We start from the raw sequence: 143622 nt of genomic DNA on the forward strand, positions 1-143622 counted from the left end.
CTGCCTTTCTAGGGAGTTTTTCCTGGCCATCGTGCCTCTACATCTGCATTGCTTGCTCTGTGGGGTTTTAGGCTGGGTTTCTGCATAAGCACTTTGTGACATCTGCTGATGTAAAAAGGTCTTTATAAATCCATTTGATTCATTGACTAATTTACCCAACAAAAGGACACCATCATTTCAATGTGTAGCTAGGTATACAATCATTCATCCAAGGTTGATTGGATCTTTGGAAGTTTAGAAGTAGTCACCATTAGACCTGTAAATAAACATTACCGTTGGATATAAGTTATTCATAAAATACAGTATATACACCGATAATACCAAACATTAGGAACACCTTCCTAGTATTGTGTTGAACCCCCCCTTTTGCCCTCAGAACAGCCTCAACTCGTCAGGGCACGGACTCTACAAGGTGTCGAAAGCATTCCACAGGGATGCTGGCCCATGTTGACTCCAATGCATCTACCCTTTGTCAAGTTGGCTGGATGTCCTTTGGGTGGTGGACAATTCTTGATACACACGGGAAACTGTTTACTATGCTGAAATAAGATTGATATAACAAACTTTTAGCCAGTTTAAGTCAATATATTTAAGTTGAAGTGTTACCCTAATACATTTTTTTACAAAGCTGGTTGAACTTAACCAGTACAGTTTATGACTTTTTTCAAATCAGACAGTGTCACCAGCACCTCTACACCTCCAACTCAAATCAAAATGTATTGGTCACATGCACATGTTTAGCAGATGTTAATGCGAGTGTAGCGAAATGCTTGTGATTCTAGTTCCGACAATGGAGTAATATCTAACAAGTAATTGAACAAATTCATATCAACTACCTTATACACAGAAACATAAAGGGATGAATAAGAATATGTACATATAAATATATGAACGAGCGATGACCGTGCGGCATAGGCAAGATGCAATAGATGGTATAGAATACAGTATATAGATATGAGATGAGTAATGTAGGATATGTAAACATTATTAAAGTGGCATTATTAAAGTGACTAGTGATACCTTTATTAAGTCCATTTATTAAAGTGGCCAGAGATTTGAGTCTGTATGTTGGCAGCAGCCTCAATGTTAGTGGTGGCTGTTTAACAGTCTGATGGCCTTGAGATAGAAGCTGTTTTTCAGTCACTCAGCCCCAGCTTTGATGCACCTGTACTGACCTCGCCTTCTGGAAGATAGCGGGGTGAACAGGCACGGCTCGGGTGGTTGTTGTCCTTGATGATCTTTATGGCCTTCTTGTGACATCAGGTGGTGTAGGTGTCCTGGAGGTTAGGTAGTTTGCACCCGGTGATGCGTTGTGCAGACCTCACTACCCTCTGGAGAGCCTTCCGGTTATGGGCGGAGCAGCTACCATACCAGGAGGTGATACAGCCCGACAGGATGCTCTCGATTTTGCATCTGTAAAAGTTTGTGAGTGTTTTAGATGACAAGCCAAATTTCTTCAGCCTCCTGATGTTGAAGAGGCGCTGTTGCACCTTCTTCACCACACTGTCTTTGTGGGTGGACCATTTCAGTTTGTCTGTGATGTGTACGCGAGGAACTTAAAACTTCCCACCTTCTCCACTACTGTCCCATCGATGAGGATGGGGGGGCTCCCTTGTGCTGTCTCCTGAAGACCACGATCATCTCCTGTGTTTTGTTGATGTTGAGAGTTTATTTTCCTGACACCACACTCCGAGGGCCCGCACCTTATCCCTGTACGCCGTCTCGTCATTGTTGGTAATCAAGCCTACCACTGTAGTGTCGTCTGCAAACTTGACGATTGAGTTTGAAGCGTGCATGGCCACGCAGTCATGGGTGAACAGGGAGTACAGGAGAGGGCTGAGAATGCACCCTTGTGGGGCCCCCTTGTTGAGGATCAGCGGGGTGGAGATGTTTCCTACCTTCACCACCTATGGGCGGCCTGTCAGAAAGTCCAGGACCCAGTTGCACAGGGCGGGGTCGAGACCCAGTGTCTCGAGCTCAATGGCGAGTTCGGAGGGTACTCTGGTGTTAAATGCTGAGCTGTAGTCAGCAAACAGCATTCTTACATAGGTATTCCTCTTGTCCAGATGGAATAGGGCAGTGTGATGGCAATTGCATCGCCAGTGAACCTATTGGGGCGGTAAGCAAATTGAAGTGGGTCTAGGGTATCAGGTAGGGTGGAGGTGATATGATCCTTGACTAGTCTCTCAAAGCACTTCATGATGACAGAAGTGAGTGCAACGGGGTGATAGTAATTTAGTTCCATGCGTCATGGTGGGAACCACACATGCAGATATCATCTGTTCACCTACTATGCATCTCACAAAGACACGGCGGTGGGAACCCAAAATCTCCCATTTGGACTCGGACCAAAGGACAGATTTCCAGTCTAATGTCCATTGCTCGTGTTTTTTGGCCCAAGCAAGTCTCTTCTTATTATTGGTGTACTTTAGTAGTGGTTTCTTTGCAGCAATTCGACCATTAAGGGGCGGCAGGGTGGTTAGAGCGTTGGACTAGTAACCGGAAGGTTGCGAGTTCAAAACCCCCGAGCTGACAAGGTACAAATCTGTCGTTCTGCCCCTGAACAGGCAGTTAACCCACTGTTCCTAGGCCGTCATTGAAAATAAGAATTTGTTCTTAACTGACTTGCCTGGTAAAATAAAAAATTAAAAAAGGCCTGATTCACGCAGTCACCTCTGAACAGTTGATGAAGAATTCATTTGGGCCGCAATCTGAGGTGCAGCAGAGGTAACTCTGTGTCTTCCTTCCTGTGGCAGTCCTTATGAGAGCCAGTTTCATCATAGCGCTTGATGGTCTTGCGACTGCACTTGAAGACATTTTCAAAGTTCTTACAATTGTCTAGATTGAGGTCTTAAATGTCTTAAAGTAACAATGGACTGTTTGCTTATTTGAGCGGTTCTCGCCATAATATGGACTTGGTATTTTACCAAATAGGGCTTTCTTCTGTTTCCTGCCCTACCTTGTCACAACACAACTGATTAGCTCAAACGCATTAAGGAATGAAATTCCACAACTTAACTTTTAAACAAGGCACATCTGTTAATTGAAATGCATTCCAGGTGACTACCTCATGAAGCTGGTTGAGAGAATGCCAAGAGTGTGCAAAGCTGTCAAAGGTTGGCTACTTTGAAGAATCTCAAATATAAAACGTTTTAATTTGTTTAACACTTTTTTGGTTACATGAGTCCATGTGTGTTATTTCATAGTTGATGTCTTCACTATAATTCTAAAATGTAGAAAACAGTAAAAAATAAAGGAAACCCCTGGTATGAGTAGGTGTGTCCAAACTTTTGACTGATACTGTATATTAAGTAAATAGTACAATAACCTTTAACTTTTTTTGCAGCTTTAATTTTAAAAAGCATTTAAATGTCTGGATTTTACAGTTTTGTCTCAATACTTTTGCTATCCTGTATTACACTTAGAAAAATGTTGTTCATTTGAAAATATTGAATGCAGCGGTTTAGAAAAATAGTCAAATAAATGGTAACTATATATTAATGAATAAATAACCCATTTAGAGTACCTATTGTCAGATGCTTTGGAATTATCCTAAATGAATTGACAGTGTATCATCCGTTTCTCTCTCGACATAGGTTGCATCTGGTACAAAATGAGGTTATCCCACCAAGTTTCAAGGTCGGCCACGAAGTTGACACTAATATTCACAATCACTGCAACAACAAAAAAAGAATGGGAAAGCACCTCAAGTGAAAATGGGTTATCTCTGTAGTTTGTTAGACCACTAGCGCCACCTTGTGTTGTAACATGTGATACACAGGGGCTTGACTACTCATGGGAATATGGAATATTAGAAACTGGGTGGTTCAAGCCCTGAATGTTCATTGGCTTTCAGCAGTGGTATAGCAGACCGTATACAACGGGTATGACAGAAAATATTCTTACTGCTCGAATTACGTTGGTAACCAGTTTATAATAGTAATAAGGCACCTCAGGCGGTTTGTCATATATTTGGCCAATATACCACACCTCAGGGCTGTGGCCAGGCACTCTGCGTTGCGCCGTGCATCCGGACAGCCCTTAGCCGTGGTATATTGTCCATATACCACACCTCCTCGGGCCTTATTGCTTAAGCAGTAAAGCTAAAGCAGACCCATGCAACCTATTAGAACAGTGAAAATGCTATTCTTTTTGCTATTTCAACAACACCACTCCTCTCTCACATAACTTTATTAAACTACAACTCTTTCAATGGCATCAATATAAAAAAAAATGGTTTCTATACGTTTCACAGTTGAGACTTACACAATGTTAACACAAACAAGGCCAAAATACTGCATATCAAAAACATGTGTTAACAAAAGAACATTCTCTCGGTAAGTATGACACATCGTTTTCTTCCAACAAGTTGAGACATGGAAGCGTGTGATTAATAGGGCTTGTGTTCCTGTTTTTCCTCTTTCTCTTCTTACGAAGTCCTCCACACCCATACCATCTCCGTCCATTGCCATTGTGTGTGCCGGTGTGCTAATCGGAACTCCAACTTGGTCACTGGTTGAGCGCGGCACGTGTATAACGACAACCAGTTAGCAAGTTGGAAATGTTCTGACTAGCACATGAACACTGAATGGGTCACCACAGCTCGAGGGGAAGACAGGAATGACAGGTACAAATTGGCTCATTCTGGCAGATCTCCCTGCTCAATACATGTCTTCTCCCTCACCACCTTGGCCATGCCTTCCTGCTGTAGTGAGGTCAAGGTTAACAAAAACACACCATGTTACTCACCTTTTAAGAGAGATCAGGGTCAATTTTCATTATGCGTCTCAAAGTAGGAGTGCTGATCTAAAATCAGGTCCCCGTTCTCATTCATTCATTATGTCCTAAAATACTAAACTGATCCTAGATCAGCACTCCTACTCTGGGACGCTTTGTGAATAAAGGATCATTTCTGCAATCTTGACAAAAAGGGAACCATGAAAGTGTCAACAAAATCAAAGCAATACCATATATTGGCTCAACTTGCTACATAATGTGCTGAAAATCCCAATAATTCTAAAGTGACATGCTTGTGGGGAAACTGTTTTCAAATTCGGTGTTACAGTCTGATGCACCGTTCAAATTCAGTGCTCAGTTTAAGACTATGACCTTTAGTATTACTTAGTGGTCCCATTTGGAAGTTAAACTACACCAAGGAGACAGGCTTACATGAATACAAATATTGTATATACATGCACACACACACACACACACACCTTCTCCTCTGCGTCGGCGAGGATAAGAATCAGATCTTCCACGTCATACTGCAGTGTGCCGTCTTCTGAAATGTGACCCTCGAGCGCCACTCCCTGATATCACACCACCACATAAACAACTCTGTTAGACAAATACTCAGCACAAATGTTTCATCAAAATATAACATTTTGAATTGAAGTGCTAAGAACTTCATTTCCCTCATGTAAGGCTCAAGCTTAAATTGTTTGCATTGTAAATCATGAACTGATGTCAATGGAATTTCAAGTTAGGACTGGGCCCATAAATTATGTGCTGGCAATAGATACCTAATGCACCGAGCTGGCCATTCGTTCATCAATTAACACATTTATATTTACACCACTTCAGGCATGTGAAACACTAAGGTCTTCTCACTTTATCCAATAACATGGCCTTCATAATTGATTGACTAACATCTGCATTTTAAAGAATGTTAGGACAATGGACTCTATATACAGTGGGGAGAACAAGTATTTGATAACCTGCAAAATCGGCAGTGTTTCCTACTTACAAAGCACGTGGAGGTCTGTAATTTTTTATCATAGGTACACTTCAAAAATATAGAAAATCACATTGAATGATTTTTAAGTAATTCATTTGCATTTTATTGCATGACATAAGTATTTGATCACCTACCAACCAGTAAGAATTCCAGCTCTCACAGACCTGTTAGTTTTTCTTTAAGAAGCCCTCCTGTTCTCCACTCATTACCTGTATTAATGGCACCTGTTTGAACTCGTTACCTGTATAAAAGACACTCAAACAGACTCCACACACTCAAACAGACTCCAACCTCTCCACAATGGCCAAGACCAGAGAGCTGTGTAAGGACATCAGGGTTAAATTGTAGACCTGCACAAGGCTGGGGTGGGCTACAGGACAATAGGCAAGTAGCTTGGTGAGAAGGCAACAACTGTTGGCGCAATTATTAGAAAATGGAAGAGGTTCAAGATGATGGTCAATCACCCTCGGTCTAGGGCTCCATGCAAGATCTCACCTCGTGGGGCATCAATGATCATGAGGAAGGTGAGGGATCAGCCAAGAACTACACGGCAGGACCTGGTCAATGACCTGAAGAGAGCTGGGACCACAGTCTCAAAGAAAACCATTAGAAACACACTACGCCGTCATGGATTAAAACCCTGCAGCACATGCAAGGTCCCCCTGCTCAAGCCAGCGCATGTCCAGGCCTGTCTGAAGTTTTCCAATGACCATCTGGATGATCCAGAGGAGGAATGGGAGAAGGTCATGTGGCAAAATTAGAGCTTTCTGGTCTAAACTCCACTCGCTGTGTTTGGAGGAAGAAGAAGGATGAGTACAACCCCAAGAACACCATCCCAACCGTGAAGCATGGAGGTGGAAACATCATTCTTTGGGGATGCTTTTCTGCAAAGGGGACAGGACGACTGCACCGTATTGAGGGGAGGATGGATGGGGCCATGTATCGCGAGATCTTGGCCAACAACCTTCTTCCCTCAGTAAGAGCATTGAAGATGGGTCGTGGATGGGTCTTCCAGCATGACAACGACCCAAAACACACAGCCAGGGCAACTAAGGAGTAGCTCTGTAAGAAGCATCTCAAGGTCCTGGAGTGGCCTAGCCAGTCTCCAGACCTAAACCCAATAGAAAATCTTTGGAGGGAGCTGAAAGTCCGTATTGCCCAGCGACAGCCCCGAAACCTGAACGATCTCGAGAAGGTCTGTATGGAGTGGGCCAAAATCCCTGCTGCAGTGTGTGCAAACCTGGTCAAGAACTACAGGAAACGTATGGTCTCTGTAATTGCAAACAAAGGTTTCTGTACCAAATATTAAGTTCTGCTTTTCTGATCTATCAAGTACTTATGTCATGCAATAAAATGCAAATTAATTACTTAATCATACAATGTGATTTTCTGAATTTTTGTTTTAGGTTTCGTCTCTCACAGTTGAAGTGTGAGAAGAAAAAAAAACCTATGAGAAAAAATTAGACCTCTACATGCTTTGTAAGTAGGAAAACTTGAAAAAGCGGCAGTGTATCAAATACTTGTTCTCCCCACTGTACACACCACACTATAATATATTATAAAGATAATACCATTACTAGCAAAGGGAATAACCTTGTAAATGAAACCAGGTGGATTCTGGGAGTCCGAGTCATTTCCAGTGCTCTCGGTGTCACCTGCCTGCAGCTCCTGGGAAGCTCTTTCTCCCTTCTCTTCCACCACCTCCACTTGGCTGGCCTCTGCAGGGGGGAAGGAGTGCTTCTCAGAGTGGGGTAAGGAAAGTTGTGGCGCAGGACGCGGTGGAGCCTTGGCTTTGCCATGCTCTGGAAGATTAGCCTGGTCAGTGTCATATAGGACTTTGCTCTCTGTGGACTCAGCCACAGCCTTCTGACTGGTAATGACCTCACCTCCAGAGGTCACCTCTGACCTTTGAACCTGCTCTTCTAAGGCAGAGGAGTCCTGCAATTGGCTAAGGCCCTGCTCTTCCAAAGCACCGCCATCTTGGAGGTCACTCAGACCCTCTGAAGCGACGTCACTCCCGACCCCGTTGTCGCTGTCGCACGCCGACCGCCTGTTGGGTGTAGTGGTGCCGTTGGAGCTCAACTCGTCCGAGAGAACGGAGGTGAAGACGCAGGGGTCCGCTGTGCCAGTGCCCTCGTCAGCCTCTCCTGAGATGGCAGCGGGCTCCTCAGGGATACTCTGGGTACAGGTCTCCTTGCCGTTCTCCGGGGCTGTGGATGCGTGGAGAGCTGTGTGTTCCGAGGGGAAGGCTGTGTTACAGGGGATGGGCGCTGAGATGACCAGGGATTTTCTCTTCTTGGACTTGGTGCTAAGAGAGGATATAGAGGGTGAGATGATCTGGCTGGTTAGCAGGTTGGACATTCTTAGATCCCAGATTCTAGACTTGATGAGAAGAAAACTAAAGACTATAAGGGGTTAAACCAATGTGGTGGATTCTTATGGTCATCTGAAACACTGACCTGTTAAGGCCCTTGATGATAAAAGCTTTTCCTGAATACTGAGTCTCCAGCTTCTTCATCACGCTGTAAAGCTCATGGTTCAGCTGCAATCAAGCGTGGTTATTCTATTAGTCAATACCAGTTGACTTGCAGTACATTTCTTCATCTGAACAGTGAGACACTATACTACATCACATACAGTAAATGATTTAGATCTGTGATAAAAATGTGTTAAATATATTGTGATGTTTTATTATTTTTGGGAGAATAACATCCATATCAGAATGTAGGAAAAACAGGCTTACCACACTCATTTCCTTATAGAAGACGTCCCTCAGGTTGGAAATGTTTTGAAAGACGGTCACGTAACATCCAATCCGGCTTTAGACAAGAGGGAAAATGTTCTGTTATACTAGAGCAACAGTAGTCCCTCCCTGTTTCCCCGTTTGGTGCCTAATGAACACGACCCCGATGTGCTGTGGTCCATTGACATCACCTTTGATAGAGAACAGGAAGCTCCTCCCTCATCTCTTTGTTGATTTCCTCAAACACACTCTGGGCTTTGTTGAACTCCTCCTCTGCCTGATCAGAGAGAAATTGAGTCCAAATGCTTTCAGTGTCTTTATCCAAATACATAGACAAAGAACAACAAAAAAAGCTGTAGAGATTCAATTTACATTTAATTTTCAACACACCTTGGTGATTTTGGCATCGTCTTTCTTCTTGGCATTCTGCAGCGTCTCCAAGTGGTGGCGTGAGGAATCGTAGTCTACGAGCTTCCGACCACGTTTGGCTACTCGTTCCTAAGAGGCAGGGGGAGAAGCGATATTTCTGAGCGCAATATCCATGAGCCACATGGCACTAGTCTCCCATGATTGTTTGTAGGACCAATCAGCAATGTAAACACATGGGCAGAGAAGAGTTCTGACTTGAACTAGTTCTATCGGACCACAAACAATTGATAAGATTATAGCAGACGCTACCTTGACTTCATGAAACTGTCCAGTGTAATTCTCCATGGTGCGAACTATCTGGTCTGTTAGTTTCTCTTCATAATCATTCCACAGCAAGTCCTCACTCTGTAGTAAAAACAAATGTTAGAAATAAACCTTCAGGCTGCTTTCTACTATACAACAGTAATACATTTGCCAAAATCAAATCAAATTTTATTGAACACATACACGTATTTGCCAGATATTGCTGTTATTGTCGGTGTAGTGAAATGCTTGCGTTCCTAGCTCTAACAGTGCAGTAATATCTAACAATACACACAACATGTAAAAAGTAAAAATTGAATTTAGAAATATTAGGACGAGCAATCTCAGAGTCCAGAGTGTGTGTAATATTTAAGCAATAAGGCCCGAGGGGGTGTGGTATACGTCCACAAAGCGAAGTGGAGTGCCTGGATATAGCCCTTAGTCGTGGTATATTGGCCATATACCACAAACCCCTGAGGTGCCTTATTGCTATTATAAACTGGTTACCAACGTAATTAGAGCAGTAAAAATAAACCTTTTGTTATACCCGTGGTATACGGTCTGATATACCAGGGCTGTCAGACAATTCGATTTTTTTATTTCACCAGGTAGGCCAGTTGAGAACAAGTTCTCATTTACAACTGCGACCTGGCCAAGATAAAGCAAAACAGTGCGACAAAAACAACAGAGTTACACATGGGATAAGGTCTACAATTGAAGTCGGAAGTTCACATACACCTTAGCCAAATACATTTAAACTCAGTTTTTCACAATTCCTGACATTTAATCCCAGTAAAAATCCCCCATTTTAGGTCAGTTAGGATCACCACTTTATTTTAACAATGTGAAATGTCAGAATATTAGTAGAGAGAAGGATTTATTTCAGCTTTTATTTCTTTCATCACATTCCCAGTGGGTCAGAAGTTTACATACACTAAATTAGTATTTCGTAGCATTGCCTTTAAATTGTTTAACTTGGGTCAAATGTTACAGGTAGCCTTCCACAAGCTTCCCACAATAAGTTGGGTGAATTTTGGCTCATTCCTCCTGACAGAGCTGGTATAACGGAGTCAGGTTTGTAGGCCTCTTTGCACGCACACGCTTTTTCAGTTCTGCCCACAAATTTTCTATAGGATTGAGGTCAGGGCTTTGAGATGGCCACTCCAATACCTTGATTTTGTTGTCCTTAAGCCATTTTGCCACAACTTTGGAAGTATGCTTGGGGTCATTAACCATTTGGAAGACCCATTTGCAACCAAGCTTTAACTTCCTGACTGATGTCTTGAGATGTTACTTCAATATATATCCACATAATTTTGCTGCCTCATGATGTCATCTATTTTGTGAAGTGCACCAGTCCCTCCTGCAGCAAAGCACCCCCACTACATGATGCTGCCACCCCCGTGCTTCACGGTTGGGATGGTGTTCTTTAGCTTGCAAGCCTCTCCCTTTTTCCTCCAAACATAACGATGGTCATTATGGCCAAACAGTTCTATTTTTGTTTAATCAGACCAGAGGACATTTCTCCCAAAAGTACAATATTTGTTCCCATGTGCAGTTGCAAACCGTAGTCTAGCTTTTTTATGGTGGTTTTGGAGCGGTGGTTATTCCTTGCTGAAAGGCCTTTCAGGTTATATCAACATAGATACTTTTGTACCCGTTTCCTCCAGCAATTTTTTGTCTGAGGTCTTGGCTGATTTCTTTTGTTTTTCCCATGATGTCAAGCAAAGAGGCACTGAGTTTAAATGTAGGCCTTGAAATACATCCACACTCCAATTGACTCAAATGATGTAATGCTTCTGATAGGCTAATTGACATAATTTTCTGGCATTTTCCAAGCTGTTTAAAGGCACAGTCAACTTAGTATATGTAAACTTCTGACCCACTGGAATTGTGATACAGTGAATTAAGTGAAATAATCTGTCTAAACAATTGTTGGAAAAATGACTTGTGTTATGCACAATGTAGATGTCGTAACCGACTTGCCAAAACTGTAGTTCGTTAACAATACATGTCTGAAGTGGTTTTAAAACGAGTTTTAATGACTCCAACCTAAGTGTACGTAAACTTCCGAGTTCAACTGTACCTGCTGGAGCGCGTGCTATGGGTGGGTGCTGCTATGGTGACCAGTGAGCTCAGTTAAGGTGGGGCTTTACCTAGAAAATACTTATTGATGACCTGGAGCCAGTGGGTTTGGCGACAAATATGAAGCGAGGGCCAACCAACGAGAGCATACAGGTTGCAGTGGTGGGTAGTATATGGGGCTTTGGTGATAAAACGGATGACACTGTGATAGACTACATCCAATTTGCTGAGTAGAGTGTTGGAGGCTATTTTGTAAATGATATTGCCGAAGTCAAGGATCAGTAGGATAGTCAGTTTTACATTGGTATGTTTGGCAGCATGAGTGAAGGATGCTTTGTTGTGAAATAGGAAGCCGATTCTAGGTGTAATTCTGGCTTGGAGATGCTTAATGTGAGTCTGGAAGGAGAGTTTACAGTCTAATCAGCATTCAGGGCTCGAACCAACAAGTTTGTTTGTTTGTTTATTTATGCGTCTGTGAGTGAGATAGGATGTTTAGACATTATGGACAGTATGTGGATAGAATATTTAGTATATCTGAAGAATATGTACAGCAATAGTTGAACAGGATGGCCTTGACTAGAATACAGTACAAACATATGAAGTGGGTAAAACAGTATGTTAACATTATCAAAGTGACCAGTGTTCAATGACTTTGTACACAGGGCAGCAGTCTCTATGGTGCATGGTTGAATACCGGGTGGTAGCCGGCTAATAACAGTGACTAAAGTTCAGGGCAGGGTACTGGCTAATGGTGACTATTTAACAGTCTGATGGCCTTGAGACTGAAAAACAGCTTCAGTCTCTGTCCCAGCTTTGATGCACCTGTACTGACCTCGCCTTCTGGATGGTAGCGGGGTAACAAGCCGTGGCTCGCTGTTGCGCCTCTTCAGTCTCCTGAGTTTGAAGAGGCGCTGTTGCGCCTTCTCCACCACACTGGACCATTTCAGATTGTCAGTGATGTGTACAAAGGGGAACTTGAAGCTTTTCACCTTCTCCACTGCGGCCCCTTCGATGTGGATGGGTGCATGTTCCCCCTGCTGTCTCCCATGATCAGCTCCTTCGTTTTATTGACATGGAGGTTATTTTCATGGCACCACTCCGCCAGGGCCCTCACCTCCTCCCTGTAGGCTGTCTTGTCATTGGTAATCAGGACACCTGTTGTGTCGTCTGCAAACTTGATGATTGTGTTGAAGGCGTGCGTGGCCACGCAGTCATGGGTTAATAGGGAGTACAGGGGGGGGGGCTGAGCATGTACTCTACCATATTCCCAGTCACCGTGCCGTGGTTAAATGCAGTGGTTCACGCTTTCATTTTTGCGCGAATGCTGCCATCTATCTATGGTTTCTGGATCGGATAGGTTTTAATCGTACAGTGGGAAAATCCCCTATAGACTTCCTGATGAATCCAGTCACCATGTCAGTGTATACTAACAATTATTATAAATACACACCGAAAGAACTGCCTCACCTGAAACATGAAAAGCACTTTTGCCTAACTGTAGTCTTTAAAAATGAAACTCTGGTATTACTGTATACTCCCCTCTTATTTAATGGTTCTCAGACCAACATTTTGGTCAATAGATCTTCATCAGGGGTTCTTCCTCCTCAAAAAAATCCACTTGTCTGAAAACACCCATCTATGGCCCACCTCCATGATGACAGATAGGTCCTCTCCTCCCTGCCAGTCAGGTTCGTAGACATCTCTTAACGTCTGGGACAGGCGCTTGGAAGTCTCATGCATCACTGTGGAGAAGGACAGAAGGAACATGTGAACTAGAGCAAAACGAATGCGTTTAGATGACACTATAAAGCTAATAGCTATTGTTTAGGACAGCCAAGTGAGAAAGTAGACATTTGTGTAGATGGATAGCTTGCCTAGCAGATACCTTGTTAGCTAGACCAAGGGTCAGAGTCTGGGGATGTGGGTTGAATGTTTGAAACTAGGGTTGTATTCATTTGGCACCAAACTGATGGAAACAGAACCTGAACTTTTCCAATAAGAAACGCTTGTTTTCTGTTGCAAAACGTTTTGCTTTGGTGTGCACGAATGAATAACACCAAGCTTTTGGCCTTTACACAGCTCGTATGACAAAAATCAGCATGGACGGCACATTTAGATGAAGTGGTTTTGGATTTGTGACACACTGCAGATTCGGCTACACCTACACTTAAAGGTCAAAACAAGATGGGCTTCACTTGAACTGGTATGCAAATGGTAGCACAAAAAAAACAAAACATTATTGTTCCTGCTCAAATAAATAACACATTCATTTTCAGAGTCAGCCCTTTTAAATGGCTGGTAGTTATTTGTTTTTATAAATTGACAGTTATGCTACCAGAGACGTTTTGAAAGTAAGGTCAGTTTAAAAGAGGGGAGAAAGAAAAAAAAAACTGGCCAGTGTGTTAAGTTGTACAGTAGTGTTCAAGATATAGCCCTCCTACTATATTAAACAGTTTAACAGTCCTCTGCTATGGATTGAGATGTAGACAGATCCTACCTTTCACTGCACTGAAGTATGCTTTGACGTCTTTAAATAGCCTGCCGCCATCATTCTGTTGGTTGTAAAGATAGAAGATTCGTTGAGAGGGTTATACTTTTTACACAAGATAGTCTGGTGAAAATATCACGGGTGCGTCCTACTCGGTTTCGTAATAGGAGTGCGATATAAGAGTGAAAACTGTCTACGGGTGGAGCTCCTTCCTGTGACATGTCATGTTATCGGCATGCACAAAATTGGTCAGAGGTTAACGGACAGGTTGTCATGGAATTTATTAAAATGATTTCTGAGAAAATGTTCAGACTAGTTACTTTTTCTCAAATGATACATGCGGATTTGGTAAACTGCCCCAAAACACAGAGATAACGGTTAACCTAACGTCAGATATGGCGTTATAGATACCGAATATATCACTGAACAGTGACCAGTGGCTAGAGTCAGTAAGCCATTTGACAGCATATCAGCCAGTAAAATGACATGGAAAAACTAAGAATGTAAACGAAGTGCAAGGAAGACCACCGTTCCAAATGCCTGGAGTTTAGATCCATTAAATTAGCAATGCAAAAAGGTTTCAGTCGTGTGAATATGGTCCTTAAGTGACTTAGTGGATAAAGAGACTTGAGCAGCCAACAGTAAGTACGACTCATTACCTAATATATGTTGCACATCGATACAAACTTAATGTATCAGTCAGTATGTTAACATGCACACTAATAATTCGACATTACACTAATTATGGCAGTAGGACGAGTATAGCAATATCCATGTAAAAACTTTACTCTGCTTATGTTAAATTGGCGTAAGGTCAAAATTGAAGTCTGCATACGCTGATTCAAACACCTGGTTTTCTGAGCAATCTTTCAAATGATTTAAAAAATGTAAACCGTGTATGCCGCTGGAACACAGATTTAATAGATCTGCTGCTGTGCCAGCACCGGTAGTGCAAGCCACACCATGATGTGCAAGTTCCTAACAACTGAAAGTATGCATCTTAGAAATAGTTTTCACATACAAACAAATGTCCGAACTCAGAATCTAATAGGCTTTGCAAAAATAACATGGTTGATTGTTTATTTTGATTGGCGATGTCTGAATTTTCTTCATTGGTACCTGTTGTTTGAGAAGGTTCTGGGAGTACTGCTCAAACTGTTCATCTTTTGTCTCCATGTTCTTACCCAGCTTCTGCATGACCTATGACAAGATGAAAACAAACAGCTGGTGACCTATCCACAAGTTTCAGACAACATTAAAAAGACTTGAGTCTCTAAACAGGCACTGTTGTTGAGGTTGACCAGTGTGAGGTACTAACAATCGCACTTACATTATATTAGGCCCTATGTTGTATTCCATAATGATTCCAGTCAACTAGTTAAAAAGCTAACTGTAATAGGATAAAGGCCACACTATTTTCTATACAGAGGCCAACATAATTTCTAGCATTCCCCTTCCCAAAAATGACCTCTGTGGTTGACCCCAAATGATAGGATGGAACTTGGGCACAACTCAACCGATTTAATTTTACAATATCTGACACAAACACATCAAACTACACTCTCTGTCATGTTTTGAGGGTTTCGGCAGCAAAGTGAAACTAGCAGAGCAGAACCCAGGCCAAGCAGTGAACCACAAAGCCACAGAGTAAGAGTAGCAAGGGAGAGGAAGTGTACAGCAGAGGCAGGAAGTGGCATTTGCAAAAACATCAACAAAAAGGAATTAACAAACTAATACTGACAAAGCCCATGGAAATTCCTCCCTAAAGGCTACCGAGTTAATTCAGCTGATTTCTATTGGAATAGACAACTAACTTGATATAGGCTAGCTAAAAAAAAAAAGGTCAATGGAATATTGTTTGAACTGAGTTTATTTTTGTCTCAAGGAATTACACAGATTAAACAGATGACACTCAAACCCACAGACAACAGTCAGCATCGATAGAGACTATGTCTTTAGAAATTGTATTACTGTAACAGACAACGTGGGCATACTGTCACCATAATAATATCAATATGCATAAACAGGCCAATAACTTATGAGCATCACTAGTTCAAGTAGCCCAAATACCAAAGATAGTTGTGTAGAATAGCCTAAACTATTGTGGCAATCTTGATTTCAGGGTAACAGAGATGCCGCGTTCACTAGTTGCTTACCTTCTCCTGAGCTCGATTCAATGACTTTTGTACCAGTTTGGCAAAACCTCCAGCCCCAGCCCCAATGTTTGGCCCCATCTTGTTCTCTGCCATCGTGTCTTCTCACTCCGGTATGTGTATGATTCCTCTTGTTAAGCCGCTGCTCTTGTGCTTATATCTTTGTTGAGTTACTTAGGAGGCGGAGAGGAAGAGTCAGTACCGATCTCAGACAGGACTCTCTCTAGCACACACACACACACACACACACGCGCGCGCGCGCACACACACACCTTAGCTGTAGTATACCCATTTAATATTTTTGCCAGCTAACTGCTTGTTAAAAATGTTATATTGCAATGAAACGGGTAAAAACGTGCTGGTTCTAAAATAAGTCGACAGACAACATGAAACATGCTCGATCATTTTGTTCAAACTTGTCAAATAGTCAGTGAATATTACGTTGCGGCAGGAAGGCGGTGTCTTTAGAGATATTTACCCAATATTCAAGAAATTGCTTCAACATGATAAAGGCTACACTTGACTCACCTCCGTGATTCACACCATGCTTATCCCGTCATCAGCAAGTAAACGCAATACTTTTGCGCAACCAAACACAGGTAGCTCGCAGGATGAATATATTAATCACCTGAAAAATACGAAACGTTAATTTGTTGTTCTATTCCTGTTCTATATCTAGAGGTGGGTTCAGTTCGCTTGAATGGTTGGTACTGAACGACACGTTTCCACCCCCCAAAACGTTCTTGAACAGACTTTGAGGTATGTTTCCTCCCGTTTGATGGGTGTGGTTTGAAGCAATGAGTGACGTTTTAAAAGAGAAGAGGCCATGCTGACATCCTTCTCTAACCCACAACCCAACCCCTCCCCGTTTTTAAACTGGACGTTCAGGACACCACTGTTTCCATCCAATTGAATATTCCATAACGTAAAAACGTCTGAAGGCAGCACTGGTGACATCATGGTAAATTAGCTAAAAACGTGATTTTCCAAATAGAGTGTGATTGCGGCCAGCCATTGGGTGGCAGGTAGCCTAGTGGTTAGAGCATTGGACCAGTAACTGAAATGTTGTTAGATCAAATCCCCGAGCTGACAAGGTAAAAATATGTCCTTCTACCTCTGTACAAGGCAGTTAACCCACTGTTCCTAGGCTGTCATTGTAAATAAGAATTTGTTCTTAACTGACTTGCCTAGTTAAATAAATAATTCACCTGCCTACTGTAGTCCTCCTAGTTAGCACACAGTATCTTAGACTGCCTGCTGAACACCTGCCATTGTTAACAGAACTTCTGGAAAGTGGTGCCTGATGGGTGGGGACAAAGGACACTGTCATAGCTACAGGACACAGTCAAAGCTACATATTTATAAATTACTCTAACTGCTCCTTGTTCTATCTATGCTACTGTTGTCACCCCCGCCTCTTCTTCCATTGTTAAGGTGCATTACTGCCACCTACTGTACTGGAGAGCATCCTGCTCATGTACCTAGTTTAAAAATGAACCAATAGAATTATAAAGAAAGGGTTCTTGCAGATGCAGAAACTCCCTGAATTGTGGGCTGCAAATGCACCCTTCTGGAGTTTCCAGTTTTTTATAAACTGTATAAAAAAAACATTAGGAACACCTTCATAATATTAAATTGCACCCCCTTTTCCACCTCAGAACAGCCTCAATTTGTCGGGGCATGGACTCTACAAGGTGTCGAATGCATTCCACAGGGTGCTGGCCCATGTTGACTCTAATGCTTGTTGGGTGGATGTCCTTTGGGTGGTGGACCATTCTTGATATACACAGAAAACCCAGCAGCGTTTCAGTTCTTGACACAAACCAGTGTGCCTGGCACCTACTACCATACCCCGCACTTCAGTATTTTGTATTGCCTGTTCATCCTCTGAATGGCACACATACACAATCCATGTCTCAATTGTCTCAATGCTTCAAAATCCTTCGTTAACCTGTCTCCTCCCCTTCATCTACACAGATTAGGGTTCCAAAGGTTCGGAAACTTTCCGGTAAATTTCCAGATTTTTCCGGAAATTTTCCATGGGAAGTTAAGCCCTGTAATTTTGGGAATTTTTCTTAAATTCATCAATCAATCAATCAAATTTATTTTATATAGCCCTTCGTACATCAGCTGATATCTCAAAGTGCTGTACAGAAACCCAGCCTAAAACCCCAAACAGCAAGCAATGCAGGTGAAGAAGCACGGTGGCTAGGAAAAACTCCCTAGAAAGGCCAAAACCTAGGAAGAAACCTAGAGAGGAACCAGGCTATGTGGGGTGGCCAGTCCTCTTCTGGCTGTGCCGGGTGGAGATTATAACAAAACATGGTCAAGATGTTCAAATGTTCATAAATGACCAGCATGGTCGAATAATAATAAGGCAGAATAGTTGAAACTGGAGCAGCAGCACAGTCAGGTGGACTGGGGACAGCAAGGAGTCATCATGTCAGGTATTCCTGGGGCATGGTCCTAGGGCTCAGGTCCTCCGAGAGAGAGAAAGAAAGAGAGAATTAGAGAGAGCATATGTGGGATGGCCAGTCCTCTTCTGGCTGTGCCGGGTGGAGATTATAACAGAACATGGCCAAGATGTTCAAATGTTCATAAATGATCAGCATGGTCGAATAATAATAAGGCAGAACAGTTGAAACTGGAGCAGCAGCACAGCCAGGTGGACTGGGGACAGCAAGGAGTCATCATGTCAGGTAGTCCTGGGGCATGGTCCTAGGGCTCAGGTCCTCCGAGAGAGAGAAAGAGAGAAGGAGAGAATTAGAGAACGCACACTTAGATTCACACAGGACACCGAATAGGACAGGAGAAGTACTCCAGATATAACAAACTGACCCTAGCCCCCCGACACATAAACTACTGCAGCATAAATACTGGAGGCTGAGACAGGAGGGGTCAGGAGACACTGTGGCCCACTCCGAGGACATCAAAAAGCTTATAGCAGTGAACCTTTTTTGCAGGATTTTTTATTTTAACCCTTTTTTCTAAGAGTGTACATGATTCCAACAGGAATGTAATGAATGACTGTAACTCTCTTGAACAACAAGGGGTTCTGGTCTACCTAGCCTACCTTCATTGGGGCAGAAGGCACCCCAACTTTCTTTTCATTTAGTAACATTGCATCATTAAAAAAGGATTTAGCACCAACTTTGGGAAAGGCTTTCGACTCTGTCAACCACCACATTCTTAACGACAGACTCAATAGCCTTGGCTTCTCAAATGACTGCCTCGCCTGGTTCACCAACTACTTCTCAGAAAGAGTTCAGTGTGTCAAATTGGAGGGCCTGTTGTCTGGACCTCTGGTAGTCTCTATGGGGTTGCCACAGGGTTCAATTCTCGGGCCGACTCTTTTCTCTGTATATATCAATGATGTTGCTCTTACTGCTGGTGATGCTCTGATCCACCTCTACGCAGACGACACCATTCTGTATACATCTGGCCCTTCTTTGGACACTGTGCTAACGAACCTCCAAATGAGCTTCAATGCCATACAACACTCCTTCCGTGGCCTCCAACTGCTTTTAAATGCTAGTAAAACTAAGTGCATGCTCTTCAACCAATTGCTGCCCACACCCTCCTGCCCGACTAGCATCACTACTCTGAACGGTTCTGACTTAGAATATGTGGACAACTACAAATACCTAGGTGTCTGGTTAGACTGTAAACTCTCCTTCCAGACTCACATTAAACATCTCCAATCCCAAATTAAATCTAGAATCGGCTTCCTACTTCGCAGCAAAGCCTCCTTCACTCATGCTGCCAAACATACCCTCGTCAAACTGACTATCCTACCGATCCTCGACTTCGGCAAGTGCGTTTACAAAATAGCCTCCAACACTCAGCAAATTGGATGGAGTCTATTACAGTGCCATCCGTTTTGTCACCAAAGCCCCATATACTACCCACCACTGCGACCTGTACGCTCTCGTTGGCTGGCCCTCACTACCTATTTGACGCCAAACCCACTGGCTCCAGGTCATCTATAAGTCTATGCTAGGTAAAGCCCCGCCTTATCTCAGCTCACTGGTCACCATAGCAACACACACCTGTAGCACGTGCTCCAGCAGGTATATTGCACTGGTCATCCCCAAAGCCAACACTTACTTTGGCCGCCTTTCCTTCCAGTTCCCTGCTGCCAATGACTGGAACGAATTGCAAAAATCACTGCAGCTGGAGACTTATATCTGCCTCTAACTTTAAGCATCAGCTGTCAGAGCAGCTTACCGATCACTGTACCTGTACACAGCCAATTTGTAAATAGCACACTCAACTACCTCATCCCCATATTGTTACTTATCCTCTTGCTCTTTTGCACCCCAGTATCTCTACTTGCACATCATAATCTGCACATCTATCACTCCAGTGTTAATGCTAAATTGAAATTATTTCACCTCTATGGCCTATTTATTGCCTTACCTCCCTACTCTTCTACATTTGCACACACTGTACATAGATGTTTGTATTGTGTTATTCACTGTACATTTGTTTATGTGTAACTCTGTGTTGTTGTTTTTGTCACACTGCTTTGCTTTATCTTGGCCAGGTCGCAGTTGTAAATGAGAACTTGTTCTCAACTGGCCTACCTGGTTAAATAAACGTGAAATAAAATAATATATATATATCTAATATCAATCAATTACGGTATCAAAGGCTTTAAAATGTCACTAGAATTTAGCTTACCGGAGTCAAATCGTCAGGCGTTCAACTGGGCTAATGGACTCCCGGTCTCAAGGCTTGCAACTGGGCTAATGGACTCCTGGTAGTTGTTATCCATCCAGGCAATCCTGGCTCCAACCAACTGGAGCAGGTGATCGAACTCGCTTCAATCCAGACAAAAGTAACTTCGAAATTGCTCTCGAAATATTTGAAGCACTTGAATGAGACGGTGGATCTCCCCTGCATGCTTTCGGGACTTCAACCATCTCTGGACCCACACAGACCTGCGCTTTCGGCGGGGCTGGTCCCAGTCCAACAACAAAACCACCTTCCTCAACGTTAGTCTCATTGTTGAAAGAGACTACTCTTTGCTATCTTGAGTATTTATTATTGCATTTCGCTCCAAAACTATGCATTTTGGTGGGAAATTATATTATAGGCTCTGACAATAAAATTGTAGATGTCATCGAATAAATAATATGTATGCTACTTGGTAAATAAATGAATAAAATATGTAAAGAAAGTATGCAATCAAACTGTTTTTATTATGTAATCCCACATTTGTTTTACTGCATATGTGTGCAACAAAAATTTTACATTCACATTTGGCTACTTTCTGTCAAATCTACGCATACAATTTGAACACACTGCAACTGCCTCTGCAACGCAATGCTGCAAGGCAAACACAGCGTTCCATTGGAAAATAATGTACTGGTGTACCAAAACGCATTCACAGTCGGTGTGTTTGAAGCGTTAATGTACTTCTGGTGTACCAAGACGCAAAACACAGTCGGTGTGTTCGACGCTCATTCTCCTTTATTGAGGGGGGTGGATGATGATGATATGTGATTTACTAGTGAACATTTGAAGTTATAAATCATTAATTTAAACAATAATGAAAAGAGAGTATGTGGTTTAATTTACTGTTTAAAGCTCATTTTATGGTTGGGACACTGGGAGTGGGAACGTGATGTACACTTGCTTTCCAGCAGACGGTGCTATGAGCCAAAACATTGGGTCTGAGTTATGCTTTCTTATTGCAATGGATTATATCGGCCATATATCAAATAAATAATGTAACCTAAAAAAGTACAGATCCAGAGAATTTAAGTTTATGGTCTAAGACTTTAAAAAAAATCCTTATACTGAGTAATACATACATGTGTAAACATATGTAGTATATAGAACGATGCAAATACATATTTATGTATTTTTTTTGTGCTCTCCCCATCAATAATATTGCATGTGGCTATCGAGTATTTTCCCTTGCTATCCAGAATCCTTGGGACGTCCCTACCCGCCATTGAAATTGACATTTAAAAATATTAAGATTAGGGTTAGGTAAGGGTTAGGGTTTAGTGTAGGGACATCCCAATCATACTGCATTGCATTAACAATGTTGGTCTAGTAAACCCAGAAAGGGTTCCCACTAGATGGGAAAGCGGCAATGTCCAAATCGGCTATATCATAAAAATAGATGATATCTAAAATGAGCTTTTTGGTCTTAATTTTAGGTTAGGGTTAGGCATAAGGTTAGCAGTGTGGTTAGGGTTAGGTCATACATTATTATATTGATTGAGGCTTCTGTTCTTCTCTGGTTATGTTTCAAATAAGATTTTAAGAAGATACATTGTAGATTTAGGCGGTTTCGTCTAGAAGGGATACAGTTTTGTCGAAATTGACTTTACGTAGCAGGTTAGGAAAAAGGTTAGGGTTAGCTAAATTGCCCTCCAAAAATCTACCTTTGACGACACAAACTGGATTACGTCTAGTCATGACCAAAATACCGGGGTTTAGGCCCCCCTGAAAGCCGCCGAATGTAATATTTTAGCTGTCTGAAAATATTGCCTGTTGGTCCTCCAACAATTTTATGAATTCGTATTGTAACGATAATATTACATGCATTATCGATATACATTTCAATGCTTCATCCGTTTCATGTTATAATGTAGTTGGATCACATATAAATACATTTCTTCAGAATAAGGTTTGAAACAAGTGTTAGTATTTATTTAGGAAAGCAAACAGACATCCCACTGATCTTTACGCACGCACAAGCACACAGGGTTTTCACTAGTTACCACAGCCACAAGGTCAAAATTGCCTATATCTTAAAAATTCATGACAACTATTTGTTGTTGTTGTCTTCATTTAAGGTTAGCAGTGTGGTTAAGGATAGGTTTAAAATCGGATTTTATTTTAAGAAAACTATTAGCAGAAATAGGCGTGGTTTAGACATTCGTGGCTGCAGGCAGGCCCTAAAATTACGCACGACTTTTCGCTGTGTTGATGCACTGGGCGGGCGCTGAAATGACATGAGGACAAAAGTTGTCCCGTTGGAATTGTAGTCCATATCATACCTCAAGTGGTCCAGGAACCTAGCTAGTTTGTCTTTATCTGTGATTCGCAAGGACAACCAGTTGGAGGGAGTTTCGCTCCTCTCTTCCATTGTTAGACACAAATTGAAGCTGCCAAGAGGCAAGTCAGACAGAAATAGTCCGAAAATGCCTCCCATCGACAATGACACCGGGAGGAATGAACTAAAATCTCGGATACAGGAGCTTATTGATTCTAATCAAGTGTTGGTATTCAGTAAAAGCAACTGTCCATTTTGTGTGAAGGTAAGTCCAACATATGCGTTTACTTTTTGTCTTAACTAACTAGCTGGCTAGCTAGCTTTTGTCTTACTTATTTCTCCCGCGAGTAAATTAGCCACATTCTCCCGCAAATAGAGTTCTTCACGGGTCCACCCAATCGGGTATAGACCCGGACCTGTTAGGATACTAGTCGGGTCTAGGGAAGATTGTCCTCGGGTCCATAGCTAGGTAGTTATCTTGGGCTAACGTTAGAAAACTTAACATAACTAACTTTTAATTGTTTTTTTTTTGCTACTAACAAGTGTTTTAGCTTTCCGTTATAACCATGTATTGACTGAGGCACCACTCATCTCCCCGTTGTGTGTACCTAAAGCTAGCTGGATGACTACCACGCTGGCTAGTGGGGTATATCGCTAGTAATAGCCCATGGATAATCCCGCGAAGACAGAAAGACGGGGTTCAAGCAGCATATCTGTTTTTCTTCCCAGGTAAAGGATCTGTTCAAGGAGCTGAACGTGAACTGCAATGTGGTGGAGTTGGATTTAATTGGTAAGGATGTCAAGCTTCAGTCTTGGAATACGGGTGTACTCTGCACTGTATAGTCTCAATTTATGCCTGTCACACCACATGTAGTTGTCATTGATTGGTATGATCACAATTGTACCAACTAGGTCTGGGGTGATTGTGTTACCGGCAGTAAAGTCACGGTAACTAGGCTTCTCCAAAACTGCGCTCAGATGGTCATTAGTTGCCTACCAAACTTGCCTTGTACTCAGCGTTCTATTGTCCCTCTAATCACGCTGACATAAATGTAAATTAAATCGAAAATCAAACACTTCATGAGAGCCCTGGCATTCAGAGTTTGAGTGGAATAGGATGATCAGCTGTTGCGCAGGGAGAGCCAGCTCCACATAGTTGGTTGATGCATGGAATGAAATAAGTGTTCCTATAAGACCATGTTGTGAAACATTTCTATAGGCTATGCAGTTGCATGAAGACATCGTTTTGATGGCTCTGTTAAAAAGTGGAAGAGCCCATCAGCTTTCTATAGGCCAGGCCTATTATTTGTCAACTTTCCTAATATTAAGCACATTGCTTCGCTTTACAACTGGAGTAATCTACCTGGCTGGCATGAAAATGAAACACAGGAGAAGTGTACACTATTCGCTATTCAAGTGCATAAGGGTTGTTGCCCCCCCCCTCACCAGCTGGGTGAGAATATTATCACTTGTGAATGATGCCCAGTGTGTGTCGTCAAGAAATGGGCCATGCATTTTAATTATTAATTTTTTACTTTTCAAATCATTGTTGCATGCATCTTGTAGCCTAGCCCATAGGCATATCTTTTGATAAGGTTTGCATCACAACTAAAGTGGCCAAATAACTTGAAGTGTAGCCTATAGGGCTGGGACCCCTGGAACAGGGTTGGGACCCCTGGAACAGGGTTGGAGAGCCCATAACCAACAGAACCTAGGGAATGTGTTCTCATAAGCCCACGCAGTCGCGTGTGAAAACTGAGTTTTGACTGTCCGCTATTTATAAAAGGATACCAGCTTTCTTGTGCTGCTATATTAAGCACATAAATCCAGTGTCACCTACCTGGCATATTACAAACGCAACCAAACACAACCTCCATTCACTATTCCAGTGCAGGTTAAGGATGACTACAAAATATTCCACACATCATGTTTAGTAAGCTATATGTAAACACCAGATTACATTGAGAATAGCCTGATGGGTGAGAATATTATCGAGTGCTGGTCAAATTGTGAATGAGAGAATGATGAAGTATGTGCAGCCTGCGCTTGAAACAGAGCAGAGCACATACCTTTTCATGCAACTTTTTTCAAATCCTCATATAGTCTCATCTTTCTACGCTTGCTACATTACGTTTTAATAACAGTGATGTTATATACACACAAACATTTTGGGATATCATTGAATTGCCAAATTGCCTTCAATCGAAGTTCCAAAGGTCTTGAGTACTCTAAGGATCAACGTTTCATCAACGAACATACAAACATTTGCAGTACATGTACACTACATGACCAAAAGTATGTGGACACCTGCTTGTCAAACATCTCATTCCAAAATCATGTGCATTAATATGGAGTTGGTCCCACCTTTGTTGCTATAACACCCTCCACTCTTCTGGGAAGGATTTCCACTAGATGTTACTTGGAACATTGCTGCGGGGACTTGCTTCCATTCAGCCACAAGCATTAGTGAGGTTGGGCACTGATGTTGGGTGATTAGGCCTGGCTCGCCGTCGGTGTCACAATTCATCCCAAAAGTGTTTGATGGGGTTGAGTTCGGCTCTGTGCAGGCCCAGTCAAGTTCTTCCACACTGATCTCAACAAACCATTTCTGTATGGACCTTGCTTTGTGCATGGGGGCATTGTCATGCTGAAACAGGAAAGGGCCTTCCCCAAACTGTTGGCATAAAGTTTAAAGCACAGAATTGTCTAGAATGTCATTATATGCTGTAGAGTTAAGATTTCCCTTCAATGGAACAAAGGGGCCTTGCCCAAACCATGAAAAACCGCACCAGATCACTATTCCTCCTACACCAAACATTACAATTGGCACTATGCATTCGTCCGTCAGACTGCCAGATGGTGAAGCGTGATTCATCACTTGAATGCGTTTCCACTAATCCAATGGTGGTGAGCTTGACACTACTCCAACCGACGCTTGGCATTGCGCATGGTGATCTTAGGCTTGTGTGTGGCTGCTCGGCCATGGAACCCCATTTTATGAAGCTCCAGACTAACAGTTATTGTGCGGATGTTGCTTCCAGAGGAATTTTGGAACTCGGTAGTGAGTGTTGCAACTGAGAACAAGCCATTTTTTAAACGTGCTTCAGCACTCTGCTGTCCCATTCTGTGAGCTTGTGTGGCCAACCAATTCGCGGCTGAGCCGTTGTTGCTCCTAGACGTTTTGACTTCACAATAACCGCACTTACAGTTGACCGTGGCAGGGCAGAAAGTTCACAAATTGACTTGATGGAAAGGTGGCATCCTATGACGGTGCCACGTTGAAAGTCACAGAGCTCTTCAGTAAGGCCATTCTATTGCCAGGGTTGGTCTATGGAGATTGTATAACATCGAACACACAATCTCCGTAGACCAACTATGGCAGTAGAATGGCTCGGCCACACAAGCTCACAGAACGGGACAGCAGAGTGCTGAAGCGCATAAAAAAAAAAAAATAGCTTGTTCTCAGGGCCGGCCATGGAACCCCATCATGGGGGCCAAGCCTCCTACAATCCAGGACCTCTATACCAGGTGTTGTCAGAGGAAGGCCCCTAGAAATTGTCAAATACTCCAGCCACCCTAGTCACAGACTGTTCTCTCTGCTACTGTACGGCAAGTGGTACGGAGCGCCAAGTCTAGGTTCAAGAGGCTTCTAAACCGCTTCTAGCCCCAAGCCATAAGACTCGTGAACAGCTAATCAAATGGTTACCCAGATTATTTGCATTGACCCCCCCCCCCCCCCCCCCCCCCCTCCCCACGCTGCCGCTACTCTCTGTTATTGTCTATGCATAGCCACTTTAATAACTCAACCTACATGTACATATTACCTTGACACCGGTGCCTCCTGCACATTGACACATTGACTCTGTACCGGTATCCCCTGTATAAAGCCCCACTATTGTTATTTACTGCTGCGCTTTAATTATTTGTTATTCTTATCTCTTACTTTTTGGGGGATTTTCTTAAAACTGCATTGTTGGTTAGGGGCTTCTAAGTAAGCATTTCACTGTAAGGTCTACAACTATTGTAATCGTCACATAAATTATTTTGTCCACCGGTTAGCAACGGGTGTGGCTGAAATGGACAAATCCACTCATTTGGGTGATGTAGTACATGTATAGGACCTATTATTGTACTAAGTTTGTTTCCTCAAGCTCACCTTTTAGCTTTTCCTTATGGCTTTGTCTGCTATTAAATGTTGACGGTTGATCGAAAGGTAAAAAGAGGCTAATGGGTGCCTTTTCTGCAAAGATACAGTGTTTTTACATAGTGAAGATGTTATGTTTTACCACAAAATGCACTGTCAACGTTACGGGCCACCACAAAACGTGCTGAGTCGCTCTCTCGTTCTCCCCACTGCCATTTGATCTCTTACCAGTCACAGCTGTTCTGGTATAAATACACACTGTGCATTACATAACTATTGCTCTGGCAAATACATAGAAAATATCTTTCAGTACTGAATTATGCAATTTATTTAAACACACTCTGTTTGTTTGCAGAACCAAAGTACATTTACATTATAGACTGCAGAGGCTGTCAGCACTTAAGTTGATGGTGTATGTCATGTATATGACTAGTGTACATGTCAGCGATATGATAGGAAGAGTAGGATGAATGATTAATTTCATGTACGTGTAGCTGCTACTCTGCTAACATCTCTTAATGGTTGTGTCCAGAGGATGGATCAAACTATCAAGAACTGCTGCTTGAGATGACCGGGCAGAGAACTGTCCCCAATGTCTTCATCAACAAGACACACGTCGGTGGCTGTGACAAAACAATGAAGGTATGGATTGGCGCAGCAGCTTTCATGAACCACGGATCATTCTCATTTCACTCGTGGTTTTTCATCCTGTCTTGAGATTCAAGCGTATGTCAAACTTAGGCTAAAATCTCAGGTTTTGGCAACAAAGATACCTTTGTGTTATTCATACGTTCCCCTTGCATTTCAACGTGTGGTAAATTATGCCCACCACAGGCTTTAATTTTGGTGCAATATTACGAAAGAGTCTTTGTCTGTTTGCCAGAAACAAGGTTTGAGTGGATCTATTTGGGTCAAGTATGGTTAAGCCAATTTACATCTAAATGCACTACATTTGTCTTTTTACATCAAAATGGCTACTTAAGAACACCCAAACCTAGTCTTCTCTTCCCTCTACACTGAGCTGTAATTTAGCTAATTAAACCATTTTTTTTTGCCTGGTCATGCTTTTCATAAGCTGGCACTTTGACAGCATGACACACTGGTGTATATTTCACTTGAAGCCAGCAACATTCTCCTGATACATTATAATCCTGACAATATCACCACGTGTTCTGTCTCCTACCCTTTTCTAGCAAATGCTGGTTTATTTCTGTCATGTGGCACGGAGAATATCCCTCCGGCATGAATGGTGTCAGCATCGCTGTTGAATGTAGAATACCTTTTTTACATTTTAGTCATGTAGCAGACACTCTTAACTGTAATCGCTCCTATAAGTTGCTCTGGATAAGTGCCTTGCTCAAGGGCACATCGAGCAAATTTTTTCTTCACCTAGTCTGCGCAAGGATTCTAACCAGCAACCTTTTTGTTACTGGCCCAACGTTCTTAACCGCTAGGCTACCTTTCTCCACTCGTAGACATGCACACTTTTCAAGAAGACCCATTTTGGGACCATAAATTAGCATGCTGGTATCCTTACTGTATTTTCACTTGTCTATTTCCCACCAGAAGCAGAAAAATGTTTGTGCCCTTTAAGATTGCTGGGTTAATATTGTTTTCGCCATTGTGTCTGACCACCTGTCGTCCTCTTCTCAGGCCCACAAAGATGGTGTCCTGCAGCAGCTGCTGTGTGGGGAGAATGAGGTATACGACTATGACCTCATCGTCATCGGTGGCGGCTCAGGAGGGCTAGCATGCTCAAAGGTGAGAGCCTCCCAGATAACGCTTTCAAAACCAACCTTACCTCCAGACCTGCACCTTTCTAGTGTAGTATCGAGGCCCATGAAGGAAGGCTGTAAGTTCAGTCCATCATTGGCTCGGTCTGAGGACCTTTCTAGTGTAGTATCGAGGCCCATGAAGGAAGGCTGTAAGTCCAGTCCATCATTGGCTCGGTCTGAGGACGTTTCTAGCTGTACAAGCCATGTGTCCTCTGTCCTTGTTTCCTAAATTCCTCTCAAAGTGCATTGGAGGAGAGGGCCCAAGGTTCCTCCTCTAAAGAGCTTGGAGGTGAAGTTAGGACGGAGGAAGCAAGAACACGATGGCTAGTAATGTTTTCAGACAGCCACGGGGAGGATTTCAGATGGCTCATTATCGCAGCAATAAAACTAAGCATAAAAGCTGAGCTAGTTGACCAGTGGTTGTCTTAATCAAGTTGTCTAAATGGCCGACTGACCTTTTGTGCTTCTCCTGGCATAGGAGGCAGCGTTGCTGGGCAAGAAGGTGATGGTGTTGGACTATGTGGTGCCCACGCCGAAAGGGAACACATGGGGTGTGTAGAGCTTCACGTGTCACACTCTTCAGACATTGAAGAGTTCCGTCGCGCGTGTCAAACATATCCCCTACAGCACACTGCTGCAGGCCCACCGAAGCACAAATCAAAATGGCTTGCAGAATTCTGCTGTTATCAGTAACAACATGTCTGCATATGTCAATGTGGATGAAAATTAAATCTCCAAATGTGTGATTTTGTGTTTCTTTGGCTCGGGACAGGCCTGGGCGGCACATGTGTGAACGTGGGCTGCATCCCCAAGAAGCTGATGCACCAGACAGCCCTGCTAGGGACTTCCATACAGGACGCCCGCAAGTTTGGCTGGGAGTTGCCGGAGGAGACAGGTAACAATTGGGTTGGCGTCTGGGTCAAACGTCAGCAGTTTAGCTTCCAATGTCCATTTTAGTCACTTGGAATGCATGCCCAACACTAGGGACAGGCATGAGTACTCAAACGGACGTCAAAACTCCATCTCTAACCAGCGATAACAAAAACATTTGAAGTACTGTAAAACTATTTGGTGGAGTGTGCTTTGTGGCTTGAAGACAACAGCTGTGTTCCAATACTCATACTAACTGTACTATTTGTGACAAATTGAGTACATAGCATGCTTATTGGTCATAGTATGGATATAGTCAGTATGCCAAAAGTTCACGGATATCATACTACAGGCACCAAAATACCAAAAATATACAAGCAGTGGACACTATTTCCGTGCGTCACAACGTTTTCAGATTTGAATTAAATGGTGGAAAATATTTAGCCGAAGTGGATGCATATCCACTGCTTTAACTAATTATTACAAATGTTAAAATGTTGAGCAATGTAATAAAGTAATGACTTTTCAAATAAGTTACCAATTTCTTAGCTTCGCTATTCTTACAAACCGTACAGCATATCATAACAGCAGTATGTACCTGTATGTTATCTAGCTACCTAACATTAGTTGGCTACTAATACATCGAACTAGGGCTGGGCGATATTCCCAGAATATTATATCACGGTATTTTTTACATTTGGATGGTATTTGACTGTTTTTAGTTTTTGAATAATAAAAGTTGTACATTTGCTTTATGAGTAGTTAGTGATCCCAGGGTGGCAACACACACATTCTAAGTGATTTCAATGAGTCTTTCTTCATTCTGATTGTTTTATACTGTTCAGTTCAACCAAAACAAATTTCAGCACTTCTATAATTTCTGCATTTCTTGCACTCAATTGCAGTGGTGGAAAAAGTACCCTATTGTCATACTTGAGTTAAAGTAATGAATGATACGTTAATAGAAAATTATTCAAGTGAAAGTACCCAGTTAAATACTACTTGAGTAAAAGTCTAAAAGTATTTGGTTTTAAATATACTTAAGTGTCAAAAGTAAATGTACTTGAGTATCAAAAGTGAAAGTATAAATCATTTCAAATTCCTTATGTTAAGCAAAACAGGTGGCACCATTCTTTTTTAATGTACAGATAGCCAGGGGCACACTCCAACACATCATTTACAAACAAATCATTTGTGTTTAGTGAGTCCTCCAGATCAGAGGCAGTAGATGTCAAGAGAACATCCCTGGTCAAGTGCTTGAATTGTACCATTTTCCTGTCCTGCTAAGCATTCAAAATGTAACGAGTGCTTTTAGGTGTCAGAGAAAATGTATGGGGTACAAGGTCCAGTATTTTCTTTAGGAATGTAGTAAAGTAAAAGTTGTCAAAAAGACTAAAGTACAGATACCCCAAAAAGCTTATTAAAAGTACTTTACACCACTGCTCTATTGAGAATGTCCACACTGCCACGTAGGGCTGCACTATATGGGCAAATAATCTAGGACTTATTTTTAACCAAATGTTGCAATTGCGATTTGACTTGCGAATTAGAGCAAAACTGTTGGAATCATGGAAATAGAATGACTGTTCTATGGTTAGAATATAATAGTGCACACTTTGAATACAGTGTTGTTGGAGATGACAACAAATTAAAATGCCAGGTAGGAGTTATTATGACAGGGTAGGAACTAAAGTTTTGATAAGTGTTTCCTAGGGGACCCTGGCTTTGGCCACATTGCATGTTTTCTCTTAGCTACATCAGGTAGCAACAAATTATTGCTTTGCATGTTCCTCTTTGATTTAGAAGATACTGTTGCACAAACAACATGCTGATTTAGGTCTATAACATCACTGGTATTATCAAGCTGTATTAGTTAACTACGCTTGCTCTTACACATTTATTAGCTAGCTAGCTATTAGCATTCGAGGCTAACAATTAGCGTCTCACAAGATTTAGGGCAACTTCCTAAGAAAATACAAACTAGCTGACGCAAGAAACACAAACTAATAGTGTCATTATAGAACACTAGTGGATTTATATTAAGAAGCAAAGTGAAAACAGCATTGTTATCGTCAACATTGTTGCATGTGCTGCATTGACCATGCAGACTGAACGCAAGTGTCTCGTGGTTGGACATCAAATGCCCTCCTTGTCTAGATCTGTGTGGAAAGTGGTGCGGAGAGAGAGAGATGACTCAAGTAGCGAAGTAAACTATAAAAATGTAGATTACACATGACGTATCACATTTAACAAACCAAACATTCAAATACCTGTGTAGAAGGTAAAGTTAAAAACCCAAACCGGTCCCTGCACCAATACCGATATACCTTATTTTATGATATACCGCCCAGCCCTACATCGAACTTGCCAAAATTTTAACTATACGCTATCTGATTATTCCCGTCATTATTAGTTTAGTGGTATAGTCGTGCGTTCTCAATGGACGTTCGGGTGCGTTCGTAAATTCGCTCTGGGTATCTGCTCCGATTTCAGAGCACTCTCGTCCGAGTGTACCAGAGCACAGAATAACAGCTGAATTTATGAACACTCAACACCAGTTGAATATGGCCAGTGACAGTTATCGTTGGCAAAAAAAGGCGTAATTAAATTGCTGCTAGCAGCACAGTTAGTCACCAACGCTCTAGATAACTTAAAAACAGCCTAACCAGCTCTGCTTAGGGCAAGTAAAAATGTCTAATTTGTGTCTTGAAGTATCTAGCCAGTTAGCTTGGGTGCTTGACTGCCGTTGTGAGGTGTGTCCAGTGACACAGCCTGGTAGAGTGAAACGCTCTGAATTTACGAACGCCCAGAGAGCACTCTGGCACTCCAGATGGGATTTTAATAAGACACCCAAAGTCGTAAAATGTCTAACTAGTCATTTGCTATGCTAACAAGAGGTTGCATAGGAACAGCATCAACTTCTGGTAGACAGGGGAAGCGCTAGTATGCTCAACTGAATGGATACCGTTCATTTACAGTATACTAAAATGAACTAAGTGTGTGTGTGTGTATTCAAACACAGCTAAAGTTAATTTGTTTTGACTCTAGTGTTCCATTTGTGCATTTGCAGTCACAACAAAAAATAAACCACGGCAAGCATCACAGTTCACTTCTCACTCCCTCAATTGCGTTAGGACCACTCCCTCTACACGCATGCGGAGTTTGCACACAAGCTCCCATTAGTCCTACAGAAATAAATTCCTATTAAATATGGTGGGCATAAAAAAATGCATTTAGCTGGTGGGATACACAAGCTACATTCCTTGACAAATAACAACAGTTTCCAACAACGAGTTGCAGTTTGGAATAATTTCATCCTGTTTATTTTCCGCTTAGGCTACTTTTCAAACTGCTAGTGTCATTTTTAGAATTGGTTAGCCTGGTCTATAACCCCCTAAACAGGTTCCGCACTGAAAATTTGCAAAACGTGATTTTGATAAGTGTATTTTCCTCAATCATTAAGCCCAGTCTTACTCACCAAACAAACCTGTTGTGGCTGTAATTCATCACCATGCAGTGTTCCATGTGGAATTATTCATCCATTTAGACAGGAAGAATAAACTACATTGTACGTCTGTAGGCATATAGGGAAAGGAAGACCAGATTTTGTTTTGTAACCGTGAAAAAAAATGTATTTCAACGCTCCAAACTAAGCCCCGTTTCATATGATCAGCTTTTGAGAATAACTATTCCAGACGCGCATTACTTCGCACTGGCAACTTTTTCATTCTGAAAAAATATTTGGTTCTATTTTATTCTGCTATATTTAATGTGTTTTTCTATTAACAGTAGAGGCTGCTGAGGGGAGGATGTAATGAAATGGCATGAAACCCATTTGATACCATTCCGCTCCAGCCATCACCACAAGCCTGTCCTCTATTAAAGTGCCATCAACCTCCTTTGTTACTATGTAATAGGTTTGTCTTGACAGTGATAAGGGCTCGGAAAACAAGTGTTTTTATTGACTCAATATACAGTATGAGGCAATAAAGGTTTGTAATCTCTAATGGTTATGATAAATTAGGCATTGTTGTGTACTGTTGGCATAGATAAATGCCCAAATGTTTTTTCTTCCAGTCAGGTCTTCCCTTTGTTCTAAAGTAGATTTATTTTTTCTCCCCCTGTCCTGAATATTTTTATAATGTGAGTACTCGAACAGTCAAATGCCCATCTCTACCCAACACAACCAAAGTAGTAAGGATATTGGGAACAGAGCCACGGCCAGTGCTAGGAATGAAACATGTGAAGGCATAAGTCACTTTCTGATTTAAAAACATTCTTGTTTAAGTCCTCTTCAAGAGCCTGCGGTAACTTAAGGTCATGGAAATGTCAATGTTACATTTTCAGTGACTTTTTCAGTAATGGTAGTAAAGAACTTAAGACTCGTTTGTGTGGTCATTGTTGACTTTGTAATTTTCATCTGGTTCTTAGTGAAGCACAACTGGGAGACAATGAAGACGGCGGTGAACAACTACATTGGCTCGTTGAACTGGGGCTACCGGGTGGCGCTGCGCGACAAGAACGTCAACTACATCAACTCCTACGCTGAGTTCATTGAGTCGCACAAAATCAAGGTGGGTCGGCCCTTTGTGAGTTTACAAGCAGATCTTTGACAACAGTTGTTAATGAATTGACTACCTTTCATTTTCATACGAAATTGACTCTTCCATTCTCATACAGAAGTTACTGCCTTCAATTTGACCCATTTTAGAAGGCAGTCAATTCGGTATGAAAATGGATGGGAACTTTTTAGATGCAAAGCACATGATATATTCTGAAACTGGATAGTAACTTGCTTCATGTTAGTTCCTTGGCTTAACCTAATCAAACAAATCCCAAAGATATTTAATGGCTCTGTACGAACACACTTCACAGCACTTGGTAAAGCAGCTATTATCTCCCATGGGAGATTCTAAACTGCACACCCTTGACTTGACGCATTGATTCTTGTTAACCACACTCAACAGATGAGATGAGTCTAGGTGTTGATTTTAATGGAAATTATTTTGTGTGTACGAGAGAAATAAATCTGTGAAGAATGTTTAACACCGTACTTACCCACTCCACCTACCAGGCGACCAACAAGCGAGGGAAGGAGACCTTCCATACGGCCGCAAAGTTTATCCTGGCGACAGGCGAGAGGCCGCGTTACCTGAGCATCCCTGGAGACAAAGAGTACTGCATCACCAGGTGAGACCCTTCCCTCACAGCACACCGCAGGCATTATTTAACCCACAATCCATTTAGACTGCCGTCCAGCCAGGGGAAAGCCTCATGACGCCATCTATTTTGTGAAGTCCCCCAGTCCCTCCAGCAGCAAAGCACCCCCACAACATGATGCTGCCACCCCCGTGCTTCACGGTTGGGATGGTGTTTTTTTTCTCCCTTTTTCCTCCAAACATAAAGATGGTTATTATGGCCAAACAGTTCTAATTTTGTTTCATCAGACCAGAGGACATTTCTCCAAAAAGTACAATCTTTGTCCCCATGTGCAGTTGCAAACGGTAGTCTGGCTTTTTTATGGCGGTTTTGGAGCAGTGGCTGAGTGCCCTTTCAGGTTATTTTAATATAGGACTTGTTTTACTGTGGATATAGATACTTTTTGCACCTGTTTCCTCCAGCATCTTCACAAGGTCCTTTGCTGTTCTGGGATTGTTCTAGGAGACAGAACTTCTTCCTGAGCGGTATAATGGCTTCATGGTCCCATGGTATTTATACTTGCGTACTATTGTTTGTACAGATGAACGTGGTACCTTCATGCGTTTGGAAATTGCTCCCAAGGATGAACCAGACTTGTGGAGGTCTATAATGTTTTTTTCTGCAGTATTGGCTGATTTCTTTTGATTTTCCCATGATTTCAAGCAAAGAGGCACTGAGTTTGAGGTAGGCCTTGAAATACATCAACAGGTACACCTCCAATTGACTCAAATCATGTAAATTAGCCTATCAGAACCTTCTAAAGTCATGACATAATTTTCTGGAATTTTCCAAGCTCTTTAAAGGCACAGTAAACTTAGTGTATGTAAACTTCTGACCCACTGGAATTGTGATAGTGAAATTATCTGTCTGTAAACAATTGCTAGAAAAATTACTTGTGTCATGCACAAAGTAGATGTTTTAACCGACTTGCCAAAACTATAGTTTGTTAACAAGAAATTTGTGAAGTGGTTGAAAAACGAGTTTTGATGACTCCAACCTAAGTGTATGTAAACTTCCCACTTCAACTATATATATATATATATATATATATATATATATATATATATATATATATATATATATATATATCTACACGACCATACTCACTCACTTTTCTAATTTCCACCACATTAAGCCTTGTACCTCAGCATACTCATTTAGTAAGGCTATAATCTCCCACTGGTCTAAACACAGGATTTCCAGATTACCCTCTGCTGCTGTAGACTGGTGTGTTGTTGTAGGAACAGACACTGATAGAACCTGCTTTAAATGGTACAGAGATGGCTATGTCTAATGGTTGTATTGTGACCTATAGCTGTCCCTGGCAACAACAACAAAAATCTTGGTTGACCAAGAGGCGTCAAAAGAACAGATAAATCTATTGGTTGACATTTTTAAACGTGTATTTTTCTGTATATAAACACATCCGATGTGCTTTAATCAAATTAACTATCTGCACTGAGCTTGTCTGATGCTGTTTTGATGAAATTAAGACACATGACTAGAGGGAATGGCCTGGCTCAGACTTGCTGTGTTAAAAAGAAAATGACAGAAAGTGACTGACTAGCACCTGTTGTCTCCCTGTCCTCCCTGCTGCAGCGACCATCACAGAACATTAACAGTTTATCGCACTGTCTGTGTTGCTGAAGCTGCAACATAATAAAAAAGGAAATACAATTATTAGTCACGTGCCGAAAACAACAGGTAGACCTTACAGTGAAATGCTTACTTACGAGCCCCTAATCAACAGTGCAATTTAAAAAAATAAATATGGTTAAGAATGAGAATTAAAAGTAACAAGTAATTAAAGAGCAGCAGTGAAATAACAATAGTGAGACTATATGCAGGGGGTACCGGTACAGAGTCGATGTGCGGGGGCACCGGTTAGTTGAGGTAATATGTACATGTAGGTAGAGTTATTAAAGTGACTGCATAGATGATCACAGAGTAGCAGTGGTGTAAAAGAAGGGAGGGGCGCTGTAAATAGTCTGGGTAGCCATTTGATTAGGAGTTCAGGAGTCTTATGGCTTGGGGGTAGAAGCTGTTTAGAAGCCTCTTGGACCTAGACTTGACTCTCCGGGTACCGCTTGCCGTGCTATAGCAGAGAGAACAGTCTATATGACTTGGTTGGCTGGAGTCTTTGACAATTTTTAGAGCCTTCCTCTGACACTGCCTGGTATAGAGGTCCTGGATGGCAGGAAGCTTGGCCCCAGTGATGTACTGGGCCGTTCACACTATCCTCTGTAGTGCCTTGCAGTTGGAGGCCAAGCAGTTGCCATACCAGGCAGTGATGCAACCATTCAGGATGCTCTCAATGGTGCAGCTGTAGAACCTTTTGAGGATCTGTGGACCCACGCCATATCTTTTCAGTCTCCTGAGGGAAAATGGGTTTTGTCGTGCCCTTTTAACGACTATCTTGGTGTGCTTGGGCCATGTTAGTTTGTTGGTGATGTGGAAACCAAGGAACTTGGCATTCTCAACCTGCTCCACTGCAGGCCCGTCTATGTGAATGGGGGTGTGCTCGGTCCTCTTTTTCCTGGAGTCCACAAGCATCTCCCTATAGGCTCTTGTCGGTGATCAGGCCTACCACTGTTGTGTCATCTGTAAACTTAATGATGGTGTTTGATTCGTGCCTGGCCGTGCAGTCATGAGTAAACAGGGAGTACAGGAGGGGACTGAGCACGCACCCCTGAGAGGCCCGTATGTTTAGGATCAGAGTGGCGGATGTGTTACCTACTCTTACCACCTGGGGGCGGCCTGTCAGGAAGTCAGTTGCAGAGGGAGGTGTTTAGTCCCAGGGTCCTTAGCTTAGTGATGAGCTTCGAGGGCACTATGGTGTTGAACGCTGAGCTGTAGTCAATGAATAGTATTCTCACATAGGTGTTCCTTTTGTCCAGGTGGGAGTGCATCATCTGTGGATCTGTTGGGGCGGTATGCAAATTGGAGTGGGTCTAGGGTTTCTGGGAAAATGGTGAAGCACTTCATGGCTACAGATGTGAGCGCTACGGGTCGGTAGTCATTTAGGCAGGTACCTTAATGTTCTTGGGCACAGGCACTATGGTGGTCTGCTTGAAACATGTTTGTATTAGACTCAGACAGGTAGAGGTTGAAAATGTCAGTGAAGACACTTGCCAGTTGGTCAGCGCATGCTCGCAGTATACATCCTGGTAATCCATCTGGCCCTGCGGCCTTGTGAATGTTGACTTGTTTAAAGATCTTACTCACATTGGCTGCGGAGAGCGTGATCACACTTCCGGAACAGCCATTTCTGACTGAAAATTTGTTACCAAAATTTGTTTAGGCAAAACCTTCCCTATTCCCTCAACACTTGTTCTCTTTACGTGACACGTATGTGTCGCATGCACGTGACCAATAGGGCCTGACCTATAGCATGTCATAATTACATCAATAAATTGGTTATTACAAACCCTTAACACTAACGTGTGACAGCAAAATGGAGAGGACGTGACAAACTCGAAACGGGGGAATGTTTACTGGTTGCTCATGAGGTAAAGAGGAAGTTAGATGTGTGGAATAAATTTGACTAATTGTGGAAAATACTTGAGATCAAGAAAAAGGTAAGGAGCCAGCACTGTGTGCATATTATGTCTCTGCCAAACAGGTTCATGTTTTTCTGATCGTTTGGAACAATGTAAACCACACTAAGTGTTTAGGCCTATTTATTGTTTACGCTAATTATTCAATGGTCACTTTATTTTAAAACTAAAATACTTGATTGCATTTCAAGTCATGAATCATTCATACTGTGATGTCATGAACAAATTAATGATTGATGGATACAGTATTTAGGCTACTGTAAGTATTGAAATATTAGGCCTCAGTAAGTTACAGCATTCAGACTAAACGGGATGTGCTCTTAGGCCTACAGCTCAATGGTGGTTATACAAGGCTGCTGTGTTTTTCCGATGTGGTTGCGTGAGGCTTGGTGCTCACGGAATCAGTAGGCTATTAAACAAACACTCAAACAGAATCAGGATGTGGCTTATTTCGGTAGATGTATATGGATGATTTATAAAGCCAGGCACATTTGAATAGTTAGGCTATTGATTTATAGATCCAATTGAATTGGTTTCCTCTCTTCTCACTTTTCTTAGAGAATTTAAGGCAATGGATGTTTTCTCGTCAATTAACTCCACTGTCTCCGCCGCCAAATTTTTTTTCAACACCAATATGCTGGTTAACTTTGCTATTGTGCACATAGCAACATGGTCTAGGAAATGGCGCCAATTCAACAGTGCACGGATGTGTTTCAGAACCGTGGACAGCGACCGCTTTCCAACGTGGGAGAAGGCGCATTTGTTATAAAATAATAGAATTTATTTGTGTTGCATAATATAACATATACAATTTCAAAAGCGCGTCTTAGTGATGGATTGTGCCATCCCCATGTCCTCCGCAATGGATTAGTCCATTCAGACAGGTGCCAATCAGGTCTTATACACCATGATTCTTTTCTTTTTTTTTGCTACTGCTCGACTAAAGAAATCTTGGTCGACCAACAGCCTATCGACCAGTTGACTAAATGGGGTCAGCCCTAATTGTGACTGAATAACTAAATTCTCAGATTACATACTTATCTACTGGTCTCATAAAGACCCCGGCTCATTTCAGACTACATAACCAGTCTTTCTGTGTATTGTTTGGGAGATTAACTGTTGACATTTTTAAGAATATAACTTTGTTTAGTGAATCAATCTGACGTTCAAGTATTTCACATGCTTATTGCAGAAAGAATGGGTGAATTTTGGCATTGATACATCTAAGATTTATCTATGATTATCTATGGTTTTAACGGAGGTGCACTCTACTCTGGCTGCTCTTCCTGTGTGTGTCCATTCTTTTTACGCAGCGACGACCTGTTCTCTCTGCCCCACTGCCCTGGCAAGACCCTGGTGATCGGGGCGTCCTACGTGGCGCTGGAGTGCGGGGGTTTTCTGGCGGGCCTGGGCCTGGATGTGACAGTCATGGTACGCTCCATCCTCCTGAGGGGCTTCGACCAGGAAATGGCCAATCGTGCCGGCAAGCACATGGAGGAACATGGCGTAAAGTTCCTCCGGAAGTACGTCCCCGTCAAGGTGCGTCAACGTGACTTATCTACTACCAGACCTGGGTTAAAATCTTTTTTGAAATCTTTAGTTTAGCTTTTGGCTGCCTGAAATCCCAGGTGGGTAGTAGATATTGGTTCCATTGCAACAGGTAAACTCAATGAAGTACAGCTAGTATTTAAAATAATTTAAAATAGTGTTTAAACCCAGATCTGTGTACAATAACCTTGTCTTTCCTCAGCTGTAATGACTTGGACATGCCTGGTACTAAATTGCTCTGTCATCAGGGAAGTTGTGTAATATTTTGCTCTCTATCTAAAGGGTTGTCATCAGTTTAAGTTTAACTTTGATGGCTGTTAGCCTGTATGGGCAAACTGAAATAAAAACCACTTGCTCTTTCAGAAAAAGATGCCTTCAGTTCACCTGGCCCTGGCCATTGTAACATTAAAGACATTTTGTAACTAGATATAAAATAAAGTGTGTGTGTGTACACACGCCAGGTGGAGGAGCTGGAGGCAGGTACTCCTGGGAGGCTGAAGGTGACAGCCAAGAGCACGGAGGGAGACGAGACCATCGAGGGAGAGTACAACACTGTACGTAGCCATCACCGTAATGCTCAATATCCGATATAGATTAGGAATCCCAAAGTAAATCTAGCACTTATGACTGAAACTAAGAGTTAAATCTGAAAATATACTACTTAAAAATGTTGCATTAGGAATTAACTCTGCAAGGTTGTCCATCTTAGAGCATTTGTTAAAACAAAAAAAAATGTTTTGTCAGTTAAATTGAATAATTCCTGCCTTGTTTTAATGACATGCTGGAGAAATGTCCTGTTAACCAGGTGACTTCCTTCTCCTCACTCAGGTGTTGATAGCCGTGGGGCGCGACGCCTGTACAGGAAAGATCGGCCTGGATCAAGCCGGGGTCAAAGTCAACCCCAAGTAAGTTTCCTTCCTTATTTTCTCTCACTTAGTTCATTCATCTACCGATTCGCTCTTTTGTTTTCTCTCCCTTAGTTCATTCATCCACCGATTCGCTCTTTTGTTTTCTCTCACTTAGTTCATTCATCCACCGATTCGCTCTTTTGTTTTCTCTCACTTAGTTCATTCATCCACCGATTCGCTCTTTTGTTTTCTCTCACTTAGTTCATTCATCCACCGATTCGCTCTTTTGTTTTCTCTCACTTAGTTCATTCATCTACCGATTCACTCTTTTGTTTTCTCTCCCTTAGTTCATTCATCCACCGATTCGCTCTTTTGTTTTCTCTCACTTAGTTCATTCATCCACCGATTCGCTCTTTTGTTTTCTCTCACTTAGTTCATTCATCCACCGATTCGCTCTTTTGTTTTCTCTCACTTAGTTCATTCATCTACCGATTCACTCTTTTGTTTTCTCTCCCTTAGTTCATTCATCCACCGATTCACTCTTTTGTTTTCTCTCACTTAGTTCATTCATCCACCGATTCGCTCTTTTGTTTTCTCTCACTTAGTTCATTCATCCACCGATTCACTCTTGCAGCCGTCACCAAGGAGATGTAGACAAGGTGCTGTGTGTGCCTGTACCTTTAAGACTCCAGTCATGGTGATTCAGCACTATTGCCACCCCTGAGAGAGGGGGGGGGGGGAGAGAGAGAGAGAACTGTCACTGTTGGGATTTTTGTGCTTCATTAGTTTACTCCCATTAGGGGAGGGGTGGTAGGGTTAGGGGAAAATAATATAGGAAAATGCATTGAATTTCTATGTATGGGAATTGGTAATGGTGCATACAATTACATTGATAGAAGCCACAATCTATATGCAATATTACATCTGATCCACCCCTAAAGAAAAATAATAATACAAATGTGTTTTTGTGCTTTGTAATTAGAGAAACTCCCTTGTGCTTGGGTGGCAAATAGCCTAGCGGTTAAGAACATTGGGCCACTAACCGAAAAGTCACTGGTTCAAATCCCTGAGCCAACTAGGTGAAACTCTGTCTGTGCCCATAAGCAAGGCACTTAACTCTAATTGCTCTGGTAAGTCACTCTGGATAAGAGCGTCTGCTAAATTACTAAAATGTAAAATGCTGTAACATTAGGAAACAACGGTATCTTAAAAACCTTGGGCTTCTTCACAATCATATAAACTGGATTGAGGATGATGTGTTTTTCATGTTCCTAACATGGTGTTTGGTTATGCCATAAAGTGCTTTAGGCCGTAGTGATAAGGCAATCGCCAGGTTTAGGAGTGACTGCACCTCGGAGTCAGCCATGTGACTGGGATCCTAGCAGCATTTTAACACTGGGCTGACTGACACACGGCTAAAGGGCCACCGGGGTTGCACTACGTGTCGTTGACGGGGTTGCACTAAGCGTCGTTGACGGGGTTGCACTAAGCGTCGTTGACGGGGTTGCACTAAGCGTCGTTGACGGGGTTGCGCTACGCGTCGTTGACGGGGTTGTGCTACGCGTCGTTGACGGGGTTGTGCTACGTGTCGTTGACGGGGTTGTGCTACGTGTCGTTGACGGGGTTGCGCCACGCGTCGTTGACGGGGTTGCGCTACGCGTCGTTGACGGGGTTGTGCTACGCGTCGTTGACGGGGTTGCGCTACGCGTCGTTGACGGGGTTGCGCTACGCGTCGTTGACGGGGTTGCGCTACGCGTCGTTGACGGGGTTGCGCTACGCGTCGTTGACGGGGTTGCACTACGTGTCGTTGACGGGGTTGCGCTACGCGTCGTTGACGGGGTTGCACTACGTGTCGTTGACGGGGTTGCACTACGTGTCGTTGACGGGGTTGCGCTACGTGTCGTTGACGGGGTTGCGCTACGTGTCGTTGACGGGGTTGCGCTACGTGTCGTTGACGGGGTTGCGCTACGCGTCGTTGACGGGGTTGCGCTACGCGTCGTTGACGGGGTTGCGCTACGCGTCGTTGACGGGGTTGCGCTACGCGTCGTTGACGGGGTTGCGCTACGTGTCGTTGACGGGGTTGCGCTACGTGTCGTTGACGGGGTTGTGCTACGTGTCGTTGACGGGGTTGTGCTACGTGTCGTTGACGGGGTTGTGCTACGTGTCGTTGACGGGGTTGTGCTACGTGTCGTTGACGGGGTTGCGCTACGTGTCGTTGACGGGGTTGCGCTACGTGTCGTTGACGGGGTTGTGCTACGTGTCGTTGACGGGGTTGCGCTACGTATCGTTGACGGGGTTGCGCTACGTGTCGTTGACGGGGTTGTGCTACGCGTCGTTGACGGGGTTGCGCTACGCGTCGTTGACGGGGTTGCGCTACGTGTCGTTGACGGGGTTGTGCTACGTGTCGTTGACGGGGTTGTGCTACGTGTCGTTGACGGGGTTGCGCTACGTGTCGTTGACGGGGTTGCGCTACGTGTCGTTGACGGGGTTGCGCTACGCGTCGTTGACGGGGTTGTGCTACGCGTCGTTGACGGGGTTGTGCTACGTGTCGTTGACGGGGTTGTGCTACGTGTCGTTGACGGGGTTGCGCCACGCGTCGTTGACGGGGTTGCGCTACGTGTCGTTGACGGGGTTGCGCTACGTGTCGTTGACGGGGTTGCGCCACGCGTCGTTGACGGGGTTGCGCCACGCGTCGTTGACGGGGTTGCGCCACGCGTCGTTGACGGGGTTGCGCCACGCGTCGTTGACGGGGTTGCGCCACGCGTCGTTGACGGGGTTGCGCCACGCGTCGTTGACGGGGTTGCGCCACGCGTCGTTGACGGGGTTGCGCCACGCGTCGTTGACGGGGTTGCGCCACGCGTCGTTGACGGGGTTGCGCCACGCGTCGTTGACGGGGTTGCGCCACGCGTCGTTGACGGGGTTGCGCCACGCGTCGTTGACGGGGTTGCGCCACGCGTCGTTGACGGGGTTGCGCCACGCGTCGTTGACGGGGTTGCGCCACGCGTCGTTGACGGGGTTGTGCTACGTGTCGTTGACGGGGTTGCGCTACGCGTCGTTGACGGGGTTGCGCTACGTGTCGTTGACGGGGTTGCGCCACGCGTCGTTGACGGGGTTGCGCCACGCGTCGTTGACGGGGTTGTGCTACGTGTCGTTGACGGGGTTGCGCTACGCGTCGTTGACGGGGTTGCGCTACGTGTCGTTGACGGGGTTGCGCCACGCGTCGTTGACGGGGTTGCGCTACGCGTCGTTGACGGGGTTGCGCTACGCGTCGTTGACGGGGTTGCGCTACGCGTCGTTGACGGGGTTGCGCTAAGCGTCGTTGACGGGGTTGTGCTACGTGTCGTTGACGGGGTTGCGCTACGCGTCGTTGACGGGGTTGTGCTACGTGTCGTTGACGGGGTTGCGCTACGCGTCGTTGACGGGGTTGTGCTACGCGTCGTTGACGGGGTTGTGCTACGTGTCGTTGACGGGGTTGTGCTACGTGTCGTTGACGGGGTTGCGCTACGTGTCGTTGACGGGGTTGCGCTACGTGTCGTTGACGGGGTTGCGCTACGCGTCGTTGACGGGGTTGCGCTACGCGTCGTTGACGGGGTTGCGCTACGTGTCGTTGACGGGGTTGCGCCACGCGTCGTTGACGGGGTTGCGCTACGCGTTGTGTAGGAGGGATTATTGACAAAAAAGCGAAATGTCTAATGAATAACAGAGAAATGACTTGTTTTTAATGTGACTTGAGAAGTTGTTCATTGTGGTATAGTATTCTCTTGTATAGACGCACACACACATTCTGTCCAAACACACTCTAGACCTGGTCGGAGTTGTTTCGCATGGTCAGATATCAGATTATGCAAATACAATGGCACACCAGTTTTTCCAGGATCAAAACGGGGTTTAGGTGGTGGGCGTGATGTGGGCATAGCCCATTTTGCCATGGGGCTTAGAACATATGCATTTTTAAAGTTAACCTCATTCAATTCTACACATTTGCCATGGTTTGTCTTGTTCTTATAGTATCTGAATGAATTTCAGATTCTCCCTGACTGTTTCGTTATATATTTTGGTGATTGTTGTTGTAATATATATATGTCTCTTTACATGGGGATCTAAAATTAGTCAGATGGGAGTCGCCAGTCATGTTCCCCTCGCTAAGCTTCCACTCTTTCTCTGCCTTCCCCAGGAATGGTAAGATCCCGGTGAACGACGAGGAGCAGACCAACGTGCCGCACATCTACGCCATCGGAGACATCCTGGAGGGCAAGTGGGAGCTGACGCCCGTGGCTATCCAGGCTGGCAAGCTGCTGGCACGCCGTCTGTACGCGGGTGCCTCGCTCAAGGTAACTGTCAGACAGCGGGCCTTCAATTTAACCCCTAGGAGTTGCCTTTTCTATTGCTAGACCATAGCAGATTGACAGTGTGACCCTCCGGCAGTACTATCTCTGTGCCTCTGCTTTGAGGAGATTCGCTTGTTTCTTTCAGAAGAAAATACGGATGTTGGCCCTCGTTGGTGTTATGTGGTGGGGTCTTTGCGCCCCACCTAAAATGTGTAAACTAGAAGAAACCATGTACAGATTTTCCCTAGCTTCTATCATACAGTAGGGTATTTTGCCTGGTGAACCTCTGATGTGACACCACCTGGTACAGACAGTAAATTGTTATTAATTGCGGTTGAATTTTGTGTGCAGTGTGACTACGTGAATGTTCCCACCACGGTGTTCACCCCTCTGGAGTATGGTGCCTGTGGGCTGTCTGAGGAGAAAGCTATGGAGCTGTACGGCCAAGACAACCTGGAGGTAGCTACTGACGCAACACACGCTCCACTTCCAGCCTAGTGGTAACCTGGCCAAAAATGAACACCCTGACAAATATGGTGTAGATTTTGGCATTTGTGAGTAAGAATGTCTAATTCACCGTCCACGTTGGTCACACTCGGGACTCTACAATGGGAGTATTTCATAAAAATAGTCTAAAAATTCAAGTATGGCCAAATGTGAGTTGTGATTTTATAGCAAAATAAATGCTGCAGTAGATGTTGTCGAAGTATTTCTGCCGTTTTGTTTCATATTTGGTCATGCACAAAGAAATAAGAATCCTAACATTATAGCTATCCCTTTTTGTGCAGCAACACTGGGGGCTTGTGCACGCAATAAATATTTGTTTTTAGGAGCAATGCGCATTAAAGTTGGTCTAATTTACTGAAATGTACTGAATTGAGACTTTCCTTGTTTCTTGGCTATTTATACTGAACAAAAAATATCAACACAACATGTAACAATTTTAAAGATCTTACTGACTTAGTTCATACAAGGAAATCACTAAGCCCTAAATTTGTTTTGTGAAATCCATAGATTAGGGCCTAACTGGGCAGGGATGGAGCCATGGGTGGGCCTTGGAGGGCATAGGCCCACCCACTGGGGATCCAGGCCCAGCCAATCACAATGAGTTTAACCCCACAAGGGCTTTATTACAGACAGAGATACTCTGTTTCATCAGCTGTCCGGGTAGCTGGTTGCACGTTGTGAGGCTGGTTGGACAACTGCCAAATTCTCCAAAATGATATTGGAGGTGGCTTATGGTAGAGAAATAAATTAACATTCAATTATCTGGCACGCTCTCAACTTGAGACGTGTGGCAAAACTGCACATTTAGTGGTTTACATTTTTTGTCCCCAGCACAAGGTGCACCTGTGTAATGACCATGCTGTTTAATCAGCTTCTTGATATGCCACACCTGTCAGGTGGATGGGTTATCTTGGGAAAGGAGAAATGCTCACTCACACGGATGTCAACAAACTTGTGCCCAAAGCTTGAGAAATAAGCTTTGGAAAATTTGATGGGATCTTTTATTTCATCATGAAACGTGGGACCAACACTTTTACATGCTGCGTTTTTATATTTTTGTTCGGTATACATTATATACGCTACATTGTTTTTCAATGTTTGAGTTTGCTTCTACTGCTAGCAAAGAGACATCAATTGGCCCCTGCTATTGAGATTCCTCACAGGCACACATGACTATTGGCCCCGTTACCTAGGTAAGCTTAAAGGGGCAGCTGCGTTTTTGTCTCTGATATTTTGGTTAAAAGACAGGTCACATAAAATTGAGTTGAGCAATATACCACATTATCTTACTAGTAATACATTTCTTGTTTTTGACATGCTTAGTAATCTTTCTATCTTTAAAAAATAATGTAAAACAAATAATGTAATTATGGAAACACAAAATTGGCTGGTTAAAATAATCTTGAGTGACTGGTAGATTTAAAAAAAAATATATATATATATATAATCTACCTGCCACTGTGGCTGGTAGCCAAGGTTAGTTTTAGGCGCCGATTGGTGCTTCAGCCACATCACACACACTCGCAGCCCACTGGCACTGAATAATACATATTGGATCGATATCAACTGACATTTTGGCTCTGCTCTAGCATACCAGTTGAAATGTGGACACTGGAACAAAGCCTTTGACACACCAGCTAAAATGGCTAGCTATTAGACAGTGGAAAACCAGAGTTCTGGTTCTGTGTTCACTTATGATTTCTACCATTTCTTTCAACTTTTCTAACTGATACTTAACACAATTTTTTTCTCCCTTATTAATAAAATGCATGTTATTCTTCCATTACGGTATGTGCATTTAATGTCCTTGTTAACTGTGTAGGTGTACCACAGTCTCTTCTGGCCTCTGGAGTTCACCGTCCCCAGCAGGGACAACAACAAGTGCTACTCAAAGATCATCTGTAATAAATTGGACAATGTAAGAACACCCTCTTTCCAAACTTACCTGACTACCTGTTTTAATTCATAGATACAGCAATTATCGTCACCTATTTCGCCGTATAGAGTTCAGACTTTCTCACATTGAAAACAAAGGATGTCTGGAAGCCAGACAAATGACACTCATTGTAAATGAGAACTTGTTCTCAACTGGCCTACCTAGTGAAATAAAGGTGAAATAAATAAAACTGGGAACAAAAGGCTTCCACCCTGACAATGCGAACCCATTGTCACTTGTTTCTGAAAGCTATTCTAGAATAGCTGACACGTATGTGAAATTCAACATGTTGAAGACGAACACAAGTTCCTCCATGCAGGGTCTGGCTAACATAACAAAATAGATCAAGTGTATCGGTAATGTACTATCAGACCCTGTAACACCCTTCTCTGTCTTCCTGCAGGACCGTGTGATCGGGTTCCATTACTTGGGGCCCAATGCGGGAGAGGTAACGCAGGGCTACGGTGTGGCCATGAAATGTGGCCTGACCAAAGAGCAGCTGGACAACACCGTTGGCATACACCCCACATGCGCTGAGGTAAGACTGATCCCAGACCAGCTGCAGGCCGCATTTCATATATATATATTTATTAGTGGCAGGTATAGTAAGTCCCTCCACAGTGCAAAAAAGTGGTTTCATACTCAGTTAACCCAGTGAGCCCCCAGGCCCATGTTTCCCAGTGTTAACAACATGCATTGTAGATTATAATAAGAAGATAATATTATATTGCATTGTGTTACACCCTCTAAATTAATTTCACAGATTTCTTGGCCAAAGTCCGTTTAATCTTGTAGTACTTTTTTAAAAATAACACAATCTATATTATATATGTATATATATATATATATATATATCCTGCAGTACTTTGTCCGCGGACCCCACTTTGAGAACCCCTGTCATAGGTAACTACGTAATGTTCAAGGCTAATGACATCAGTATTTTGTTGCAAGCGCACCCTCTATCCATCTCTATGGTTTGAGCTTGGCTCTGACCATTTAAAAACAATTATTGCGAACAAGTCGTGCCACCTCGCTATGATGCAGATCTCAACAGTCTTTCTGCTTCTTTTCTTCCAGATCTTCACCACCATGGAGGTGACCAAGAGCTCAGGCGGTGACATCACCCAGACGGGCTGCTGAGGTTAAACCCTGCTTGTTTAACGGGCTGTCCTGTTCTCCATCTTAGATCTCTCACCTCGTAGCTCTGCGCCAACCTGGCCCCCTCAAATTCTATACCCAAGACCAATCGCTTCTCAGGAAAAACCAATAAGGTGATCAGAAACGGGGGGGGGGGGGGGGGGGGGGGGGGGGGAAGAGTCTGAACGGATGAAACCACACATTTAGAAATAAGGGTGGGGAAACAGTGGGTCAGTATAATACTGTCTGAAAGATTGAGCCAATAAATGCTCTGAGAGGGCCTGTAGTGTGGACATAAAAGACATATGAGGTGATTAACTATCTAAGGGACAGCCTGCTAGATAGCGGGGTTACACTGCTGCTTTCACAATGCACCCTGTGTGTGTCTTCCTCAGAGGTGCACCACCCCTCTCTAGGGATGGGTGAGTGCTGTTTGACGTGCTGGCCCTTAACCCAATCACTGTGGTGGGCTAGAACTGATGTCCCTCTGTCCAAAGACACCAGGGGTGAACCGAACCCTTCGTCCAAACTTAAACACACACACACACACACACACATCTACACACACATGCGTATAATGACTCCTGTAGTATGTTAACAGCTGAATGGATACAATAATTATCTGATCCAGTGTGGTGGAAATGGCTGATCATTTTTACTCGGTGGAAGTTAACTACTATGTCCTAAGATGTGTTTATTTTCTTATCTGGCAAGCCATCAACATTCCAGGCATTATTTCTCATCAGAAGTGTGTATTGTCCGATATCTCAGAAATGGAAAATTGAAATCAAGTTTAATGTGGGGCAATGGATTTTTTAAATATCAGTATTTCTCATGGTGTCGAACTTGCCGTTTCTCCACATCGGGATCGTCGACTTTAGATTTAAAGGCAACTCCCAGTTCCAACTTCTACCAAACTGTTAACCAAAAAGGTGCATGTAGGAGAAGTCAAAAGAAAGAACCTCTGAACCATCATTCAAATCTCTGTCCTGCTTCAGAAAACACTGTTAGTAATTCCAATGACTGAATACATAAAACATTAATTGTAGTGATTTATTGTATATATTTGACACACGCACACACACTTTAAAAGTTTTCAGTGGATAATGAAATAAATGCTTCTTTTGTATCAGTTTGATCTTGCTGTTTTGTTTGCCTCTGCGTTGTGTATGTAAAATGTATCCAATCTGGTAGAGGACAGTATTTAAGAGTTATTTTCTGCCTACTGTTGAGCAGTGACACCGGTCAAAATGAATAAATGACTGCTTCACTGGTATCACCGTTGTTCTAGATCACTTTGATTAAAGTCTTGAAAGACAATGTCAACATGCAAACTATCGTCTTGACTCTTTTGTTTGTGTCAGTGAAATTTAAGATGTTACTTTTATTTTCACTTCTATCATGAAACGACCTGTTCCGTGTGGTTGCCTAGTGGGTTTAGTGGTTGATGGGGTAATCTTGTGCATGTGAGAAGGGCATGTCCGGTTTACAGGAAAGTACCTAAGGAAATATCGGGTGTTTGGGCGTTCCTTAGCAACTTTAGTTTCCTGAGATAAGATCAGAGTTCATAACCGGGAATCGGGTGTGTAAAAAGTCTTATCAGTGTGCTATGACGTTTCCTCCTTACTGGAAAGGACCAGCAATGTGGCTTCCACTCAGACCAGGTTTGTCCTGGTACAAACAGATCTGTGACTAGACTATCAGCATTTCATTACTTGCATATCATAAACCATTGGGAGGGGGAAATGTGTATATTGTCCCAATTGTCCTTCAACCTGTATTCTTGAACTTGTACATTTCAGAAATTATATTATATTGAAACATTTGAACTGAGGTATATCTTTAGGAAAACCAATATTCTGTGTGCTGAGAACTGTTTTTCAGTACAAGGTGGGTGTGTGGTTTTCATAGTGATGAGATTATTTTAATATTATTTTAATTCGTCGTCCACAGTCGATCAAACCACGTTGAAGTGGGCTCCCATTCATTTCCCTATATATCAGACAAGGATGTTTTGAAATGTATAATGGGGTATTTCCGTTCAGATTTGTGTATCAATTGCTATGGCCTATTCATCCAGTTAGTGGCGGTCATGATCAAAAGAGCCTGGACTGGTGTGAAGCTTTTGTTGGGTTTAGTGGTTCTGTCTTTCGCTTGGGTGTGTAAACGGTGTCACCTGCACATGCTGCCATGGCAACTCTGGTCTATGCATTTTAATTAGCTTTATAGTCCCTCAGTTGAATTGAAAAGCACTCTACCGGAGATGTGATTCAATTATTTTGTCTGTTTATCATTGAGAGCTTTTCAAACAAACAGAGCTCCATCCCTGTTAATCAACGTGTTCCCAGAGTTTATTTAAGGTGGAGTAATTCATGTCAGTTACTAGAAATCTGTGGCAACATACCTGAATAGTCCAAAGGGGTTGAATACATTTGTAAGTAAACTTTTGTAGTCCTGTTCTATATTTTTGAGATTAGGGCCCATAATTATAAAGAACAAGGCCTTTTCTTCTCACTGAGAATGAAGTTGTCAAGGATTGCAAACAAAGACCCCAAAACCACTTAACATTTGGTCTCCTATCGATTTTCTCCCATACCTTTATGGTACAGAAGGAAATGTAGCCAAGGCGGGCTAGATAAAGTGACCACGAACTTTACGTGCTCTGTGATTGTTACCAGAAAACAGCCAACAACTTCTGTGACTCACAATGACAAGCCCTAACCCCCTCTGTTGTAACGGAGTCTTGTGTTGAAACATGTTCGACTATAAGTACAGGTTTTTGTTCATCTTAGACTCAAACAATCATCAGTCATTAACCTGATTACATTCAATGGACATATACAGTATGCTTAGTACTTTGCATTGAAAACTGAACAGGTAATGCCGTTTGGTTTATTACAAGTCGAACTAAATGTTTTTAGACTTCCTTGAGACTTCCGACTCATCCTGCATCAGTGACTCAGGAACTAAACTCAGCAAAAAAAGAAACGTCCCTTTTTCAGGACCCTGTCTGTCTTTCAAAGATAATTAGTAAAAATCCAAATAACTTCATTGTAAAGGGTTTAAACACTGTTTCCAATGCTTGTTCAATGACCCATAAACAATTAATGAACGACCGTTCCACAGGTGCATGTTAAGACACTAACAGCTTACAAACGGTAGGCAATTAAGGTCACAGTTATGAAAACTTAGGACAGTAAAGAGGCCTTTCTACTGACTCTGGAAAAACACCAAAAAGATGCCCAGGGTCCCTGCTCATCTGTGTGAACGTGCCTTAGGCATGCTGCAAGGATGCATGAGGACTGCAGATGTGGCCAGGGCAATAAATTGCTATGTCTGTACTGTGAGATGCCTAAGACGGCGCTACAGGACGGACAGCTGATCATCCTCGCAGTGGCAGACCACGTGAAACAACACCTGCACACGATCGGTAAATCCGAACATCACACCTGCAGGACAGGTACAGGATGGCAACAACTGCCTGAGTTACACCAGGAACACACAATCACTCCATCAGTGCTCACACTGTCCGCAATTGGCTGAGAGAGGCTGGACTGAGGGCTTGTAGGCCTGTTGTAAAACAGGTCCTCACCAGATATCACCGGCAACAACGTTGTCTATGGGCACGAACCCACGGTCGCTGGACCAGACAGGACTGGCAAAAAGTGCTCTTCACTGATGAGTCACGGTTTTGTCTCACCAGGGGTGATGGTCGGATTTGTGTTTATCGTTGAAGGAATGAGCGTTACACGGAGGCCTCTGGAGTGGGAGCGATTTGGAGGTGGAGGGTCCGTCATGGTCTGGTGCGGTGTGTCAGCATCATCGGACTGAGCTTGTTGTCATTGCAGGCAATCTCAACGCTGTGAGTTACAGGGAAGACAACACCTCCCTCATGTGGTACCCTTCCTTCAGTCTCATCCTGACATGAACCTCCAACATGACAATGCCACCAGCCGTACTGCTCGTTCTGTGCATGATTTCCTGTAAGACAGGAATGTCAGTGTTCTGCTATGGCCAGCAAAGAGCCCGGATCTCAATCCCATTGAGCAAATCTGGGACCTGTTGGATCGCAGGGTGAGGACTAGGGCCATTCCCCCTAGAAATGTCTGGGAACTTGCAGGTGCCTTGGTGGATGAGTGGGGTAACATCTCACAGCAAGAACTGGCAAATCTGGTGGTCCATGAGGAGGAGACTTTTGATTTTGACACGCCCTTTGTTCAGGGACACATTATTCCATTTCTGTTAGTCACATGTCTGTGGAACTTGTTCAGTTTATGTCTCAGTTGTTGAATCTTGTTATGTTCATACAAATATTTACACGTTAGGTTTGCTGAAAATAAACGCAGTTGACAGCGAGAGGACATTTATTTTTAGTATGACATTTATATCTAGTATGAGTGGAGTGATCATTTCTTATTTCTGCGTAATGTACCTCTTCCTATGATTCTCTCTATGGTTCGAACAATGGCAGGGTGCGTGGTATGGACTCAAGTGTCCTCTGCTGGTGCTTTGAATGATCAAACTTGCTCATGAAAAGTCAAGGTGCTATATAGAGTAATGCATTTTATGTAGGCCTAATAAAGATCTTACGAAGGCTTCCTTGAGTCTTTATAAGATGCATTTATACGCTAGTTTAAAAGAGCAATATTCATAAATCTCTCTGCCATTTCCTGGTTGATCAAATTCTAATAATTTGCCTAATTTCAGTTTGTGACAAAACAAGCAATGTGTGGAGAATCATTGTGCAAACCGCTGTGAAATGTATTTTCGGTAACCAAAAATATTTTCATTTGTTTGAAGCTGGTGTACAAAGCCGGGAATCATAGAAATAGTGCAGATCTACTGATTTCTTTAGACTTGCATTCAATGAGTGACAGATCTATAATTCCGGTTTCTAAGTTAATTTGGTTGGGTGGCCCATAAAGTTACACATTACAGCTTTAAAGTGGGACCATTCTACCGACCATTCTATGTGCGCGTTAGATGACTAATAGCAGATAAGTCCAGATGTAAAAGGAGTAACAATTCAGTTACAAACTTGGAAGTATGAACAAGGAGAATCATTGTTTCTCCTCTTGTTTTCTGTATGTCTTCTGACATCTCAACATCTCACCGTTTTATCATTGTTGTCCAGTAGGGGACAGTACAGTTTCACTAGTGCCTGGTGTCCACGAAGAGCTGAACAATTCTTCGCATAGAGACCAAACCATCCCCATTATTGTAATCCTACTGAGTTTGTTTTTATTTACCCATTTTATGTGGAGCCATTCACTCAGTTTGTTGTACTGTCTGGGAACATGTTACCCATAAACAAATGGACCCTTCACCTCATCGGGACAAAAATGTGTTTGCAATGAATCATGGGACAGAGTATCATTTTTAAGAGGAAGAAGGGAGGGATAGCTTGATGGAGTAGGAGATGGGGAGGGAACAAGGGAGGGGAGAGAGTGAGCTCTTACGTCCCGACAATATCACAAGGGTGCTCAGCCTCAGATCTGTGTCAAGCACAGAGCGAGAGACCATGCCAGGGAGCGCGCTCTCTCTCTCTGGGTCTCTCTCTCTCTCTGTGTGTGTGTGTGTCACTTTCCTGTAATGTTCTCCTTTGCCCTACTATTGCCACAGCAGATGCTGTCCTTCTTGTCATTTAAGTGACAGTTACACCTTACCATCATGGCCTTCGTTTTCAAATACAAGCTTGCAGGGTTATAGGGATGATTGGGCCATACGTGAAATGTCTATGGACAAAGAGAGAGTGCAATGCATGCTTTGGTTTAGTTAAACTAGCCACTGCTACCAACTGCTAAAATTACAATTTTGTAACCAAAGGCCAGTGCTAGTCAATGTCCCCCAATTAGCAAACTCATATTTCATGCCCAAATCCTCTCTAAAAGGGATGTTGTAGCTGACTTTGAGATGATCACTAAAATACTGCTTGCTCTGCAGTAAAGATGGCAAAAACAGTATTAATGATTGACGTCTTTTTTTCTCTGTGTATTTGAAACTGGTTTGCAGTTGTCTTTTCTTCTCGTCCCTGCTCTCCCGCCGCTTCCAGTTCTCTGACAGATGTGGTCTGACACAGCAGAATGAAGCACTGACAATAAGTATTACGGTGGAATGCAGACACCGCCCTGGCTTGCTAGTCTATCATGCCAATAACCAAAACAATGTAGGAGATTTACATTCTCAAGAACAAAAATGTCAAATATCGAAGCCACTTATCATTTTTTTTGTCTCTCTTGTGTTATGTAACAGGTCGACTTTAGAGGCAGGGCAAAGGTTAAAGATATGTTAGAAACGTTTGTATGCTCCAACTATGTGATGTTTAGTGTCTATAACAGTCAAATCATTGACATTCTGTGAGGGAAAGCTACACGAAGTGTAGTCCAAATGAACAAGCGCATTACTTTTTAAAGCACATACTGTACAGTATGGTGTGGTTTTGCTTTTATTTCATAAGTCTTGTTTAGTTTTAAATAGCCAAACGGATTATTGATTGTGGAGCGAGAACAGTTTACAGTTTTTTGAGAATCTATCATGGCTTCATTACTCTGTCCTCCCACCAACCATGTTTATTGGTTAAGAAATGTAACCTTGTACTTAATAATCTCTCCCATTACAATGACACTTTTCCTTAAGTTCCTCACAGCAGTGTTTTCCCAAATGTCCACCATAATTTGCAAATAAATTCATAAAAAAACTTACAATGTGATTTTCTGGATTTTTTTTTTCTCTTGTTGTCTGTCATAGTTGAAGTGTACCTATGATGAAAATTACAGGCCTCTCTCATCTTTTTAAGTGGGAGAACTTGCACAATTGGTGGCTGACTAAATACTTTTTTTGCCCCACTGTATATAGCCTCGTTACTGTTATTTTATTGTTGCTCTTTAATCATTTGTTATTTTTTTACTTCAGTTTATCTAGTAAATACTTTCTTGGCTTGTAAGTAAGCATTTCACTGTAAGGTGTACACGTGTTGTATTCGGCACATGTGACATAAAATTTGATTTGAAATATCACTGTAGTAGTGAACGGTGGTGTATGGCCCAGAACTGATTTTTACCTGGGTATATGTAACAATGTCTACACTGTAATTACCCTACTTGCTTATGTAGCTTGTGTGCAATAGGTGCTAGATCATTAGTATCTAGCTGCAGAAAAAATAAACCCAGGCCTATTCAAATATCACTGTAGTCATTCATTTTATACCAGGAATTCATTTGCATTGGTTCACTGAATATACATCATATTTATTTTCCAATTTCACCAACTAAACTCTTGTGGGTGTATATTGAACAAAAATATAAACGCAACATGCAACAATTTAAAAGATTTTACTGAGTTACAGTTCATATAAGAAAATCAGTCCATTTATATAAATTAATTATGCCCTAATCTATGGATTTCACATGACTGGGCAGGGGTGCACCCAATCTGAATTAATTTCCCCCCACAAAATGGCTTTATTACAGACAGAGATACTCCTCTGTCTGGATTTGTTATTTCTGCTCATATTGCTATATTTTTTTTCAGTATAGCATATGATTCACCCCATGCCACGTGCCAGCCATGTTTCTGGAAAGTAAAGAGTTAACAAAAAACCAAACGTTTGGAAAGAAGCTTCAACGGGCATATAAAACCCTTCATCATAAAAATACATTTGTGTTTTTCTCCTGGCCAGTTGGGTCTGCAACTCATTATTTGCTAGCTTCACATACCGTAAAGTGTCGCTCCTTTTGTGGTTGAACAGTTGCAACTTTTCAACGGCGCAGAACATGCGTGGATGTACATCAACATGACGAATTGCACAAGTAACAACCAGCAATTTTATTTGAAGAAGGCTGTTCTATATGTACCCGGGCAATGTTCTCGAATGTCCAAATCCCTAACATTACTTGAGCGTGGAACGGTCATTTTTTTCGCATGAATTACAAACGGATTTGGGTCGGTTTTGTCGTTCCTTAAGATTCAGGATGAGAAAACCCAAAGTTAATCGGATGGTTCTTGCGATGTGCTTGGGGTGTTTTATAATGGTTATATTCTATTTTCAGAGCAACTTGAAACCAGGTGAGTCGAATACCCTGCACGAGCGTTTTATATTTCGACGTTAATAAGGGTTCATAGTTTCACCATGTGTTGTGCATACAGAGTAACTTTTGAACATACAGTATGTATATTTAAAGCTCTCAAATGGCATGCCCTACATTGGGATTGTTTTTCTTCTTCTTCGTATTAATAAGTATCCTAATTGTACAGTAATAGGCACTCAATATTTGCCAACAGCAATTCATTCCTGCCATCTGTGTTCTCATAGTGTTCCTGAATGGTCCAGTCTCAGCCCCGACTTCAATCTGCTTAAAAAACTGAAGAGAATGTTTGAATATTGCTGCTCATGAATGATTCCGAACCAAATGTACTGAGCTTGAGCAATGAGCAAACAAATGTTGCCCTAAGAGAGTAAAGGTTGGTAGAATCGTATTCAAAATGATTCACAGCTGTCTGTAATGGCTGCCAAAGGTGCTACCACCAAGTATTTAGCAGGCAGCTCTTTTTACATTTTTTAATTAAATTACACACACACATATATATATATATGTGTGTGTAATTTAATAAAAAAATGTATTTATTTATATATATATATTATTAGGTATTATTTTATATATATATATATATATATATATATATATATATATATATATATATATATATATATATATATATATATATATATATATATATATATATTAGGTAGCCAAGTGGAACTAGCGTTGGATTAGTAACCGAAAGGTTGCAGGATCGAATCCCCGAGCTGACAAGGTACAAATCTGTCGTTCTGCTCCTGAACAAGGCAGTTAACCCACTGTTCCTAGGCCGTGATTGAAAATAAGAATTTGTTCTTAACTGACTTTCCTAGTTAAAGGTCCACTATGCAGAAATTGCTACACCATTTCTTGGTTTCAAAATTCTAAGTTCGCCTAATTTCAGTTTGTGACAAAACAAGTGTATATATAGTAGGGAATCATTGTACCATCTACCATCGCTCAAAAACGTACATATTGCAGCTTAGTGTTAAATCTAGTGATAATGGAGAAATGTTGTAATTAGATCTTGTTTGTGCAAATACCAAATTCCTTTCAAATCCATAACATTATGCATTGTCTGCCTGTTATCTTCAATATGTTTAACAATATTGTTCAGTACATGTCATTTTATTGGTGTTCTAAGCATATAAAATGTAAACACATTCATTTACATGCTTTCTAATATTTATATTTTGACAGAAAAGTATAATTTTATTATTTGAAGTTTGTCCTCATTTACTAGGCCTACATGAAGCAGACATAATGTAAATGAATGTGTCATATTTGAGATGATTTAAAGCAAATTCCGATACAACATTTGTTTACTCTAATTGGGCAACTCAGCCGGCTGGTTGAGATGTTTGCGATGCATTATTTCTCAAAGTTTACATCATGCAAACAAAAAGTCTTAATTTATGACCTATACTGAGGCTAAATACACACTTTACAGAAAAAATATTTGTCAGATATTTTTTTTCTTGGTGTGCCAAATAGCGACTGTATACCCATTTACTTAGTAATTTGACTAAAGTGAGAAAGTTGGTCATTTTGCAGACTTGGCCTACACCACACTACAGATATAAACACATCTTCTAATGCCTTGCTGTTAGTGAGTAAACCACAGAGATGGTGTGTTTACAGTGTGTTATTGTTGTATTGCGTCTCCACCCCACTCTCAACAGCTTTCATTAATGTTTTACCTCCTGGCAAAACCTGTCTCCATTTCCCTTTGGGATGTGAACCAGAATGGAGGAAAACTTTGATTACCAGTCTGATTGGTTCAGTGTTTTCTCTGCTATGTGGAATAATGTGGTGAGAGTTTCCAGCTGTTGCTGCATTTATTTTACTGCGAGGCCTATCCCACTTTGGTCCTTCTTTGCCAATACAATTGCCATATTCAGACATGCCCAGCCATACTGAGACCAAGTAAGCCTAAAAGAGTACATTTTGGGGCTTTTTATCAAACGTTCGAAAATAATGGTCACCTCTGCCTGTTAGTTTACTTGTTACAACATTGTTTTTAAGAACTTTTCCCATTTATCAGTAAAAATGGTGCCGGAGAAGAAGGCAGATGTTTTACGTGTACCCAACCGATTGTGTTTTTTGTTTGTTTATTTGCGTTGTTTGTAACATATTTTTAAAACTTATTTTGTACATAATGTTGCCGCTACCGTCTCTTATGATCGAAAATAACTTCTGGATATCAGGACTGTGATTACTCACCACGGACTGGCAGAATCCTTTTTTTCCTTTAACAAGTCTGACAAGCCCGACTTGAACGATATACTGCTTTCACGGGAACAGGCCCAGATCCCTGTGATTTGCGTGAGGCACAGAAAAAGGGACCAGAGGGTGGGCTGCCTTCTGAGAATTTGTAGGCGATCTAATAAACCCCCACTTCCTTCCATTCTACAAGCAAACGTGCAATCTTTGGAGAATAAAATCGATTACCTACGGGCAAGATTAAACTACCAACAGGACATTCAAAACTGTAATATCTTGTGCTTCACGGAGTCGTGGCTGAACGACGACACTATCAACATACAGCTGGCTGGTTATACGCTGTACCGTCAGGATAGAACAGCGGTGTCTGGTAAGACAAGGGGCTATGTATTTTTGTAAATAACAGCTGGTGCACAATATCTAAGGAAGTCTCGAGCTATTGCTCGCCTGAGTTAGAGTATCTCATGATAAGCTGTAGACCACACTATCTATCTAGAGAGCTAGATCTCTATTTTTCGTAGCTGTTTACATACCACTACAGTCAAGAGGCTGGCACTTAGACAACATTGAATGAGCTGTTATCCGCCATAAGCAAAGAAGAAAACGCTCACTCAGAGGCGGCGCTCCTAGTAGCCGGGGACTTTAATGCAGGGAAACATAAATCGGTTTTACCAAATTTCTATCAGCATGTTAAATGTGCAACCAGAGGGAGATAAAAATCTGGACAACGTTTACTCCACACACACAGACGCATACAAAGCTCTCCCTTGACCTCCATTTGGCAAATCTGACCATAATTATATCCTCCTGACTCCTGTTTACAAGCAAAAATGAAAGCAGGAAGCACCAGTGACTAGATCAATAAAAAAGTGGTCAGATGAAGCAGACACTACGCTACAGGTCTGTTTTGCTAGCACAGACTGGAATATGTTCCGGGATTCCTCCGATGGCATTGAGGAGTACACCACATCAGTCATTGGCTTCATCAATAAGTGCATTGATGACATTGTCCCCACAGTGACCGTACGTGCATACCCCAACCAGAAGCCATGGATCCGCACTGAGCTAAAGGCTAGAGCTGCTGCTTTCAAGGAGCGGGACTCTAACCCGGAAGCTTATAAGAAATCCCGCTATGCCCTCCGACGAACCATCAAACAGGCAAAGCGCCAATACAGGACTAAGATCGAATCGTACTACACCGGCTCTGACGCTCGTCGGATTTGGCAGGGCTTGCAAACTATTACAGACTACAAAGGGAAGCACAGCCGAGAGCTGCCCAGTGACACGAGCCTACCAGACGAGCTAAACTACTTCTATCATCACTTCGATGCAAATAACACTGAAACATGCATGAGAGCACCAGCTGTTCCGGATGACTGTGTGATCACGCTCTACGCAGACTTTTAAACAGGTCAACATTCACAAGGCCGCAGGGCCAGACAGATTACCAGGGCGTGTACTGTGAGCATGCGTTGACCAACTGGCAGCGCATGCTCGCATCTCCTTGTCCGAGTCTGTAATTCCAACATATTTTAAGCAGACCACCATAGTGCCTGTGCCCAAGAACTAAAAGGTAACCTGCCTAAATGACTACCGACCCGCAACACTCACGTCTGTAGCCATTAAGTTCTTTGAAAAGCTGGTCATGGCTCACATCAACACCATTATCCCAGAAACCCTAGACCCACTCCAATTTGCACACCACCCCAACAGATCCACAGATAATACAATCTCTATTGCACTCCACACTGCCCTTTCCCACCTGGACAAAAGGAACACCTATGTGAGAATGCAATTCATTGACTACAGCTCAGCGTGCAACACCATAGTGCCCTCAAAGCTCATCAATAAGCTAAGGACCCTGTGACAAAACACCTCCCTCTGCAACTGGATCCTGGACTTCCTGACGGGCCGCCCCCAGGTGGTAAGGGTAGGTAACAACCCATCCGCCTCGGTGATCCTCAACACAGGGGCCCCTCAGGGGTGCGTGCTCAGTCTCCTACTGTACTTACTGTTCACTCATGACTGCACGGCCAGGCACGACTCCAACACACCTGTGCTACCACCGTAGCATACTCCTGGGCTACAATACCCGGGCCCACGACCGGTCTATCGATGTCACCGCATGAAGAGGAATAAACAGACTCCCCCCATCGCGACGTCCCCCAAAGGCTAACTCTCTAGCCCTCGCTATCTCCCTGCTTGCTAATTCGGCCTGCTAACTGCTAGCTTGTCCAGCTCCGGTCCGCTAACTGCTACCTTGTTTAGCCCGGGCCTACAAACTGTTAGCTTGTTAGCACAGGCCTGCTAACCGTCTGAATTGCCGCGTCCCAAACACTCACACTCATCTCTTTTTGATTTTTAACTTGTTTATACCTTCCGGAAACCTGCCTCACCCAATGTGATACGGAATCGCTATTATTTTTTATTTTTAGTACACACTCAAGAACCCCCAGAAGCTAACCAGCTAACTAGCTACAAGCTATTTAGTCATTGTTAGTTTTTTTAACCTGGATAACACTCGCCAGTCCAGCTTCCCTGCCCCATCCACCGCTGCCCCCTGGACACTGATCTCTTGGCTACATAGCTGATGCACGCTGGACTGTCCATTAATCACGGTACTCCATTCTGCTTGTTTGTTTTATCTGTTGGCCCCGTTGCCTAGTCAACGCCATTTTACCTGCTGTTGTTGTGCTAGCTGATTAGCTGTTGTCTCACCTACTGTTTTAGCTAGCTTTCCCAACTCAACACCTGTGATTACTGTATGCCTCGCTGTATGTCTCTCTCAAGTGTCAATATGCCTTGTATACTGTTGTTCAGGTTAGTTATCATTGTTTTAGTTCACAATGGAGCCCCTAGTTCCACTCTTCATACCCCTGATAACTTCTTTGTCCCACCTCCCACACATGCGGTGACCTCACCCATTACAACCAGCATGTCCAGAGATACAACCTCTCTCATCATCACCCAGTGCCTGGGCTTACCTCCGCTGTACCCGCACCCCACCATACCCCTGTCTGCGCATTATGCCCTGAATATATTCTACCATGCCCAGAAACCTGCTTCTCTTATTCTCTGTCCCCAACGCTCTAGGCGACCAGTTTTGATAGCCTTTAGCCGCACTCTCATACTACTCCTTCTCTGTTCCGCGGGTGATGTGGAGGTAAACCCAGGCCCTGCATGTCCCCAGGCACCCTCATTTGTTGACTTCTGTGATTGAAAAAGCCTTGGTTTCATGCATGTCAACATCAGAAGCCTCCTCCCTAAGTTTGTTTTACTCACTGCTTTAGCACACTCTGCTAACCCTGATGTCCTTGCTGTGTCTGAATCCTGGCTCAGGAAGGCCACCAAAAATTCAGAGATTTCCATACCCAACTATAACATCTTCCGTCAAGATATAACTGCCAAAGGGGGAGGAGTTGCAGTCTACTGCAGAGATAGCCTGCAAAGTAATGCCATACTTTCCAGGTCCATACCCAAACAGTTCGAACTACTAATTTTGAAAATTACTCTCTCCAGAAATAAGTCTCTCACTGTTGCCGCCTGCTACCGACCTCCCTCAGCTCCCAGCTGTGCCCTGGACACCATTTGTGAATTGATCGCCCCCCATCTAGCTTCAGAGTTTGTTCTGTTAGGTGACCTAAACTGGGATATGCTTAACACCCCGGCAGTCCTACAATCTAAGCTAGATGCCCTCAATCTCACACAAATCATCAAGGAACCCACCAGGTACAACACTAACTCTGTAAACAAGGGCACCCTCATAGACGTCATCCTGACCAACTGGCCCTCCAAATACACCTCCGCTGTCTTCAACCAGGATCTCAGCGATCACTGCCTCATTGCCTGTATCCGCTACGAAGCCGCAGTCAAACGACCACCCCTCATCACTGTCAAACGCTCCCTAAAACACTTCTGTGAGCAGGCCTTTCTAATCGACCTGGCCCGGGTATCCTGGAAGGACATTGACCTCATCCCGTCAGTTGAGGATGCCTGGTCATTCTTTAAAAGTAACTTCCTCACCATTTTAGATAAGCATGCTCCGTTCAAAAAATGCAGAACTAAGAACAGATACAGCCCTTGGTTCACCCCAGACCTGACTGCCCTCGACCAGCACAAAAACATCCTGTGGCGGACTGCAATAGCATCGAATAGTCCCCGTGATGTGCAACTGTTCAGGGAAGTCCGGAACCAATACACGCAGTCAGTCAGGAAAGCTAAGGCCAGCTTCTTCAGGCAGAAGTTTGCATCCTGTAGCTCCAACTCCAAAAAGTTCTGGGACACTGTGAAGTCAATGGAGAACAAGAGCACCCCCCCCCCGCTGCTCCTCGCCCAAGCCTCTCCAGGTTCTCCTTTACCCAAATTCAGATAGCAGATGTTCTGAAAGAGCTGCAAAACCTGGACCCGTACAAATCAGCTGGGCTTGACAATCTGGACCCTCTATTTCTGAAACTATCCGCCACCATTGTCGCAACCCCTATTACCAGCCTGTTCAACCTCTCTTTCATATCGTCTGAGATCCCCAAGGATTGGAAAGCTGCCGCAGTCATCCCCCTCTTCAAAGGGGGAGACACCCTGGACCCAAACTGTTACAGACCTATATCCATCCTGCCCTGCCTATCTAAGGTCTTCGAAAGCCAAGTCAACAAACAGGTCACTGACCATCTCGAATCCCACTGTACCTTCTCCGCTGTGCAATCTGGTTTCCGAGCCGGTCACGGGTGCACCTCAGCCACACTCAAGGTACTAAACGATATCATAACCGCCATCGATAAAAGACAGTACTGTGCTGCCGTCTTCATCGACCTTGCCAAGGCTTTCGACTCTGTCAATCACCATATTCTTATCGGCAGACTCAGTAGCCTCGGTTTTTCGGATGACTGCCTTGCCTGGTTCACCAATTACTTTGCAGACAGAGTTCAGTGTGTCAAATCGGAGGGCATGCTGTCCGGTCCTCTGGCAGTCTCTATGGGGGTGCCACAGGGTTCAATTCTCGGGCCGACTCTTTTCTCTGTATACATCAATGATGTTGCTCTTGCTGCGGGCGATTCCCTGATCCACCTCTACGCAGACGACACCATTCTATATACTTTCGGCCCGTCATTGGACACTGTGCTATCTAACCTCCAAACAAGCTTCAATGCCATACAACACTCCTTCCGTGGCCTCCGACTGCTCTTAAACGCTAGTAAAACCAAATGCATGCTTTTCAACCGATCGCTGCCTGCACCCGCATGCCCGAATAGCATCACCACCCTGGATGGTTCCGACCTAGAATATGTGGACATCTATAAGTACCTAGGTGTCTGGCTAGACTGCAAACTCTCCTTCCAGACTCATATCAAACATCTCCAATCGAAAATCAAATCAAGAGTCGGCTTTCTATTCCGCAACAAAGCCTCCTTCACTCACGCCGCCAAGCTTACCCTAGTAAAACTGACTATCCTACCGATCCTCGACTTCGGCGATGTCATCTACAAAATGGCTTCCAACACTCTACTCAGCAAACTGGATGCAGTCTATCACAGTGCCATCCGTTTTGTCACTAAAGCACCTTATACCACCCACCACTGCGACTTGTATGCTCTAGTCGGCTGGCCCTCGCTACATATTCGTCGCCAGACCCACTGGCTCCAGGTCATCTACAAGTCCATGCTAGGTAAAGCTCCGCCTTATCTCAGCTCACTGGTCACGATGGCAACACCCATCCGTAGCACGCGCTCCAGCAGGTGTATCTCACTGATCATCCCTAAAGCCAACACCTCATTTGGCCGCCTTTCGTTCCAGTACTCTGCTGCCTGTGACTGGAACGAATTGCAAAAATCGCTGAAGTTGGAGACTTTTATCTCCCTCACCAACTTCAAACATCAGCTATCTGAGCAGCTAACCGATCGCTGCAGCTGTACATAGTCTATTGGTAAATAGCCCACCCATTTTCACCTACCTCATCCCCATACTGTTTTTATTTATTTACTTTTCTGCTCTTTTGCACACCAATATCTCTACCTGTACATGACCATCTGATCATTTATCACTCCAGTGTTAATCTGCAAAATTGTAATTATTCGCCTACCTCCTCATGCCTTTTGCACACATTGTATATAGACTCCCCCTTTGTTTTCTACTGTGTTATTGACTTGTTAATTGTTTACTCCATGTGTAACTCTGTGTTGTCTGCTCATACTGCTATGCTTTATCTTGGCCAGGTCGCAGTTGCAAATGAGAACTTGTTCTCAACTAGCCTATCTGGTTAAATAAAGGTGAAATAAAAAATAAAAAAACACCATCATTAAGTTTGCAGATGACACAACAGTGGAAGGCCTGCTCACCGATATCAACGAGACAACTTATAGGGAGGAGGTCAGAGACCTGGCCGTGATGTACCAGGACAACAACCTCTCCCTCAATGTGATCAAGACAAAGGAGATGATTGTGGACTACAGGAAGAAGAGGACCGAGCACACCCCTATTCTCATCGGGGCTGTAGTGGAGCAGGTTGAGAGCTTCAAGTTCCTTGGTATCCACATCACCAATAAACTAACATGGTCCAAGCATAGCAAGACAGTCGTGAAGAGAGCATAACAAAACCTATTCCACCTCAGGAGACTGAAAAGATTTGGCATGGGTCCTCAAACATCACCACAAAATCTACGGGAATAGCTTGAAAATTCAAGACCCTTGGGTGTTGCCATAGATTTACGTTAGAAGTGCCCATCCCAAGAAGGCTCAAGGTCATTGGCCACAGATAAAATGATGTCAAATCATATATCTACTTTAGATTTAATTGGACTGATCATGTCAACATCATACTTTCAAAATCTTAGTTAGCAAGCTAGACAAGCAGTTATCATCATGAGTCAAGTCGACAATCTCCTGGCAAATCATTTTCAACCCTTGTCATATGAAGAGAAATTATAGATGAAACGTATCGGTGCTCATCGGCCATTGGACATAAACATTACACAACAAGTTGGAAATTGAGTGGTTTGGAAGGAATCAGTGGCTAACTGCAAGTGTTGCAAAGCAATCACTAGCCTGCTATTCAGTGGAGAGGGTGTGTGGTCCAAGTCTGGTTTTAAGGGTCTCTTTTCCAAGCTTAAAAAGGATAAACATTCACATGCAACACCATGGGCCAGAAGAGGTTGAATACATTCGCCATTCTGTCAAACCAGCATGACTTCTGCCACGTTCAAAACAACTGGGAATTCTCAGACTTCAAGTGAGATCAAGACAACTGGGAACTCGGGGGGAAAAAAACTAGCTCCGGCTTGGAAAATGTTTTGAACTGCCATCCAACTCGGAATTCCAAGTCGTGAACTCTGGCCTCTTTCTAGAGCTCTGACCTAAAGATCACTGACGTCATGATTCAACCTTTGTTTTTTTTCAGTTCTCTTGAAAGCACCGTAAATCCAAAGAATGCCAGACTTTGACAAAGTTTGATGACAAAATTTGCCCACAATATGGACCACCTTCCACCTTCCTGGTAAAGTGATTACAGCATAACAAGGGGAGTCCAAAAATGTATTGTATGCTGCTGCATAAATGATGTAATATACCAGGGAGATATGTATATTGTACCTAAGATAGGAATAGGTATGTGTTGTGTAGTAAGCTGGTGGTAGCCCATGTGCCTCACCCTAATAATTTTGTCCCTTTCCCCTCATAACTTAGCCTACTGTTCTGACTTGGTGGTGCACATGTAGCCTATAACCTGTTTTAGAGAAATGTAATCATTGAATATTGTAAGAGCTTTCATTGTCTGCTTATATGCCCCCTTTATTTATCCTACGGTCGTGACTTGGTGTACAGGGATAATACTGTAAGAACAGCCCATGTTCTGAATTCTGTTGCAATACAGTAGAAAAGTGCTGATTAAATAGTTATATTGACTACATCCATCTTAGCTCACTCATTAATGTCTTAATCGAAATTACTGATGGCCTCTTATCCACTCATCTTTCCCTTATGCCATAGTATGTACTATGTACATCTCAATTATCTGTAGAAACCACATTTGTGTAAGCAAGTCAGCCCTGTCAGCTATGTTTTTTTCAAAAGCAGTAAATGAGGCTGAATTAACTTTTTCGCTGCCAGACAAGGCTCCGCTGATAACTAGGTGTAGCGGTGGTAAGGATTCATTCCATGGTGTTGAAAAGAAAGCTCTGCTGTTGGGACAGCTTTATGTAGGCCCTAACAGTTTGTGGGCACCGTAAGTCACTGTTATAGTGCAATGAATGTGTTTTTTAGTGTTGTGTACCCCCCAAAAAAATGTTTGGGTTCTATCAGTTTACACAAGGAAGCTGGTCCCCACCTCATACATGCCTTGCCTGGGCTTGACTCAAGGGCATTGCGGTTATATAAGATGTACCTGCTCGACACGCGAGTGTCAAGAACAACTGCAGCACCACACACTAATAAAAATCCCCTTAGGGGTAAATCTGTACATCCTGTTTCCAGTCAGAAGAGTAGGAGCACAGTCTTGAAATATGTTCCAGTTTCTCATTTTTGAAGTGTTTGGCATTGTTTGAGTCTTCAGTCTAGAATGTAGTGTCCCAGAAGCGATAACGACTGACTGTCTCTCATTAAGTAGATCTCGATGGCACTCAGTGTCCCAGGTGAAATCAGTTCTGCCTGGGATTTCCGTCAGATCTGTAGCCATCTTGGGATATTGATGACAGCTCGATTAGGCCCCGCTGTTCTTTTCCCCCTGCCAGCTGCATATTCATGATGACCAAGCACTCCAGGATTAGATTATTTTGTGATTCCGGAAGACGTATTTCTTCGCTCACTCTAGGCTTGGTTCATAATTGGCCTCCATTACTTCCAGCTGCTCTCACCAAGGCACAAACCCCACGTAGGATTGGATTATCTTCTTACACACAGAGGACTGCTGGGAATGCCAAAAGGAATTCTCTCTAGATTTTTGTCTTGCATAATTTGTATGTGCTTCGTAAGCTTTTTATTTTGATCTACGGTCGGTCTTGCACTGTCATCCAAATGTTAGTTTTGGTGTTAAAAATGTTCCAAGATCTGTGGTCACCTTATCTGCCTATGCTGACTTAACCTTGATCTGGGAAATTGCTGAGTGCGTTAATTAGATGTACATTTCCTGTTTTGGGGACCTGCGTGGTTCTGGTACAGGTTCTGACTGACATTTTCACTTACAGTATAAATCGATATGTGGACACCATAGATTCTCATGGACACAGGAGTATGTCTCTTCTGCCCTTGTGAAGCAGGATGGGAAATCTGACACCACTTGAAGCTGGGATGTCCCTCCTACCATTTCATTCACTCTTCCAACTATCCTTCAACCCCTGGCTGGACCTTACGTTACAGCCACCAACAACGCATATGCCTGGAATCCTTACATCGTAACGCAACAGGAGAAAGTGGTTTTGTTGCGGCAGCACATTCAGAGATCGATTTATAGCCATTCATCTAAAATAATTCATAAATTTGGCATAGATGGACAAGGTTAGAATGAGATGAAAGGCATGTTCCTAACGAGTTCAGGAAGCTAAGCTAAAACTCTGTGTGACATTCACAGCAGTGGGGGCAGACGTTTTGATCGAGAGACCTTTAGAAAATATGCACATTTTCTCTAACACTAAATATACAAATATGTATTTTACAGTTGTATGGAAGGTGAAATTGTATAGTTAGTCATTTATAAATTGATTATGTTGTATTTAGAAAAATTATGTAATTTCAAGCCTGATTTTTACAGCTTTGTTAAATAGGCAATACATCATAAAATGTTATTTTCATATTTTTTTAATCATATTTGTACTGTGTACTTGAGCTTGTGTCCTCAAAAGTGGCTACATCTCAGCAATTCATTTTTTTAAATTCCAGAAAGTTTATATTTTAACCTTTCTTGGAGTATGTAGCATTACTAGATATTGTTTATAGACCTCTCATGATGAATAATTACTTTTGGGGATATTTTCGATTACGTTATATTTTCGATTACATTTAGATACATTTTAAGAGGTTATTAGCCTTGTTCTCCTCATTTGGCGAAACACTTGACTCCTGATCAGCACATGACAGGCATAGCACACAAGGTGTTCCCAGGACAGCCTGGTGGGCAATCAATCCATGAATTAAAGACTTAAACCTTGGTGATGACCCAATCACCACCTGGAAGACCCTCCTTGTGGAACACCATGACCTGATTTGCTTTTTGGACCTCTTGCTGCCTAGCAGCTTTGCTACTCTTTTTACCCCAGCGAATTTGCTTATAGGAAAACAGCCCCCACATGTTCTGTAATCCCCACAGTGTGTCTCTAGGACCAAGACCAAGAAGATACCTGTACCACATCTGCTAACACTTTGTTTTAAGACTCTCACTCTTGTTAAACAGATACCACACATGCGCACCTGCAAACGCACGAACACCCTTCACACACATTGCGGCAACAGCAGGGATCGGCCTCCACACAGCACAGTGTGTCTCTCACTAAAGCGCACTCTCTTTGGCAGACCTGGAGAGACTGTGGAGGGGGAGGGGGCCCTGCTTCCCGAGGGACTTCCACACAGAGCAGTGTTCATGGCAGGGACAGGAGTAACGCAAGATTGGCCTTTCTATATTCTGCATCTACTAAGCCATTGCTAATGTACCAGAGAGGGAAAGAGGGAATCAGCATGGTGCATAGTCAAAAGGAAACCAATAGCACTTAACAGCTGGCATTAAATAGGTTTAGGGGGAGTGCTATAAACCCCTTTGTAGGGTAGACGGATGTCTACTTGGCTTTCATTGTTTACATTTTTCTCACTTAGCTAGTAGATGATCTTATTCTGAGTGATAGTCCGTGACTTAGATCTTCAGCAGTTCGGCTTGCAATGCTTGCCAATGAAACATATGAACAGTTGTAAGTGCTAGGCTCTAATGTGTACCTACTCTGTAATTAGCTTATGCATCAGAGGAATAGCTACAAACAGTGATTTGAAGATTTTTTTGTGTGTAATTTTCCATGTTTGTTGAATGATAATAACAGGAAGGTAAGGTACTAAGATTACTTATTGGTTCAATGTGTCATCTCTGCTTGTTCCTGGAGTACAGTAGCTAAAGCCACTTTCTGCCAGGTTATTTAGACTGACATTACATTCAAAAATAGTACTGACGTTGCCTGTACTTCTGGCATTTTAATTAGAAAAAATGTATAAAAGGTTTGGGAGTGGTCATATTTAAAATGTCTGCTGCCTTGACTCACAGCCGCAGTTTCCATAAGGAGGTATGGAATGTGTTTAGAAAACACAATAAAAAATATATGTACAGTAACACTTCACCACAAAATGCCCCACACTTTCGCAAATCCTGAGCAAGGGCCAGGCTGAAGTGACAAATCCCCCTCCATGGACAATGAGGCAACATGTTTTTGTGATTAGCCAACAAATAGTAAACCCATGTCTGTTGAGAAAGTAACCTATAAACGTAACCTATAAACGTGGAAATAGTTGTTTCTCTACACAAATAACATGTAATTTCTATTAGTAAGACATCTGTACAATGAGAAAGTTAAAATTGGCATGCAGTTATTCAGATCTAGTTTGCCAAATTAGCAGCTGTTGGGTTGAATGCAGATGGACAGCAGATGGCAAATCTAGAGACTTGGTTTAATATGTATCGTTCCATCTATTGCTTCTCACACTCTCCCCTCTCCCTCATGGTGGTGCATATCTCAGGTTATCCCCACGTACAGTGGGTTACAGTTTACAGTATATATATTTAATGCATGCCTTGCTGTGGCATGGAGCGTGTCAGTGGGTTCACTGTTCACACGCGGCTTGGCACTCAGACTTGCCAAGTCTCACACATGTGTGGAGAGGGAGAGACACACACATCGCCTGTCTGCCATTTTCCTTGCCCCACACACTACATTTTCCCTCCATACTCTCTATTGATCTTACAAATAGTATTACGTTACATTTATACATGGTGGAACTACCACAAAAGGCTTAAACAGCCTTGTAGACCACGGTGTCTGTCACGTAACCCTAAACAATGCATTCAAATTGCCATTGTGTTCGTTGTCCATAGCTTATGCCTGCCGATACCATAACCCCACCGCCACCATGGAGCACTCTGTTCACAACGTTGACATCAGCAAACCGCTCGCCCATATGATGCCATACTGCCTGGTACAGTTGAAACTGGGATTTATCCGTGAAGAGCACACTTCTCCAGCATGCCAGTGGCCATCGAAGGTGAGCATTTGCCCACTGAAGTAAGTTATGATACCGAACTGCAGTCAGTTCAAGACCCTGGTGAGAACGACGAGCACGCAGATGAGCTTCCATTAGACAGTTTCTGACAGTTTGTGCAGAAATTCTTCGGTTGTCCAAACCCACAGTTTCATCATCTGTCTGATGTGGAGGTCCTGGGCTGGCGTTGTTACACGTGGTGTGCAGTTGTGAGGCCAGTTTATGGTAGTGAAATTAACATTAAATTCTCTGCCAACAGCTCTGATGGACATTCCTGCAGTCAGCATGCCAATTGCACGCTCCCTCAAATGTTCCCTCAACTTGAGACATATGTGTCATTATATTGTGTGACAAAACTGCACATTTTAGATTTGAATGTTATTGCCCCCAGCACAAGGTGCACCTGTGTAATAATCATGCTGTTTAATCAGCTTCTTGATATTCCACACCTGTCAGGTGGATAGATTATCTTGGCAAGTGAGAAATGCTGACTAACAGGGATGTAAACAAATTTGTGCACAACATTTTAAATAAATGTTATTTTATTAATAAAATAAGCTTTTTGTGTTTATGGAACATTTCTGTGAGCTTTTATTTCAGCTCATGAAACATGGGACCAACACTTTACATGTTGCTTTTATATTTTTGTTCAGTGTATATACATTATTTTAATAGGACACTGAAGTCCATTATTTCTCTGAATTAGGCTGTTTGAGAAGATCTGAATCCTAAGCAACCTGCATACACATTATTTGAAGTACACTAGACCAACATAACTACCGTACTACGTAAAAGCTGTGTGCTGGAAAACCTTGTTAGAGCATGGGTGGAGTAGGCATTTTGGTGCTTGTGAATTTATTTTACTTTTTAGCATTAAAACCAATGCCTACTTCTCACTTTAAATGTCTATTTTTTTATTTCCATGTTTTTTTACACCGGAAGGGTCATTATACAACATTTCCACATGCCAAGCCATATTTGTAATTTTTTACTAAACTAAAGTCTATCATTGGCAGTGCTATTGTAACCTTTAATTTGGCCTCTGCCAAAAGGTGGTGTGTGTGTGTGCATAACTGCAAGGGTTGTGGGTTTAAACCCTGGTCTGCTGGATGTTACCCTCTAATAACTCAAATCAGTTTTGAACTAACTGTTATAGTATGTTTAGCATTTACCAGGGATAGTCCAAAGGAGTTGTCTGCAGTTTTCAGAAGGCAAATAGCTCAATTGATTGTGACAGTTTTACATTGTAAAATATGACTCAATTCCCATTGATAAGAGAACTATTTTAAGGCATTGACTGTTTTCATGTCACAGCAGCATCATCCAATTGGATATAATGATACTTAATGATACTTATGGGTATTTAAAGAGCTTGGAGTTCAACTGTGTTGTAAATATTGTGATTGCATTTGAATAGTTGATTGAATTGGGCTCGGGCAAGATTATGGTATCTATCAGAGCCGGGCCATTTGATGCGATAGCATGAATGCTAACAAGACTAACATTGTCCTTAGCTCTTTTTTAAGCTAAATTTAATTTCACATATTCATTTGTTCCAAGGGCACTGTACTACTATGGCTGACCCTGTAAAACAACACATTTCACTGCACCTATCCGGTGTATGTGACAAAAAAACATCTATATAAATTATTGATGCACCCAGCCCTTCCTCTTCTGTGTGTGTTTAACTTAATCCAAACAGCAGTTAGGTGTCACTTTCCTCCCTCTCTCTAAATTTATGCTTTTTGGGTTAATCCGTCTACAGCACATTGAGTTGCGTTGTTTACAGAACTGTTGAGGTAAAAAGTCTATTTGAGAAATCCTTGGGGCTTTGCGGGTTTATGTTGTCCGGAAGTCATTTTTCCAGAATAAACACAACAGTCACCATGAAATCATACCCTGACTCATGCAATAACTGCCTTCCGATAACCTTTATGTGAAAGTTAAATCAAGGCTCATAAAGTTTGCTCTTAATACGGGTAAATTGCATAGTCATTTGCGTCGGGTTAGTGTCGCAGTACCATACTCACAAGCGTGGAATCAAGGCTAGCGTTGGGTCCACATACAGATGCCACTTAATTAAACATGGGGAAATCTTTTCTTAATCTTTTTTGTGCATCTCTGAGCGATTACTGTTCAAGGAGGCAGAAATATAGCCACTATGATGAGTTTTGCCTCATATCATATATGAGCCAGGTCTCTAAAGCCCTGCTCACATTGGCATTGACTCAAATATATATTTTTTTGCATGTCCAATTCTAATCCGTTTCTTTTCTTCCTGGCAGTCTGAACAGCCAAAAAACACATGGAATCAGATATGTCAAGCCACATTTCAAACCACCTATGAATAGAAATCTGATTCCTTGCCATGCGACTCAAATCTGATTTATTTGCCCTCAAGTGGTTTTTAGACTTATTTGGCATATCTCATATCTTATTGGTTAGCTAGCTACTCTGTTGACAGTTTTAGAAGAACACATGGTATTTAACTACCTCGTTAATTGTTTAGTTAACGAACAAATGAGTGAATGTGCTAGATAGCTAAACAGCTACCTAGCTAGCTGACTGCTGTGGCTAGCCAAAAAGGACTCATTCTGAAAGTATGATGCTTTTATCCTTTGAGGCTTTAAAAGTGTTCTTACACTATGATTTTGAACATTCAAAGCACCTGGGAAGCATCCATGCAGTGGTGGAAAAATTACCCAATTGTAATACTTGAGTAAAGTTATTTGGTTTTAAATATACTTAAGTATCAAAAGTACATTTAATTGCTAATATATTCTTAAGTATTAAATCATTTCAAATTCTTTATATAAAGCAAACCAGACAGCATCCATTTTGTTTTTTATTTTTTTACGGATGTGGAAAGGGGGATACCTAGTTCGTTTTACAACTGAATGCATTCAACTGAAATGTTTCTTTCCGCATTGAATCCAACCCCTCTGAATCAGAGATTTGTGGGGGGCTGCCTTAATTGACATCCACGTCATCGGCGCCCGGGGAACAATAGGTTAACTGCCTTGCTCAGGGGCAGTACGACAGACTTTTACCTTGTCAGCTTGGGGATTACTGGCCCAACGCTCCTACCCACCAGGCTACCTGCTGCCCCTGCCAGGCTACCTGCTGCCCCCGCCAGGCTACCTGCTGCCCCCGCCAGGCTACCTGCTGCCCCCGCCAGGCTACCTGCTGCCCCTGCCAGGCTACCTGTTGCCCCCGCCAGGCTACCTGCCGATAGCAAGGTGTTTCCTCAGACATAATTTACAATTGAAGCACATGTGTTTAGTAAGTCCGCCAGATCAGAAGCAGTAGGGATGACCGTGGATGTTCTATTGATACGTGTGAATTAGACAATTTCCTGTCCTTCTAATCATTCAAAATTTAACAAGTATTTTTTGTGTCAGGAAAATGTTATTGGGTAAAAAGTACTTCATTTCCTTTAGGAATGTAGTGAAGTAAAAGTTTTCAAATATAAATAGTTATTTACAGATACCCCAAAAGCCTACTAAGGTAGTACTTTAAAGTATTTTTACTTAAGTACTTTACACCACTGCATCCATGACAGGTGTTGTTGTCACCATAGCTTGCGACATTACTTTTGAGGGATCATAAACAGTAGCACCACCACCAATCAGCCTACCCCATTGCGCCACACCCATGGTTACTATGGCAACTAGCCTTAGAAGTGACTTGCTGTTTGGACAGTGAGTATTCCAAAACTGATTTAAAAAAGTAAACTGATTTGAGCATTAAGGCCTGCACTGTGAACAAGGCTTAAGTGCCTCCGTATAGCTTTACTCTAGAGTTGAAACATGGCAGGTTTGAAAAGCGCCTCTGTATAGCGTTCCTATTTAAACTCTTTGCCTTTGAACTTGAGACTGACTGCTTTTAAAGTCTTAACAGGACCGAGTAAGTACAAGTCATATTGACAGGAACAGTGCAGGTCATTAAAGCAGGGGAGAAGATATTAAAAGCAACTGAAAGCATGTGTACCTGGCTAACGAGCTGAGAATGATTTGACTTTGCTGCTCTAAGAATAATTTAGGAATTTTCAATTGTGAAGCCTATGCTTAAGCAATAAGGCCCGAGGAGGTGTGGTATATGGCCAATATACCACGGTTAAGGGCTGTTCTTATGCATGACGCAACGCGGGTTGCCTGGACACAGCCCTTAGCCGAGGTATATTGGTCATATATCACAAACCCCCGAGGTGCCTTATTGCCATTATAAACTGGTTACCAACATTATTATAAGAGTAAAAATAAATGTTTTGTCATACCTGTGGTATATTGTCTGATATACCATGGCTGTCAGCCAATCAGCACTCAGGGATCGAACAACCCAGTTTATCTTGTACAGTGGGTGTGTGTGGCGCTAGTGACACATCAGTCTGTTTTGCCCAGTCGCAGAAGAATGGTGGAATCTGTCCATTTCAACAAGACCTTGTAATATGGATGGCCCAAAAGAAAATAAAAAGATATTGTAAATTGGGATATTTCTGGATCTGACAGAACCTAGTAAGATTAGTTATTGAAGTTTCTTCCCTCTGAAAGTATTTAATTATACTGAAAAAATAAGTAAACGCAACATGTAAAGTGTTGGTCCCATTTTTCATGAGCTGAAATAAAAAATCCCAGAAATGTTTCATTCGCACAATAACCTTAATTGTTTACATCCCTGTTAGTGAGCATGTCTCCTTTGCCAAGATAATCCATCCACCTGACAAGTGTAGTATATCCAGAAGCTGATTAAACAGCATGATCATTACACAGGTGCACCTTGTGCTGGGGAAAATAAAAGGCCACTCTAAAATGTGCAGTTGTCGCACAACACAATGCCACATATGTCAAGTTTGTTTTGAGGGAGCGTGCAATTGGCATGCTGACTGCAAGAATGTCCAACCGAGCTGTTGGCAGGTAATTGAATGTTCATTCATCTACCATAAGCCGCCTCCAACATTGGTGTTTTTCCATCTTTTAAGGATAAAATGGCACCGGAAGAAATGCCAACCAATTGTGCTATGCCTCGTAAGGATCCGCAGAAGGCGAGTGGGAAAGCTGCCGTTATTGTCAATATTACTCGTCAACGTGAATAATTGGACAATACATTCGAAGAGGTACGTGGTATATCCTACCAACGGGACATCAAAAAATGTAATATCATATATTTCACGGAATCGTGGCTGAATGATGACATGGATATTCAGCTAGCGGGATGTACGCTGCACCGGCAAGATAGAACAGCACACGCTTGTAAGACGAGGGGGGGGGCGGTCTGTGCATATTTATAAACAACAGCTGGTGCACAAAATCTAAGGAAGTCTCTAGATTTTGCTCGCCTGAAGTAGAGTATCTTATGATAAACTGCAGACCACACTGTTTTCCAAGAGAGTTTTCAGCTATACTTTGTGGCTGTTTATTTACCACCACAGACGGATGCTTGGAACTAAAACAGCACTCAGTCAGCTGTATAAGGAAATAAGTAAACAGGAAACCGCTCACCCAGAGGCGGCGCTCCTAGTGGCCGGAGACTTTAATGAAGGGAACTTAAATCAGTTCTACCTAATTTCTATCAACGTCAACAAATGTGCAACCAGAAGGAAAACAATTCTAGATCACATTTACTCCACACACAGAGACGTGTTCAAAGCTCTCTCTCCCTCACCCTCCATTTGGTAAAACTGACCACAATTCTATCCTTCTGATTCCTGCTTACAAGCAAAAATGTATGCAGGAAGCACCAGTGACTCAGTCTATTAAAAAAGTGGTCAGATGAAGCAGATGCTAAACTACAGGACTCTTTTTCTAGCACAGACTGGAACATGTTCCGGGATTCTTCCGATGGCATTGAGGAGTACACCACATCAGTCACTGGCTTCAATAAGTGCATCGAGGATGTCGTCCCCACAGTGACTGTACGTACATACCCCAACCAGAAACCATGGATTACAGGCAACATTTGCACTGAGCTAAAGGGTAGAGCTGCCACTTTCAAGCTGCGGGACTCTAACCCGGACGCTTATAAGAAATCCCGCTATGCCCTCAGACAAACTATCAAACAGGCAAAGCGACAATACAGGGCTAAGATTGAATCATGCTACACCGGCTCTGACACTCGTCTTATGTGGCAGGGCTTGCTAACTATTACAGACTACAAAGGGAAGCACAGCCGCGAGCTGCCCAGTGACACGAGCCTACCAGATGAGCTAAATCACTTCTATGCTCGCTTCAAAGCGAGCAACACTGAGGCATGCATAAGAGCATCAGCTGTTCCGGATGACTGTGTGATCACGCTCTCCTTAGCCGATGTGAGTGAGACCTTTAGACAGGTAAACATTCACAAGGCTGCTGGGCCAGACAGATTACCAGAACGTGTGCTCCGGGCATGTGCTGACCAACTGGCAGGTGTCTTCACTGGCATTTTCAACATGTCCCTGATCGAGTCTGTAATTCCAACATGCTTCAAGCAGACCACCATAGTCCCTGTGCCCAAGAACACTAAAGCAACCTGCCTAAATGACTACAGACCCGTAGCACTCACGTCCATAGCCATGAAGTGCTTTGAAAGGCTGGTAAAGACTAACATCAACATCATTATCCCAGAAACCCTAGACCCACTCCAATTTGCACAACATCCCAATAGATGCACAGATGATGCCATCTTTATTGCACTCCACACTGCCCTTTCCCTTTCTCCACACTGCCCTGCGCTCAGCATTCAACACCATAGTACTCTCAAAGCTCATCACTAAGCTAAGGATCCCCTCCTCCAGTCCCCTCCTGTACTCCCTCTTCACCCACGACTGCGTGGCCAGGTTTGCAGACGACACAACAGTCGTAGACCTGATCACCGACAACGATGAGACAGCCTATAGGGAAGAGGTCAGGTTCTACAGCTGCAACATCGAGAGCATCCTGGCTGTTTGCATCACTGCCTGGTACGGCAACTGCAAAGCACTACAGAGGGTAGTGCGTACGGCCCAGTACATCACTGGTGCTAAGCTGCCTGCCCTCCAGGGCCTCTACATCAGGCGGTGTCAGAGGAAGGCCCTAAAAATTGTCAAAGACCCCAGCCACCCCAGTCATATACTGTTCTCTCTACTACCACATGGCAAGCAGTACCGGAGTGCCAAGTTTAGGACCAACAGGCTTCTCAACCGTTTTTATCCCCAAGCCATAAAGACTCCTGAACAGGTAATCAAATGGCTACCCAGACTTTTTGCATTGTGTTCCTCCCCCCAACCCCTGTTTATCATGTATGCATAGTCACTTTAACTATACATTCATGTACATACTACCTCAATTAGCCCGACCAACCGGTGCCCCCGCACATTGGCTACCCTGACTATCTGCATTGTGTCCCTCCACCCACCACCCGCCAATCCCTCTTTTACGCTACTGCTACTCTCTGTTTATCATATATGCATAGTCACTTTAACCATACCTACATATACATACTACCTCAATCAGCCTGACTAAGCGGTGCCTGTATGTAGCCTCACTACTGTTGTTTTTCACTGTCTTTTTTACTGTTGTTCTTATTTCTTTACTTATCTATTGTTCACCTAATACCTTTTTTAACTTAGAAATTGCACTGTTGGTTAGAACCTGTAAGTAAGCATTTCACTGTCTACACCTGTTGTATTCGGCGAAGGTGACAAATAAACTTTGATTTGATATTTAATAAAGCCCTTTTGTGGGGAAAGACTCATTCTGATTGGCTGGGCCTGGCTTACCAGTGGCTGGCCCTATGCCCTCCAAGGCCGACCCATAGCTGCGCCCCTGCCCAATCATGTGAAATCCATAGATTTGGACCCAATGAATTTATATAAATTGACTGATTTCCTTCTATGAACTGTAACTCAGTAAAAACATTTTGCATTTTGTAATTTTGTTCAGTATAGTTACTGAAGTGTTGCTATCTAATTTAATTTTAAATCATAAGCATGTCAGTAGCTGAATTCTCCATTCTTGTACATTCCCTTATACAGTGTACGTAACACAATGCCATTTATTATGTAGGGTTTTTGAAGTTATGGTTGATGGTACCAAAATGCAGAACATGATCTCAGCCATGCCCTGTCTGTCTGCACCCTCACCTACACCTCCCCTTGCCCCGAAGGACCATATCTGTGACTCTTTGTCTCTTCCCAGCTAACAGATAATGTTCTGAGAACCATATGTTTCTTAGAGCTTGGTGGGAGCATGGTTGTCCTTTGGTTATTTTGCATATAACCTTCCCACAATGTTCTGGGAATGGTGCAAGATAATTGCTTAGCTTTGTAACATTCTCAGCACATTTAAGAAACTTGACAAAATAACATTATTTTGAAATACGTTAAATAACGTATTTCATTACTTCAGCAGAATGCACTGTCAGCTAGCAGTGTTATTGAAAGTCTTATTGAAACATTCAGTGAAAGTTAAGATATTCAAAACACAAAAAAAAACTATAATTTTCATTCTCAGAACGTTATTAAAACCTCCCAGGAAAACTTTAAAGGAACCCGATTATAATGTTCTCAGAACCTCCCAGCAACTGAAAAACAAAAGTCCCAGATTTTCACTTCCATTCTCAGAACGTAAAAAAAAATATACAGTTTTACTGGTCAGGAAACTCATGGCTTCGTTCCCAGAACCAATGGGAAACCAAAAACTTACGCTCCCACAACTACCAAGGAACTAAAAGAGCAACAGCATATGAAATGACAACAACAACAATCTAAACGCCATGTCATGTTTTTTAAAGGAACTCTAAAGTAGTCACAGAGGTTTTCTACCTCTGTTTATACTCCATCTGCCCCCTTGGTTTTCTCTCATTGCTATGCCTCAGTACCCATGTGGTTTCGGGATTTTCCCTTTTTTGCCTCTCCTCAGTTACTTCCATAAAGGAGAGCTGTTTTCTGCAGTGTTGCTGCGTTGTATGTTTAGCGGAGCGCTACAGTAAGAGGTACATTAGTAGTCTGAATGGATGCACAGTCTTTTTTTGAGGCCTGGTTTCTTCTCTTTCTCTTTTGTGTGTTTCTATGACAACCTGTAGTGTTGTATAAGATGGCGTTTTGGGTGTGCACCTGTGTGTTGGTGTTTAATGACCCTCAGGTGTGTACAGTTGAGCAATACGGCCCGAGGAGGTGTGGTATATGGCCAATATACCACGGCTAAGGGCTGTTCTTATGCACAACACAATGCGGAGTGCCTGGATACAGAGCTTAGCCATGGTATATTGGCCATATACCACAAACCCCTGAGGTGCCTTATTGCTTTTATAAACTGGTTACCAACGTAATTATAGCAGTAAAATGAAATGTTTTGTCATACCCTAGGTATACGGTCTGATATACCACGGCTGTCAGCCAATCACCATTCAGGGCTCGAACCACCCAGTTTATAATATGTAATAAATGACCCATTGGCGAGTTTGTCCTCTGGTTTCCCTGAGATTCTCAATGGTACTTGTCTTGTGACTTCTTTGTTATTAGGATGTATGAAAGTGTCAGGTTGTTGTTGCATTCATACCTTTACATGTAACATGGTTAATGATTATCCCACTTAGAAAGTTGTAATTTAGCTCGCTTATCAAGCATTTGGGTCAACATAAAATTGACATGACATTTGCATTTAGATGGGATAATCAGTATTAACCTGCCATACCTCATGGGTTGCCACAATGGCATCCCATGGACTGTATATACCAAATCAGAATGCAGGAGAGATACAGACTCCGATAGTCTTGAGTGTGTACTGTAGGTAATTTGTCTGTGTTGACCTTGAAGTGTGTACCCGTCTGCGTTTTCTCAGCCTCAGCACAGGGTAGTGGGAGGAGCAGCGGCCAGGGGAAGTCATGGAGGAGTCCACTCCAGATGCTCTATGACAGTGACCAGGTAAGTCCTGCCCACTACCAGGTAGGATTCACGTTGATGACCACTGAACTTCTTTTTGGTCATGTTTTATGAGTTAGAATAGGTAATTTGTGAAAATAAAATCATTGGTAAGCTATTCAGTACTTACTGCTTACTTGCTGAAAGTCTCTCATCAGTGTTTCCCCTATATAAATTTAGCTGCCGCAGCGTGGTAGGTGTCCATTTTAATGTAATATAACTGAACACGAAATACAAAATAAGCACGTGAAACAACGACAATTGAAACCGTCCTGAAAGGTGACAAAACAGGAAACAACTACCCACACACACCAGGTGGGAGCAGGCTTCCTAAGTATGGTTCTCAATCAGAGACAACGAAAGACAGCTGTCTCTGATTGGGAACCATACCAGGCCAAACACAGAAAACATAGAAATCACAACATAGAATGCCCACCCCAACCAAACCAAAATAGAGACATAAAAAGGAACTAAGGTCAGGGTGTGACATGGTGTTAACAACTGAAATAACAGTTCTCTTGTCAGCTTTCCTCAACCAATATTACATTTTTCAAGCAACTGCAGAATGATGATTAACATCTTTTGGCATCTATGGGAATTTTGTCAGTGTAAGCCCCTAATAAAATACATTTCCAATCCATGTTTAGAATAATTCTGTTTCTGAAGTTACTGGTCTGTAAAAGCAGATTTAGATCATCATTATTAATCCCCCATTGCTACTACAGATGTTCCTCATGCTCCAAGGGTTTGGGTGTCTCACAATCTGTACTCATTCCAAGCCTTTCAAACTGTCTCCTGTAGTTACTAGTGACTGTCAGTGATTGATACAGGTGCAACCCTTGACCTTTCTTATGTTTTTGTTTACCGTCTAGTTAGGGTTGGAAAATTCCAGGAACTTTTCCAAAATGCCCAGGTTTTCCAGAAATACTGGTTGGATAATTCCTGGAATCAACTACAGTACTTTGAAGTTCCTCATCAAACAAAAGCCCTGACTTGACGATTCCAGACTGCAGTCAGACATTGGTTAGCAAAATCAAATTATTTCTCTTATAAAAAATTATAACCCTGTCTTTGTAATTTTGCCAGGATTTGTCTCTATCTCCCGCCTCTCCTTCCCACCGTTGTATCTAGTTGGCTGGGTGTCCTTTGGGTGGTGGACCATTGTTGATACACACGGGAAACTGTTGAGCGTGACCCCAGCAGCGTTGCAGTTCTTGACACACTCAAACCGGTGCACCTGGCACCTACTACCATACTCCATTCAAAAGCACTTAAATATTTTGTCTTGCCCATTCACCTTCTGAGTAGCACACATACACCATCCATGTCTCAATAATCTCAAGGCTTAAAAATCCTTTAAAATCCTTTTAAATCCTTTATCTACACTGATTGAAGTGGATTTAACAAGTGACGTCAATAAGGGACCATAGCTTTTACCTGGATTCGCCTGGTCAGTCTGTCATGGAAAGAGCTGATGTTCTTAATGTTTTGTACACTACGTGTATGTAGCCGATAGAGTTGAATAGACTACTTAAGTGTCCCATGTCATTCAACTTCAAAACAAATGTGTACAGTCAGTGTGTCACTACGACGGATTGAAATTTCTGAGGCCAAAGGATAAGCCCTGGCCCACAAACTCTCTACAATTATACAGTATGACATTACATAGGGACTGTTCCAGAACTAAGACTTGGAGAGAGCGCGAGAGAAATTAGCTTGAATAGGGTACAGAAAAAATAGTTCTATAGGAGTGAGCTGTTGCCAATTATATCTCAGGGAGGGGAGTCCGAGGCCCATGCCAAAGGACTGAAGAACTCCTAAAGACATAATTTACTTTAAATCGCTGGCGGTTTTATTTTTGATATTTTGCACTTTGCTTATCCAAAGTGGAACCCCGTGGTGTTGCGATACTCTGAGGAAAAGTGTTTGAATTTATGAAGACAGAAAGCAAAACTGGAAGATCATTATAACCAATTGTATTAATTTTACTTCTCTGTATAAGCCTACAAGAATATTATGTTGGATCACTAAAGGGTGTAATTCAAATCAAATCAAATTGTATTTGTCACATACACATGGTTAGCAGATGTTAATGCGAGTGTAGCGAAATGCTTGTGCTTCTAGTTCCGACAATGCAGTAATAACCAACGAGTAATCTAACCTAACAATTCCACAACTACTACCTTATACACACAAGTGTAAGGGGATAAAGAATATGTACATAAAGATATATGAATGAGTGATGGTACAGAACGGCATAGGCAAGATGCAGTGGATGGTATCGAGTACAGTATATACATATGAGATGAGTAATGTAGGGTATGCAAACAAAGTGGCATAGTTTAAAGTGGCTAGTGATACGTGTATTACATAAAGATGCAGTAGATGATATAGAGTACAGTATATACATATAAGATGAGTAATGTAGGGTATGTAAACATTATATTATATTAAGTGGCATTGTTTAAAGTGCTAGTGATACATTTTTACATCAATTTCCATTATTAAAGTGGCTGGAGTTGAGTCAGTATGTTGGCAGCAGCCACTCAATGTTAGTGAGAGCTGTTTAACAGTCTGATGGCCTTGAGATAGAAGCTGATTTTCAGTCTCTCGGTCCCTGCTTTGATGCACCTGTACTGACCTCGCCTTCTGGATGATAGCGGGGTGAACAGGCAGTGGCTCGGGTGGTTATTGTCCTTGATGATCTTTATGGCCTTCCTGTGACATTGGGTGGTGTAGGTGTCCTAGAGGGCAGGTAGTTTGCCCCCAGTGATGCGTTGTGCAGACCTCACTACCCTCTGGAGAGCCTTACGGTTGTGGGCGGAGCAGTTGCCGTACCAGGCGGTGATACAGCCCGACAGGATGTTCTCGATTGTGCATCTGTAGAAGTTTGGGAGTGCTTTTGGTGACAAGCTGAATTTCCTCAGCCTCCTGAGGTTGAAGAGGCGCTGCTGCACCTTCTTCACAACGCTGTCTGTGTGGGTGGACCATTTCAGTTTGTCCATGATGTGTACGCCGAGGAACTTAAAACTTACTACCATCTCCACTAATGTCCCGTTGATGTGGATAGGGGGGTGCTCCCTCTGCTGTTTCCTGAAGTCCACAATCATCTCCTTTATTTTGTTGACGTTGAGTGTGAGGTTATTTTCCTGACACCACACTCCGAGGGCCCTCACCTCCTCCCTGTAGGCCGTCTCGTCGTTGTTGGTAATCAAGCCTACCACTGTAGTGTCGTCCACAAACTTGATGATTGAGTTGGAAGTCCAGTACCCAGTTGCACAGGGCGGGGTCGAGACCCAGTGTCTCGAGCTTGATGACGAGTTTGGAGGGTACTATGGTGTTAAATGCTGAGCTGTAGTCGATGAACAGCATTCTCACATAGGTATTCCTCTTGCCCAGATGGGTTAGGGCAGTGTGCAGTGTGGTTGAGATTGCAGACTCTCCTTCACTGCAGCCGACGTGAGTAAAACATTTAAACGTGTTAACCCTCGCAGGGCTGCAGGCCCAGACGGTCCTCAGAGCATGTGCAGACCACATCCTGATCCGCGACGGGACTGGTTTTCTTTTTGTAATCCGTGATTGACTGTAGACCCTGCCACATACATCTTGTGTCTGAGCCGTTGAATTGCGACTCTACTTTGTCTATATACTGACGCTTAGCTTGTTTGATTGCCTTGCGGAGGGAATAGCTACACTGTTTGTATTCGGTCATGTTTCCGGTCACCTTGCCCTGGTTAAAAGCAGTGGTTCGCACTTTCAGTTTCGAGCGAATGCTGCCATCAGTCCACAGTTTCTGGTTTGGGAATGTTTTAATTGTTGCTGTGGGTATAACATCAACAACATCAACAATTACTTCTTACAATAAGTTTAACCTAAGCAAATGTTTTACAATGCATGTGGAGTTGACTTTGCATGCGCCAGTTACCCAGTTACCCCTAGGTTTACAAGGAGCACGTAGTATCTACTTGAGGTAAATCGTAGCCGACAGGGACGACTCCAGATAAGAATATGTGCCATCAAAATACATTTTGCTCCACAAATTAAGATCAAGATTTTTATGGAAGATCGTCTTTACACTATCAGGGATAATGAATGACATTGGCAAGTTACCTTGTGCCTCACTGATGAGAAAGATAAAGTAATAGTTTACTTGAGGTTTTACTTTAACTTCTGCCGTGACAAAATTGTTTGATAGAAAGATGTAACTACCCAGCTACACAGTGAGTGAAGCCTCCGTTAGCATCGGTGCTGCCTGCTCCGGTGTGTCCTTGAAATTTCAGTGTCAACAGTGTCTTCTCAAACCAGGACAGAGGACGACACTGAGAGCCTCCGCATTTGGCTGAGTAAATGGAAGGCGTAAATACAGGAGAGAGTGAATACAGGTTTTGTACAGGAAGGAAGCCACGTTGAACTGGCTGAACTGAAGTGTTAGTGCAGCGGTGTGTGGATGGGAGAGATTGAATGTGATTAGGACATCCAGCTGCAGTGTTTGTGTGTGTGTTACAAGAGGGAGAGAGATGGGTCAATAAAACTCAACCATGAAGTTTGACAAACAATAAGATCATTTAGAGAAGCTGTTATTTAGTGTCATTCAGGACGAACATACTCTTCTCTTGGTTGCAGACTCCGTAATGCACACATTTTCATCTTATTTTCTACCTCTCCTCATATTCTCTAAATTTCTTCGAAGACGTCAGCATGACGTCAAAACGACAGTCACCTGTTCGTATCCTGTACAATGGATTAAAGTGAGCTAAATTAAATACATCTCTGCTTTTTTTGAGTGCTCCAACTCCTTTCTACCTCGAATTTGTCCTTTTGGAAATGTTTCTTGATAAGCCCTTCTCATGATTTTTGTCATTGTTGTTGAGCACCCCTCCTTTCCTTTGTATGCTGAAGCATGAAGGCCCACCTGAACTCTCAATTTTCTGGAGATAAACTACATTGGACAGATTATGCCCGGTTTGGTTAATCTCCCAGACATTTATACTACTGCATAAGCATGTAGTTAATTCCTTTTCAGAATACATTTTTTCCGTGGGGGTAAAGTCAAGGTGTTGATTTAATTATATGAAGTGACATTGGAATGCGAGGAGTGTTTCAGCCCCTGTAAGTAACTTCGTAATGTCAATAAACAGAGGAGGTCCAAGCCTGACTTTTGAAGAGTGTTTTTTTTCTTCTTCTCATAGTCATAGACAAAGGCCCCCGTCCAGAAACAACCCCCAGCCTCTACAAGGCACAGGTAGATCAGAAAGGATTGGATGGGTATAACCAATATGTTCCTCCTAGCTAGCCTGTCTGAGGGAAAGGTGGAGCTACAACCATTTTGTTTCTCCCAGCTAGCCTATCTGAGGGTTAGGTTTAGAATAAGGGTTACGTTTAGGGTTAGGATAAGGGTTAAGGTTAGGGTTTGTAGATAGTTAGCTTAAATGTTACTAATAGTCTGTAGATAGTATGTAGAGCATCTATAGATGGACTATCCAATTAAAGTTTTACCCTACAACCATATTACAGGTTTTTAGAAATGTTTGCCAATTTATACAAAATAAAAAACAGATACCCTATTTATGTAAGTATTCAGACCCTTTGCTATGAGGCTAGAAATTGACCTCAGGTGCATCCTGTTTCCATTGATCATCCTTGAGATGTGATTTGGAAAGACACACACCTGTCTGCATACAGTTGAAGTCGAAAGTTTACATACACTTAGGTTAGAGTCATTAAAACTTGTTTTTCAACCACTCCACAAATTTCTTGTTAACAAACTATAGTTTTGGCAAGTCGGTTAGGACATCTACTTTGTACATGACACAAGTAAATATTCCAACAATTGTTTGCAGACAGATTATTTCACTTATTATTCACTGTATCACAATTCCAGTGGGTCAGAAGTTAACATACACTAAATTGACTGTGCCTGTAAACATTATGTCATGGCTTTAGAAGCTTCTGATAGGCTAATTGACATCATTTGAGTCAATTGGAGGTGTACCTGTGGATGTATTTCAAGGCCTAACTTCAAACTCATGGGAAAATCAAAAGAAATCAGCCAAGACCTCAGAAAGAAAATTGTAGACCTCCACAAGTCTGGTTCATCCATGGGAGCAATTTCCAAATGCCTGAAGGTACCACGTTCATCTGTACAAACAATAGTGCGCAAGTATAAACACCATGGGACCACGCAGCCGTCATACCGCTCAGGAAGGAGACGCGTTCTGTCTCCTAGAGATGACAACAACAGCAAAGGACCTTGTGAAAATGCTGGAGGAAACGGGTACAAAATTATCTATATCCACAGTAAAATGAGTCCTATATAGACATATAACCTGAAAGGCCGCTCAGCAAGGAAGAAGCCACTGCTCCAAAACCGCCATAAAAAAGCCAGAGTGCAGTTTGCAACTGCACATGGGGACAAATATCGTGCTTTTTGAAATGTCCTCTGGTCTGATGAAACAAAAATAGAACTGTTTGTCCATAATGACCATCGTCATGTTTTGAGGAAAAAAGTGGGAGGCTTGCAAGCCGAAGAACACCATCCCAACCGTGAAGCATGGCGTGGCAGAATCATGTTGTGGGGGTGCTTTGCTGCAGGAGGGACTGGTGCACTTCACAAAATAGATGGCATCATGAAGTAGGAAAATTATGTGTATATATTGAAGCAATATCTCAAGACATCAGACATCAGTCGCAAATGGGTCTTCCAAATAGACAATGACCCCAAGCATACTTCCAAGGCTGTGGCAAAATGGCTTAAGGACAACAAAGTCAAGGTATTGGAGCGGCCATCATAAAGCCCCGAATTCAATCCTCTAGAAAATTTGTGGGCAAAACTGAAAATGTGTGTGTGAGCAAGGAGGACTTCAAACCTGACTCAGTAAAACCAGCTCTGTCAGGAATGGGCCAACATTGCTTGTGGAAGGCTAACTGTAACATTTGACCCAAGTTAAACCATTTAAAGGCAATGCTACCAAATACTAGTTGAGTGTATGTAAACTTCTGACCCACTGGGAATGTGATGAAAGAAATAAAAGCTGAAATAAATCATTCTCTCTTCTATTATTCTGACATTTCACATTGTTAAAATAAAGTGGTGATCCTAACTGACCTAAGACAGGGGATTTTTATGAGGAATAAATGTCAGGAATTGTGAAAAACTGAGTTTTAATGTATTTAGCTAAGGTGTATGTAAACTTCTGACTTCAACTGTAAGGTCCCACAGTTGACAGTGCATGTCAGAGTAAAAACCAAACCATGAGGTCAAAGGAATTGTCCGTAGAGCTCCGAGACAGGATTGTGTCGAGGCACAGATATGGGGAAGAGTACCAACACATTTCTGCAGCATTGAAGGTCCCCAAGAACACAGTGGCTTCCATCATTCTTAAATGGGTTAAGTTTGGAACTACCAAGACTCTTCCTAGATCTGGCTGCCCGGCCAAACTGAGCAATCGGGGAGAAGGGCCTTGGGCAGGGAGGTGACCAGGAACCCGATGGTCACTCTGACAGAGTTCCTCTGTGGAGATGGTTGTCCTTCTGGAAGGTTCTCCCATCTCTGCATCATTCCAACAACCAGGCCTTTATGGTAGAGTGGCCAGACGGAAACCACTCAGTAAAAAGGCAGATGACAGTCCACTTGGATTTTGCCAATAGGCACCTAAAGACTCAGACCATGAGAAACAAGATTATCTGGACTGATGAAACCAAGATTAAACTATTTTGCCTGAATGGCAAGCCTCACGCCTGGTGGAAACCTGGCACCATCCCTGCGGTGAAAGAGGGTGGTGGCAGCATCTTGCTGCGGGGATGTTTTCCAGCGGCAGGGACTGGTAGAGGAGTCAAGATTGAGGGAAAGATGAACGGAGCAAAGTACAGAGAGATCCTTGATGAAAACCTGCTCCAGAGTGCTCAGGACCTCAGACTAGGGTGAAGGTTTACCTTCCAACAAGACAATGACCCTAAGCACACAGCCAAGATAACGCAGGAGTGGCTTCGGGACAAGTCTCTGAATGTCCTTGAGTGCACCAGCCAGAGTCCGGAATTGAACCCGATCGAACATCTCTGGAGTGACCTGAAAATAGCAGCAACGCTCCCCTTCCAACCTGACAGAGCTTGAGAGGATCTGCAGAGAAGAATTGGAGAAACTCTCCAAATACAGGTGTGCCAAGCTTATAGCGCCATACCCAAGAAGACTCAAGGCTGTAATCGCTGCTAAAGGTGCTTCAACAAAGTACTGAGTAAAGGGTCTGAGTACTTATGCAAATGTGATATCAGTTTAAAAAAATTATGCATTAACCACATTTTCTAAAAACCTTATTTTTCTTTGTCATTATGGGGTATTGTGTGTAGATTGACGAGGAAAACAACTATTTAATTCATTTTCGAATAAGGCTGTAACGTAACAAAATGTGGAAAAGTCAAGGGGTCTGAATACTTTCCGAATGCACTGTACATGAAGGGGTTGGGGTTAGTTCTGGAGCCAACACTCTTTTAGTTCTGGAGCCAACACCATTTAGTTACTGAGCCAAACTCATTTAGTTCTAGAGCCAACACCATTTAGTTACTGAGCCAAACTCCATTAGTTCCTGAGCCAAACTTCTTTAGTTCTGGAGCCAACACTATTTAGTTCCTGAGCCAAACTCATTTAGTTCTAGAGCCAACACCATTTTGTTACTGAGCCAAACTCCATTAGTTCCTGAGCCAAACTTCTTTAGTTCTGGAGCCAACACTCTTTTAGTTCTGGAGCCAACACCATTTAGTTACTGAGCCAAACTCCATTAGTTCCCGAGCCAAACTTCTTTAGTTCTGGAGCCAACACGATTTAGTTCCTGAGCCAAACTCATTTAGTTCTGGAGCCAAAACACTTTAGTTCTGGAGACAAAACATTTTAGTTCTGGAGACAAAACCCTTTATAGATTGTTCAGCGCTTGTGCTCAGCCTCCTGACATGACATATTTTTGGTGTTCTCCAGATCAGTTTCCTGTCTCCTATCTAATGAGGTACAATGTTGAAAGTTGTTCATGTGTTAACATGTTAAAATATGTCAATGTGTTCAGTGACATGGATCTAAAAATGTATCCCCGAGCAATAACCACTTGCCATCTCATTTCCTACTCTCCTCAAGCTCAATTAACTGTTAAACCACACTGAGCCATCTACCATTTGTGTCAGTGTCTGGAATCCTCTCCTCTTTTACAGCTGGAGCAGTCGACGGTGCAGGTGACCCACCAGGGTCGGCGGGAGCTGCTGGAGGACGCCTGCCGCTCATACACGCACAAGCGTCGCGTGCTCATCCCCGAGGACCTCAAGCACGTCATTGTGGATGACCAGCACGGCCTGCTCTACTGCTACGTGCCCAAGGTGGCCTGCACCAACTGGAAGCGTGTCCTAATGGTCCTGACAGGCTCCGCTGGCCCCCACCGCGACCCCCTCGCCATCCCCGCCAACGAGGCCCACGTGCCTGGCAACCTGCGCACCCTCTCTGAGTATTCCACCTCTCAGATCAACCAGCGGCTGCGCTCCTACCTGAAGTTTGTGTTTGTGCGTGAGCCCTTTGAGCGGCTCGTTTCAGCTTACCGCAACAAGTTCACACGCAGCTACAACACGGCCTTCCACAAGCGCTACGGCACCAAGATCATCCGCCGGCACCGGCCCAACCCCCAGGCCGAAGCACTGGAGCGGGGAGACGACGTCTCCTTCGAGGAGTTTGTGTACTACCTGGTGGACCCGGCCACACAGCGCGAGGAGCCCTTCAACGAGCACTGGGAGCGTGTGCACTCGCTGTGCCACCCCTGCCTCATCCACTACGACGTGGTGGGCAAGTACGAGACGCTGGAGCAGGACTCCCGCTACGTGCTGCAGCTGGCTGGGGTGGAGGGCCAGGTGACTTTCCCTGCCTCGGCCAAGAACACCAGGACTACGGGAGACATGGCCGCTCAGTTCTTCAACAACATCAGACCCTTCTATCAGAAGAAGCTGTATAACCTCTACCACATGGACTTCCTGCTGTTCAACTACTCCACGCCAGAGTACCTGAAATTTTGATGACGTTACGCTTCTTAGGAGGAGCCTTAGTTTGAACCATCTACGTAGTAGTTGGAACGTAGTAGTTGGAAGCGTGACATTGTGCCCGGCCCCACTAGCTTATTACTTGTGATGTATAGCTGATGTCAGCTATTCTGGCGGCTTTTAACAGCTGTTGCTTATAACAACATTATGTATAACCTCTGACAGAGGGTTCAAAAGAAGTGGTACAGACACTTTTAACATGGGTCCTGGGACTCTTCAAAGCACAGGTATGTTTTACGGAGAGGACTAACCTGGTGAAATCTAAGGAACTAAAGATATCTTTCATATCAAAAGTGAGAGTGGCTTTAAGATGAGACAACGGGGAATGGACACTTAAGATGAAGATGTTGTACTGTTAGCAATGAGCCAATGGAGATTAAATGATTGCCTCTGTATGTGTAAAATGCACCTCAAGTGCACATTAACTCAAAATGACCAAACTTTGGTTACAATTATAATTTTTTCTTTCAAAGTTTATTTTGTCACCACCATTCTACAGTAAGACTAAAAGGAACGCAAGCTATCTGAAGTAATAGGGGTGCTGAAAGTATCTCTATCAGTGCCGTTGAGTGGGCCTTATGACTTAAAGGTGTATGACATCCTCTGGAAATGTGACATCAGTGTTTTCCTTGTACTGTAGAGAGTTGACTCTCATTGGACGGTTTATTTATTGTGATATTTGTGTCCCAGTGTCAACAAACTGCAGATAGAGCACACATTTAGACATTAGGAATAACTACCATAACATCAGACAGTCAAATAAACACATCTAAGCAGTTTGTGTGTGTCTGTGTCTGGAATGCTGGCGTAGCAGTCAACACAAAGGGTAAGAATCCATCTGTGCAATATGTTGAATTTACTGTGTATGTTTGAAATATTAAGGTCAAATCATGCAGTTTTATAGGTCCTGTGAACAAAGGTATGAGAAGAGAGCCCTTTCACTGCATTCAGAACAGAGTTGTGTCCAATTATATAGGCAATAGTTTTATCAGTCTTGATGTCAATACTCTTCACATTATGCTAGTACCAACAGTGACCCTTCTGGAGGCTTGGACACCTGTCTGATAAAGTCTACCTAAGACAAGGCTGCAACATGGGGCTTACTTTGATAGTTCAGTGAAATTACATTTGTTGGCAGTGGCTAGTTTAACAAAACCAAAAGTGTGTAATGCTGTCACTCCTTGTCCACAAACCCCTTTCAAGGTGAATAAATAAATATCGTAACATGTAATTTTTTTCCAAACTATCCCTTTAAGTAAAGGTCTAGCCATTTGTCATAGGCTTCACTTAATCTGGATACCTGCCATGTTCTCTGACACAATGTCAACACGGCACTTCTACAGTATGTGCTCCACAGCCAAGAGACACGAACCTTGACCCCGACACGGTTCTATCCCTACAGCACGGGCATCGCTTTATGAAATCTGTGGTTTTGGTAATGTTTTACCGTGTGTGTGTGAGAAATAACTGTTGGGGTGATCAGCACAGGTATTTATGCCCCCCCCCCCCCCGTAGCAGAAGATCGGCCTGGGTACCGTGGTGTTGAAATGCAGGGTTGTCACAAGGACGTGTTTGAATGTTGCTGGTGGTGAGGTCACATTTTATTGATCTGTTTTGTAAAATCACATGACATGCATTGATTCTACTGTAAGATATGTGGGGTCATAAAATGGAAGACAGGCATTGTATGTGAATGGTTTTACTCCAACAATGGAACACATTGATACAAATTGGGTTACTAAAATAAGAGCAAGTGAGCAAGTGCTCTCTAGGTACAATCAGACTATTGTTAACACAGTAACATACATACTAAGTCAACATGTACAATTGAAAACATGATTCTAACTGTTGAAATCTTTGGTGAAAGTTATATTGTTTGTGTCATTGCAGAGCATCAAAGATGCTGTTTTTAAAAGTATATATTAATTGACTTAAAAGGCCCCACATGACTCCCGTAGTTTGTACAGTAATGGTTTGGAGGCACAAATGAAAGTAGCAGTGGTCGATCATTGAAATTGTGACACATGGATTAATCCCATGTCCTCTATTGGTTTATAGTGTGTTTATCCCGTGAGTGCATTAGTACATTTATTGTGACTAAACTCACAAGTGAACCATTTTTGAGAATGAAGATAAATGTATAGACAGTCAGCAAACAAACAAGCGCAGACAATATTATTGCTTTAGTACAGTGCATTTACCATTTTACCATTAAAGCGTTTAAAGCGTTCACATCTCAACAGGTAGCTTCTATGTGGTAACTGGGCGCTGAAAGACTGTCGAGCTACAGTATACAGGTACTCCCTTAGCAGCATTCATTTCTTAAGCCCTGTTGATACCTGGTTCTAACATGACGCCTTTTCCCTGATCTTTTCCACATTCTGATTGTGTAGACTTTTAAAAGACGCATTGTGATCAGATCTTATAAGTGTAAATGGACAAGATCAGGACGAAGGACGCATGTTAATGGCAGGCATAAACAGGGCTGCTGTGGAGCCAAGAGACCGTATGTGAAGTCAAGCTTGGTGGTTGTCGGAGGCCTGTGAAACTACAGTGTGTAGGCCACGTTGTTATATCTTAATTTCAGTCGCACTAGACATGGTGGGCTGGTATAGATTGAATGGCCCTGAAGCTCAGGGCCAGGAAGCCGGTCCCCAACAGATCCCCCAGAGCCGTGAGGTACGGGATAGAGTAGTTATCCGGGTCCAGCCCCCTCCGCCACATCCAGCGCACCATCAGGTCAGCCAGGTACAGCAGTATCACAACCTGTGAATCAGTTGACAGCACGATGAGTAACCCACTAGTGCAGGTAACTGAGGGAAGTTGGACTGTGCAGAAGCTGTAATACAATGTCCCTTTCACCCTGGGAAAGATGTATAGGCCATGTTCAATAGCTTCTCTGTTATACTGTCTAGTAACATCCCATTATTATGTAGATTACTGGCAACCCACACTGTATGTGAACAAGTAAAAAGAAGTTGAGGTCATGTGAACAATCAACATTAAGGGCAAAAACGCGTACATGGTTCACACTGTCTGTATACATTTATTTTTGAAGTATCTAAAAAGTTGCTAATGACACCACAGGTCATATCAACTCTGAAAAATATGTTTAATCTGGTAAGTAGCAGGACTAAAACACTGGGCTGGTGTTCTACAGATGTATCAGCATTTTCATCTACGTGTGGTTTGAATTGCAGCGCCAGAGTTTGGCAAGAGGGCTGAAAACAGTAAATATTTTATTAACATTTCTACTAAGACCGTTGTTTATATCGGCAATGGCTCTCGTAGTGTAAAACTATGATTTACTCGACCCAAACCCTCAATGTGTGAGATCCAAACAAAAGAGAGGCGTAGTATTAAAAGGAACATCTGTCCTTGAAATGGACATAGACTATCCGGAAGGCCAAAGTTAGTTACTTTAAGGAGCAGTTTTCTCTCTGTGGGTCTAACCCCAAGAAGTTCTGGAAAACGGTTAAAGACCTGGAGAATAAACCTTCCTCCTCACAGCTGCCCACGTCTCTTAAAGTTGATGTTGTGGTTGTTATTGATGTGGTGGTGGTTTAATGACCACCTCATTAAGTCAGGATTCCTATTTGACTCAGCCATGCCTCCTTGCCCGTCCAACATTTCCTCATCTTCCACCCCTTCTAATGCGACTATCCCCGATGCTTCTTCCTCTTTTACCCCTGCCCTGACACAAAGTTTCTCCCTGCAGGCAGTCACTAAGTCCGAGGTGCTAGAGGAGCTCCTGAAACTTGACCCCAAAAAACTATCTGGGTCAGATGGTTTATACCCTTTTTTCTTTAAGGTTGCTGCCCCTGTCATCGCCAAGCATATCTCTGACCTTTTAACCTGTCTCTCCTTTCTATGGAGGTTCCCACTGCTTGGAAGGCAGCCACAGTTCGTCCTTTATTTAAAGGGGGAGATCAAGCTGATCCTAACTGTTATAGGCCTAGTTTCCGCTCAGGTTATGGATGTGTCACTGCAACCTTAAAGGTCCTCAATGATGTCACCATTGCCCTTAATTCTAAGCAAATCTGTGCTGCTATAAAATTCCCCAGGGGCCAAATTCCGTCTTCACCAAGGTCACAACTTTTTTTTAAATTCATTTTTCACCATATGTCACCTTTTAAAGTAGGAGTGGTACATATCAGTTTGACCTCTGACCTGTAGCAGGGCCGCACACAGGTAGAGGCAGACAAAGGCAGGCGTGAGGGCGCCATGGCCGCCATTCAGTAAGTGGATGGTGTAGAGGAAAAGCAGGTGACCCGGAACTACCAGGAAGACTAGAACCCTCGCTGACTTGGAGTTGACCCCTGTTGATGTAAACAGGAGACTTAGAGGACATCTTAAAAGTAAGCAGAAAATAAGCTAAACTTAAAAAAGCCTTTTAATGTCTAGGAGGAAGTGTACAAGAGCGGGCTGGGTACTGACGACTGTTATGGGTTAGTAATATTGTGTGTAGATGTGTGCAGTGTTCATTTGACCCCTCTGCTTCTTTTGTGTTTCTTTTAAGTTTGTTTGACTGGTTAGCTGAGGAGCTGAAGGTCAGGTAGGGGTTAGGCCAGTGTTGTGAAGCACAGGCAAGGGTCAGGACAGTGTTGTGAAGGTCAAGCAAGGACAGTGTTGTGGTTTGAAAGTCAGGCAAGGGCATGGTTGTGAGCTGAAGGTCAGACAAGGGTCAGGGCAGTGTTGTAAGCTGAAAATCTGGGAAGGGCAGTGTTGTGAGCTGAAGGTCAGGCATGGGTTAGGGAAGTGTTGTGAGCTGAAGGTCAGGCAGGGGTCAGGGCAGTGTTGTGAACTGAAGGTCAGGCAGGGGGAGTGTTGTGAGCTAAAAGTCAGGCAGGGGTCAGGGAAGTGTTGTGAGCTGAAGGTCAGGCAGGGGTCAGGGCAGTGTTGTGTTGTGAGCTGAAGTTGAGGCAAGGGCAGTGTTGTGTCATCCTGTGTGTTTGAAGTTGAAGTGTGTTTTGACTGCTGACCTGAGGAGCAGAAGGTCAGGCAGGGCCCAGGCCAGTGTTGTGTCATCGGGAAGGGCAGGGTCCCTGGCATACTCCAGTAGTGTAGGTAGGTGGAGATGCGGCTGGCCTGGATGGCTACCAGGTTACCTCCCACACCTGGGTGAAGGGAAGGAGCCGAACAGTCGTTGAAATACCAGTAGGCATTTTTATAATCGTATTTTGTTGAATTTGTCTGTTGGTCCTTTGTAGCTCAGTTGGTAGAGCATGGTGCTTCTAACACCAGGATACTAGGTTTGATTCCTGGGACCACCCATATGCAAAATCTAAACACACATGACTTGTAAGTCACTTTAGATAAAAGTGTCTGCTATATGGAATATTATAATTTGTTATTTACATATTTAGGCTTGAGCTTTAGTAAATTATAGGTATTTTCAAGGTTATGATGAAGCGTCTTCAAGGTAATTTTAGTTGATTTTGTTTTTCTGGAACTCTTTCTAGTTAATTATGTAGGGATAATTCTGATGTGAATGTAATGGCATATCTTTAAAGTGAGTTTGTGCGCAGAGATTGCATGATCTTGTGTCCATTGGAGGTAAGGAGGATGGAGGGAGAGATGTGGAGAAAGACAGAAAGATTGATAGGCAGAAAGAAAGAAGGAAGAAGATAGAACAAGATTGGGATGCAAAGGGAGAAAGGTAAGAAAAGAATAAACAAGAACGGAGAAAAAAAGAGAGTGCGTAAGAGAGAGAAAAAAACACTGAATGGCAATGCAAATGTACTTCCTGTCTTGAAATGCCGATTAATGCGAAAAGCTTTGCTAGCGCTAGCTGAGGCTGGCAAAGATATAGAGGAAATCCTCTGAAGCAGACAGTACATAGTTGTCATTCTAAAGAGGTTTATGTAAACCTTATTGTTAGTCTTCTCCAGCGATGGTGGCTAGCCGTGGGCAACAAACATTGCCATGCTAGTCTTAGGCTGTGTTTACACAGGCAGCCCAATTCTGATCTTTTTTTCACCAATTGGTCTTTTGACCAATCAGATGAGCTCTGAAAAAAATATGCTGTGAAAAGGTCTGCTGTAATTGGTCAAAAGACCAATGAGTGGAAAAAATATCAGAATTGGGATACTTATTCAGTTGCACAACTGAATGCATTCACGTGTCTTCCGCATTTAAGCCAACCCCTCTGGATCAGACGTGTGGTGGGGGCTACCTTAATTGATGTCATCAGCCCCTAGGAAGCAGTTGTTGCGGGTTAATTACCTTACTCAAGGGCAGAACGGCAGATTATTTTCACTTTGGCAGCTCAGGGATTCAAACCAGCAACCTTTCAGTTACTGGCCCAACGCCCTTAATCGCTAGGCTACCTGCTGCCCTTAAAACATTAAACTTTAAAATGACATTGTTTACAATAGCGCAGTGGCTTCATGTAATTGGTCACACAAGTTATAGTAATTTACTGTCATACTTCAAAGACTGTCTAAATGTAACAGGACAAGAACCACGCCTGTCTATTATTTTGTCAAACATGCCATCTATCTTTCCACCAAGACAACCAGATGTTGTCTTCTAAGGAAAGGAGTACCAGATTTTAAATTTAAGCTTACATCATATGTTATAGTAGTGGACAGGCTAGGGATGAGTGGAACTTAATGCTCTTTTCAGAACCACTTGAGACCAATAAAGCTATGGCTTCTCGACTCGTACCCATGTCCAAATGAGATGTCATGGCGATTTTACAAGATACATATTTAGCAATGGTAAGCAGCATTGCAAATGGGGTAAACCTGTTTCTAGTTTTTCCCATGCAGCTGTTTCTTAGATGGCTCCTTGAGGATATTTGTTAGGAGGAAGTAAGAGCTCTTCAACATTTAAATAATATTGAGACGAAATTTAAATCTGAGCATTGAATTACACACACATGCCCCACTCTTTGATCTGAGGAGTTAGGTTCGGTCCACTCACCGTTGATTACGGGAGTGAACACCGCCATGCCCTCAAAGTTCGGGTCGCTCACCGTCTTATCCAGTATCAGGCCCCCAATACTGTGGTTTACAAGGATACAATGGGACACAAACGTCACATAACATGTTCATAGCTGTAGATTGTCTACGGGGCAAGTGATAAGTTCCACTCTGTGTCCTCCATCTGCACTGATCTGAAAGGAGAGGATAGGTGAAAGTGATCTGGTGCATTTATGCCTACTGAGCAGTAGCTGTCACCTGTCCAGTTCTGTCAAATCAGTTTGGATAAAGGTGACAAAAGGCCTTCAAGTTGCGATCGTAACTGCAAGTGAATATACAGCATGTTTGTTTCTTCGAAATCTAGTTGAACGCTCATGGATTGAACATTGATAGAATGCTGATAGCCCCAGGCATTTACCTGCTGATGGACATGGCCATGATGACGGGCTGCCACCCAGACCTCAGCACCTCTCTGACTGGAGGAGATTGCCGGGCAATGACCACCCACAGCGGAATGAGAACCAGGAAAAAGCCACACACCAGAGCAGGCAGGTACCACATCTCTGGAAGACAAGAAAGGTTGTGTGTGTGTGTGTGTGTGTGTGTGTGTGTGCGTGCGTGTGTGTTAAGCAGACTTGAAATAACTAGTCGTGAAAGAAACTGTGCTGCCCTCTACCGAAGACACAATTGAAGTACCGAATATTAATTTTCTTTCGAGAGATTTGAGGATATTTCATTTGGAAACTAATAAGAGATGTTTTATTGACTACAAAGATCAATATATATATATTTTTTTATGCCTGGAAAGGAAAATAAATGTGAAATGAAATAATGGTGAAGTTATGTAAGATATCTTGTTGGGGCTCATAGTCTTTTCCAGTTGGAAATAATGAGAGATCAGTTTCAAACCAACACATTCTACTAAATACTTTGAACATTTGAAAGAACTGGCCTACTGTCTGATTCTTTACCCTTCTCGTCAAAGAGTGGGAGTGAACAAGTGTCCATTTCAGAGGAAGTGCAGGGAATCAGAACCCAGGCATAATGGAAATGTCTCCACCAAGGCTTTGCTCAATATTGCATCCAGCCCTAGGAATCATCAATATGGGCCTAGTCAGTGATAGGGGTTAAGGTTCAGAAAACATTGGGCCTATTAGATGTCAAACATCCTTTCTTACTTTTATATATATATTTTTGACTGGACAGAAAGTCAGGGGGACAGACAATGAAAAAGCAACGACAGGTAGGATGGGGGCAAACAGTGGGTGTGCCGAGGCTCGAAAGCCATCGCCGAGGCTCGAACGCCATTGCCGGGGGAGCACGTGTGGTCTGGGAGTCGAGTGTTACCGCTCGACCAGACACCGGCACATACCACTTATTCTGCTGTGAGTGATCTGACCTTTAAACCGGAAGAGGAAGCTGCTGACCCCAGCCAGCAGAGAGAGGGTGATGAGGTCACCCAGGCTGGCAGCGATGGGCGTGGCCACGTTGTCAGGGTTGATGCCCACCTTCCTTGAGCCAATGATCACTCCCACCATCACCAGGCCTACCGACACAGAGAGCGGACTTTAGATCTAGAATCATCTAGTTGGGAATACATTTGTTGGATAAAAACCCTATTGTCAAAATCAAAACTCAGGAATACATAATAATTGCCAAAATACCCAAATATAAAACATTATTCTTTGAAATGCCCACTGAGATTGCCATCTTAATTGTGTACTCTGATTTAGCTATGAAACACTAACTTAATTAACATCTGAACGATGGAAGTGACACTACCTAACACTATCACTGGCTAGTGGCATGACAGCTATTGTGGTTTTGTCAGGTTGACTTGCCCAATGACAGGGCAGCTACAAAGGCTGTGGTGATGCTGCTGGCACATAAAACAGCAGCCTGCAGCAGGTCTACACGACCCCTGGTCATCGCGCCCAAACCCACTGCAGCTACCGCAGCCAGGAAACCCACCACTGTGGCCTGGACCTGTGGAGGGAGAGAGAGAGAGAATAGGAGCGGTAGGGAGGGGAGGGGGAGCAGAGAGAGAGGGAGAGGGGAGCAGAGAGAGAGGGGAGGGGAGCAGATAGAGAGGGAGAGGGGAGCAGAAAGAGAGGGAGAGGGGAGCAGAGAGAGAGGGAGAGGGGAGCAGAGAGAGAGAGAATAGGAGCGGTGGGGAGAGAGAGGGAGAGGGGAGCAGAGAGAGAGGGAGAGGGGAGCAGAGAGAGAGGGAGAGGGGAGCAGAAAGAGAGGGAGAGGGGAGCAGAGAGAGAGGGAGAGGGGAGCAGAGAGAGAGAGAATAGGAGCGGTGGGGAGAGAGAGGGAGAGGGGAGCAGAGAGAGAGGGAGAGGGGAGCAGAGAGAGAGAGAGGGGAGCAGAAAGAGAGGGAGAGGGGAGCAGAGAGAGAGGGAGAGGGGAGCAGAGAGAGAGGGAGAGGGGAGCAGAGAGAGGGAGGGAGGGAGGGAGAACAGAAGATGCAGCAAGGGAAGAGAGAGAGAGAGAAAGAGCCGGGAGGGAAAGGGAGAGAGAGTGGAAAAGGAGCAAGGGAAGAGAACGGAGAGCAGGAGAGGCAGGGAGCAAAGGGGAGAAAGAATGAACAGAAGAGGCAGCAAGGGAAGAGGAGAGGGGGGCAGGAAATAAAGGAGGGAGATGTAGGGGGATAGAGGGAGGGAGGGAGAATGAGGCATAACACTGAGACATGTCATTGCCTTGATACAGTGAACCCTCTTGTGCCCTCTGTTGGATTCACAAATAAACATACTTTATAGTAACATGTGGTTGACATTACAGGCTAGCCAAAGTGACAGCACTGGATTGATAAAATGCCACTGGCTGTGTTAGCTGAAGGAGAGGTCAATGTCACCTGAATGAGAGCCAGGTTGCTACACACTATCCTCCACTGCTGCTTTGGATCATCCAGCTGCCCAGTATTCGCCTGATAGGGACATAGACCATTTATAAAGGAACGGGAGAAATATTTAACATTTTAAATGGTGTGCGTGTGAGTTTGTATGTAAAATCTAGATTTAGTTTTACATTCAAACATGTTGTGGCAGCGTTGAGTGTGTGTATGTGTGTGTCAGCAGTGTCTGTCCGTGTGTGTGCGCGTGTGTGTGTGTGTGTACACTTACTGCTGTAGACAGTCTGGATGCCAGTGTCATCTCCAGGTTGCCTTTCAGTCCCACCAGGGCTGGCACCAAGATAAACACCTCTGTGATCTCCTTAAACACTTCCCAATGCTGAAACATACACAATGACCTCTTTAAACATGTCCCAGTTCTAAAACATGAATAATGTTCTCCCTAAACAGTTCCCAGTGCTGAAACATACACAATGATCTCCTCAAGCACCTCCCAGTGCTGAAACATAACAATCCCTCCCGACACTGCCAGCCGGGTTGCCAAATATACAGGACTCATGCTTTAGCCAACTGCTTGGTCGTTGTCATGCCAAAACAAAAAGGATTTGGATCAAACACAAACAGATGTGGAAACCAGAATAATTCACTGTAACAGGAAAACACTATTACCGCTATTATATAATTTCTTTATTCAGATTAAAACCATAATATGTTGCTGTTTTCATCCCATTATAATCTAATAACAATAATCTGAACATGTTAAGTATTAGTGACACTAAAATTACAGTCTTGCTGTAACTTAGTGGCATACAATAACTCTTGTTGATTACTGGTGAACATTTGTTTCTTTCTTCACGTTTTCATTTCCAATTGAAAAGGAACTAAATCCCTGAGCTTTCAAGGCTGACTTCAGTCAAAGTCACAACCCAACCCACCAACCTATTCCATTATTCAGGGAGTCAGTCACGTCATGCGTCTGCTGGGATCTTTCCAGAAGGTGAACCAGGGAAAGAGCTATTTTGCTGCTCTATACTTATTTGCCTATATGTCATTTGTGCTACTCTACTATCTATACACAATGCCTATCTGCATGTTTTATAGAATGCACTTTGAAGGGCAAGGTACTGGCCTCATCAGTCAAGTGGGTCATCCATCCTCAAAATGTACCACGGAGTATTGCCACAAGTTAGCCTGAGTCAAATCAAATCAAATCAAATTTTATTTGTCACATACACATGGTTAGCAGATGTTAGTGCGAGTGTAGCGAAATGCTTGTGTGTAGCGAAATGCGAAGTCCCAGTTCTGTTTGCGCTGTCGTGCCAACTCCTATTGATAATGACATAGGAGTTTGCAAGACAGCACAAGCAGATCTGGGACTCGGGCTAAGCTTCAAGTGCATGATCTTTTCGATATTGACACACATTTTCAAATGGCTGCATCACTCTTGTGTCGTGGATGCTTTCTAGCTGTCATTTATAGCCACTGTCAGGGGTCTTCTGACTGCTCTTTGAAACAGCTTTGAAGTCCCCAGATAGATTTGCTGCTATCCTCCTGTCGTCTGTTTATCAGTCTCTTCTATATTTTCCATACCATGCATGTCAAAGCACCTCCTACATTTTAAATTGGCCTCTTTATCATTTCATGCTACATTTCCCACAGTTCTCAATGCTTTCTTGATAGTTTCTTCCTACACTTTTCATAGCAAACAGCTTGGCTCCTCTCGTGACACAAGTGTCACGTTGCCGGAGATGACTCAATAGTGGCTGCGTCCCAAATGGCAACCATGTCCCTATATAGTGCACTACTTTCGACCAGAGTCCCTGGTCAAAAGTAGTGCACTATAAAGGGGATCGCTGATACAAAGCAATCTGCCAACGTAGACACCTAAACCTCTGTGGCAGCTCATCTATCTCACCTGTTTTTTTCTTAGATTGAAGGGGATTTACTCAACACATCACAGCATGCCCAGATAAATACAACACACACACAAACAAACACATACACACACACTCAAAGTTAGCCCATACTTGAACCAAGTCCATGACTATGCCTGCCGCCACCATGCCCAGGCCGGCCACCAGGTAGGGCAGTAGGATCTGAGCCAAGATGAGCCAGGCACTCTCAGGCAGATAGCCATGTGGGGAGCGGGTCAGCTTACAGGTGAAGCCCCTCAGCTTCTTCCCCTGGTAGCACAGCTCTAGCTCTAAATGGGTGACCACCATGGTCTCCGCAGGTCGCAGTTACCCCATCTGGAAAGTCCCCAGTAGGGGTTAAGGGAGTGACAGCTGCCCTTTTTCACACCAATCTCCACCACTAATGTCTTCTCTGTGGTATGGTCTCCTCTTTGATAGTTTAGTTTAGTGAATGGGGAGATTCCTTCCAGTCGACAGCAGAAAATCGGCAAACGCTCTTCAACCGATCCACTGGGCTCGACGTATTTCAGGGACTTTAGAATGACAGTTTGTTTGTCCTTCTGAATGAGAATGACATTAGAATGACAGCTTGTCCTTCCATCTTTAGTCAACGTTGCTAAGATAACACAACCAAGAAAGAATGCCAATGGTGGAGAAGGCTGAAGAACGACAGACTGCCTTTGACCTTTGGGATGGAGGTCACATACACACGCAGATATGGGTCCTCCAGATAGGGGTGTCTGCCAGGACTCTTCTGACACCCGCCGCTGACAGACAGACACAAACACTCACACACACAGTCCTCACGCTTCGCTCTTCAGTAGGCGAGCTGCCGAGGAGCTCCGCTGGAAGCAGCCGGTGCATTTGCCGCCGCGGGGCCTGAAAAACGTCCACGTCCTCTGCGACAAGGACAACCAGAAGGCTGCTAACTTTTTCTCTGCCCTCCCCAGCCGCTGCTCGTGGTGCCTCTGCTCGTCCCACTGCCCTGTGTGAGCAGCCTGGCTGGCCTGGAGTCCCTTTCTCATGTTGGGCTGGAGAGAAGTGACGTGGGGCGCTGGTTGGTGAGTCGCAGATGAAAAACGAGGTGATAATAGATGACGGTCCGTGGTTCTAAGGCTCGGAAGGCGAAGGACTGCAGGGTGACATTGAGTGGGGATGATGAGGTGTGAGTCCCGAGGCGAAGCATTAAGAGTACCTGTCCAGTCGCTGGCAGGGGTTTCCTCTCCTCTGGGAAGCAAACAAATTGGGTCGTGATGGTATTTCTGTGCAAGTGGGAGAGAAGGAGGGGGTGCTGCTGTCGTCTGTGCGAGCAGGGCTATCAGACTGAAAAGGGTGGGAGGGAAGGAGGGGGTGCTGCTGTCGTCTGTGCGAGCAGGGCTATCAGACTGAAACGGGTGGGAGGGAAGGAGGGGGTGCCCGCTGTCGTCTGTGTGAGCAGGGCTATCAGACTGAAATGGGGTCTCTATCTCTCTCTTTCTATCCCTCTCTCTCCTTTGCTCTTTCTATTTTCTTTCTTTCTACCTTTCCCTCTGTCTCATGATAACTCCATCTTGTTCCTCTCTCTCCTCTCTTTTCTTCCTCGTTGCTCCATCCTCAGTGCCAGCATGTGTTGTACCTGTCACCAACATGTGGCATTAGCCTGGTCCCCTCTAAAGGACATCTGTTCTCTTTTCTGACTGTCTCCCCTCCATTTGCGTAACATCTTCTGAGTTTATGGGGTTTTGGCTCTTTCTACCTGTTAGTATTATTAGCCAGTCTCTCACCCCCTGTCTTTTTCTCTATTTATCCCCCTTCTCACTTCAATTCAGATTGAAACACTACATTGACTAGAGAGACATTTAGTAAATATTTGCCAAACACTGGAAGTGACGTAAATATCAATAGCTTCTTAATCCTTCATGACCATGACCGACATTTGAGACCTGCATGCTGTTATCCAGAGAGGAGAGAAGGAACCGAATTCAGCTCTTTATCCCTCCTTGTCCTATAGCCTCCCCACCCCCCCACACACGCACGCACGCACTGAAAGTGACTCAGCTGAGGTGTCCCTGAGACGTGGCGTGGACAATCTGTTGCCTCCTGCTCCGCCACTGACACCTTGTTGGAATTTAGAAGCCTCGTTTATACCTGGTTCTAACTTGCGTCCTTTGTCCTGATCTTGTACACATTTTGATTGTCTAGACCTGTCTAAAAATGTGGACACAATCAAAAGACACATTGCGATCAGATCATCCTGCCCCCCTCCGGAGGTAGTCAGACACGCATTGTGTCTGGATATCTTACAAGTGTAGACAGATCTGGACAGAGAAACCATTTAAATCATCATCATTATTCTGCCCTCTAAAATCATTGATAGATGGCACTATTGACTGATTGCATCAACAAGTGTCTTACAGTAAATACATCTGACATTGAATGAATAGCTGTGAACACATTTGCATAAAGGAAGGAACCAGGAAGTCTGGTCACAATGCAGACACAGTGGATGGATAACAGACACAGTGGATGGATAACAGACACAGTTTAATACCATGAGTAGCAGTGGAGGCTGCTGAGAAGAGGACGGCTCATAATAATGGCTGGAAAGGAGCTAATGGAATGGCATCAAACACATGGAACCCATGTGCCATTCTATTTATTCCACTCTAGCCATTACCAAGAGCCTGTACTCCACAATTAATGTGCCACCAACCTTCAGTGATGAGTAGACACATTTCTGGAAATGTGGGCACAATCAGAATGTAGACAAGATCAGGACATGTTAGCTCCAGGTATAAACGGAGCTAAACTGTAAACTCAGGACTATGGGACACATTTATAATTGAGAGATTATTTGTTGCTTATACCCACAAGATAATGGCAATACAAATATAATTACTTAATTAATCATTATATTTACATGATAAAGCCTGCTCTGATTTTCCAATTGTTGACCTGAAATGTCAAAATTCCTACCACTTTAGGATCTATGGCCCTGTCCACACAGGTTGTACAACTAATGTACAGCGCATTTGACACAATGGTTTGGTACAACTTCCATTTTTGTGATACATCTATGTGCAGACAAGCTTTCAGTTGTATACACACAACCATTGTGCAGTCCCCACATTATTTTTGTGAAGAAAAACGATCAAAACCACTGTCAAATGTGCGATACAACAGTTGTACAACTTGCGTGTGAACCTATTATGGTTGTGTGTTTACAACTGAAAGCCCGTTTGCCTATTTGAGCCATATAATCCTCAGTGTGTGTGCAGTGAAAACAAAGTTTAGTGAAACTTACAAGCTATACATGTAGTAGTCCACACTGACATATTGATAGCAATGGCCTTTCGGGTTTGTTGTTATATGGCAAGTCTATGGGACTCAATATGACAGGCTTGACAACCCATTACACACCTTGAGTTGGATCCAGGATTACATAATGAAATCCAAGGAAAGACTGTCTAGCACTTGCTATGCAGAGCTTGTCTTTAGACCGAGGTTTTTGTAGATGTGGTTGAATTTTTTTATTAGGAACTGTACAGATCGACACGAATGTGATGCATTTGTGTATGTTATACCTTCTCTGTCGGACTGGTCCGTCAAAAGTTTAATGCTTTGACATATGTAAACTCTTCATTAAGATGGACAACAATACTGAGTAAAAACACAGATAGCCTGTTTGTCATTTCCAACCTGAAAAGGACTGGGCAAAGGGCAGTTCGGGCAAATGCCCAGTGGGCCAGTCCATCTTTAGGCCGGTGGGCCAGTCTTATGAGGGGGAAAAAAGGGAGAGAAGTGTAACTGTCCACACTAATAGGCCTCTGTCATCCCGTTATGCCAAGACCGACATGTTCCTAGTGGAGGCGTGCCATTGAGGTCCCTGTGACCCCCCACAATGTCCCAGCTTCTCTCTGAGCTGCGACATTTTAACGTGGATCTTCCGCGATACGGATTGAATGCAGACCAGTGTCATGACGTTGCCCTCTTTGGGTACAGCAAGCCCCATCCCCCTCTCCCTGCCTCTTGCACACAGGCTGCTGTGGTCAGAGAGAGGTCGTAATTTCCAGGAAGATCCTGCCTCATGGCCACACAGTATAGAGACAGAGTGAAGTTTCATAGAGAACAAAGGAATTTCTTCTACCTCACAGAACTTGAGGTCCGAGCAACGTTTACTTTCCGGAGAAGGTATAAAAGATCGGTGAAGAATCCAGCTACGAACTGGTCCGGTTGGTACAATTGGTGAAACTCATGAGAGACGGTGTGGCCACATTACCATAACGCTGTTTATATAATAGCCTCAGATATGAGGTTTACATCTAATTGTTGTATAAGATGAATGAGTGAGGATGATACAGTTTGTAAAATTCTGTAATATGATTTTGGACTGTTTAATGAAGAAAATTCCAATTCCCTTTTGAGTTTAACTAAATCAGAGGACCGCCCATGAGCCCAGTTAGGGTCGGGCATCCTGGGACAGGCCCTTTTCTGCAATTCCGAATAAAACCCCAATCTTGAGAATTCCTCAACAGACCATGTTTTTCTCCATTACGAAAGGACAAAGGTTACAGACCATGTTTTCTCTCAATCACGAGAGGACAAAGGTTGCAGACCATTGCTGAATCTTTTAACCATACCACATGGTTAAACTCTTAGACTATCGATACCGACAGAATAAGAACAAGTCTTTGATATTAATTACTAGTCTGCAGCTAGGAATTCAGTATCATTGAACACGAAGAACGACAACCACCGAAACATCCATTCTACAACAACATGAATGAATGTCACTCTGAACTATCCCTTCTTACCACAGCAGAGAGAGAGCGAGAGCGAGAGAGAGAGAGAGAGAGAGAGAGAGAGAGAGAGAGAGAGAGAGAGAGAGAGAGAGAGAGAGAGAGAGAGAGAGAGAGAGAGAGAGAGGACGGAAACTCTCCAACAGAAACTAACTTTTCAACAGCGATCAAGACGACACACTGAGCGTAAATATATATATTGATTGCAATTGTTCCCGAATGAGTGAGCGTTCATGTGCAAAGGATTAGCATTTCAATTGCTATAATTATCAACTCTGTAGTGACTTCTCAGTCGACCCCCTATATAACATTTGTACAACAAGCCGCCATGCCGGTTTAGCCCACTAGGGCACATTCCCCTATCATTTCTTGTAATCATATTTACTTTGTGTGTTTGTTTGTGCATTTCTGTGAATTACTTAGTTAGAAAATAAATGATTTAAGACAATTGATGTATGGATGACTCATAGTGAAGACTGGGTTCGTGCAGATAACCAACAATTTAAGACGTTTGGAATGAGACTAACGTGAGGTAAAATAAATAATTCATTAATTCGAAGACTAATTGATCAGATATAAAATATCTGAAAAGTTATGTTAGGAAATTATAACTTTGCAATCTGAATAAAGACAGGACACCAGTCATATTACTGTATAAACCTTTGTGATTTTAATGAATCAGGAAAACTAGTAAAAAGGCGCTTGTTCAAGCTCTGATATGGAGATCATCATTCATAAAGTTCCATTCAATTGTCATCCAGTATTGTCCATGAACACAACACATCTATTGTGTAGACCAGGTATTCCCAAACTGGGGTGCAATGCCGTCAGGGGTACGCCAAATAAAAATGTGATCAACATTAATAGAAATAAAAAAATAAACATTTAACTTTTTTCTCTCCACATTTTCAAACAGTCCATTTATATTTTCCAACAGGGCTATACATTTGGGTGAGCATTTTTTAATTGTCTGAGTTGCCTTGTTTCACTGCCAAAAATAAAATGAAACCATCTAGTGTTCAGCGAAATAACAACGCAATGTCAAATACAGGTAGCCTAGTCAAATAATTAACATCCAATCACATTAACCGTTAGTCTCTTGCTGGAATTCCACTAACGGTCCGTATGTAGCCAAACGTAGCTGCTGCTCATGTTGGTATCTGTACTGATGGTGCAAAAGCCATGACAGGGAGATATAGTGAAGTGGTAATACGCATGCAAGCAGTTTCTCCCGATGCCAATTGAGTACCATGCAGCATCCATCGAGAGGCTCTTACTGCCAAGGGAATGCCTGACAACTTAAAATACGTTTTGGACACTAGTGAAAATTGTTAACTTTCTTAAAGCAAGGCCCCTGAACTCTTGTGTATTTTCTGCACTATGCAATCATATGGGCAGCGACCATGTAATGCTTTTACAACATACAGAAGTGCGCTGGTTATCAAGGGGCAAAGTATTGAAAGTTTTTTTTTAAATGAGAGACGAGCTTAAACTTTTCTTTACTGACCATAATTTTCACTTGTCTGACCACTTGCATGATAATGAGTTTCTCACATGACTGGCCTATCTGGGTGATGTTTTTTTTAACTCAAGCTTACGTACAATGTCAAATGTGATATAGCGAAGCACCTGAGTGAGTTGGGTATGTAATTAAGCACATACTTTTCCGAAACGGTTGACACAACTAGATTCGTTATCCCTTTCATGCCCTGCCTCCAGTCCACTTACAGAAATCTGAATGAGAGAGCCTCATCAAAATTGCAACAAGCGGTTCGGTGAGAATTTAATTTAATCAGAAGCCACTGCCAGATTTCTGGATTGGGCTGCGCTCAGACTATCCTGCATTGGCATATTGCGCTGTTAAGACACTGATGCCCTTTGCAACCACGTACCTGTGTGAGAGTGGATTCTCAGCCCTCACTAGCATGAAACTAAATACAGGCACAGGCTGTGTGTGGAAAATGATTTAAGACAGACTTTCTTATTTCTAAGAGGGGGAAATCATTTCACATTGTATTTCTCATTAATAAAAAAATTCAATTTCATAAGTAATTGTGCAAACAGCACTAAGAAATATTAGAGGGTTAATCACATTTCAGAAAGACTGAATTACAAGTAGAATTGTTCATCAGGGCATGTGGAGGTATTAGGTTTCCTTTCTGCCTCGTCTATCATTCACATTTAGTTCAGGAATTTGCTTAGTGACATCAGTGAGTCTGATTATAAAGAGAGAATACCCACTGGGCAAAAACCGTTTGGAATCAACATTGTTTCCAAGCCATTTAAACAAATATATATAATAATGTGTTAACGTTGAATCAACAGGAAAACTGATTGGATTTTTTAACAAACTTTTAACCTAAATTGAATTTGTGTTAGTTGACAACTCAACCAAATGCAAATCAAAACTAGACGTTGAACTGACGTCTGTGCCCAGTGGGTAGCTACCACACATCTCTCTATAACTCTGGAAAAAATTAACAGACCACTGCAAAATTATCAATGTCTCTGGTTTTACAGCTTTCATGCGTCTTGGCATGCTCTGTCTCGCAGCCACTGTGAAATTTGGTGGAGGATCAGTCTGATTGAAAATCAGGGTTATTCCACCAAATATTGATTTCTGAACTCTTCCTAAGTTAAAACATTAGTATTGTGTTGTTTAAAAATGAATATTAACATTTTTCTTTGCATTATTCAAGGTCTGACAACACTGCATCTTTTTGTTATTTTGATCCTTCACATTTTCTGCAAATAAATGCTCTTAAATTACAATATTTTTTATTTGGAATTTGGGAGAAATGTTGTCAGTAGTTTATAGAATAAAACAAAAATGTTCATTTTAACCAAAAACATACCTATAAATAGTAAAACCAGAGAAATTGATCATTTTGTAGTGGTCTCTTCATTTTTTCCAGAGCTGTATATTTAGTACTCTACAGTGACAGCCTTGGTCTTCAGGTATTCGTTAAGAGCCTCTTGTCCTGTTGGAGAAAGCCAGTGATGTTGAGACAGGATATAAATGCAATTGAATTGGCATTCCTAGAAAATGCATCTTTGGACTTCTCCCATTCTAGTAATTCTACTCCCACATGAAAAAATACTATAGTATACATATTAGAGATCGACCGATTATGATTTTTCAACGCCGATACCGATTATTGGAGGACCAAAAAAGCCGATACCGATTAATCGGGCCGATTTAATTTTTTTTTATTTGTAATGATGACAATTACAACAATACTGAATGAACACTTATTTTAACTTAATATAACATATCAATAAAATCAATTTAGCCTTAATTAAATAATGAAACATGTTCAATTTGGTTTAAATAATGCAAAAACAAAGTGTTGGAGAAGAAAGTAAAAGTGCAATATGTGCTATGTAAGAAAGCTAACGTTTCAGTTCCTTGCTCAGAACATGAGAACATATGAAAGCTGGTGGTTCCTTTTAACATGAGTCTTCAATATTCTAACATGAGTCTTATATTATTTATAAGTTTTAGGTTGTAGTTATTATAGGACTATTTCCCTCTATACCATTTGTATTTCATTAACCTTTGACTATTAGATGTTCTTATAGGCACTTTAGTCTTGCCAGTGTAACAGTATAGCTTCCGTCCCTCTCCTCGCTCCTCCCTGGGCTCGAACCAGCAACACAACGACAACAGCCACCATTGAAGCAGCGTTACCCATGCAGAGCAAGGGGAACAACTACTAGAAGGCTCAGAGCGAGTGACGTTTGAAACGCTATTAGCGCGCGCTAACTAGCTAGCCATTTCACTTCGGTTACACCAGCCTCATCTCGGGAGTTGATAGGCTTAAAGTCATAAACAGCGCAATGCTTGACGCACAAGGAAGAGCTGCTGGCAAAACGCACAAAAGTGCTGTTTGAATGAATGTTTACGCGCCTGCTTCTGCCTACCACCGCTCAGTCAGATACTTAGATACTTGTATGCCCAGTCAGATTATATGCAACGCAGGACACGCTAGATAATATCTAGTAATATCATCAACCATGTGTAGTTAACTAGTGATTATGATTGATTGTTTTTTATAAGATAAGTTTAATGCTAGCTATCAAATTACCTTGGCTTACTGCAGTCGCGTAACAGTCTCCTTATGGAGTGCAACGAGAGAGAGGCAGGTCGTTATTGCGTTGGACTAGTTAACTGTAAGGTTGCAAGATTGAATCCCCCGAGCTGACAAGGTGAAAATCTGTCGTTCTGCCCCTGAACGAGGCAGTTAACACACGGTTCCTAGGCCGTCATTGAAAATAAGAATGTGTTCTTAACTGACTTGCCTAGTTAAATAAAAGGTATAAAAAATATATATAAAAAAAAAAATCGGCGCCCAAAAATACCGATTTCAGATTGTTATGAAAACTTGAAATCGTCCCTAATTAATCGGCCATTCCGATTAATCGGTCGACCTCTAATACATATTATATAGTATATACTGTAGTGTTTTTGCCAATATTACTGGAGTATTTACAACAGTGTTTTAGTTTTATTATCTTTGACATAGAAGTGGAGGCTTTCTCTTTGAGGAAACCTACTGGAGAAATACTAAAAGAGCTAATTTTCCATAACCTGTAGGTAGGTCTGAACCTTCAGAGCTTCTGCCCTATTTCTATAACTTGTAGGGAACACAATATGGTCTATACTTAGCATGTAGGTTTCTCACTTATGGGTGGCACAAATTGGGATATGGGGGAGGGGAATCAGCAGGGTATATACAAATGAAATACTGTAGTATTTACTATAGTTAAAAAAGTGTAGGGTTTTTGCTGTGTTTACTATAGTATTCTACAGTTTACTAGAGAATTATATAGTAAGTACTGTTGTATTCTATAGTAAACTGTAGTATTTTTCCATGTGGGCTTCTATGATTAATCTAACCTGTGTGGAAACAATGTCTCAGAATCAGCAAGTCTTACCCAGATCTTTGCCAAAGCCGGACTGCTTGAATCCGCCGAAGGGAGCAGCCACGTCCGTCTTGTTGTAGGTGTTGACAAAGACGGTGCCGGCGTTGAGCTTCTCGCTGACATACAGCGCCTTGCTGATGTCACGGGTGAACACTCCTGATGCCAGGCCATACTCAGTGGCATTGGCCCTCCGCAGAACCTCGTCCACATCCCTAAGAGAGAGAGAAAGGGATGAAGAGAAAGGTCGGAGGAGAGCTAGTCAGAGGTGCAATGCGCAAGATTTGAAACCCATGCCAAATCAGGTATGTAAGTGTTCTGGGGTCAGCTGAACCACACAGGGCACCCATCTGACAATGGCAAACACTGACCCGCTCTTGAACTTGGAGAGGATCATGACGGGGCCAAACGACTCCTCTATAGCAATGAACATGTGGTCCTGAACATCGGTGAAGATGGTGGGCTCAAAGAAGAATCCTGGAAAAAGGTACCACAGGGAAAGATATAGTAAACAACTTATTTACTATATTAGTCATTTTGTAGCTGATAGTCATCCCTTGAACTGAGAAATGGTAACTTCACAAATGGTCACAGTATGACATCCAAATTCCATTTCTAAACAGACTGGATTTGGAGTGACATTTGCCCCTAACTCTGCCTCACAGCTAATATTAGTCAAATCTACAGCGCTATGAACTGAAAAAAGAAGTCTAACCTGGGCGGGAGACCTGTTTGCCCCCACACACCAGAGTGGCGCCTTCCCTCACGCCTGTCTGGCAGTACTCCACCAGCTTGTCCAAGTGGGCCTTGTGGTTCTGGGGTCCGTGGTCTGTGGAGCGGTCCAGAGGATCTCCAATCTTCATCTTCTTAACCTCCTCCACCTGAGATGAGGTAGTTAGCAGATGGCTAAGTTAGCATAGCACTGTGAGATTCAAATCAAATTGTATTGGTCACATATACATATTTAGCAGATGATATTGCGGGTGTAGCGAAATGTTTGTTTTCCTAGCTCTACTGCAGTAGTATCTAACAATTCACACAAATCTACTGTAAAATTAATAAGACATATATAAATATTAGGACGAGCAATGTAGGAGTGGCATTGACTAAAATAAAGTAGAATTGAATACAGTATATACATATGAAATGAGTAACACAGTAGTAAGTAAACATTATTAAAGTGACTAGTGTTCCATTTTAAAGTGACCAGCCTCTAAGGTAAATGGTCGAGTAACTGGGTGGAGGCCGGCTAATGATGGCTATTTAACAGTCTGATGGCCTTGAGGTGTTTTTCAGTCTCTCGGTCCCAGCGTTGATGCACCTGTACTGACCTCGCCTTCTGGATGGTAGCGAGGTGAACAGACCGTGGCTTGGATGGTTGATGTCCTTGATGATCTTTTTGGCCTTCCTGTGACATCAGGTGCTGTAAGTGTCCTGGAGGGCAGGCATTGTACCCCCGGTGATGCGTTGGGCAGACCGCACCACTCTCTGGAGAGCCCAGCAGTTGCAGGCAGTCCAGTTGCCGTACCAGGCGGTGTGCATCTGTAAAAGTTTGTGAGGGTGTTAGGGGCCAAGCCAAATTTCTTCAGCCTCCTGAGGTTGAAGAGACGCTGGTGCACCTTCTTCACCACACTGTCTGTGTGGGTGGACCATTTCAGATTGTCAGTGTACGCCAAGGAACTTGAACCTTTTCACCTTCTCTCCTGTAGTCCCGTCGATGTGGATAGGGGCATGCTCTCTCTGATGCTTCCCAGAGTCCACGATCAGCTCCTTCATTTTGTTGACGTTGAGGGAGAGGCTATTTTCCTGGCACCACTCCGCCAGGGCCCTCACCTCCTCCCTGTAGGCTGTCTTGTCATTGGTAATCAGGCCTACAACTGTTGTGTTGTCTGTAAACTTGATGATTGAGTTGACTGCATGGCCATGCACGCCTCCATGGGTGAACAGGGAGTACAGGAGGGGGCTGAGCACGCACCCTTGTGGGGCCCCTGTGTTGAGAATCAGCATAATGGAGGTGTTGTTTCCTACTTTCACCACCTGGGGGCGGCCCGTCAAGAAGTCCAGGACCCAGTTGCACAGGGCGGGGCTCAGACCCAGGGCCCCGAGCTAAATGTTGAGCTTGGAGGGTACTATGGCGTTGAAGGCAGAGCTATAGTCAATGAACAGCATTCTTACATAAGTATTCCTCTTGTACAGATGGGATAGGGCAGTGTGCAGTGCGATGGCGATTGCATTGTCTGTGGACCTATTGGGGCGGTAAGCAAATTGAAGTGGGTCTAGGGTGTCAGGTAAGATAGAGGTGATATGATCCTTAACTAGCCTCTCAAATCACTTCATGATGACAGAAGTGATAAGGAAGAGGATGGCTAAGTTAGAATAGCCCTGTGTGATAAGGTAGCGAGCGGTGGCTAAGTTAGCATAGCACTGTGAGATAAGGTAGCGAGCGGGTGGCTAAGTTAGCATAGCGCTGTGAGATAAGGTAGCGAGCGGGTGGCTAAGTTAGCATAGTGCTGTGAGATAAGGTAGCGAGCGGGTGGCTAAGTTAGCATAGCGCTGTGAGATAAGGTAGCGAGTGGGTGACTAAGTTAGCATTGAGACACGTACCACTCTCTTGACATACTGGTCATGGATGTTCTCTTCCACAAAGAGTCTGCCTGCTGCAATGCAGTTCTCTCCCTTGTTGAAGAATACAGCACTCAATCCCTAAAATACACAAATAAATACAGTGAAATTGATGCCTTACAATATTCTGAAATATTCATATTTTATATTCTTTGATATACATATTTTTGTATTAATGTTTTGTAGCGACCAGCATTGAATTGAAGGCCCACTGACCATGCGGACGGCCTTGTCCATGTCACAGTCACTGAAGATGATGAGTGGAGATTTACCCCCCAGTTCTAGGGACACCTTCTTCACATTACTGACTGCACAGCTGAGATGGAGGAATACACAAACACACAAACACACACGTACTGCACTACAGTGGTCACCAACCAGTGGATCGCGATAAACTGGTTGATCTCCAAGCCATTCCTAGTTGATCACAAAACATTTCTGTTAAGGCCTTAGGCATTCCTATTTTTATGGTAGCTCCACTTTATTCAGCAGCCCTAACGCCGGGGAGGCAAAGTGTTCCCATTTTGGGAGTTTTTGATTATGCTAATTCGAGTTCAGCGGGGGCATGGACATCGACCTTTTACACCGTACCCAAACCGGCCGAACGAGTGCGTCATCGTGCACAAGTTGATTTTGCCCGCCCCACACCAGACGCGATCAAGACACGCAGGTTAAAATATCAAAACAAACTCTGAACCAATTATATTAATTTGGGGACAGGTCGAAAATTAGGTCGAAGATTAAACATTTATGGCAATTTATTTACACAAGGTCTTCTACTCCGACAATTAATCCACACATAAAACTGTCAACCGAATCATGTCTAGTCATCTCTCCTCCTTCCAGGCTTTGTCTTCTTTAACTACACCGCTAACATTAGGTGTGGCTACACCGCTAACATGCTGACTACACCGCTAACATGCTGACTACCCCGCTAACATGCTGACCACACCGCTAACATGCTGACCACACCGCTAACATGCTGACCACACCGCTAACATGCTGACTACACTGCTAACATGCTGACCACACCGCTAACATGCTGACCACACCGCTAACATGCTGACTACCCCGCTAACATGCTGATCACACCGCTAACATGCTGACCACACTGCTGACCATGTTAGCGGTGTGGTCAGCATGTTAGCGGTGTAGTCAGCATGTTAGCGGTGTGGTCAGCATGTTCGCTGGGTAGTCAGCATGTTAGCGGTGTAGTCAGCATGTTAGCGGTGTAGTCAGCATGTTAGCGGTGTGGTCAGCATGTTCGCTGGGTAGTCAGCATGTTAGCGGTGTGGTCAGCATGTTAGCGGTGTGGTCAGCATGTTCGCTGGGTAGTCAGCATGTTAGCGGTGTGGTCAGCATGTTAGCGGTGTAGTCAGCATGTTAGCGGTGTGGTCAGCATGTTCGCTGTGTGGTCAGCATGTTCGCTGGGTAGTCAGCATGTTAGCGGTGTAGTCAGCATGTTAGCAGTGTAGTCAGCATGTTCGCTGGGTAGTCAGCATGTTAGCGGTGTAGTCAGCATGTTAGCGGTGTGGTCAGCATGTTAGCGGTGTGGTCAGCATGTTAGCGGGGTGGTCAGCATGTTAGCGGTGTGGTCAGCATGTTAGCGGGGTAGTCAGCATGTTAGCGGTGCAGTCAGCATGTTAGCGGAGTAGTCAGCATGTTAGCGGTGTGGTCAGCATGTTAGCGGGGTAGTCAGCATGTTAGGGGGTTTTAAGTCACGTAAAAAATAATAATAATCTGAGCGGTAGATTGAATTTTGACTCAGAAAGTGTTTTTGACTCAGAAAAGGTTGGTGACCACTGTTGTACTACATAAACATAAACAGTATGCTATTATTGACCAAAGTCTTGGCCAACCACCGAGAGCCTAAAGTCATGACCTCTCTGGACTGAGGTTGCCACAACAGTGACCACTCACCTCTTCATGATGTGTTTCCCTATCTCAGTGGAGCCAGTAAAGCCAAGCTTCCGGACGTCCGGGTGGTCGGACAGACGCTGGCCCACCAGAGCACCTGAGAGACAGCAGAAGAAGAACCAGCACACCGTCAGCATCACAACAAAACCTTGTATCTCCTATAAGTCAACTTTTCAGTCATCTGAGAAAAAAATGGTGCACCTTCCCAGATTCTCTATTGCAGGGGGTGAGAGGACAACTGACATGCAGCCAAAAAACAGGTGTGTAAAGAAAAGATAGGAGCAACTCTTTCGATATGAACATTTGTATAAAACAACGATCAAAAACAGAAAAGCATGTTTACCTGATCCAGGGAGGATGTTGATCACTCCCTTGGGGAATCCTGCCCTCGCAGCCAATTCAGCAAACTTCATCGCTGTCAGTGGAGTCACCTAGGGACCATAGGAATATACACACAACCAAAATGATTGAACATGCTAGCTTTAGGCAATTCATATACCTCGACAAATGCAGGTATCTCAGGCATACTGTATCAAATGGATTGAAATCAGTTGTACCCCTATAAAAAGACTGCTTCTGTAACTTTTTTGAAGGACACGCTAACAATAGTCAGGAGTTGGCTAAACCCCATAGGCCAATCAATCAAATGTATTATATAAAGCTCATTTTACATTAGCAGTTGTCAAAAAGTGCTTTACAGCAACCCAGCCTAAAACCCCAAAGAGCAAGCAATGCAGAGGGAAACGCACGGTGACTAGGAAAAACTCCCTAGGAGGCTGGAATTTATGAAGAATCCTAGAGAGGAACCAGGCTCTGAGGGTTGACCAGTCTTCTGGCTGTACAGGGTACAGATTTAATAGTACATGTGGCCATATCGCTTTTGAAATCATTCAAACGGATCACGCTGACTAAATGCCCCATTGGAGAAGGGGTTGAAACCCGTGGAGGCTGCTGAGGGGAGGACGGCTCATAATAATAGCTGGAACGGAGCAAATGGAATGGCATCAAACACATGCGTTTGATGTATTTGATACCATTCCAATGATTCTGCTTCAGCCATTACCACGAGTCCATTATCCCCAATTAAGGTGCCACCAACCTCTGGTTGAAACATTTTCTGTACAGTACACAGTTTAGTGTCTGGACACCAGTGCACTGCCCCCTAGTGCACAGTACAGTACAGAACATTTTAAAATATCCCTTTGTTCCCCTCTTTAGTGGAAAAATATGAACAGGATTGTGATGCTCCTTACTTGGGCAGGTTTGAGGACCACAGTGTTACCAGCAGCCAGACAGGCAGCTGTTTTCCAGGCCAACATCATGAGAGGGTAGTTCCAGGGAATTACGATAGCACACACTCTGAGAGTTAAAATGACAAATATGCTTATTCTCAAAATCTTGTTATGACCCAAAAATTGATTAGCTATGTATTTGCATGTGGCTGGTGTATCTCACCCGATTGGTTCTTTCTTGGTGAAGGTAAGGTTGCGATTGGGTCGGGCCTGGTTGATGGGGATGGTGCAGCCCTGTAGAAGGAGACAGTCACTGATCATGAACAGAAACTTAAACATAAAATCTAAGTTTCTTGGTCGCATAGAAAGTTAAGTGGATGTTAACAATGCAGTAGAATGTCAAAAGAATAATAAAAAAATCTAGAAATATCAGAACAAATTCATATTACAATCCAAATAACACAGAAGAATAATTAGAAGCTTATAAAGTGAGTGTTATATTGCCTTATAAACATATACACTGAGTGTACAAAACATTAGGAACACCTGCTCTTTCCTTGACATAGACGGACCAGGTGAATCCATGTGAAAGCTATGATCCCTTATTGATGTCACTTGTTAAATCAGTGTAGATGAAGGCAAGGAGACAGGTTAAAGAAGGATTTTTGGTGTCAACATGGGCCATCATCCTTGTGGAACGCTTTCAACTCTTTGTAGTCTATGCCCCAACTAATTGAGGCTGTTCTGAGGGCAAAATGGGAGGGGTGCAACTCAATATTAGGAAGGTGTCCTTAATATTTTGTACACTCAATGTATATAGCACCTTATAGATGCAGTCAAAGCATTATGAAACTATAATAAAGCACTTAGGAATGACTGGCCCCTTACCTGTGGTATTCATAGTAGGTAACAAGTCTTTAATTAAAGGCCCAATGCAGTCAAAAACATGGTTTTCCAGTGTTTTATATTTATTTCCACACTATTAGGTTAGAATAATTTTGTGAAAATTATGATAATGCCGTTTTAGTGTACAAGCTGTTTCAAAAGACTGCCTGAAATTTCAGCCTGTTTTGGCGGGATGGAGGTTTGGCCTTCGATGGTGACATTGCCATGTGGTAAATTAGTTAATAGACCAATAAGAAAGAGTTTCAAACCGGTCTTCCAATAACAGCTCATTCACAGTTTTCCCTCCCCACTCAGACCACTCCCAGACAGTCCTAGCTAAATTATTGCTTGAGAAATTGCCCCTTTGTTAAGAACCTATTTTTGTTTCTTTTTGACCATTTAATAATTAAAGTACTTAATTGTTACCCAGAAACGATGTGATATTGAGATAAAAACAGCTGCATTGGCTCTTTAAAGCACCTGCTTCTTTGTTGCACAAAATGAAAAACAGTGGGCAACATGGACAATGTTGTGATATCCCCCACTCTCTCACCTGGATCTTGTCACACCAGCCAGCGAAGTAGCGGAAGGTCTGGATGGACATGCCCACATGGGTCTTCAGGGCCAGTGTGTATACGGCCCCAGAGTCCATGGACTCTATGGTGGCTAACTCCTCTTGGTGCTCCTCCATCAGGTCAGCCAGCCTGTAGGGGGCAGTGAAGGGTTAAATGGTTTCATTTAAACATCTGCTACAGCAACGCGTTAGTAATTTAACACTGGAAAATGCACCTTAACGGAAAATATTACACAAATCAAAAAGTGAAGTGTGACCTCACCCACGTCTTCAAAAAACATCTATATATTATCCTGTGTATCTTATAGACCCAGCGATACATGGTTGAATGCCTTGTATAGTTGCCTGCATTTTAATGTTTCAAAGACCACCTGTATTATTATATGTGGCTGGGTCTTAGTCTTGTGTTGCATCAGAAATGGAGCCCTATTTGAGATGGAACCTATGGGCCCTATTCCCTATGGATCCAGGTTAAAAGTACTGCGCTATAATAGGATGCTATTTTACATGCTTGTTTCTAATAGACTGACTTATATAGGAGTCTGCCTCTGTCTCTGGGGTTTATCTTTCCCCACTCTCCCTCCTCGAACGCCTCCTTGGCGGCCGCTACAGCTCGGTCCACGTCACTGGCTTGAGCTAAAGACACATCACAGATAGCCTAAAGAGAGAGCGAGAGAGATGGGAAACACAGACACACACAAACACACATACTGTAAGAGTGATATAGTCACTTAATTTGTCATCGTCTGAGACAAACCAAATTGGTGCGAGCAGATCAAGTTATTAAGACCTTTAGGAAAACCATGGATCAGACATTAATGGACAAGTGAAAGCTAGCTCCCTACTGTTCCATCTGTTGGGTTGATGGTCTTGTACGTCTTCCCTCCCTCTGCATCCACAAACTCCCCGTTGATGAAGAGCTGGTGGGGCATCCGGATGGTCATGTTGTTGATGTTCTTCTCCACCTAGTTACAGGACATTTATATTATGCTACCTAATCCAAAGGCCTTTTCAGGCTTGTTGTGTTCTTCCTTAGTGATCATGTTACTAATGCAGGAGACTGAAATAAGAACTGGAACGCCCTCCAAAGTTTCACTCCTGAACTTAACGGCCTACATTAGATTAGAGTATTGAGGATAATGCTGATTCTGGTGGTAATAATGATGATGATGGTTATGATAATGATGAAGATAGAGGATCATAGTAATAATGACGATGATGATGGTGACTCTTACGTAGTCAACGACCAGCTCCTCCTCGTCGTCCTCCCCTCGGAGCTTCCTCACACACATCTGGATGAAGTCCTGGAAGGTGGTGTTCATGTACACGTCCTCATTCTGCAGCTGACACCCACTGGCCCTCAGCTTCACCTCCTCCACCAGCCTGACAACATAACATAGGATTAACTTTATTGTACCAGAAGTAAAATATCATACTTCTTCATCAACGTCTAATTTTATGTATGCTTTGGAGTTATTTACTTACTGCAGAGAGAGGGGGAGATGGAGGGGGAGTGGGGGATGGGGCTAGGGCGAGGTGGGGGGTGAGAGGGTGTGGAGAGCGAGAGTGAGAGTGAGGGAGGGAAGCAAAGGAGGTGGTAGGGATGAAATAGGTGGTAGGGGTGAGATAGGGATGAAGGAGGTGGTAGGGGTGAGGTAGGGATGTAGGAGATGGTAGGGGTGAGGCAGGGATGAAGGAGGTGGTAGGGGTGAGGCAGGGATGAAGGAGGTGGTAGGGGTGAGGTAGGGATGTAGGAGATGGTAGGGGTGAGGCAGGGATGAAGGAGGTGGTAGGGGTGAGGCAGGGATGAAGGAGGTGGTAGGGGTGAGGTAGGGATGAAGGAGGTGAAGGAGGTGGTAGGGGTGAATGAGGTGGTAGGGATGAAGGAGGTGGTAGGGGTGAGGTAGGGATGAAGGCGTGGTAGGGATGAAGGTGGTGGTAGGGGTGAGGTAGGGATGAAGGAGGTGGTAGGGGTGAGGTAGAGGTGAAGGAGGTGGTAGGGATGAAGGGAGTGGTAGGGATGAGGTAGGTGGTAGGGGTGAAGGAGGTGGTAGGAGTGAGGTAGGTGGTAGGGGTGAAGGAGGTGGTAGGAGTGAGGTATGGATGTAGGAGGTGGTAGGGGTGAGGTAGGGATGAATGAGTTGGTAGGGGTGAGGTAGGGGTGAAGAAGTTGGCAGGGGTGAGGTAGCAGGGAAGACGGTGGTAGGGATGAAGGAGGTTGTAGGGGTGAGGTAGGGATGAAGGGAGTGGTAGGGGTGAGGTAGTGATGGAGGTGGTAGGGGTGAGGTAGGGATGAAGGAAGTGGTAGGGGTGAGGTAGGGATGAAGGAGGTTGTAAGGGTGAGGTAGGGATGAAAGAGGTTGTAAGGGTGAGGTAGGGATGAAGAAGGTTGTAGGGGTGAGGTAGGGATGAAGGGAGTGGTAGGGGTGAGGTGGGGATGAAGGAAGTGGTAGGGGTGAGGTAGAGATGTAGGAGGTGGTAGGTGTGAGGTAGTGATGTAGGGATGTATGAGATGGTAGAGGTGAGGTAGTGATGAAGGAGGTGGTAGGGTTGAGGTAGTGATGAAGGTGGTAGGGGTGAGGCAGGGATGAAGGGAGTGGTAGGGGTGAGGTAGGGATGAAGGTGGTAGGGGTGAGGTAGGGCTGAAAAAGTTGGTAGGGATGAGGCAGGGATGAAGGAAGTGGTAGGAGTGAGGTAGGGGTGAAGAAGTTGATAGGGTTGAAGGAGTTGGTAGGGGTGAGGTAGGGATGTAGGAGGTGGTAGGGGTGAGGTAGGGTGAGATAGTGATGAAAGAGTTGGTAGGAATGAGGCAGGGACAAAGGAGGTGGTAGGGGTGAGGTGGGGATGTAAGGAGGTGGTATGGGTGAGGCAGGGATGTAGGAGGTGATAGGTGTGAGGTAGGGATGTAGGAGGTGGTAGGTGTGAGGTAGGGATGTAGGGGTGAGGTAGGGATGAGGGAGTTGATATGGGTGAGGTAGGAAAAAGAAGTTGATAGGAGTGAAGGAGTTGGTAGGGGTGAGGTAGGAGGGAAGAAGGTGGTAGGGGTGAGGTAGGGATGAATGAGGTGGTAGAGGTGAGGGAGTTGATAGGGGTGAAGGAGTTGGTAGGGATGAAGGAGGTTGTAGGGGTGAGGTAGAGATGTAGGAGGTGGTAGGTGTGAGGTAAGGATGCAGGGTTGAGGTAGGGGTGAGGGAGTTGATAGGGGTGAGGTAGGAGGGAAGAAGGTGGTAGGGGTGAGGTATGGGTGAATGAGTTGGTAGGGGTGAGGTAGGGATGTATGAGGTGGTAGAGGTGAGGGAGTTGATAGGGGTGAAGGAGTTGGTAGGGATGAAGGAGGTTGTAGGGGTGAGGTAGAGATGTAGGAGGTGGTAGGTGTGAGGTAGGGATGTAGGGTTGAGGGAGTTGATAGGGGTGAGGTAGGAAAAATAAGTTGATAGGGGTGAAGGAGTTGGTAGGGGTGAGGTAGGAGGGAAGAATGTGGTAGGGGTTAGGTAGGGATGAATGAGTTGGTAGGGGTGAGGTAGGGATGAATGAGGGAGTTGATAGGGGTGAAGGAGGTTGTAGGGGTAAGGTAGAGATGAAGGAGGTGGTAGGTGTGAGGTAGGGATGTAGGAGGTGGTAGGGGTGAGGCAGGGATGAAGGATGTGGTAGGGATGAGGGGGTTGATAGGGGTGAAGGAGTTGGTAGGGATGAAGGAGGTTGTATGGATGTAGGAGGTGGTAGGTGTGAGGTAGGGATGTAGGGTTGAGGTAGGGATGTGGGAGATGGTAGAGGTGAGGTAGTGATGTAGGTGGTAGGGGTGAGGTAGTGATGAAGGTGGTAGGGGTGAGGTATAGATGAAGGAGATTGTAGGGGTGAGGTAGGGATGAAGGAGGTGGTATGGGTGAGGTAGGGATGAAGGAGGTGGTAGGGGTGAGGTAGGGAGGAAGGAGGTGGTAGGGGTGAGGTAGTGGTGAAGGAGGTAGTAGGGGTGAGGTATAGATGAAGGAGGTTGTAGGGGTGAGGTAGGGATGAAGGAGCTGGTAGGGGTGAGGTAGTGGTGAAGGAGGTGGTAGGGGTGAGGTATAGATGAAGGAGATTGTAGGGGTGGGGTAGGGATGAAGGAGGTTGTATGGATGTAGGAGGTGGTAGGTGTGAGGTAGGGATGTAGGGTTGAGGTAGGGATGTGGGAGATGGTAGAGGTGAGGTAGTGATGTAGGTGGTAGGGGTGAGGTAGTGATGAAGGACGTGGTAGGGGTGAGATAGTGATGAAGGAGTTGGTAGGGGTGAGATAGTGATGAAGGACGTGGTAGGGGTGAGGTAGGGATGTAGGAGATGGTAGGGGTGAGGCAGGGATGAAGGAGGTGGTAGGGGTTAGGCAGGGATGAAGGAGGTGGTAGGGGTGAGGCAGGGATGAAGGAGGTGGTAGGGGTGAGGTAGGGATGGAGGTTGTAAGGGTGAGGTAGGGGTGAAGGAGGTGATAGGGATGAGGTAGGGGTGAAGGAGATGGTAAGGGTGAGGTAGGGGTGAAGGAGATGGTAGGGGTGAAGGAGGTGGTAGGGGTGAGGTATGGATGAAGGAGCTCGTAGAGGTGAGGTAGGGATGAATGAGGTTGTAGAGGTGAGGTAGGGATGAATGAGGTTGTAGAGGTGAGGTAGGGTTGAAGGAGGTTGTAGAGGTGAGGTAGGGATGAGTGAGGTGGTAGGGGTGAGGTAGGGATGAAGGAGGTGGTAGGGATGAAGGAGGCTGTAGGGATGAGGCAGGGATGAAGGAGGTGGTAGGGGTGAGGCAGGGATGTAGGAGATGGTAGGGGTGAGGCGGGGATGAAGGAGGTGGTAGGGGTGATGCAGGGATGAAGGAGGTGGTAGGGGTGAGGTAGGGATGTAGGAGATGGTAGGGGTGAGGCAGGGATGAAGGAGGTGGTAGGGGTGAGGCAGGGATGAAGGAGGTGGTAGGGGTGAGGTAGGGATGTAGGAGATGGTAGGGGTGAGGCAGGGATGAAGGAGGTGGTAGGGGTGAGGCAGGGATGAAGGAGGTGGTAGGGGTGAGGTAGGGATGAAGGAGGTGAAGGAGGTGGTAGGGGTGAATGAGGTGGTAGGGATGAAGGAGCTTGTAGAGGTGAGGTATGGATGAAGGAGCTTGTAGAGGTGAGGTAGGGATGAATGAGGTTGTAGAGGTGAGGTAGGGATGAATGAGGTTGTAGAGGTGAGGTAGGGTTGAAGGAGGTTGTAGAGGTGAGGTAGGGATGAAGGAGGTGGTAGGGATGAAGAAGGTGGTAGGGGTGAAGGAGATGGTAGAGGTGAGGTAGGGATGTAGGGAGTGAGGAATGGGGAAGAGGTGGCATTCAACTCCAGCTGCTGTAATGCGTTTCCCTTTTCATCATAATCATTGATAGAAAAAACATTTCCCACTTGGTGTACTGTCTAAAACCCATTGACTTGCACCCTTTGACCTTTTAGATGTCCATGCTGGTGTGTTGTTTACCTGACCACGTCCATAGAAGCAGCCCCAGACTTGAAGAAGTCAGTGGAGTCCTCGATGGCATCCACATTAGTCAAGATGCTCTTCCACACACCCTGTCAATGGGACAAGACAACACTGTAAACACTGGTCTGGAGTCAGTTTATCAAGGGTTAAGTTGACAGATAAACATTTACATTTACAACCTTGTTCAAATTAGCTGAAAAATCAGTGTAAGACAGATAGATTCAATAGTAAAGTGTTAGTACTTTTTTTATTTTCTTACCCTCATTTGCTCAGCGAAGGCCTTCTCCTCCTCAGTGAGCTCCACAGAAGCGCAGCTCCCAGAGCTGAAGTACCTTGCCGCCGCGATCATCTTCCCATCTTCAAACTGCAGGTTCTTCACTAGCAACTGGACAGACAGACATCATGCTGTTCAACATGTCTGCATGCACTGGTTTAGTTTGTTTCAAACAGTCCAAAGTCATGCCATTATAATACACTGAATTAGGATTCAACTATCTATTCAGCTGGCTTCACATTAGGGAAAGGGAAAGGGAGTCATAGTCATGCAGTACTAGGACAGTGACCAGAGAGGTTCTTACTGTCTTTGGAGCTACCATAATGTTAACCAATAGCCATAGTGCAGCACAAGTTCCTGTCTGGGTAGTGGGTTTGGAAGAAATAGCGATTTGAGAGTCTGTCTGTGCTGAACATTTGAACCAAAAATAAAAGATAAGGAGGCGTGTACTTGGATTACGGAGAAGGAATGGAGAGAAAGAGTGGGGCAGAGGAGGTCGAAGAGAGAGAGGAAGGAAGAGGGTGAGGTTGAATTGGTAAGAAAAAATAAAAAAGGGGGAGATGGTTTAGTTGAAGAAGAATGGTAGAAAAGTGTAAGCAGATTGAGCAGGATCAAAGACAGGAGGAGAAATGGAAGTCGAAGAAACCTTGTCGATGTTTGTACCATGTTTTGTGCTGCTAGCATGTTGTGCTGCTGCCATCCTGTGTTTCCATGTGTTGCTGCCATGCTATGTTGTTGTCTTAGGTCTCTCTTTATGTAGTGTTGTGGTGTCTCTCTTGTCGTGATGTGTGTTTTGTCCTATTTTATTTTATATTTTATTTTTAATCCAAGACCCTATCCCCGCAGGAAGCCTTTTGCCTTTTGGTAGGCAGTCATTGTTAACTGACTTGCCTAGTTAAATAAAGGTTCAATAAAAAATAAAAAGACTTCGTTTCCACTCCGGACAACAGGTGGCGATATAGTGCGGTATTGGGTTGCCGTGCACGCACTCTAAAATAGTAGAGTTAGCAGTGTTTACTTCCGGGCTCTCGGACTGGCACATTTCACAAGGATTAAAATAAAATAAAAAGCTTTCAATTTATTTACCTTGCTAATAAAATACAAGCAACAGTGTATTTACAATATGTCAAAAATGCAATTGCTCAATATGTTTCTGCGCGAGCGATTGACAGCGGCTGCTGTAGAGATATTTGGAGTAGTTGAAAAGACGATAGTGGAGTATCAAGAAGAAATCATCCGTTCGAAGGAAGAGAACGAACGTTTACAGAAAATGTTGGATATGGTCATTAAACCTCATGTCAAGTTACATAGAGCAGGTTTGTAACGGGGACTATTTCAATGTAATGTTTGACTGGCTTGTAGTCTACTCTATGTCACTGCCCTCGCGATGCTTGCTATGATTAAAAATATCGTCCCCAGGGTCAGGGACCATCAACTGAATTCAGCCGCGGGCCGATTGTTGGTCAGGGGGCTGGAACTTAATTACAAATAATTTGTAGACTGCGACTTAACCGCAAGAAGCCCAAACAGATAATACTTGACTAAAACATAATCATTTCAAACATTGCTTTTGTACATTTGTGTACGATCATATATACACTACATGACTATAAGTATGTGGACACCTGCTCGTCGAACATCTCCAAAATCATGAGCATTAATATGGAGTTAGTCCCCCCACTCTTCTGGGAAGGCTTTCCACTAGATGTTGGAACATTGCTGCAGGGGCTTCCATTCAGCCACAAGAGCATTTGTGAGGTTGAGCGATTAGGCCTGGCTCGCAGTCGGCATTCCAATTCAACCCAAAGGTGTAAGATGGGGTTGAGGTCAGGGCTCTGTGCAGGCCAGTCAAGTTCATCCATACCAATCTCGACAAACCATTTCTGTATGGACATCGCTTTGTGTACGGGGGCATTGTCATGCTGAAACAGCAAAGAGCCTTCCCTAAACTGTTGCCACAAAGTTGGAAGCACAGAATCGTTTTGACTCTAGAATGTCATTGTATGCTATAGCGTTAACAGTTCCCTTCACTGGAACCAAGGGGCCTAACCCAAACCAATATTCCTCCTCCACCAAACTTTACAGTTGGCACTATGCATTCGGGGAGGTAGCGTTCTCCTGGCATCCGCCAAACCCAGATTCGTCCATTGGCCTGATAGATGGTGGAGCGTGATTAATCACTCCAGAGAACGCATTTCCACTGCTCCAGAGTCCATTGGCGGCAAGCTTTTCACCACACCAGCCGACGCTTGGCATTGTGCATGGTGATCTTAGGCTTGTCTGCGGCTGCTCGGCCATGGAAACCGATTTCATGACGCTAATAGTTATTTTGCTGGCGTTGCTTCCAGGGGCAGTTTGGAACTAGGTAATGAGTGTTGCAACAGAGGAAAGACTACTTTTATGTACTTCAGCGGTCCTGTTCTGTGAGCTTGTGTGGCCTACCACATTGTGGCTGAGCCATTGTTGCAGAAATGTGACTAACTGACTTGTTGGAAAGGTGGCATCCTATGACGGTGCCACGTTGAAAGTCACTGAGCTCTTCAGTAAGGCCATTCTACTGCCAATGTTTGTCTACTGGCTGAAGTAGCCAAATCCACTCATTTGAAGGAGTGTCCACATACTAGTGTTTGTATTATGCAGGGTAATACTTTGGAACATATTTACAGTCATGTCCAACAATTGTAAAAAAATGTACGTTTTTGTGAGAAAACTTGGGGGGCGGGGGAAATAAAATCACCTACGGGCCAAATTCGTCCCACAGGAGGGCAGTTGGGGAACCCTGGCCTAGTCAGACATTATTGTTCCAGCTGGCAAAAACAGTGCCTTCAGAATGTATTAACACCCCTTGACCTTTTCCACATTTGGTTGTTTTACAGCCTGAATTTAAAATTGATTACATTTACATTTTGTGTTACTGGCCTACACACAATACCCCATAATGTCAAAGCAGACTTATGTTTTTAGACATTTTTACAAATAAAACATTTAAAAGCTGAAATGTCTTGAATCAACAAGTATTCAACCCTTTTGTTATCGGGAAACTATACTTAAGTTGACGGGAAAAAATGTGCTTTACAAGTCACATAAGTTGCATGGACTTAATAGTGCTTAACAGGATGTTTGACTGACTACCTCATTTCTGTACCCTACACATATAATTATCTGTAAGGTCCCTCAGTTGAGTAGTGGATTTCAAACACAGATTAAACTACAAAGACCAGGGAGGTTTTCCAATGCCTCGCAAAGAAGGGCATCTATTGGTAGATGGGTAAAAATGTAAAAAAAGCAGACATTGAATATCCCTTTGAGCATGGTGAAGTTATTCATTACACTTTGGATGGTGTACAAACACCCAGTCACTACAAAAATACAGGTTTCCTTCCTAACTCAGTGGCCGGAGAGGAAGGAATCCACTCAGGGACTACACCATGAGGACAATGGTGATTTTATAATACACTGAACAAAAATATAAACGCAACATGTAAAGTGTTGGTCCCATGTTTCATGAGCTGAAATAAAAGATCCCAGAAACGTTCCATACGCACAAAGTGTATTTCTCTCAAATTTAGTGCACAAATTTGTTTATATCCCTAGTAATGAGCATTTCTCATTAGCCAAGATATGCCACACCTGCCAGGTGGATAGATTATCAAGAAGTTGATTTAAACAGCATGATCATTACACAGTTGCACCTTGTGCTGGGGACAATAAAAGGCCACTCTAAAATGTGCAGTGTCTAGTTTTGTCACACAACACAATGTCACAGAGGTCTCAAGTTTTGAAGGCGTGTGCAATTGGCATGCTGACTGCAGGAATGACCACCAGAGGTGTTTGCAGAGAATTTACTTTTCAGTTTTCTACCATAAGCCGCCTCCAACGTTGTTTTACCCTATTTAGAGATGCATGTTCGTGGACGATGAACAATAGTGTCTTGGTGACAACATGACCGAGCAGCTTAGATTACTGTTTGATTTGAGAAGGACGCTCCTCACTCACCACTTTTGTCACTGGCCATAGGCCGGTGCACCCGTATGAATCAAGGTTAATAGAACTCCCTCAGTGAGAGAAGATTTGAAATAGACAAGATGGCAGAGTCCACATTGTTGGATTACTTCATGGGGAAAATGTTGGTTTAATAATGGAGCGTTTTCTAAGTTCAAACGAAACTCCTGCAACTAGACATGTTTAGAACACATACAGTACCAGTCAAAAGTTTGGACACACCTACTCATTCAAGTTTTTTATTTTTATTTTACTATTTTCTACATTGTTGAATAGTGAAAACAAACTATGAAATAACACACATGGAATCAAATAGTAACCAAAAAACTTAAACAAATCAAAATATTTGAGATTTTTCAAAGTAGGCACCCTTTTTGTCTTGACTGCGTTGCACACACTTGGCATTCTCTCAACCAGCTTCATGAGGAATGTTTTTCCAACTGAAGGAGTTCCCACATATGCTGAGGTCTTTTTGGCTGCTTTACCTTCACTCTGCGGTCCAACTCATCCCAAACCATCTCAATTGGTTTAAGGTCGGGTGATCTGTTGCAGCACTCCATCACTCTCATTCTTGGTCGTCTCTTAACAGTTGAGATGTGTCTGTTACTTTAACTTTGAAGCATTTATTGGGCTGCAATCTGAGGTGCAGTTAACTCTAATGAACTTATCAACTGCAGCAGAGGTAACTCTGGCTCTTCCTTTCCTGTGGTGGTCCTCATGAGAGCCAGTTTCATCATAGCGCTTGATGGTTTTTGAGACTACATTTGAAGAAACTTTCAAAGTTCTAGAAATGTTCCGGATTGACTGACCTTCGTCTCTTAAATAATGATGGACTGTAATTTTTCTTTGCTAATTTGAGCTGTTCTTGCCATAATATGGACTTGGTTTTTACCAAATAGGGCTATCGTCTGTGAATACCCTTCTACATTGTCACAACACAACTGATAGGCTCAAACGCATTAAGGAAAGAAATTCCACAAATTAACTTAACAAGGTACACCTGTTAATTGAAATTACATTCCAGATGACTACTTCATGAAGCTGGTTGAGAGAATGCCAAGAGAGTGCAAAGCTGTCAAAGGCTGGCTACTTTCTAGAATCTCAAATATAAAATATATTTTGATTTGTTTGACACTTTTTTTTGGTTACTACATGATTCCATATGTGTTATTTCTTAGTTTTGATGTCCTCACTATTATTCTACAATGTATAAAATAGTACAAATAAAGAAAACCCTGGAATGAGTAGGTGTGTCCAAACTTTTGACTGGTACTGTATGTTGTCTTCCAAGTAAAGAATTGGGGAAGTCTCATCAAGTAAAGATTGGTCAAAAATATCCAGTGCTACGCTTAACATTACCTACTTCATAACACCGATCAGCAACCTGGAACAGTAACAATGGCTGTATTTGTAATGGCGAGCTTGCTGCAAACCTATAATGTAATATAATAAAGGGCAATTTCTCAAACAAGAATTTAGTTAGGACTGACTGGTGGGGAGGGTAAAACTGAAAACTAGCTGTTATTGGCAGAGAGGTTTCTTATTGGTCTATTAACTCATTTACGGCACGGTGACATTTCCGGCAGTCTTCAAATGGCTCTTACACAAAAAAAAGGCATTTATCATTTTCATAATTTCACAGTATTATTCCAACGTCATAGTGTGGAAATATACACTTACCTTGATGACAATGATATTGTTTCCACTTTGATCTTAATATAAATCCACAAGTGTTCTATGATTACAATATTAGTTTGTATTTTCTTAGCAAGTTAAGCTAATTCATGTTAGGCACTAATGTTAATCGCTCGTTAGCTGGCTAGCTAACTAGCTGGCTAGTACTTTTATTAGCTAGTTAGCTGGCTAGCTAACTAGCTAATAAAAGTACTGAGTCAGAGCAAACATAGCTAGCTAATACAGCCTGATACCAGTACTGGTGGAGGCTTAAAATCAGCATGTTGTTTGTGCAACAGTATCTTCTAAATCAAAGAGGAATAGACGAAGCATGAACAGAGTTGGGTATGGCTGCCTTTTCCTGTTACGCTCCTTGCCTATGGAATAGCCTGCAGACTAAACTTAAACTTGTCCCTCTGTCGCCCATTTTAAATATTTATTGGAGGATTTTTATTTTTGTATTGATTGTAACTGTTTCGGGTAATGCAAGTTATTGTGGTGTTAGGGGAATAACCTGTCTGTAAATGTAATCTGTGGCTGTATTTTTTTGTGTTATCTGTGATTGTTTTGTTTGTCTTGTAGTTTCTTAATCATTGTACCTAAACTGTATGTGTAAACATGTATACGCAGGGCCCAGCTGTAAAAGAGACCTTAGTCTCAGTCTGTGTTCCTTGTTGAAATAAAGGTATGTTGGCTATATGAATAAAGATTTAATGTAGCCAAAGATTATAGGGTCCCCTAGGAAACACCGTACATCACTTTGGTTCCTACCCTGTCACAATAACTCATCCAGGACATTTATTTCAAACAAGACTGTATTGAAAGTGCCCACTATTATTTATATTCTAACAATAGAATTAGAATAAACATTCTATTTCCATGATTCCAAAAGTTCACCCAAGTGTTTTGATCTAAATTGCAATTGCAACATTTGGTTAAAAATAACACCTAGTATTTTTGCCCATATCATGGCAGTGTGGAAATGATCTCAAATGAGTGCAGGAAATGCAGAAATTGATGGAAATGCAGGAAATTATTTTAGGTTGAAGTTGAATTGAAAAGTATAAAACAATCAGAATGGAGAAAGACCCATTGAAATCATTTAGAATATATGTGTTGCCACCCTAGGGTCACGCACTACTCATAAAGCAAATGTAGAACTTTTTTTATTAATCAAAAACATAAAATATTGTCAAATTTGAAAAATGATATGATATTTTGGCCATAACGCCCAGCCCTACGCTCAACAGTTTCCCGTGTGTATCAACAATGGTCCACCACCCAAAGGCCATCCAGCCAACTTGGCACAATTGTGGCAACCATTGATGTCAACATGGGCCAGCATCCCTGTGGAATGCTTTCGACACCTTGTAGAATCCATTGTCCAACGAATTGAGGCTGTTCTATTGGCAAAAGGGGGAGTGCAACTCAATATTAGGAAGGTGTTCCTAAATGTTTTGTACACTCAGTATATATAAAATAAAGGAAAGTCAAATTTTTGAACGCACTTGGCCTTTAAACATTGAAAATATGAATGTCTATCTATTGAATAACATTTATTTGCCTGTCCTTCCCTCCAGACCCTAGGCAGCTCCATGACTCTGAAGAAGAGGTTCCCCTTGAGCAGGAGTGGAGGAGGGAAAGTTCAGAGCTCACACAAAGTACAGAGGAACAGGACCTCAGGACCGATCTGGGAGAAGAGCAAATGCAAGGGCCTGAGACTCATGGTCATAACATAGAGTTTGGGTTCACTCCTCCTTGTGTGAAAGGTGATTTTGTCCAGGACCCTTGGCCCTCACACCTTTTCCAAACCCAAATTGTGGAAGACAATGAGACGAATAATCTATCAAGCACCCTAGTGGAACACATTAAAACGGAACCTGATGGAGAGGACTATGGAGTACTAACAAGTGACCCACAGCTCATGTTTGCAGTAAATGCACACTGTTCAGCAGCTCCGAGTGAAAACATGCATGGAACAGAGATTGGAGGCCCTCTGCAACGGAAAACAAAGACAGGAAGACCATTCAGACATATAGGAACGCTGTCTGAACTTAAGAAGAGACGCGCTTTGTATGAGCGATTTCGTTGCCATGTCTGTGGAAAAGGGTTTCCAGCAAGGAATGGTCTGGGAGACCACATGACAACTCATACAGGGGAGAGACCACACAGCTGTCACCTCTGTGGGAAAGGTTTCAAAGTGAAGAGTCATCTGAAAGAGCATATCAGGGTTCACACAGGAGAGAAACCCTTTGTCTGCCCAGTCTGTGGGAAAGCGTTCAGGCAGGACGCCCATATGAAAGGACATTTGAGGGGGACTCACAAGGAGAAACCATACAGATGCCATGATTGTGGCGAAAGCTTCAGTCAGATGGGAGAGATGCAAGTGCATAGGACAGTGTGCTGTGGTCCAATTGTCCTGGGCCCAAATTTGATGTAACTTTCACTCCCTTGATGCCTTCGGTGACCAGGACGTTTTAGACTTGCAGCCATGATAAGGACCATTCAAATGTGTTATTGAACAAACAAAGGAAGAATGATCTGTCCACAGTTATAAAGGTTTGAGAGAGCATCTCCTATATTTGTCAAAATTCATAAATGGGAGGGAGTTTCCAGAAAAAATGTAGCCTATGTGGTTGTCTGTATGTGGTAGTTGGCAAGTTTGTGTCCCATGAGAAATAGTTGTCAATGTAAGTAGTTCTCTGGTACCTCATATTGTATAAATATACCCAAAAAATATTTGTGGAGCACTTTGAGTCCCTGATTGAGAAGTATGTGACCCATTTTGTGAGCTGTGTCTAATATCAATAATATCCTGTATATCTTGGATATCATTTCTCCCCTCCTGTTAGCTTTCTATGTGTTTTTGTGAGAGTGGAAAACATTCTCAATTTTGGAGAATCTCTCATAAGATGGGTAAAAGTAATGTACAACAATCCTTTATGTACAATTAATAAATAAATGATTACTTCTGAGAACTTTGAATTGTCAAGAGGTGTAAAACAAGGTTGCCCTCTATCACCATAACTATTTATATGGCCATTGAACTGTTAGCTTTAAAAGATAACATTAAGGGGCTAAAAATGAAGGAAATAGAGACGAGTAGCAATAGGCCAATGATTGAAGTTATCTTGAGTCCTCAATCTTCAACCTTGAAGGGCCTTGTTGAGGACCTGGATAACTTCTCCAATTTCTCTGGACTAAAAAGTGTTATATTATGGATTGGGTCTCTAAAATAAACTTTAAATTGTCATGTGGTATCCCAATTAAATGGGCAGTTGGTGAAGTTGATGTGCTTGGTGTTTGAGTTTATTTTATTTTTACAGGGACAGTGCACATTAATCAACGTTTCAGTAAAAGTGCCGGTTTTAGCCAGCCGGCTAATTTTCAACCGCAGTCCCTGGGCAGGTTATTAAAAACCATTACAATATAGACAATCATTGAGCAGTGAGCACACACAGAGCAACATAGGACAAGCAATACGTAGCATACAGACAGAGCAACATAGAACAAAAAGCAACAAGACAAAATTCATAAAAGCAACAAAGTGTTTCCACACCTCACAAGCTACAGACAACAGACAACATGGAAAGCGGCAATACACAGCTAGGGATTATCATAAATCTGATTGACCTTTAGCCATGTCTTCATGCATTTTGTGAAAGTGTGATATGTGGTGCAGTGTATTCCAGATATGGGAAGCTCTCACAGAGAAAGCGGATTTACTAAAGGTGCTTTTCCTGAAGGGAAAAGGCACCTCTCATGGCAGACCTTGTGGATCTGCTGCCATATGTTTGGGTTTTCTGTTTAACAAACATACTGAGTGGAGGGGGAGCCAGGCCATTTAGGATCTTGAATACAAGACATGTCGGTGTATTGCACAAGATTTTCCCAACTCAGGAGCTCATGCTTTCTGAGGATGTAACAATGATGGCTATTGGGCTTCCTATCAAGCACTTTGAGAGCCTGTTTGTAGACAGACTGAATAGGTTTTAATGTTGTACAGCAAGCTTGGGCCCAACTAGTCAAGCAGTATGTTAAGTGGGGGAGTATCATAGATTTGAAGTACAGTTTTGCTACCTATGTAGTCAAACAATTTTGTATAAATCGGAAATTAGCTAGGTTGAATTTGGTTATTTGAATTACCTTTTCACATGCTTTTTAAAAGAGAGGTTGGAGTCAAGTATGATGCCAAGGTACTTAAAATCAGATACCACCTGGAGCTTCTCCCCTGACACAGACATCTGGGTCAGTAGCATCTGTTGCCCTCTTTGTGAAGAACATGCAAACAGTTTTTTTCACATTGAGATGCAAACACGAGTCACTGAGCTACTTTGTAACCTGGACCATTACAGTAGTGAGTTCTTGTGCAGCATGCACATATATCACTGTATCATCTGCATACAATTGAACTTCAGACCCAGTACAGACAGAAGGCAGATCATTCATGTTCAGGCTGAACAGGAGGGGCCCCAGTATTGATCCTTGGGGCACGCCCACATCATACCTAAGAGTGGGCAATGGCTCATTGCTCACTCTGACACACTGAGTTCTGCCTTCAAGGTATGATTCCATCCATCTCAAGGCATAGAGGGAAAAGTTTAACTTGGACAATTTTGTGATGAGAATCTCATGGTTAACAGTATCAAAAGCCTTCCTTAGGTCCAGAAACACAGCCCCAACAATGCCCCCTTTGTCCATCTTGGACTTCACATTTTCCAGAAGAAAGCAGTTGGCCGTTTCTGTGGAGTGTTTCGCTCTGAAGCCAAACTGCATGGAGTGTAATGTGAAGGGGCTGTTGTTGAGGTGGGCAATCAGTTGTTCTGCTACACACTTTTCAACAACCTTTGACACCACAGGCAGTATACTAATGGGCCTGTGTGCATATCCTGGAAAAGTTAAGCAACTAATTTAGATTAAAAAAAAAGAATCTTGAAACTGTGGAGAGGGAAAAACCTATCCATTTACAAGAAGATTACCCTGATTAATTATCTAGTGATATCGCAGTTTAAATATTTATTCTTGGATCTACTGACTCCAGGAGAATCCTTTTTCAAATCATGCGTGAAAACATCACTTTCACAAATACCATACCCCCCCCCCCCCCCCAAAAAAAAAACAATTATAACCTTCCATTCTTGTGATGTCTTGGTGATAAGATATTTGTGCGTGTAACTTTCTCACTCATCACTATTCACAATTCAATCAGGACTATGCGTAATCATGGTAGCATCCAAATTAATGTAGAAGGGTTTAGAAACATTTTATTCTTATTTACAATAAAAGTGACTCCAAAATGACACAATAATATATTTACTATTTCATTTCTATTGGGCACAAAATGATCTGAAACACAACCAAAACAAGCAGAAAATGCATCCAACAAGTTTGTAGAGTCACAAGCGTGATGTAATCATTGCATGCTAGCAATATGGGACCAAATACTACACTTTTGACACTTTAATACACAAGTGAATTTGTCCCAATACTGAGAATGGGACTATGTTCAAAAAGTGCAGTAATTTCTAAACGGTTCACCCAATATTGATGAAAATACCCTCAAATTAAAGCTGACAGTCATTGTATCATTTCAAATCAAAATGCTGGAGTAGAGTGCCAAAACAACAAATACATGTGTCACAACAATTGACACATTTCATTCATTTCAATTCAAGCTATTATATAAAATACTTGCTACAAAAATAATGCTCAATATATGGGGCATTGAATAGTCAGCCTTGTGCAGACTCTGCCACGAGGAAACAGAATTAAGATTTTCTGATACTGTTCCTCGGTGGCTTGCTTTTGGAGTCTGGTCCAGGAATGATTGTTCTATCATAATATCAGGGTTCAGATGGACCTGCAAACTGTATTGTTAGAGGATCTGAAAAACCATTATTATTTAGGACACTATTGGGAGAAATGTTACAAATAGGGAAGTTATGGACCCTCGTAATTCAGTAAAATGGATGGATTTAATGCAAAAATAAATAGCATAATGGCATACTGGGAAAAATCTGGGGCAGCAGCCTAGTGGTTAGAGCGTTTGGCCAGTAACCGAAAGGTTGCTAGATTGAATCCCTGAGCTGATAAGGTAAATAATCTGTCGTTCTGCCCCTGAACAAGGCAGTTAACCCACTGTTCATAGGCCGTCAATGTAAATACGATTTTTTTTTCTTAACTGACTTGCCTAGTTAAATAAAGGTTAAATCAATTTTAAAAATCTGTGGACATCGCAGGGTTGGAGTTAATGAATGGTGGATTGGCTACTGTGGTGAAAATCCATCACTTGAAGAAAGAGGAAATTAGGAATATACAGTGCCTTGCGAAAGTATTCGGCCCCCTTGAACTTTGCGACCTTTTGCCACATTTCAGGCTTCAAACATAAAGATATAAAACTGTATTTTTTTGTGAAGAATCAACAATAAGTGGGACACAATCATGAAGTGGAACGACATTTATTGGATATTTCAAACTTTTTTAACAAATCAAAAACTGAAAAATTGGGCGTGCAAAAATTATTCAGCCCCTTTACTTTCAGTGCAGCAAACTCTCTCCAGAAGTTCAGTGAGGATCTCTGAATGATCCAATGTTGACCTAAATGACTAATGATGATAAATACAATCCACCTGTGTGTAATCAAGTCTCCGTATAAATGCACCTGCACTGTGATAGTCTCAGAGGTCCGTCAAAAGCGCAGAGAGCATCATGAAGAACAAGGAACACACCAGGCAGGTCCGAGATACTGTTGTGAAGAAGTTTAAAGCCGGATTTGGATACAAAAAGATTTCCCAAGCTTTAAACATCCCAAGGAGCACTGTGCAAGCGATAATATTGAAATGGAAGGAGTATCAGACCACTGCAAATCTACCAAGACCTGGCCGTCCCTCTAAACTTTCAGCTCATACAAGGAGAAGACTGATCAGAGATGCAGCCAAGAGGCCCATGATCACTCTGGATGAACTGCAGAGATCTACAGCTGAGGTGGGAGACTCTGTCCATAGGACAATAATCAGTCGTATATTGCACAAATCTGGCCTTTATGGAAGAGTGGCAAGAAAGCCATTTCTTAAAGATATCCATAAAAAGTGTTGTTTAAAGTTTGCCACAAGCCACCTGGGAGACACACCAAACATGTGGAAGAAGGTGCTCTGGTCAGATGAAACCAAAATTGAACTTTTTGGCAACAATGCAAAACGTTATGTTTGGCGTAAAATCATTACAGCTCATCACCCTGAACTCACCATCCCCACTGTCAAACATGGTGGTGGCAGCATCATGGTTTGGGCCTGCTTTTCTTCAGCAGGGACAGGGAAGATGGTTAAAATTGATGGGAAGATGGATGGAGCCAAATACAGGACCATTCTTGAAGAAAACCTGATGGAGGTTGGACCATGGACCGCTGGGAGAGACAGGAGGTCTCCCCAGTGCCTCGACTAGCACAACCGGGGTTCCCTCTACCCATCCCATCCGGAACCAGTCCCAGTGGGATACGCCTCTCCCAGGGAGTATGATGGGACGGCAGCACAGTGCCAGGGATTCCTGTTACAACTGGACCTCTACCTGGCCACTGTGCATCCAGCTCCCTTGGGAAGGGAGAGAGTTTCTGCCCTCGTCTCATGCCTCTCAGGAAGAGCTCTGGAGTGGGCAAACGCCGTGTGGGGAGAAGGAGACACAGCTTTGGATCACTTCGAGGAGTTCACCCGTCGCTTCCGGGCCGTCTTCGACCATCCGCCCGAGGGTAGAGCGGCTGAGGAACGGCTCTTCCATTTAAGGCAGGGGACGAGGAGCGCCCAGGATTCTGCTGGTCACCCGCGGACGTCCAGAGGGCCATCTGTCGGTGCCATCTTCCAGCACCCCCGCTCCGGTGCCCATGGAGTTGGGAGGGGCTGCTCGTAGGGAGACTGGAGGAGGAGCCATCACGTGCACCATCTGTGGCCGCAGAGGGAACACTGCCGGTCGGTGCCGTGTTAGTTCCTCTGGGAGTCGAGGCAACAGGCAGGGCACTCTGGCGTCACCCCAGGTGAGTTCGCACCACACTCATCCAGAGTCCTCTGTTGATCACCTGTTTGTATCCGTTTGTTTCCCTGATTTGCTACCACGGTGGAAAGTTCAGACCAGGTCTCCACCGTGCGCATCCCCCCAGAATATGCCGTTTTGTCTCTCGCCTTCTGAAAAAAGGCGCCGACTCAATTACCATGTGTCCTTTGTCCTCTGTTGGAGCATGACCTGTATGTCAAGGCTGAGAAATGCCTGTTCTTTCAGCCTGCCATCTCCTTCCTAGGGTATCGCATTTCCACATCAGGGGTGGAGATGGAGAGTGACTGCATTGCAGCCGTGCGTAATTGTCCAACTCCCACCACGGTAAAGTAAGTGCAGCGATTTTTGGGGTTTGCCAATTACTACCAGAGATTTATCCGGGGTTTTGGCCAGGTGGCTGCTCCCATTACCTCACTGCTGAAGGGGGGTCCAGTACAGTTGCAGTGGTCGGCTGAGGCGGACAGGGCTTTTGGGCAGCTAAGAGCTCTGTTTACCTCGGCTCCTGTGTTGGCCCTTCCGGATCCCTCTCTGGCGTTCATAGTGGAGGTGGACGCATCCGAGGCTGGGATAGGAGCTGTGCTCTCTCAGCGCTCGGGGTACGCCACCAAAACTTTGCTCCTATGCTTCTCGAAGGATCTCAGCCCAGTGGAGTGTAACTATGATGTGGGGGACCGGGAGCTGTTGGCTGTGCTTAAAGCGTTGAAGGCGTGGAGACATTGGCTTGACTAAACACCCTTTCCTCATCTGGACTGACCACCGCAACCTGGAGTACATCCGGGCAGCGACGAGACTGAATCCTCATCAGCCAAGGTGGGCCATGTTCTTTACCCATTTTGTGTTTACCCTGTCCTACAGACCAGGTTCCCAGAATACGAAGGCAGACGCACTGTCCCGGCTGTATGACACAGAGGAGCGGCCCATGGATCAGACTCCCCTACTCCCGGCCTCCTGCCTGGTAGCGCCGGTCGTATGTGAGTTGGACGCGGACATTGAGCTGGCGTTGCGTACAGACCCCGCTCCCATCCAGTGTCCGGTCGGACGTATGTACGTTCCGTCTGCTGTCCGTGACCAGTTGATCTATTGGGCCCAAACGTCATCCGGGGATCGGTCGGTCGGTGCGCTGTCTGACTGGGAAGTACTGGTGGCCGACCTTGGCTAAGGACGTGAGGATCTATGTTTCCTCCTGCTCGGTGTGTGCCCAGTGTAAGGCTCCGAGACACCTGCCCAGAGGTAAGCTACACCCCTTACCCGTTCCACAACAACCTTGGTCACACCTGTCTGTGGATTTTTTAACTGATCTACCTCTTTCACAGGGAAACACTACGATCCTGGTCGTTGTGGATCGTTTCTCTAAGTCCTGTCGTCTCCTCCCTCTGCCCAGTCTTCCTATGGCCCTACAGACTGCAGAAGCCCTGTTTACGCACGTCTTCTGGCACTATGGGGTGCCTGAGGATATAGTGTCTGATCGGGGTCCCCAGTTCACGTAGAGAGTCTGGAAGGCGTTCATGGAACGTCTGAGGGTCTCGATCAGCCTTACCTCGGGTTTTCACCCTGAGAGTAAAGGGCAGGTAGAGAGAGTCAACCAGGATGTGGGCAGGTTTTCACCACTCCTCCACTAACCTCTCCCCCTTTTCAGTGTGTATTAGGGTACCAGCTGGTTCTGGCGCCGTGGCATCAGGGTCAGACCGAGGCTCCTGCGGTGGACGACTGGTTCAGGCACGCGGAGGAGACATGGGAGGCCGCCCGTGTACACCTCCAGCGAGCCGCGCTTTGCCAGAAAACCAGCGCGGACCATCACCACAGTGAGAACCCGGTGTTTGCACCGGGGGACCGGGTCTGGCTCTCGACCTGAAAACCTGCCCCTCCGCCTGCCCTGCCCGAAGCTGGGTCCGCGGTTTGTGGGGCCCTTCAAAGTCCTGAGGAGGGTGAACAAGGTATGTTACAGATTACAGCTTCCCTCTGATTATCGTATTAACCCATCATTCCATGTGTCTCTCCTCAGGCCGGTGGTGGCTGGTCCGTTCCAGGAATCTGAGATGCGGGAGGTTCCTCCGCCCCCTTTGGACATCGAGGGGGCCCCGGCGTACATCGTTCGTTCCATCCTGGATTCGAGGCGTTGGGCGGGGGGCCTTCAGTACATCGTGGAGAGGGAGGGGTACGGTCCGGAGGAGAGGTGCTGGGTTCCGGTTGCGGATGTTTTGGAACCCGAACTGCTGCGGGAGTTTTACCGTCGCCAGCCTGATCGCCCTGAGCCTCACCCTCAATCTACATGTATTTAGTCCTCTGTTCCCCATCATGTCTTTGTGTGTATGTTCACGCGCGATAGTTTATGTTCTATGTTTTTGGGCACTATTGTTGAACGGAATAAAATCGTGCCTGTTTACTCTACTCTGCTCTCCTGAACCTGACTTCGCCTCCCTTACACAGCCTTAACAACACCAAAGTAATAAAATAAAGAAGGCGATGTTAAAAGTTTATTTCATTTTGATTTCAGTACTGACGTGGACATGGATTGATGTTTCAGCATTGTCTCAATGAAGAGTTTGACTATCCACATGCCTGCTAGAGTTGGACGAGAAATATCCACCGTAGTAGTACGGATGAAGCCTGAGCTGGAATGGGACGCTAACTGAAGCTGGCTAGCTTTAGAAAACCCTGCGTAGATCTAGCTTGCTTCGTAGTATAACCCCTTTCAAAGAATGTCAGTTCTCAAATTGAGAACTATGTTAGGAAAATATTGACCTATTGAAGGGAATTAAGTTTGTGTACACCTTTTAATTATTCAAAACAATTTGTTCACTGAAAATGTGCTTTGTTTTTCAAACAGACTTCAAACACGCATGCAGGGTAACTGTATAAATTCACTTTTATAAAGTCCTAATTTCAAAGTCAAATTCCTAGCTATTGCAGGCTGATTTTGAGCACTGTTAAAACTCCGGGGGCGTGTCCATAAGTGCACGGGATGGAAAACCTTTTGCAATGTAAAACAGAAATTTTGATTTTTTAATACATTTTCTTAAATTTGTTGTACCTAATGAACACAACCCAGGCAGGTAGACTCTCCCTGTCTTCACAATGAGACACATTGAGTTTGTATGTTGGCAGGAGGTCACCAAAAGTTTTATTTAGCTCCACTTGTATTACAATTTATGACCAGTAGAGGCCAGAAAAGCCTGGGTCATATTGAGACTGTGTGCAGTAGACTCAGGTCATATCCTATATGGTCTAAGGACAACCCAGATTGGTCAAATAAAACACTTTTTTGCAGGACTCATTCTGCAGGACTCATTCTGCAGGACTCATTCCGGGCTTCGATACATTACGTCTGCATATTTACAACCCAATAGCATAACATGATGACAAATATGGGCTTAAAAATATATTCAGAATGTGTAAACGTGTAAAACACGTACAGTATGTTCTTATACTATTTCCCCCAAAGTAATGTGAGATTGTGGGGAACAAACAAATTTAGAGCTGATTGAGGAGAAGTCCCCGGAACTAATTCATCTTCCTGGAAATTCCATGGCCTTCAGCCCATAGAGCTGACTGAAAAGAGGTAAGACAATGGAGCTACTAAACACATTAGTCTCCCTATGATTCATTAACACTGGGCTGCCTCTCAACTCTCTTTCGTTCAGTCAGTCTCTAACACACTCTCTCACTCAAAACCCCTCTATCCTCTCTCTCAATTCAAATTCAAGGAGATTTATTGGCACGGGAACATATTTTTACATTGCCAAAGCAAGTGAAATGGATAAACAAAAGTGAAATAAACAAAAAGTGAAGAGTCTCTGTCTACCCTCTCTGTTACTCCTACATATTACATAACACCACACAAAGAGCTTTTCAGCGCAGGCCAAAGGTCATTGGCCAAGCTCTGACAAAAAAAAGTACAGTACTAACAGACCAGTTATTTCCCCTGCTAATGAGGGGGAACAGCCAGTCACCATGAGATGGCAGGGTATGATCACCACTTTATGCAGCTCACCCTGCACTATCATCTCCAATGTAAATAACATGAGTAAGTCTACCTAAGATAAGCTCCCCAGTAAATCATTAAAAACAATCAAGCAACCCAGAAAAGTGCTAAAAATAGCCCATATTAACATATGTAGCCTAAGAAACAAGGTCCATGAAGTCAATAACTTGCTTGTAACAGATAACATTGATATCCATATCTCTGAAACTCACTTAGATAATACCTTTGATGATAGTGGTAGCAATACATGGTTATAACATCTACAGAAAAGACAGAAATGCCAACGGAGGCGGTGTTGCGGTCTATATTCAGAACCACATTCTTGTAACGCTTAGAGACAATCTAATGTTAAATACTGTTGAAAGAAA

General features: G+C 43.4%; 6 protein-coding genes and 1 non-coding gene across 11 annotated transcripts in view; 3 read left to right on the top strand and 4 right to left on the bottom strand.

The window, feature by feature from the left end:
* Nucleotides 1-3612: 3612 nt before the first annotated feature.
* On the bottom strand, nucleotides 3613-17211 carry LOC110528503 (bridging integrator 2). Of its 3 annotated transcripts, XM_036984085.1 has the most exons (14): nucleotides 17087-17211; nucleotides 16407-16506; nucleotides 15882-16051; nucleotides 14845-14925; nucleotides 13735-13789; nucleotides 12885-12979; nucleotides 9159-9254; nucleotides 8871-8978; nucleotides 8672-8757; nucleotides 8481-8556; nucleotides 8197-8279; nucleotides 7331-8045; nucleotides 5217-5309; nucleotides 3613-4705 (listed from the first exon to the last, which is right to left on the bottom strand). In XM_036984085.1, the coding sequence occupies exons 3-14, from the start codon at nucleotides 15972-15974 to the stop codon at nucleotides 4640-4642; spliced, it is 1647 nt and encodes a 548-aa protein (XP_036839980.1). In that variant the 5' UTR covers nucleotides 15975-16051; nucleotides 16407-16506; nucleotides 17087-17211; the 3' UTR covers nucleotides 3613-4639. The 3 variants fall into 3 exon arrangements, with proteins under 3 accessions (XP_036839980.1, XP_021466282.2, XP_021466281.2); XM_021610607.2 differs by lacking the exon at nucleotides 17087-17211 and having other exon boundaries at nucleotides 3613-4702; nucleotides 16407-16858; XM_021610606.2 differs by lacking the exon at nucleotides 17087-17211 and having other exon boundaries at nucleotides 16407-16858.
* Nucleotides 17212-22638: 5427 nt separating this feature from the next.
* Nucleotides 22639-50076, top strand: LOC110528504 (thioredoxin reductase 1, cytoplasmic). Its single transcript, XM_021610609.2, has 16 exons — nucleotides 22639-23158; nucleotides 23623-23683; nucleotides 27570-27679; nucleotides 28691-28798; nucleotides 29291-29363; nucleotides 29585-29707; nucleotides 34114-34256; nucleotides 34757-34872; nucleotides 39752-39977; nucleotides 40448-40540; nucleotides 40815-40891; nucleotides 45009-45165; nucleotides 45514-45621; nucleotides 47492-47587; nucleotides 48009-48143; nucleotides 48683-50076. Exons 1-16 carry the CDS (start codon nucleotides 23042-23044, stop codon nucleotides 48743-48745), a joined length of 1806 nt encoding a protein of 601 aa, XP_021466284.2. The 5' UTR covers nucleotides 22639-23041; the 3' UTR covers nucleotides 48746-50076.
* Nucleotides 50077-56320: 6244 nt separating this feature from the next.
* On the top strand, nucleotides 56321-91968 carry LOC110528505 (carbohydrate sulfotransferase 11). Of its 2 annotated transcripts, XM_021610611.2 has the most exons (4): nucleotides 56321-56806; nucleotides 57054-57202; nucleotides 81048-81130; nucleotides 90320-91968. In XM_021610611.2, the coding sequence occupies exons 3-4, from the start codon at nucleotides 81110-81112 to the stop codon at nucleotides 91163-91165; spliced, it is 867 nt and encodes a 288-aa protein (XP_021466286.1). In that variant the 5' UTR covers nucleotides 56321-56806; nucleotides 57054-57202; nucleotides 81048-81109; the 3' UTR covers nucleotides 91166-91968. The 2 variants fall into 2 exon arrangements, with proteins under 2 accessions (XP_021466286.1, XP_021466285.1); XM_021610610.2 differs by lacking the exon at nucleotides 57054-57202 and having other exon boundaries at nucleotides 56324-56806.
* Nucleotides 91969-92709: 741 nt separating this feature from the next.
* On the bottom strand, nucleotides 92710-104560 carry LOC110528506 (solute carrier family 41 member 3). Its single transcript, XM_036984086.1, has 10 exons — nucleotides 103000-104560; nucleotides 101244-101351; nucleotides 100976-101047; nucleotides 99957-100101; nucleotides 99515-99661; nucleotides 98534-98678; nucleotides 98117-98196; nucleotides 96172-96306; nucleotides 95360-95508; nucleotides 92710-93955 (listed from the first exon to the last, which is right to left on the bottom strand). Exons 1-10 carry the CDS (start codon nucleotides 103192-103194, stop codon nucleotides 93782-93784), a joined length of 1350 nt encoding a protein of 449 aa, XP_036839981.1. The 5' UTR covers nucleotides 103195-104560; the 3' UTR covers nucleotides 92710-93781.
* Nucleotides 104561-108308: 3748 nt separating this feature from the next.
* The window catches only part of LOC110528507 (cytosolic 10-formyltetrahydrofolate dehydrogenase), a 44811-nt gene continuing 9497 nt past the window's right edge, over nucleotides 108309-143622 (bottom strand). For both annotated transcript variants that reach the window (XM_036984087.1, XM_036984088.1), the window contains exons 8-23: nucleotides 125542-125667; nucleotides 125280-125371; nucleotides 121052-121199; nucleotides 120662-120781; nucleotides 120347-120474; nucleotides 119796-119946; nucleotides 118581-118651; nucleotides 118379-118484; nucleotides 117469-117556; nucleotides 117129-117222; nucleotides 115425-115524; nucleotides 115191-115289; nucleotides 113302-113467; nucleotides 112958-113063; nucleotides 112602-112801; nucleotides 108309-110644 (exon numbers count right to left, since the gene is read on the bottom strand). In XM_036984087.1, the coding sequence (XP_036839982.1) occupies nucleotides 110589-110644; nucleotides 112602-112801; nucleotides 112958-113063; nucleotides 113302-113467; nucleotides 115191-115289; nucleotides 115425-115524; nucleotides 117129-117222; nucleotides 117469-117556; nucleotides 118379-118484; nucleotides 118581-118651; nucleotides 119796-119946; nucleotides 120347-120474; nucleotides 120662-120781; nucleotides 121052-121199; nucleotides 125280-125371; nucleotides 125542-125667 (1851 nt within the window). In that variant the 3' untranslated portion in view covers nucleotides 108309-110588. The remainder of the gene's footprint in view (nucleotides 110645-112601; nucleotides 112802-112957; nucleotides 113064-113301; nucleotides 113468-115190; nucleotides 115290-115424; nucleotides 115525-117128; nucleotides 117223-117468; nucleotides 117557-118378; nucleotides 118485-118580; nucleotides 118652-119795; nucleotides 119947-120346; nucleotides 120475-120661; nucleotides 120782-121051; nucleotides 121200-125279; nucleotides 125372-125541; nucleotides 125668-143622) is intronic.
* LOC118965404 lies at nucleotides 112194-112248 on the bottom strand. The gene has a single exon (XR_005052730.1). It is a non-coding gene; the product is annotated as a U7 small nuclear RNA (small nuclear RNA).
* Nucleotides 126546-134513, top strand: LOC110528508 (zinc finger protein 227). The gene is made up of 2 exons (XM_021610614.2): nucleotides 126546-126872; nucleotides 132813-134513. The coding sequence occupies exons 1-2, from the start codon at nucleotides 126680-126682 to the stop codon at nucleotides 133670-133672; spliced, it is 1053 nt and encodes a 350-aa protein (XP_021466289.1). The 5' UTR covers nucleotides 126546-126679; the 3' UTR covers nucleotides 133673-134513.

Source organism: Oncorhynchus mykiss, chromosome 7, assembly GCF_013265735.2.
Source record: "Oncorhynchus mykiss isolate Arlee chromosome 7, USDA_OmykA_1.1, whole genome shotgun sequence".
NCBI classification, from domain to species: Eukaryota; Metazoa; Chordata; class Actinopteri; order Salmoniformes; family Salmonidae; genus Oncorhynchus; species Oncorhynchus mykiss.

What these genes read in the sequence shown, in the direction of transcription:
- LOC110528503 (XM_036984085.1), bottom strand. Translation starts at nt 15,974, where the DNA reads ATGGCAGAGAACAAGATGGGGCCAAACATTGGGGCTGGGGCTGGAGGT. An exon ending in ACGATGCCAAAATCACCAAG is followed by an intron (nt 8,758 to 8,870) that starts GTGTGTTGAAAA and finishes CTCTCTGATCAG; the next exon opens with GCAGAGGAGGAGTTCAACAA. An exon ending in TCGCCGACGCAGAGGAGAAG is followed by an intron (nt 4,706 to 5,216) that starts GTGTGTGTGTGT and finishes ACCTCACTACAG; the next exon opens with CAGGAAGGCATGGCCAAGGT.
- LOC110528504 (XM_021610609.2), top strand. Translation starts at nt 23,042, where the DNA reads ATGCCTCCCATCGACAATGACACCGGGAGGAATGAACTAAAATCTCGG. An exon ending in GGTGGAGTTGGATTTAATTG is followed by an intron (nt 23,684 to 27,569) that starts GTAAGGATGTCA and finishes GGTTGTGTCCAG; the next exon opens with AGGATGGATCAAACTATCAA. An exon ending in TTGAGTCGCACAAAATCAAG is followed by an intron (nt 34,257 to 34,756) that starts GTGGGTCGGCCC and finishes TCCACCTACCAG; the next exon opens with GCGACCAACAAGCGAGGGAA.
- LOC110528505 (XM_021610610.2), top strand. Translation starts at nt 56,713, where the DNA reads ATGAGAAAACCCAAAGTTAATCGGATGGTTCTTGCGATGTGCTTGGGG. An exon ending in TCAGAGCAACTTGAAACCAG is followed by an intron (nt 56,807 to 81,047) that starts GTGAGTCGAATA and finishes GCGTTTTCTCAG; the next exon opens with CCTCAGCACAGGGTAGTGGG. An exon ending in TGCTCTATGACAGTGACCAG is followed by an intron (nt 81,131 to 90,319) that starts GTAAGTCCTGCC and finishes CCTCTTTTACAG; the next exon opens with CTGGAGCAGTCGACGGTGCA.
- LOC110528506 (XM_036984086.1), bottom strand. Translation starts at nt 103,194, where the DNA reads ATGGTGGTCACCCATTTAGAGCTAGAGCTGTGCTACCAGGGGAAGAAG. An exon ending in TGTAGCTGCCCTGTCATTGG is followed by an intron (nt 99,662 to 99,956) that starts GCAAGTCAACCT and finishes CTGTGTCGGTAG; the next exon opens with GCCTGGTGATGGTGGGAGTG. An exon ending in TGTGTGCGGCCCTGCTACAG is followed by an intron (nt 93,956 to 95,359) that starts GTCAGAGGTCAA and finishes ACTGATTCACAG; the next exon opens with GTTGTGATACTGCTGTACCT.
- LOC110528508 (XM_021610614.2), top strand. Translation starts at nt 126,680, where the DNA reads ATGTCAAAAATGCAATTGCTCAATATGTTTCTGCGCGAGCGATTGACA. An exon ending in TGTCAAGTTACATAGAGCAG is followed by an intron (nt 126,873 to 132,812) that starts GTTTGTAACGGG and finishes CCTTCCCTCCAG; the next exon opens with ACCCTAGGCAGCTCCATGAC.